The sequence below is a fragment of the Pempheris klunzingeri genome, chromosome 1, assembly GCF_042242105.1.
Source record: "Pempheris klunzingeri isolate RE-2024b chromosome 1, fPemKlu1.hap1, whole genome shotgun sequence".
NCBI lineage: Eukaryota > Metazoa > Chordata > Actinopteri > Acropomatiformes > Pempheridae > Pempheris > Pempheris klunzingeri.
This window is the reverse complement of record NC_092012.1, coordinates 11,900,487-12,039,637: the sequence shown is the minus strand read 5'-3', so window position 1 is coordinate 12,039,637 and position 139,151 is coordinate 11,900,487. Positions and strand designations below refer to the sequence as shown.

At 40.5% G+C, this 139,151-nt stretch overlaps 7 protein-coding genes across 8 annotated transcripts in view; 5 read left to right on the top strand and 2 right to left on the bottom strand.

Moving 5' to 3' along the window:
• Window positions 1-9,882: 9,882 nt before the first annotated feature.
• On the bottom strand, window positions 9,883-34,012 carry cdh16 (cadherin 16, KSP-cadherin). The gene is made up of 17 exons (XM_070834355.1): window positions 33,968-34,012; window positions 33,760-33,861; window positions 31,871-32,005; window positions 31,513-31,642; window positions 30,414-30,572; window positions 28,960-29,156; window positions 24,363-24,488; window positions 22,720-22,870; window positions 21,868-22,080; window positions 20,757-20,833; window positions 18,202-18,393; window positions 14,996-15,237; window positions 14,749-14,879; window positions 14,036-14,275; window positions 11,591-11,707; window positions 10,935-11,051; window positions 9,883-10,699 (listed from the first exon to the last, which is right to left on the bottom strand). The coding sequence occupies exons 1-17, from the start codon at window positions 34,010-34,012 to the stop codon at window positions 10,599-10,601; spliced, it is 2,475 nt and encodes an 824-aa protein (XP_070690456.1). The 3' UTR covers window positions 9,883-10,598.
• Window positions 34,013-34,800: 788 nt separating this feature from the next.
• rrad (Ras-related associated with diabetes) lies at window positions 34,801-37,937 on the bottom strand. The gene is made up of 5 exons (XM_070829729.1): window positions 37,865-37,937; window positions 37,199-37,589; window positions 36,448-36,521; window positions 36,134-36,338; window positions 34,801-35,743 (listed from the first exon to the last, which is right to left on the bottom strand). The coding sequence occupies exons 2-5, from the start codon at window positions 37,569-37,571 to the stop codon at window positions 35,466-35,468; spliced, it is 930 nt and encodes a 309-aa protein (XP_070685830.1). The 5' UTR covers window positions 37,572-37,589; window positions 37,865-37,937; the 3' UTR covers window positions 34,801-35,465.
• A 2,320-nt stretch (window positions 37,938-40,257) lies between these two features.
• LOC139225665 (ATP synthase F(0) complex subunit C2, mitochondrial-like) lies at window positions 40,258-43,460 on the top strand. 2 transcript variants are annotated; one of them, XM_070856482.1, is made up of 5 exons: window positions 40,258-40,367; window positions 40,603-40,701; window positions 41,537-41,608; window positions 42,735-42,934; window positions 43,097-43,460. In XM_070856482.1, the coding sequence occupies exons 2-5, from the start codon at window positions 40,663-40,665 to the stop codon at window positions 43,209-43,211; spliced, it is 426 nt and encodes a 141-aa protein (XP_070712583.1). In that variant the 5' UTR covers window positions 40,258-40,367; window positions 40,603-40,662; the 3' UTR covers window positions 43,212-43,460. The 2 variants fall into 2 exon arrangements, with proteins under 2 accessions (XP_070712583.1, XP_070712592.1); XM_070856491.1 differs by having other exon boundaries at window positions 40,259-40,296.
• A 477-nt stretch (window positions 43,461-43,937) lies between these two features.
• nsun3 (NOP2/Sun RNA methyltransferase 3) lies at window positions 43,938-48,470 on the top strand. The gene is made up of 6 exons (XM_070832830.1): window positions 43,938-44,201; window positions 45,159-45,262; window positions 45,347-45,867; window positions 46,277-46,431; window positions 47,150-47,271; window positions 47,782-48,470. Exons 1-6 carry the CDS (start codon window positions 44,028-44,030, stop codon window positions 48,116-48,118), a joined length of 1,413 nt encoding a protein of 470 aa, XP_070688931.1. The 5' UTR covers window positions 43,938-44,027; the 3' UTR covers window positions 48,119-48,470.
• Window positions 48,471-73,592: 25,122 nt separating this feature from the next.
• On the top strand, window positions 73,593-125,053 carry LOC139203095 (ephrin type-A receptor 6-like). The gene is made up of 20 exons (XM_070832763.1): window positions 73,593-73,671; window positions 80,812-80,876; window positions 92,394-92,522; window positions 93,006-93,155; window positions 93,243-93,404; window positions 93,521-93,749; window positions 103,251-103,406; window positions 104,272-104,622; window positions 113,412-113,536; window positions 113,919-114,081; window positions 116,193-116,298; window positions 118,853-118,923; window positions 121,285-121,410; window positions 122,127-122,312; window positions 122,424-122,485; window positions 122,578-122,787; window positions 122,887-123,036; window positions 123,139-123,332; window positions 124,480-124,629; window positions 124,939-125,053. Exons 1-20 carry the CDS (start codon window positions 73,593-73,595, stop codon window positions 125,051-125,053), a joined length of 2,979 nt encoding a protein of 992 aa, XP_070688864.1.
• A 1,644-nt stretch (window positions 125,054-126,697) lies between these two features.
• arl6 (ARF like GTPase 6) lies at window positions 126,698-131,703 on the top strand. The gene is made up of 8 exons (XM_070834180.1): window positions 126,698-126,865; window positions 127,762-127,915; window positions 128,098-128,159; window positions 128,318-128,386; window positions 128,475-128,569; window positions 128,826-128,955; window positions 129,485-129,540; window positions 131,485-131,703. Exons 2-8 carry the CDS (start codon window positions 127,796-127,798, stop codon window positions 131,508-131,510), a joined length of 558 nt encoding a protein of 185 aa, XP_070690281.1. The 5' UTR covers window positions 126,698-126,865; window positions 127,762-127,795; the 3' UTR covers window positions 131,511-131,703.
• A 6,212-nt stretch (window positions 131,704-137,915) lies between these two features.
• Window positions 137,916-139,151, top strand: part of LOC139203179 (high-affinity choline transporter 1-like) — a 4,266-nt gene continuing 3,030 nt past the window's right edge. The window contains exons 1-4 of the mRNA XM_070832857.1: window positions 137,916-138,099; window positions 138,448-138,561; window positions 138,858-139,013; window position 139,151. The exon at window position 139,151 is cut by the window's right edge and continues 148 nt beyond it. Of these exons, the coding sequence (XP_070688958.1) occupies window positions 137,916-138,099; window positions 138,448-138,561; window positions 138,858-139,013; window position 139,151 (455 nt within the window). The remainder of the gene's footprint in view (window positions 138,100-138,447; window positions 138,562-138,857; window positions 139,014-139,150) is intronic.

The window sequence follows — 139,151 nt, the reverse complement described above, 5'->3', positions numbered from 1 at the left end:
TGCCGAGCCCACGGACCGATGTTGGAAAGCACCGTCGAGTAAAAACGGTAATCAGTGGGCCTGCTGTGCTGGCCAGCCTGCATCCTTTACAGAAACAAACCGCCCAACAGCTGCTGAGTTAACGGCTTGATGATTCTTGCCCTCAGATTCTTTCCATCCACTTAGTGTTTATGGAGCTCTCTTCTGACAGATAAGCATGCCCACTATTGTGAAATGATAATTGGCATTATTACAAGTGTCATATGACAAAAACTGCTGTTACATGAGTCCTGTAAAAATAGAAAGACCCATAGCTGTGGCTTTATTTGACTATAGGTTACTGTCCCTTGCTTTATTCATTGCATACAAACACTTATTACATAACTCTTATAAACCCCCATTCAATCTCTATCACAGAGCAAGATGTGAAAGGAGGAATAGATGAATGCAGGATCAATACAGACAGAGCTGGAATGCAGATGACATTAAGTTGAAGGGAATATGTAAAAATATATTCCAACCGCTAAACAATGTCATTCGTCGTACGTCAGTGTCTTTCTTCCTCATGTTTGAGTAAATTAAGTGTTTTTTGGGTGTCTGGAGGACAAAGAATGGACGTGTTTCCAGGTAATATGATTATGATCCTGCCTATAGAACATGGTGTCAATTATCGTGCCTTTGCATCGACCTGGTGACCTGTCCAGGGCGTGTCCTCCCCTTTCGCCCAGTGTATGCAGGAACAGGCTCTCTTTGACCCTGAACAGGCTAAGAGGTTTAGAGGATGGACGGATACCTTTATTGTCCCACCCATTCAGTCAACCATCCCTCCATCTATTTTTTCTACCAGACTGGACTGGATGGCCAGCAGCAACCATCCTGATCTTCCATCCAAATAGAGAGTAGAGATATGTTTGGCTAGATGTATATCCACCTTTATTATCAATATGGTATGATAAACTTCTATTAAAGTTCCCTTATGAAGGATTATCCCACTGTAAGAAACGTAAGATGAGTTAGAGCATGTTTTGTCGTTGTAGTGAAGCCAGCAGCAAACTTTATTGGCCTGGACTCAGTTTATTGAGCCTAAAAAGTCATCCTTTTGTTTCTGTCTGTTTAAGGGAGGAGTTTTTCCTGAATAAACATGTCATTACGAGACACCTTGGATCATACTGTGTACGCACATAAAGTACAGAGTGAGCAATTGAACAGCAGTGCTATCACTCTAAGAGTTGTGGCCGGTCGGGTTAGATTTACACCGAAAAAGGTCCAACTCCAATCGGAGTCTGGGATCAGCGCACTTCACATTAAAGAAAACTCTGAGATGCAGGTCAAAGTGTCTTCATGGAAAAACTGAGTGTGTTACTACTCCTCGCCAACCTTTTCTCTTCTTCCTCTCTCCTTCTAACCCTTCTCTCGTGTGTTTTGTTGAGAATATTGCAGAGCAAGTTTGCCCACACAAGGACGGTAGGCCCTTGGTCATCCCACTCAAGCTTCAGTTCATGACTGATGGCAGAGGCTGCATTCACAGTGAACAGAGATGGTGTAGGTGGACTGTGTGTATGTGTGTCTGCATCTATGTCTGTGTCTGTGTGTGTGGGCTTATTACTCTCCTCTCAAGACTGCAGCTTTGTTACACTAAAGTCTTAGAGCCTCCAAATGTGGGGGCTGCCTGTGCCTGTGGCTCTTTCAGCATGGCCACGAAACGATCATTCTAACCATAAACTAAAAAGATGGTCTTCGTTTCTATTTATAATCCTTTATTGGACCTTGCATTGATCTGTGTTGAGTCTGAGGAGTGCAATCATGCAAATGCTTGTGCCAGGATGGAGATGTGTCAGCGCTTGATGTGTGTGGGATGAGCAAGTCTGAGAGCAATGAATGATTGGAACATTTTCATGTAATTGTTTTGCTGCTAATTTGCAGTTTCTGCTGCTGTCACTTGTCAGGAGACGTGGGACTCTGGATGCTTCACAGCGGCTTTTCTCTTTCTTACAGATATGAAATGAATAAACAGTATTTTTATATGATGATGACCATTTACTTCTAATGGTAAAAGAAGTTAGAGAGGATCTACATGGATCTTGAAGTGAGATTGGTTTGTCAAATGTTTCCAAGGTCAAGGATGAACTTTAAATCTCAAATTTTAAGCCAACGCGGACAAGAAGCCATAAAGTAATCATAGAATGCCTAGAATAAAATGTCTAATTGAGCATCGACTGTCCCATGGCGGCCGGGCCAACTCCATCTTCTGACGAAGATCACGAGGAAGGCTAGAGGGCTCCTTATTATCTTATTCAAAATATTGTATTCTTCATGACTGTTGTTGAATATTCAGCTGCAAGTAATGTTAAAATCCTACAAAGTGGAAAGACACACAATAGCCCTTTTTGTTACCATAGAAACATGTTGCTGGGTAATAAAAGACAGGGAAATGTGGTTAAAATGAGTTACAGATGACACAAGCTAATTTTGGTTGCATCCTTTACTTCTTTTTTCTCAGACTCATTAACTTTTCTTATCCATGTTCTGTGATTTTCCACCATGTCCAGTGGATTTGGTGCCACAGAACAGTTTTCATGATGTTTTTTCATCTGCCCCTTCTGGATATTGTTTCATTCAGCACCTTTTGTCCTCATCCCTGATGTGAACCTTTTGTGATCCCCTCTTTCATGATCCACTCCAGTCGTAGGGCACATTTTCTCTCACGTGGCTTTTTCACAAGTGCTGTGTGGAACATATCAAAGCAATAATCACAACCTAATGTGTTTTTCTGTTGTCGATGAATTGTATTTCGTGAGTTAAAGGAGACGCCTTGTTGTCCAATAAACTGGCTAAAACCAAAAATGAAGCATCTGTGTTTTTCTCTGTGCTTTAGACCCCCTTTCGTCACCCAAATACACATCAGTGAACCTCACAGTTGTGCTGGATGACATGTTCCTTTATGCACCGCATGCACCATCCTGCTGCTGTAAATACTCACTTGTGCAACAAATCCTTGGCTGAAAATAGTGCACTTTTTTAGTCCTGTTTAGGTAATGTTTGCTAAAAACTACACTTCCCTGCTGTCTTAGAAAACAACTCACCCTTTTTAAAAGTATATATTTGTGATGGGTCATTGGGTTGAGACAGACAGGCAGACAGGCAGACAGGCAGGCCGTGGAAGTCAGAAAGTACAGAAGAACAGACTATTACATTGTTGGGTTTGGTCTTTTTCGTGGGATTTGTTATCTTTATTCACCTTTGAATTAATTTTTCTACTCTAAGTATACGAGTGGTGATCATAGTTGATTAAGCAGTAAATTGCATTCTGTGTTTATTAATTCTGTGCATGCTTTTGTTGTTCTATTGTCATGTTACGTCAGCTGTCTGAGATGGATTGTTGCAGAGGGATTTCTACTAATCAAATAAATGTATTTCACTAATATGCTGACCACTCATCATTGCAGTTACAGGAGAGTGGGGGCAGTTGTATCGCATGTTCCCCCATTATCAGATGGGGCCAAATTGTTTATTCAACAATAGCCTAAATGAACTAGATTATTAAAGTGGATGTTTTGAAAGAAATGAAGAGTCAAAATTAAGAATCTAAATATACATCTCAACAAAATATCTCATTTGTAAACCGATGTTAATCCCTCACGACCTCATGAGGACTCAAGCAACGCATGGATAACAATTCTGCGATTTGTTATAATTGACCGTACTGCTTCTCTACCACTGAACACGTCTGAAACCTCACATATTAGTGGGCAAAAGCAGCATTTCCACAGTGCAGTGCGGTAGAGTCTGGTTCGCTTTCATCTGTATATTCCAGCTGCTTCTTGAATTGAATCGTTGATTTCAAGCTTCCTGTCTTGATAGTCTGAAATGTAAGAGTGATTACAGACTCTGAGATGCCATAAATAGCAGGAGTGACGCACATTCTCTGTCAAATGTCCATTTTATGTGACAAGAAGTCTAAACTGCTTTACTGTTCAGAACATCAAATTACTGTATTTAATGAACAATAAAACAGAAAACAGAGCTGTGACCGTCCCTCTTTGGCTCATAGTTCTGTTTTCTGTTTTCTCATCTCTCCAGGACTTTCTGTGTAAACATTCAAACTCCCATGGGGCTGAACGAGCAAAAAACATCGTCCTCTTTATTTGGTGGCTGTAATGATGTAACCATGTAATTTGCTTTTTACATAATATACTCTTTTAATAGGGCATGTTACCTCGCAAAAGTTTAACATGTTATGAGAACGTAAATAAGTTAAGAATCTGGTTTTGGTTTAAGTCTGGAGCGTGTTTTACTTAAAGGGAAATTTCACTATGTTTTGTGTAGATGTCAAATCAGTTTGACATCTACTTTTGCTTTATTTCTGTGCTATATTGACAAAGAAAGCTGAGTTCTGCAGCAAAATGTCAATCAAACACATATTTTGTGTATTTCATGGTTATAGGCAGCATTGCCTCTCTTTGATCCTCTTGCTCTTTCACGACTACATGTTGCTACTTGTCATTCTGATCATGAAGGTGAAACATCTCTGTAGAGTAAAGCTGTAGGCCAAAATATAGATTCCTTCTGTTGGTGTCAAAATAGTAAGTCATACACCCCTGGGTGTCCCTGAGTATAATCAGCCGCTCTTCCTCCCTCAGTTTGGCTGACCTTTAAACCAATGTTGGGGTGGAAAAGGTGAAGCAAGTCCTGTGGAGCGGATTTGGTTAATTCTTGTCACATGACCCTCACTTGCTCCATTTGAAAATAATGAGATTTTTTCCACCTTGGTGCGCAGCAGATGTGCCCGAAAAAAAACTGGTGAATACACCTTGTGACAGTGTTGGTTTCACAAGCGTGCTTGTCGCACGTCTCCACTGAAAATAACGACTTAGCGTGTAGCTTTAAAGCTTTGTTCTTACCTCAACAGCGCAGGTTGGAATCAAGCCTGTGGCTCTTTGCTGCATATCATCCCCTTTCAACTGGATTTCTTACACTGACCTAAAAGCTGGGATGTATTTTGGTCATTTTGCTATCACGGGGGATGCCATCCCTCCTCTTCCTCCCTAAAATCACATACAGACAGTGACGTGATCGGTGACCATTGGCCAGGAAGAACTACAGGCTATGTCAACTGCATTTCTAGGTTGTGAAAGGTTATGTTCTACATGCCATTCAAAAACAAACAACCAACAGCGAAAATGGTGTCCCAAAAAACTAGTGCAGAGGATGTCATGGACCGGGATACATTTTACAGTGTTTTGCTGGATTTACAGTTGTATTTACTCGAGCCAGAGCATCCAGCAGAGGAGATGCAGCAGAGAGAGGCCGTGGCTGTGGCTGGAAGGATTTGGGGGTTGGGCATCAGACGCTAGCACATAATGTATCATGGTCCGTGTACACACTGTCAGCACGCCTCTGCGAGCAGGAGATCACTGCTCTCTTAGTCAATATAGCGCACACTAAGGTATTTATTGCTTCAGTTGACGACACTTACCATCAACACTGACTGGACATCCGCATAAAGTGTGGCAAAATTTCCAGATTTCCCCGCCAAGTACAAATAGGACACTGTTTCTAAACATACTCCATTACAAGTAAAAGTCCTCTATTAAAAATGCAACTTAAGAAAAAAGTAATGTACTTAAAGTATCAAAGGTAAAAGTCTTCATAATAAAATGGCCACTGTGAGTGTGTGTTGTTATTGCATATGCTGTCAGGTAGTTTAATATAACAATATATCATATTTTCTAAACTCATATATTTTGTATGAGCTGTCCATAGTAAAGAGTAAAAAATATAATGAATTCCTATTGAATTGAAGTATTAGTATATGGTACAAGTACCTCAAATTTGTACCCTTAGTCCAGTACTTGAGTAAAAGTACTGATTTACATACCAACACCACTAGAGCAGAGCTGGAGCAAACAGGATTAATAGTTTCCCACACTGCCAGTGACAGTGTTATGTGAAACAAGACAGCCTTGCAGCCTCCCACAATCACAGGTCAGCTCCACTCAGCCCGACTTTAAAGCCGAGGGAAGGCTGGATCATGAGAAATGTCTCATTTTTCGGTTTTATTCATTCAAGGCTCGTTTGCAAAGTCGAGCGCCGTTTGTCAAAACTCTGCAGAGAATCTCAAAGTTCCTGCTAGCTCGCACGTTAACGTGAGTCTGCTGTAAAAGTGGACAGCTGGGGCACATCTGTCAGAATAATGCAACACAACGCTCCAGTGAGTTGTGTCTGTTATGCAGCACCATTCCTGTCAGTGAATCAATTTATCGTGCAAATGGAAAAACCCTAACAGCCCCTGACCTTCCGCAACTGCCAGTAATTGCAGGCAATTTATATTAGTCAAACACAATTTACCGAAAGTGCAGGAGATGCTGAAACAACTAAGAGCAAGTTTGTTCTCACACTCTCCAGGTCATTTATTGCAGCATTTCTCGAGGTCATTTCAAAGGCAGAGTGTTGATGTGCTTGACCTTTTAAGATTTAAGTTTCCATTATTACAATATTAACAGGAAGCAGATGTCCTACACGCTCATCTACCTCCATTGGTGGACGCTTAATTGCACAGATATTCAAATGAAAGCCTGTGTGCTGTAAAGACAATCAGTGGTGTTACATAAGATGATAAAAAGGCATTTGCCACCAGATGAATTATAATCAAACGTGTTGCAATCAAAATGCAAATGAGCACTGTATATGAATCTGCACCTAATCTCCATACCTCTGTATTGTATGGAGATTCGACAAATCAGTCAAATTAACAATGAGCTGGTCTCTCACAGAGACGTCTTCCTGCGCCTCTGAGTCGATCTTTATCACAACAAATACAATTGGATTTCATGCCAAAAGTCTCCCAAACCCACAGACGCTCAAGCTGATTAAATATGCATCAGATCAGGACAATTAGAAGCCTCTAATATCTGAAAAGAGATGTAGGCGATCTTTTTTGGTGTTATTTAACTTTCAGTTGACCTCTGCTTAGTGAACATAGAAAAAAAAAAAAACACAGCTGTCGCAGCATTATAAAAGTTAATAGGGACGAAGTTTTCACTTTTAACTAGTAGGTGGTTTTGGATGGTGATCATGGCACTGACGTCCTTCCAAGGAGGTACATTTCTGTTTAAGCTCGAGAGAGATTTGGCAGCAGGAGATAATGTGTTTGTCATTAAGTGACAAAGCAAAATGATGTGATCCACTTTTTGGGATAACCAGTTGCTATCATAATATTTAGTATGCACCTTGTCAGGTGGTGTATATCTGTGAAAGTAAGCTCATTTGCTTTTTTGCCGAGAGTTTGATGAGAGCATTGATGCCAGGAGCTGTTGGCTTAGCCTAGCATGAAGACTGGAAACAGGAGGCTAACCTGACTCTGTCCATATGCAACATAATCCAGCCCCCATATTTATTAAACAGACTGATATGGTGATATCAACCTTTGTCATCATTGACAATTTACATATCCAACAGATGGCAACATTTAGCATTCATTTGGAGTCCATCTCATGAATGTGAGTCTAATATTCATTTTCCTTTTATCTCTGTTTTTGGTCTCCACCAATGGAATATCATGATTTTTAGCACCTAAATGCTACACCAGCTAGTTAGCCACTAGCTAACTTTGTCTGTCTACTGTTTGGTACTGGGCAGGTAGTAACAGAGCTGATGAGCGTGGTGAAAGTGAATCCTCCGTAGGGTTCATCAGTATGAGCAATCTCTTTCACGTACAATTAGTCATGTGATCCATTAATGTTAATATAAAATATCGATTATAGCTGCTTCAATAGTGCAGTGAAGTTCAGGTGAAAACCCTGCTATTGAGATAATTTTGGCCGGGGAAGAGTTATGTGTTATATTTATATTAATGGAATACTTATTAGAAACATTAGAAATGTCTTGCATCAGTACTGATACACAAGCCTCAACAGCTACAGATCGGAAAACTGTCAGGTTTGGAGTCAAGTAAGAACTACACAATTTTAAAACAAGCTAAAAATAGCCGAAGCTGTGGGGAAACTCAGAACAGAGGAAGGAGGGACTAGGAAAAAACACTCGTCTGTGCCGGTAAACGAGCAGTGGAAAACCGGCCGGCCACCTGGGGAAACCCGGCCACTGCTCCACTTTTCTTGTCCCTGAGTGTCCGTCCATATGTGGGGGATTATCTCTCATTTCCCAAGATACTTGAAGTGATTGGAAATCTCACCCCCATTTCTCCTTGTGGCCTTGCACCCCAAGTTGGCCAGCTGAACCATCTCTGTCCTCACATGATCTGTTGGGACACATCATGGCTAAAGTTGGAGGCTCATTACCTCCCTAACGTAATGCTTGACCCAATGTCACAGGCTAATCTGTTCCCTTCTGCTCTCTAATCTCCCTCAGGGTCCTCTTAGTGTACTTTTCTTTTACTTGGAGCTATGTTGTGTTTTGATTGGAATGGTGGAGATATAAATAGCCTGTATAAATGCGCAGTGGGTGCGCAGGCTATCAGCAACATTGCCTGTATATTTGGTGAGTCACTTCACATTGAAAGAGTGGAGCATCTAGTCTTTACACACATGTATTTGCAACATTGAATATGCAAATTTGGTTATTTTTAGATTTGTTATCTAATTTCTGCTCCATTGTTATCATGTTTTTTCCTCAGTTTCATGCCTGCTGGACTGGTACAGATGATAAGCAGCTGAAAATGTGGTTGTCAACTAACAATAACCTGGGAGACAGAAAGAAAAATACAGCTGCCAGCCTCCACAGAGATGAGGCCTGCTCCTGTGTAACTGCACACGTCACCATTTTTTCCTATCTGTGAAGATCTTGACTCTATTGTTTTCAATATGCCTGAATAATTTTTATAGGGTGCTATAAGTTATGGACAAAACATGACCAAATAACTTCAAAGCTGTTGTTTTTATAAGTGACAGTGACTGTCATAACGTCCGTATCGCTGCTCAGATATTTCGCATGTAAATACTGAAATTAATAATGGCTGGATTCCATTTAGCTGCTTCAGTTTCAAGGTCTTGGTATTGTGCAAACTGGCTGTCTTTGGAGACAATAGTGTCACTTGGCAAATATATTCACTCGTCTTTTTAGCTCTGGTTTTGGTCTCCACCAACTCCTGAGAAAACTTGCAAGCTAGTTGCTGGAAATGCACTGTACAGTTGCTTTATTATAGATCAGTTCAAATGGAGGGTGACTAAATGATCTGCGTCCATCTGTATGTTGAAGTTTTATCCCAGAATTTTCACTTTAATCCTCCGACCAATTACTTTCAAATGTAGAGTCTGTGAGGAGCTTTTTGTTGCAGCACTAATAATGTGACTGCCCTATTTTTCTCCTCACAGTCCAGTATGACCAGTATTGTCCAGTATTATCTAAAATTAATTAAACTTTTGTCACAGCAGACTAAAGGATGAGTATGTAACATCTATTCAGTTTGTAAGGCTTTATCTTTTGTGAATGAGAGGTGATAAGTTCATTGGACACTGCTGGGTGAATGTCATTCGGTGGACCTTCAGTTGTTGAGCTATTCATAGCAACACTTTGGTCTGAATATAGATTTGCTTGCCTGTTAGGTCGTCTAGGTCAGCATTTATAAAGGCTTAATCACAGAGGCTGGAGCGTGCTGCTAATGCAATTACAAGCATAAGATAATTCCAGGCTGTCTCATTAGATTAAACATGTTTTTGATTCATAATAATGTAGAAAAGAAAAGCTTTCATGCATTGAATGAGTGGTGACCAGTCTCATCGCTACAGGTATGAGAGGCTCAGTACAGCTTGTACACATTTATACTTGGATAGAACAGAACAAAAGTATCCACGTGAAAACTTTTAAGTTAAATAAAATTATGCAGTTAAGGTGCTTGCAACATGTTTTAATACTTTTGATATGTTAGATAATTAGATTAAATCACATGTAAGCATTTACAGGCATGTTCCTTCAGATATATGGTTTTACAGTTTTTAAAAATGATTTCATAATTAAGAATCAAGATTATAGCATCATAGATAAATGACCAGGTGTGTTTAACATAAATGAATAACAGGCACATGCAGAATACTTCACAACAGAGTGTTGGGGCTGGTAAAAGAAAAAAAAAAAAAGATTTTGAGGATAAAGTAAAAACTTTACAAGAAAAAAATCAGCCTCTTTAAAGTTATGACCTGAAACTTGAAATATTACTTTTGTTTTCCCTCAAAAATTCAGACTTTTAATCATAAAATGTCAACTGTTTCCTTGTGATATTATGACATTATTCACAAAATACCCCAAACGTTTTTTCCTAACCATGGCCCTAATACTCTGTTGAAGTAAAACGGCACCATTTTGAAACAAATTAACAGGTCAACAGCAATAAAAAAATGACAAACTTAAAACATAAGTCAACATCATGTCCCAGGCACAGACCTAAACACTCAATATACATTAGACATCTTGACTATTCTAAAATATCTTGTAATTTTGCTTTGAGGTCAGTGTGCATTTGAACTTTGATCCAATAATTGAAATATACATACCCTTTTTAGACATTTGCAGTCCCTTAATGAATTCAGTGCCCTGAAAGCAAAATTGGTACACTGGTCCAGTTGGCCAAGGTAGTAAGCGAGACAAACAACACAGCAGCAACCTAATTAGATCGAAATCTTCAGGGGGACTCTCTCCTGGTTAGTTTTGCTCGGCCGTTTGGGGTTCTGGTAAGACAGTCTCACAAATACAACAATGAGGATAGTTCCTGGAATAAAAAAAAAAAAACACAGATATTCATTCTACAACACCACAAAGTCGCTGCTTATTTGAGTGTAAAATATAGTGAAAGGGCACAGTATCATGAAACCTTCTAATGCAATCCAGCCCAGCAAAACAGATAACCAAATACAGTAGTATTTGTGTTGGAGCTTACTGTATAATAGATTATTAACTGCACAGGTGTTTATGATGTTTATGATTTTGTCAGCCTCTCTGCTTACCTATGACAGCAAAGGTGCCAAGCAGAATGCCCACCGCAGACTGAATAGTTGGCATGCCCTGCAGCTGCTTGGCAGCCATTTTGCAATTCCCTCTGACGTTGCAAGGACACACCGTCACTAACAGGTGAGGAAGAAGGGAAAACAAAAACAACTCAGTCACTCCTGACTATACAGGAAATACAACTCATCGAATGTATCCATGTCATGTGCAGGATGGATGTTTGGGGGTCCAGATTTTTTAAGTTAAAAACATTTTTAGTTCAACCAAAAAACTGCTCAAATTATAACTGATGGAAGATTCATTTGAGGGGTTCAGAGAGTAATTCATATTAACGTCGACAGGCACTACAAGCGGGGAAAATCTAAGGAGAGCACTCCTTTCACCTACACACCTAATTCCCCTTAAGTTAACCTTATAGTTTATGAGAAGCTATGTGTTGTTTGTGTTATGTACATAAGATGTCAGTAGGCTGTACTGCCGTACTTATGTGATCACAAGCCTGGAAAAATCATTTGTAAAGCTCCATTGCATGATTATTAAACAGTCCTTGGACGAGCTGGCACACAGGGGTTGTTCCCTATTGATTGTTCCTACGCTCTTGTCCCATAACGCCCCTGTGCTCGCTTCAGCTCATCAGCAGGAGAGTCGGCATTACCTGGCAAGTTTATGAAGGTGCTCCTGGGAGGGGAGCTGCTGTCGGAGATGGTGAAGGGCACAGTGTAGACTTCAGGGGCCAGGTATGGGATGTTTAAGGACAGGTTGGTGTGAGTATCTGAGGGTTAAGAAAATGATACATTAAAATGTTTGTTATAAAGCGACGCGTTAGCGAGAAGCATTTTCTCATTTTGCTTAAGGTGCAATTGTTACTAAGACAAATAAGTTTTGTTTTTTTTATTAACTTTTCATTCCATTTAGTTAAAGCTAAATGTGGCAACTTGGCACAATAGCAGCGCTCTGAACAAAAGGTCCAAATTCACAGCTGCATTGTGTTCTTTTGATAAGAAATGAGTATGTGTGCACTGCCGGGAAACACATGCACAATGGTAGCAAACACACAACAAGACATTTCTGCTCATAAGAAAAACATTTATCCAGCACACCATAGATCAGACAAGTCAGTTCAGAAAAGATGAATATTTTGTTAAATCCTATACGTGTCAATATCAGTGTCAGTATTTCACTATGAAAAGGTCATCATAGGCAGATATTTTGCAATATCTAATACCAAAGGAGCAAAAATCAACAAAAACATGCTCATACAACAACATAACTACGCAACACACAGAATGAGAGAGACTGATGGAGCTGTGTGTGGAGGTCTGGACTCCTTATCTTATCTCTGTAAATCAGTCTAAAATACAAGCCTGGCTGCATGACGTAAAAGCCCTGTCCTGTAAAGAGAAGTGGTTTATCAAGCTGTTTGAACCCTTATCTGAGGGTCTTAAACACCGCGCTTGCACCTCACCATCATTCTCCTTCATGTTCCATTTGTCAGCCGGGCACACACGAGCTTTACAGCACTTCTGTAGAGGCTGTTAATGTTCTTATCCTCTATCTGCGCTGTTTCGCAGGGTGGATCTACGACCACTTCTCGACACAGAACTACTTCGGATGGTTGAGACACCAAAAGTATTTTTGCATAGATGCGCCCGTTAAATGCGAGACAGGAACTGCATGCGTCACATTTCTCTGCTCTACTGCTGTGAACATCCATTAAGAGTGGACGTAAGTGGAATAAGAGTGTGCTGCCTCATTAACTGAATTTCTGCAGTGAAAAGGACTGTCAATTATTTGAAAAGTCTCTCAAAGACTTGAGATGAATGGCCACATATACACACACACACACACACACACATGCAGACAGGTGTTTTCTTTTCATGGGAGGTTTTGCTTGTGACATACGAACCGTGCAACTCTACGGCAGACATTATACTGGCACAAGTACACATTATTGGTACAACCATTACTGCTGCGACCAGGTGCAAAGCATTCTGGGAGGTTCCTTTTTTAGCCCCCATTAGCTGGCAGGAACCCAGCGGTGACGCCAAAGAAATTACACAGAAGATATAATTACAGCTGGGCTCAATCAATACCAACAGGAACAGGAGAGTGAAAGAGGGAGATAAAAAAAAAAAGCCTGAGAGGGAAGTGGTTGAACTATTTGAATGACTTAATGACAGACGTCATAGCAGTAAATTGTTTGCATTAAATGAGCCCAACACTAGCAGTTTACAACTGCTAAAAAAGGATAATTATATTATACCTCCTATCCCAGCTAGGACTGAAGATATCATGCAGGAGGCGAATAGAACAGGGCAATTTGCACATCTTCAGGGCCAGATCACTCACTGTTTCTTTGACTATCTGTACTAATGGATGCACATCATCTATTCTAAAGCATTTAAGTCAAACTCAAAACATTGAGCGCACTCTGGCAAACTCTTTCTCCACTGGCGGCACTTAAAAATCAATATATCAGTAATGTCACAGCGCACGCCCTCGTGGCTGGATGGCATCAGCATGTCTTCTCTGATAAATTAACGTACTCTTTACATTAAAAGCAAGCGGATTCTTTTACTTGGATCATACAAGAGGACTCAACATTCACACGTCCATCTCAAACCATCTCAAACTGCATAATAATGATAATGTATGAACTTGTAAATAATAAACTAATTAAAAAGATCATTTTTGATGTAGTAATTGTGATGAGAGGTCACCCAGGTCAAGTGTCAACACAACTTGCTGTGTTCTGGTGTTTAAGGACAAAATGTAAGTCAGCTCTTGTCCACAATGTATATTTGGCATTTGGCAGCACACTGATCACCCACATTCAGGCATAACTACTGCTTGAAACACCTGATTGAAAAACCCAAATAATAATTGAAATACATTTTTATAAATATGTCCACATTGATAATTGATAAAGAAAGTTGGGATCGGCCTAAATGAACCTCAGCTTGTTTAATCCAGCAAACAAAGGTAGAAAAGTAGCTTCTCCCAACAACGTGGCCTTACTTGTCTGTCCTCTCCTTTCACAATGAATCGTAAGACTAATGCTTTTGGTGCCGTGGGTTCACCCAGTCTGCAACCACCTCACCATTGATAGGCGTTAGCTTCCAGTTCCGTCGGACTGTGGCATCGCTGCGCAGGGAGAAGTTGAGTCGTCCTCCGTGCTGTGGCCCATCGCTGTCCCGTGAGGCCAGCACCAGAGCCTGGTCCTCCCACCGAGGCGTACACAGGTACTTCCAGGAGTAGTCTCCAACCAGCACCGGGCTGTTGTCATTCACATCCAGGATTTGAACGGTCACCAGTGTGGATGCAGATAAGGAGGAGTTTCCTAAGAGGAACACAACAGATGGGAAAATGCTGCAGCCTCATTGCCTGGATCTGAATGTTGTGGGTTTTTTTTTTTTTTTTTTTCTGGATGATGACACACCAGCTCAGTACATACAGTACAGTACAAACAATTCTTCACCTCGCCTCACCTTCTCTGTTGGATGTTTGGGTTGTTTTCTGCTCTCCAGCACTCATGCTGTTTCCTCTTGATCTTACTCTTGTCTGATTCATAATAAAAATTCATGGGGGCTCTCATGGATTTACAGTGTGTGTGAAAGTGTAGGCATGTGTGCTTTTTTTGGCGTTATGTCTGTCATTAGCAGGATGTGCAAAGCAATCTGTGAGATTTATAGATACATGAAGATTATCTAATAGAAAGAAAAGTGAACTGGGACTAATGGTTGTCACATTTAAGAGATTATACATCGCAATGCACAGATGAAATCATTTTTAGTATTTATGAAATTTACTTACGTCCATCCATTGCAATGACCTCCATGGTGTACGTGCTGTTCTCCTCTCTGTCTAAGGCCTGCACAGTCTTCAGTTCACCAGAATACTTCCCTATTGAAAAGTATTTCTTAGTGTCCCCTTGGAGAGAATATCTGCACGAGAAAAGACGCACAACTCCGTAAAATCAGAACTGCCGCACTTCATGCCTCTCTCTTCCTGAATTGGTGGTGAGGATAGTTATTCCTACAGCATCAGTTCTTAGATTTACCTGATTGGGTGAGAATCAGGGTCGTAACCTCGGATGGTGGCAATCACGCGCCCTGGTTCCTCACCCTCCCTGACAGTCACCTCATAGTGGCTCTGAGACAGGATTGGACCTTCATTCACATCGTCAACGTAGATGGAGACGGTCGCTGTGGACGCTGGTCCATATCGGCCCCGGACCAGAGCCACCGGGTTCTGAGCACTGAGCACGAGGATGTACTCACTCTCACGCTCAAAGTCCAAGACCTGTGAAAACATACACATGAAACACACATGAAATTTCATAATAATCAATTACTATACTTTATACTTTAACTGTAGACACTGACAGCTGAAGCAGTTGATTTTCCACACACTGTCAGAAAGCCAAACATCGGCGTGTTAAAGAAAGAAAAACAGCACGTCATCTTTGAGAGCAGGAGAGGGACACAGTGCGGTCCCCTGTGTCCAGTCCCCTTATCAAATTTCCAGGGAAACTTTAGTTTTGCTTTCTTTCCAATATGAACCAGACACTGGCAACAGGGAAATGAGCCAATCGATTCACTGATGAAACATTTTCCATGATGATGAACTGAGAGCCGCTGCTCCCGTCTCTGACAATGCAATAAATGCCCCCGTATAAGCTGGTCCAATGTTTTGCAGCAATATTGGGAGTAGCAGATTTCAAGTGATAGGATTACTGTAATCTGGACCCTGAAAAAATAACTGTGACCTGTTGACTTTGTTTGAAGGATTAAAAATGTAGTTTCATAGCGGAGGTATGGAAAGATTAACTGTATTTACGGTAGTGTCTACAGTGCAGCCAGTGATTTGAATACTGTCATACATTTAAAGAGATTTACAGAAGTGAAAGAATCCAACTGAAGGTGTCATATTATTTTATCTTAATCTCTAATGTATACGATTGTTTCAATGTAATCTTCTGAATCCTGCCCTTAGCTTGCTGTCAGGTTTCACCCTGTAATGAGGTCTGTCTGCCATGAAACAAGACATTATTAAACCAGCATTTCCTGACATCATGCTGCTCAGGCTGAGTGCGTCTCTGTTGCCAAGGAGAAGAAACGCAGACCTTGGAGGGTGCATGAGTACTGCTGCTGACTGGAAGTGACTTATCAAACTACTCAGTGTTTTATTAGTCCCCCAGAACATGTGCGTGGTCTCTCTCTCTCGAGGCTATAGAACCACTATGTTATATAAAATTCTCACGATGTTACGCTACTTTTGATTCATTCTGGATATCTTTCACCGTAAAATATGAATCAGGTATCATGAGTAGGTATCATGAGTAGGTAGCATACGGTGAGGTTTTCTGTTTTTTTGCTGAAAAACAGCAGCTTGCTGCTACAGAAAATTGGTGAGAGTGAACAAAAAAAATTGCAGTATCGGTTGATATTTCTTTGTGCCTACAAGTGACCCCTTTCTTCACATGTTTTGCCATTTGACTCATTGTTGATACAAAAATATAAATTACAAGCTACATTATTCCTCGCAACCCAGAAGCCATTCTACATTTCTTTTAAATCAGACTTTTCTGTCCATAAAAAGATTCAAGCCTCCTAATGATGCTAAATTATCCTAGTTCTGATATATTCCGATATAATCTCTAAAATTGAATATCTCTGCTGTGAGTAGATTCGTGGCAATTAATCACCGTTAAATTCAGAATCTCAAGACACCATTTTTGTTTGTTGAATCTTTACTTACTGTACCTGTCCTCTTCCTGCACTGCTGGCTCATCCATTATAAACACAGCTATTCCATTTCTTCTCTCGCTGCATTATCGTGTAAGACATATTACAGCTTTCAAACATTTGTCTGACTTAAAACTCAATTGTCTTTCATTACAAGATTTGCACTTTAAACTGATGACTCACATTTAGTTAGTGATAGATGATGTATTGGGCACTTATCTGATGATAACTTTGAATCAATTCATTAACGCTAAATATTAAATTTACCTGACTAATGTAACTGTTACAAGGAACTCCTACCTATCGCTTAAACCTCAGATGAAATTTCATTTAATTTTTTTCTTCAGCAAAATGGTTTTACATGTGATGTAATGACTCCGGTCCCCTTCATCCTTATTAGATTTCCCTCACTTCCCCTGGTTCATTATACATTTACCTCCACTGGCAGCCTCTAGCCTGTGTGGTAAACTGCCATTAGTGTCTGCTCACACAATCTAATTATTCACTTGGGCTGCGAGCAGTGTGTAATTTCTAATAATGAAACGTGTCTGCCTTCTGGCGCTGACCTCACACTGTAACGCGATGAATTAAAGGATTTGCTCAAGTGCATTTTAATCCACTGGGGCTCTACTTGTGAAGGATTTAAGCTTTATTTTTTTACTAAAGTAAGCTAAATAAACAACCGTATCCTTTCTAGTATCTATCTAAACAGAGTTTGTTACAGTCATATCTCACAAGGTCAGTACAAGTGCTCATCAAAGAGACAAGAATTGAATCAGTATAATGCAATTTCGAAAAAGCAGAAGTCCTCATGTGTTAATCTGAAATAATACAAGATCCATTTTTAGCTTTTAGACATCTCCTGCTTTATCTCAGCGGAGTGCGTGCAGCTCACAGTTCAATCACATTCATCAACTCCCACAGAGAGGTTGAAAATAATAGACTGTCTCCTGCCTGGCCCACTTACAGAGAGCAGACCATTAGAGTGTACACACACACACACACACACACACACACACACACACACTGATTCCCCCGTGCATCCCTAAAACGTCCTGCTGGATTATATGAGGCAGACGAAGGGTGATGTGCCCCGGGGACAAGAGAGATTATTGGGCTAAAACATTCCATTGTCATCTGGACTCTTTTTTTATTTGAGACATGTGGGACTCAAGTATTGACGTATTGGAATATTCTTTTCCAACCTTTCTGCTGGTGCCTCACATGTACGCACCGTGATATTCAAATCATGTCCCCATTAAAATGACTTGAGTTACATGTGATTGCCATTTTGATCTCTTAGGACTGCACAGACAAGGACAGATACAAATCTTATTGCCAAAAACTGTCCTTGACATTGACATTGGTGCTCCTGAGAGGAGAGATGCATTTGTCCTCCTTCATACCCGAAACAGGATAACGAAAACAATTAACACGTCGGTTCAGTTAGGACTTCACAGCAATTTCAATCAATAAGGTGGTCAAATGTGTGCGCACAGAGGCTGCAGATGTTGTTTACCTTCGAAAGGACGAGTGAGACCTCATTGGTCTGCTTGTCTGTCACTAATGCAAAGACCTCCTCCTCATTTCCAGACTCTAAACGGTAGTCCACCTGCCAGCTGTCTCCTCCTCGAACATCTGCATCCCCCGCCAGCACAGCTGTCACCGTGGTGCCCACTGGAGCATTCTCTGGGATGTGAAAGGGCCCGTACTGACGGGGGGGGGGGGGGACAGAAAATGTATGATTAGCCCCAAGAAACAATTTATATATCGACAAGACAGTAACGTATAAAAAAGGAACTGAAGTGTGCCGGTTTATGGTAATAAATCATAATAACATTTAATCTATTTTTATAAAATTTCAGCTCACGTCACGACCCACAGACTTTTGCTAGTTTTCTGCTCTATGTACACACACAACTTTTAGCAAAGATCTCCAAAATGTACTTAAAAGAGAGTTGCTCCAAAGGTATTTACTTGAGGCAGAATCATTGAACAATAACGCAGTAGTTTCAACTGACATGTGCATTAACAGCTGCATTAAATATTAAACGGTACAATTAAACATTCATATCAGTAACAGGGTAATATTTACACTAGTAAGTGGCTAATGAAAATGTTATCATAGACCTCTTGAAGATGTTGCAATTTGGTGATGATGACTGTCCACTATTCCATTTACTGTGCTGTTGTGACAGTGACTACATGGGAGTGTACTGTCCGTTTGCCCCCTCTTGCCCTCCTGGCGTTAGCTGACCTTTAGTCACAGACCTTTGTGTGTTTAGACAGCCGTTTAATCTGCCACTCACAGATGTCGTCTAGTGAAGCAACCGTGCCTCTGATCTGGCTGCCCCATCCGCAGGGCCGCTGAACCCAGCCCTGTCACCACTCGCCTCCCACATCACCCCCTATAGTGCTGCCTTCACATCGCCATGGAAAAAGCTGCACTACTCAGGCGTGACCTGCTCAAGAGCATTTTCCACCTCTGTGTTTGTGTGCGTGCGTGTGTGTGTGTGTGTGTGTGGTGGTTATCTGAGCAATGCCAATTTGATGGAGCAAGGGCATTAAGAATACCATGATGAAAAAACACATTGTACAGACTGTTAGTAAGTCTGAGTTGAACAATACTGTCTCCACTGTTAAATGCAGGCTGAAGGCAGAACCTTCGCTCCCTGCTCCAAAATAACATGTTCCTTTCCAGCTCATAACGTCCATGCAGTCGTTCAGTGTCGCTATGGTCTGACAGAGAGAACAGCCAGAGACCGGTTCCGCATTATCACAGCATGAAGGCTCTCCCACGTAACTCATGACACTCATTGCTTTTCTCTCTTCTATTATGCGGCACATGTGGGTTGGAGGTGAGGGGATTTTCTTCAGCCTATTTTTCTTTCCTACCAGCAGCTAAACCAAAATGAGGGAAGCCGCTGTCCCATTTCATGCTGGGTCTGTGACTGCAACATTAACAATGCCACACTAAACTGGATCACTGCAAGATAAAAATAGATACTGGAGGTAGTTCCCAAAGATGTTTTATCATTGCAGATATATGAATTAAATGTAAATGAGGACACTGTCATGGTAGAAATTGTTGATTGGGTTGCTAATCTTTTTTTTTTTTTTTTTTTTTACATTTCTGTGCATTTTATGCATTTATCAGTAGAGAGAAAACATGGGGGGAGGGGAGAGAGAGATGGGGAGCGACAGGTTCGTTGGGCCATGGACGGCACTTTAACCACTAGGTCACAGGGGGACCCAACAAATACTTATCCTTAACACCCATAATGATTTTGGGGCATTATAGACTCAGCAGTAGGCTTCAAAGTTGGCTGTCAACAAGAAAAGGAGAAATTTCTGTGGATATTACTTGTTTATTCCAATTTTCAGTGAAGACATCTCAACAGAGAAGCTTCTGTTTTGTTTTTCTTTTGTCTGCTGTGGAAAAGCTTTGAAATCTATTGCCACTCTGACCACAGCTGCTCTTCCTTATGGAAAAAAGAAAAAACTATAAACTTTTTACAGCCCTCTTTCAAGCAAGGAGTGTATGTTTAAAATATTTTGGGCCGAGACTCACTTTAAGTACTATCGTGTACAGATTCACGGCAGTACCAGTAAGCCGCTAAAATAAAAGAACCAGCTGACACAGACATTTCTGTGTGACTGCAATAGCTATGATGACATCGATTCTTACATCACTCCTAGCACGTTAATTGCATTGACTGTGTAGTCGTGATGTAGGTTTGACGAATAAACGAATGGAAACTGCTTTCCAAAGACAGCTTTATCAGATTGAACTCTAAAAACAAAGTCCACTTAGAGTACAAAGAACTGAATAAAACTCCTCCAGTAACATGGTGCCATCTCTATAAGCCTGAGATTAGAGGGCATATCTAGTTCCCCGCCAGGAAAATTAGATCAGTGACCTGCAGAGCGGATTCACAGTCCGCAGTCCAATAGCCACTGATGATGGCCTGCCTTTTTTCCAAAGGTATTGTTCATCATATCATGACCGGTGCAATAGAGCTTGTGTGTGTGTGTGTGTGTATGAAGTATGAGTTTGAACATGTGATTTCGTACCTCATGTTGGGAGAAGACCGGTGGGTTGTTGTTCTCATCCTGCACCGTCACAACCACAGTGCAGGAGCTGTTTAGACCTGCCAAGGGACATCGTCACAGCTTCTGTTAATGACTCAGGGTCAAACAAACAGACAAGTAATGCATGCTGAAGGAACGGCAAGAACATCATCCTGCCTCCATCACACCCTGATGCATGAGTCATGCAGGCCACATCATCTGTCACCCCAGGGGCTAGCATGCATACATACATAACATCACCTGCACAAAGCTAGCAAACATTTGTTTGTGACGGGAAGGGTTTGCATATGCGTACATTTTGTTTCGCCTTGGCGCAGTAACTGCTTTCTAATTGTGTTTTCTTTAATCACTGTGTTCAATTCTTTCTCCGCCTGACTTGTGCCTTAAATGTAATGTCCTTACCACAATTTGCAGCTTGAATGCCAGCTATTTCTTCATTTAATGGGCCCTGTGATTGGCCCAGTGCTCCACGCAATCACAGCTTAAATAAGAGTCTATTTTAGGTGTGCACTATTTTCATACTGGATGTTTAATTTAGCTTTCTTCCACAAATTAGATTTTTCAAATTAGATTTTTCTGATTTGTGCTAGTCCCCAAAATAAGCCGGAAGAACCAGCTACCGTATTTGCAGACAGAGTGTGTCTATATTTATCGACATAAAGTAAGAATGGTGGGAGAAAGCAGGGGAAATAAGAAAACATAATCAAGTTTTCAACCTTTTTATTTGTGTGCAAAGATGTCGTCTAACTGAAGCATTTTCTCCTACACTTTAAATGCAATTGTAAAAGTCTGTATTAGATAACAGGTGAACGAAGCTAAACTAGAAATAAAAATAAAAATTATGATAAAAATCACTTTACTTGCTGATTTTCCGGGAAACATAAATAAATAAAAAAAATCCAAATATTCTACAATATTGTATTTCTCCCATCTTAATGTCCTTAATGTCCCTAATGTCAGCAAAAGGAAATAACAGCATGTAAGATTAAGCAAGCAAAAATTAAAATGGCATTTGTGCCTTTTTTGTGAGACTTAATGAGGCTGCAAAAGAAAAAAAAATATGAGGAAAGCTGTGTTTTGCGTCCAGAGTCACCTTTGGCATCCTCAGCAGTGATGGTGAGGGTGTACTGGGGCGCTGTGCCTTCCATACTGTCCGCTTGGACGGAGATGACCCCTGAGTCACGGTCCACCCTGAAGAGAGCACGAGGACTCTCTGGAATTTGTCCGACTAAACGGTAGAAGATCCGCACATTGTCCGTCTTGGGATCGTCATTATCGGCTGCTTGCACTGTCAGGATTTCTGTCCCTGGGAAGAGATACGACAGTAAAGAACTGTAAAGGAGTGCCCTCTGAAAGGCAGTAAGTTACTGTCATGTAGCCCATTGGACAGTAATAAAAGAGAGGAAATTCCAAACAATAGCTGTCTCCTGTCTCATTTAATCCACACTCAGTGATTACATTTAGATTAACAGATTGTCCAGTCTAATTCATTTCCCAGAATCAACCGTTTTAAAGCATCAACAAAAGAGCTTTTACAACACATCATGTTCTTTTTATGAGGTAAGAGGAGAGAGGGTGCTCTCCCCCGTGTCCTGGCTAAAATCCCAATCTGCCATCACTAAAGGTATCTGGCACTCTCAGCCCTTTCATCACTGCAACATCTCTTCCAGCTAGTGTTCCCTCTACCTTATTGTGAAATAAATAGCCCCATTATGATGTAAATGTGACAAAGGATTATTCAGAAGGCTCATTGTGTTGTTTTATGATGACCCCTTACTGCACAAGTAATTAGAAATTTAAAAAAAGAATAGAATTTTAACATAAAACATCCCCTTTGTGATGCAATAACTAAATGTCCTGCTGTAAACTGATTGATCAAGGCAGTTTTGACATGTTTTTTATAAAATATTTTGCAAAAAAATCTATATAAAAAGCTGCCAGGTACCTCGAGCAGCCAGTTCCTTGACCACAGTATGGTACTGTGCCTGTGGAAAGGTGGGTCTGTTATCATTGGCATCGCCCACCATCACCCTCAACTCCACAGGCTTGGCGATCTCTCTGCCATCTGGACGCTCAACCACAATGCTGATTTGGAACTGACAAAGCAAAGAGAGATCAGAGTATTAAAGAAACAGAGTGGTTATATCTGGTCAACAGTTTTAGGCAGGTGTGGTATCTCAGCTCACTCTCACTGCACCTGTACTCATATAGTAAGAATCGTGCAGCAGCTTAGTACACTGGTAACCAGTGCACTGTGTTTGCCTGCTCAGTGCATGATAGGATATCTGCAATAGGCATTGGAAATATTGATGGAGGTGAGAAACTATCTGGCTGAATAGGCATCTCTGCGTTAATCATTCTGCACCTCAGGCAGCTGGGGGCACAAATCTTACAGACTGACTGATGGAGCTGTATTTATGTTTGACATTTAGTGGCTCTTTAACACGTCCACAGATTATCAGTTATTTGCGGAGTAATGACAAGTATGCATCTACAACCTTTCGATGATTAGGGATAGCCAAAAAGCAAAAGGCTAACCTTCTCTTCTGACTTATGAATCTTACGTACCTTTAAAAACTATATTTCAGTGTTGTGATTAGAGTTGCAGCACAGATATGAAGTTATTTAACCTCATCTCTTATCACTGTCAACCACAGACTAAACTAAAACCATTTCAACCTTCCAGTGAATGGTCACTACAGGAGACAGACAGTGCAACATGCCAAAAGCACGTGCTGAAACAACAATCACATCCTTTGATGTAGTTCTGTCTCTCTGTGTTGTTTTTTGCCCTCTTGAGCTTTAGTGCCAGAATATACTGCTCAGTGAGCCATTGAAAGCTCTCAGGAGATTAGGCTGTGTGCAGAACTCAGGAGTAAAATGCAAACAAATGACCTTTTAACATGTAATCCTGCTACAAATAATGATCCCTCTCTTAGCCTGAGGTGAACAATATTTGAAATGAAGCTTTTAGCATTAGAGTCCCTGCCTTAATATAAGAATTCTTTTTTCACACAGGCAGGATATGTTCAAGGAACATGCTGCACTTCTCGGGTTTTGGGTTGTTGCCTTAATTACCTCCATTCGGTTTCGGTTTAAAAATAGACTGCGCTCAGTGCTCAGCCTTGTTGCAATAATGTGTACCAGGGTCCCTTTAATTAAAACATGATTTAGCTGTAAGTAATGTAAGGAGCATGATAAATTGTTTGGTGTAATCAAAGCTGTTACTTTCTATTGCTCTTCTTCAGCAATTTAAATTATTCTCGTGTGTCATCAGTTGCTGAAACAAATTAAAAGTGAATAAAATCCAGTGAAAAGAAGCACAACCTGTTGCACACGATTTGATTGGTTTTAATAGAGAGAATCTTCTGAGAACCAGAAAATAATAAAGGACAAATGCACCCATTTACCGTCACATTTGAAACGAACACAAAATAACAGAGTTCAAACAGAGCAATGAAGGCTCCTGTCTCTCATAAAGCAGCCGTGTAACACCTACAACCTTAATGATTAGATGCTTTAAACAGTAATCATAAACTGACATTCATTATTAGGTGCTGGAGATGTTTAGCTTGCAGTTAAACAGACCTGATCTTGTGTCTCTCTGTCCAGGGGGGCGTTGAGATAAATGACTCCTTCTCTGCTGATGGTGAAGAGCATCTCTGGAAACTCCCCCTCCAGACTGTACTCTGCCTGACTTCCACTCCATTTGACCTACATAAACACACACACACACCACAAAAAGTTTCCTAAATACAAAGTTTAATATATATATATATAAATGTGGTAAACCAAAACATGGCAGAACATTTTAGTGACTTTAGTGACTTTTTTTTCTTACAATACAAAGTGCTTGTTGGGAAAATTATCATGCAACATAAACCTAGAAAGCTATTCAGCAGGGCCTGTATGATGTATAAGTACAAAGCTAAGATACTATTTGTTTACATGATAAGACACCAACCAAACGCAATGACAATGATGTGGAACAGAGAGCACAGCCAAAACTAACTATGCAGGCTGAGGGGGATTTTCCACTCTGCTTTACAGCCCCTGACAGAGGGCTGTGCAGTGGAGCTGAAAGGGCCCTAGTAGCCATCGAACAGCACCCAACAAGGAGAGGGGCCCAGCTGATGCACACCCAGGGCATGTGTATCTCCTCAACACACTGTCACACATCCCTCCCTTGTTTTGGAGATGGCTGCCCAAACACTATGCTTCTGTATACACAAAGCTGCTTCACACAGCTGGCTGCCTCTCACTGTTATGGTGTGTTTCTAGACATCAGAACTTGAAAGAGATATGTTTAAAGGGCTGATTAATGATCGGCGACTGCTTTAAATAAAGTTCCATGCAAAACATCCATGAAGTCATCTGTTTTGCCTCTGTCAGTGGTTAAGTTTTGCAGAGCATGCTCCGTCTACCCCGGTAGCTTGTGTTTGAGCTGCATCAAGAGCTCCTCGTGTCTGCGTGCGTGCTGTGGACTTGAGAGCAATCAGTTGATGAATTGCAGAAAAAGGTAAAATGCCAAAAACTGCCAAACATTTGCTGGTTACAGCCTCTCAAATGTGAGTATTTGGTGCACTTCTTTGTCATTAATAACAGTAACCTAAATATCTTATTGGTTTTGGAGTATTAGTTGGACAATATAAGCTAAAAATGTCATCTTGGGCTCTGGGAAATTATAGTCTGATTTTTTTTTAACCAGTAGTTGTAGCTCTGTAAAATATGTTGGGGTTTAACACATTAAACCTGATATGTAAGATTTTTTTTTTTTTGCCACTTTGGGACAGCATAGACAAGCTTTAAACAAAACACGGAGGTATTATCACCTTACTAAGTTGAGTTGGCAAAAAAGTTAGCAAACAGTTGATGGTTTACACATCCAGCAGCTGCAGAGCAACATCAGCACTGTTTCTGCTGTTCTAGCCACCTGGCAGGTCTCTCCTCTTTAAGCTCTATTTGGTCTTCATCAACTCCTGTGGGAAACATCTGGCTCTTCAGCAGCTAAACTCTTCACTTCCGTCACCAGCTAGTGGCTAACTTTGTCTGTCTGATGTTTGATGACGAGCAGATAGCACGCAGTGTTTTTTTGTTAAAAAAAAACACATAAAAAAGTTGATTAAAGCAGCTTTAATGCTGGTGTTGTTCACACCAACACAAAATCACCTCTGACGACTGATGTCAGCTGAGAAACCGTGTTGATGCAAGTATCCTTTGTAATACTGAACACTGATTATGAGGACATGACGAAGGTCTAGTGGGGCTCAAACTAATTCTGCAACAAATAATCAGATTTCATTTGACTGTGAAAATGGACAATTCAATACATTTAAGAGCCTTGACTCATTCATTCACAGGCTCTGTGGCCTCTCTTCCACTCCAAACTCTCAATAGATTGCATTACTGAGTTCAAGCTGTACTACTGATTGCATTACATAATCAAAGTTTAAGGCGGGCAATCAGAAACATCCAATAGATAACACTGAAAATAACCTCCCTTGCCCCAATGACGCAAATGTACTGATAACAAATTACAGCCAGAGCTTGTTTTGATCGGATTGTAGAATCAGTTAAATTGATCAGCAATCGACTTAGTTTTATAACTGACTATTAAAGGGATGGTGGCAGAAATGCAAAAAGCGCGCTGAGCGGCAGACTGACTGTCAAAATGTCGTCACTGTCAGCTCAAATAAAAGTCACTGTTTGTTACAGATGAGTGGATGTGGACATGAATGCTCCATTTATCTGAGACAGCAGGGGAGGTGAGCTCCTCAGAGTGGGTTTGTACATGACTATCTCTGCATGTGTCATAACAGCGGTTAGTCCCACCGCCCTCTGAGCACAGAATCACTCAGCGTGGGCGAAAACGAGGCTTCCCCAAAGCAAACATCCATGTTAACCTAATCCAGTTTTGTGTGAATTAAATTCTGGATGGGCACAAATGGGACTAAAATGGTATTCATTTATATGGCGAATACAGCGATGGAACAAAAAAACGGCTTCATTTCTCACTCTCTTAACACATTTTTCATTAGGAATCAAAGCGGATACACTGAGGGATTCTGCTCAGTGAAATACTGTCTGATTTACATATAGAGGAACGGATTTATTACATTGATATTAAAATGATGAAAAAGAATCATCCTTTTAATGTCACCTAGCTGTGTATTACATCGATGGCTGATAGGTATTAAACCAAAACCAAAAGATTTTATTGCAGATTTGAACTGGTCTTTGAACATAAAATGAAATGTGCCTACTCTTGTGAATCCACACGTTTTCAGTGGGTGGAAGGGGCTGTTGGAACAGGAGAGACGAGAGGCTGAGGGCGAGTGTGGGGGAGGTGGGAGAAAACAGGAGGAGGGGAGGTATTCTGATGCACCTACCGGCCGCAGTGACTCTCAGAACCTGCACAATGCATTTAATTCAGCATCAGAATCAGCTCCACAAGTTCTGTTTTTTCCACTCTTCTCTGTAGTGAACGAATAAAGCACATTTCCTCACAAAGCACAACTGCCACTGTGCTAGCTGCTTTGTCTCCACGTGTTACAAAAGCTCTGAGGGCCTTTGAGTTATTTATAGACATGTAGCTGATACGGCTAAAGTTATTACAACCAAAAGGTTAGACAAGTCCAGGGATGGACACAGATATGTGATAGGTTACAAGAACCTGAGGGAACCTTGAAAATTCAAATTATGGTACTGCAATAATAACTCCTATGATGATTAAAACTCAGAGCATTGATTAATGATCAGATATAATCAGGTGACCCAGAAATTGGCCCGCAATTAAATAGTGACTGACTGTGGCTTTATAGATTTTTCTGAGGGACAGACTTCATCCGAAATTAGATTTCCAGGTTTAGATCTGAAAATGTGCCTGTATCCTCATAAGATCACCATGGTTACTGAAGTAGCTTCCTTCAGTTCCAATTTTTAATTTCAGCACATTTTATTGGCATATAGAGCTGCAACACTTCAGTCATTTTTAGCATCAACTGATCTGGAAAATTATTTTCTCAATTAATCGATTATTCACTTACTTTATAAAATGCCAGAAGATAGTCTCTATAATCTCTAAAATAGTCCTCTATTGTCAAAGATCAATCAATAAACCATTTTTAAATTATATAGCGCCAATTCATAACAGTGTTATCTCAAGACACTTTCCAGAAATAGCAGGTCTAGACCAAACTCTTTAATTAAGATTAACGATTCAGGAATTCAAAATTAAGGATTCAAAAAATCCCCACATGAGCAAGCATCAGATATTATATTAGAAAAACTCAATCTTAATGGGAAGAAACCTCGAACAGAACCAGGCTCAGAGGTGGGCGATGACAAATTACAAGATGACGTCCTCAGATGCCTTGATCTGTCCAACAATGATCCAAAGATATTGACAATTTCATAAAACAGAAGAGATAAGCAGCAAATCCTCGCAACTAAGAAGCTGAAATCAGAGACTGTTTGGCATCTTTGCTTGACAGAAATTACTGAAATTGTTGACAGATTATTGAATTAGCGGCAAATTGATTTTCCTGTCGCTGGATTGAATTTGTCAAAGCAGACAGTTGAGACATTAAATGGACGTGTATGCCAAATAAATAAATAGATAGATAAATAACTGAACCATTGAGTTGGTCCAGATTTTCGTCTGTATGACATGAATTACTAAAAATATTCATACTGAGCTGTACAATATGATTAAAATAACTTTTGTGAAGTCTGTTATGTCTATTATGGGTGGATTTTGCCTGTACGATTTTGTGTTTGTATAATATGACTCAGAGTGGTGGTTGATGGTTGGTGGTTGGTGGTTGGTGGGTGGGAGAGTGAGTGATTATGGGAGTTAAAGTGACTCAGTCAGGAGGTCGCCTGAAAGGATCCATGGCATTTGAACAGCATCAATAATTCAGTATTTGGTCACTTATGAGGACCCAAGAGGCACTAAAAACAGCAACTGGCAATATGATGCCACTTTACTCAGTCCAGCCTATTGACAGAGTTTGTTTTATTGTAATATGATAGCTGGCAGTTGACGGCTGGAGTCAGCACTTAGCCCGACATGTGTGCACGATTTATGGTAAAAAATCAAACAAGTAAAAGTGGTTTTAATATAGATGTGAAGTGGACATTTGTGCTGAAGTGTTTGAGAGTGAATACATGTTGATGATCTCACCTGTGAGATGGGGATGGGGTAGGGGCCTGGGAGGTTCTCCTGAAGTCGTACAGGGTCGGGAGATGCCCAGGTGTTTCCGGTCACCTCGACGGTGACGATGCCGGTGGTGAAGAAAGCGTCCGTCCTCCCTGCCATGTCCTTCACCATCACTGAGAGCTTGTAACGGCCGCACATCTCTGGGTCCAGGGTCGAGGCTCCTGGTGATCACAGTGGGACAGATGTGACAGGAACACTTGATTTCAATATGATTCATTGAGTTTCCTTTCAGAATCAACCTCTCTTACAAAGACATCAGCATACAGTATATTGTGCTAATGAATTGATACTGTATATGTACCAGAGTATGCGAGCAACAAGCCATGCAAATGAGAATAACAAATGTAAAGAGACACAGAAAATGAAAGAACATACACTCACACACTATATTATTACGTGATATGTTATGGAAACACAAAGAAAGTCCGACAGACTCTATTTTTTCCTCTGATGACTTGGACATTACACGCATTTCCTGCTAAATTGAATTTGTCCATACTTTTCTACACACCTTTTTCTACATGCTGTACCCATCACTTAATTGTCACTCTTGCGCTAAAATGGAGTAGAAGCAATATAATAAGTCCACTATGAAGGTAGAAGGTAAAGTAAAGTAGAAAATCAAGAAGGTAATTGCCAATTTTCACTGCCTATATGAAGCTTTGTTGAAACCGGCGGCAGCAGCGTGGGCCGGAAGGGACTGACAAGCGTGAAAGTCATCCAGCTCCTGCCGAGCTGTAACAAAGGGCAACACCAGAGCTACAGAAATAGCATCAGCATCCAGGATTTCACTACATCAGGGGTAAGTATGAGTGTGTATTTGGGTGAACTTTGTCTATTTGAGTGTACTTTGCCTAAAGGAAAAATCTCTTTTGTGGTATATCTGAATGCATTTGTATTTTATTTCAGATATAAGTAACTCTAACCACAACAAAAAAGTTTTTTTTTTTTTTTTAAATATCTCATGTCTGGCTTTTACTGCTAATGGTGAACCTTTTTTTTGTTTTCATTAATTCAATCTTTTCTCCAATTTTGATTTGATTAGGATAACTAACAAGAATTGGACCTTAAATAGAGTGTTAACATTTCTCCATGACATATCAGTATATTTTTAGGTAAACAAACAAGCTTCAAGAAACATTTTAAAAATTAAAATCACTTAAATTAGTTTTTTTCATGATACTAAGGAGGATATTTTGCATTTTAAAAATAAACATGCTGGTGAAAACTAATGAGATTCGGTTCCATAACTGACTTGTTCAAATATAATAAATATAACATGTAACAAAGAAATGAGATAAGAATAGGCCTCTGAAGTTGCAGGGAGTTCACCCTAAACTGGGGCACACTGTGTGCTCTTGTGACAAACGTAGTATCACATTAACTTTCTCTGGAGTCACAACGACTGACCGACTGACCTTCTTCAGTGAGGGAAACCTCCCCAGTGATGGAGTCGATGAAGAACATTTGGCTGGAGGGAATCCTGGGTGTCTGTTCCATGAGGCTGAACCGCAGCTCAGCATGGGCGGTGTTGCGATCATCACGATCCAGCGCCTCCACCTGCATGAATGGGATCCCTGAGGGAAGCAGGTGGAGCAGAGTAAGAATGTTACCTTTCCTATGGCAGACGTCTCCCCCCACCACTAACTCAAAGCACTTTCTCGCTTCATACAGAAAAGGAACTTCAGGTGTACCAATCAGGAGACACACAACCAAAGACATGCAAGCATGTGAAATATGCGTTTGGTTTTGTGCATAGCTATTAGTATATTGGCACTCAAATTAAAAGATGATACAAAATGCCTGATTTGCACATAAGATAATGTGATGCTATACTATTGTTATCCATTATCAAATAGTTTGAGAGCTAGCTTTGGAAAGTTACACGTGTTTCTGGCATTTTGTTGTCTCAGTACTTGTATTTTGTGCAAAGAGAATAAAGTTGAATGTAATGCAATGTAATGTAAACTAAACTAATGAAATCTAATCTAATCTAAAAAAATAAGAAAACAAGATAAGATACTGTTCAAAACTGTTTTGTGCAGGTGTATGTATCATCATTTTTTCGGTGATAAGTACCACACAAAAATAGCTAGCAATAGAGAGGTTCACTATTGAACTTTCAATTCAGATGCTATTTCTCATGACAAAACTCCCCCAGAATGAGCTATAAAGGTTTTTTTTTGTTATCTGCAGTTTTCATGTTTTACTGACAAGTTTTTATTGCCCATCTTCTAAGAACAGAGGACATTTATCAGTTCTAATAAAATATAATTTGGGGTATAGCAGAAAAGTCTTTTTTTAGTACAATCAAACGTAACCGATCCAGTTTGCCTCATTTGTTCTATTTACACTCAGGTCAAGGGTGAATTGCATTTTCCAGGGATACAATTTTTTTTCCATTATTAAGGCAATGCCAAATGAGTTTTTGCTTTCCAAACAGAGAGAGACTGACAAAGGTCCCAGACTGAAAAAGGTTGTGCAATGCCATGACAACAGAGCTCAAGGTTCTCGCACCTTTGAGAAGCCCGAGCTGCACGCTGCCTCTCATGCTCTCCTCTATGAAAGTGGGTACATTGTCATTCTTGTCGATGACACACACTTCAACGGTGAAGCTCTGACGGTGCACCGATGTTCTGAAGGACACCTGCAGCACACACACGAACACATTCTGTAAATGTCTCTATAACATGCCTTCCCATGAGTATATAAGCAGTGATTCATTCTTCATACATTATTGAACATGAGCAAATGAACCTCACATGATGAACAAGTAAGAATATAGAAAGCCTCATTTGTGACAGCTATTCATACGATGAAACATGTATGGCAAATCGCTATCATTACTGTGGTGTGATTATATATAAAATGCTACCTGAAGAGAGTAAGACGGCTGTTTCTCTCTGTCCAGCGGTTTTTGGGCATACAGAAACTGAGCGTCGACTCCAAATATCCCCTCATCATCCCCTGTTACAACCAGGTCACTGTAATTACCTGGCAGGCTGTGGAGCTGTACAAACAGAGCAAAATTCATGAAACATCAGTTGCTGTTCCTGTTTAAAAGCAAGCCATATGCATGAACAATAAAGTGTGGGAGGATCTGAGCAGTAGGGTAGGCAGATTTGATTTTAACTGGTGTTTGAACGGGAAGCCTAATTGAGACTTGAGAAAATGACTTAAAACATGAACTAAATATAGAGCATAAAGCTTGATTAAAACATAAAATGAATTGGAGGTGGGGAACACATACGAGAAAACAGTGATCAACATATTGCATTAATGATTCGTATTTTGTGTTTTCCTGGTGAAACGTCACATGTTCTGTTAAAATGACACCATGTGGTGAAGTGTCGGCGAAGGGACGTAACAATACAGCACCCATACTAGCTGCAGTTGATCTCCACTTGTTCCATATGCCTTAAAAGATCATTCTGGTGACATTTTATATATATATTTATGTTCCTCTGGACCATAAACTATAACAGTCCTACAGTTTTGAAATATTTTGCAGAAAGGCTCAAACTAGAAAAATCAGCTCAAGGTTCAGGTGCTTTGAATTCCTTAATGGAGCTTGTCTTATAGCAAAAATATCCCAGTATTTAAATGTTTGCATTTAGAGCTAGTGGTGTATTGGGTTGGTCATTCATAGTAGCTTACAAGATGGTTAAAAGTATTTGCAGGGCTTTTGTACTTTGTCTTATTTTTAAAAATTTTCATTCGAGAAGTTAAAATGGAAGAACTGACAAGTGTGTAGCCCTCTCCAATGAACAGATTATCATGAAGGTCCAACCATGAACAAATCTGGAGCTATTATTATGCTCATACCATTTATATAAGCTAAAGTGGGGTTATTATCCAACTCCTCCATTCTGGCCATTAGATTGCGACGCTCATCTCGACACAAATGCATCTGAAAATGTGACTATGTGTCATACAAATCGCAATGACGTCACTATAAAACCAATTTAAGCACCAGATAGTGGTGCTATTATAAAATCCAGAGGATGTCTGAGTGACATGTATGAAGAAAACACCCCGCCTGCCACCCAGCTGGACTGAATGCAGAGGCTGGGGCTGATGCATGACGAGTATTGTGAGCACTCTAATTATAGTCAAATGATGACGACAGCATGTTCATACATCTTCAACCTTAAATGCAGACTGGAGAGAAAACAAGAACAAAAGAGAAAGAGACTGATGCAATACTGGTTCACTATCTACCTTCACTTCAACCATTCATGGTCTTTTCACCATATTTCTCACAATAAAATGATCAAACGGCTTGAAAAGCAGGAGATGTGTTAATTTACCTGATTTAACACTAGAACACTAACGTCGGGTGATTTTCACCCACGTGGGTGAAAATCTAGGGTTAAGGAAATTTAGGAATTCGTTGTTGAGGCATCTGCAGTGCACTCCTAAATCTCATTAAATGTTGAAAAATCACTCATAAGCAGGATTTTTAGACTTTTCCAACAGTTATTGATGCTTGCTAGTCATCTAGGTTTTGTTTTTCTACCAACCTGCATCTAGAAATTACAATATTTATGAATATGACACATTAAAATAAAAATATTTTACACGTTTACTAATACAGTCTTCATGCTTTATTCCCCATTGTTATATTTGGGGGGAAAAAGTTAAAGGTTGTAAGATTGGGAACCTACGTGTCAGAATTTCACGTTTTTTTTTTTTTTTAATCAGAAGGCTATGAGCACAAGGAAACCATTTGTTGGTGAATTCAAGTAAGTTGAAATGTCTTACCTTTGCCAGATACCATGGGAAAATACCATCGTAGTTTTCGGGGACACCAATTTTAAACACATTTGCCCCAGAGCTTGGGGTAATTGCGTAAAGTATCACCAACTGTGAAACAAGATATTAAGTGTGTCTTAGTGGCATTTGCTCTTGTGAAGTAAATGAACAAAGTATAACAATTGAGAGTAATAAAAAAAAAAAGACAACATCTTACTATGACAGCCATGATAAGCAGTGGCGCAGCTCCTCTGTCAGCCATGAGTCCCTGTTAACGTGGCATATTCACAGCATTTCAAACCACATGGCTGCAGCCCAACAATCAACACAATTTGTGTCTTGTTACTGTTTCACCACCATGGAATTCTTTCATACACACACATTTCACAGTTGTATGTGTCTTTAAATGTATTACCACCTACTACGCAGTTTAAAGCTAAATCTGAGCCTATAGTCAGTAGCACAGTAAATAAATAAATAAATCCATGTTTGGATTTGAGGTCAACACTGTCTGTAAGATCGAGTTGGATGCAAAGATTATGCCATTTCATTGGAGCCTTAATGTCTGTCAGATATCTCTTAGCAACACAAAATCACAAGCTATGGTGCAACTAACAGTAATGCCCTACATACTCCACTAACTGTATTTCAAACAACAATAACAAACTTTGGATATACAGTTACTCAACAACAGAAGATGATGGCGAAAAAGTGCTGTTTTAAAACAAAATGTTTCGTATCTTACCTTCTCCAAATGATGTGTGTGTTGGCTCTGAGAGGTGTGAGAGGAGTTTAAATTGGGTGGAAAAATTGCGTTCTTGTACTCCTTTGGTGGATTAATGGTTAACACCTTCAGATAAACATGCTTAACTACCATGTTTCCTTCCTGTAAAACCAATGGCCAGTGAGGCTCTATTCCACCGACACGATCAAATGAATATTCATGAGGATGTAAATCGCCTGAACAACATCTACTTCTCTTCTGTTGCATTCTGCTGAACTCTTTTCTTTGAGAATAATGACAGAGAAGATTTTATGTTTTGATTTTAGATTTTATTGAAAAAGGAAATCAACGTAAACAAAGACTTTCCAATTCATGTCAAGGTTCACAAGACTAATATAACTTATTGCTTTACTCATACATTCACAACCTGAATTCAATGTCATGGAACAACATAGAATAACAGACGTTTCCTCGTATCTTTGACTAATCGTCAGTGACTTGGCAGAGGCACGAACCTGCGTACCACGTTTCAAGTAAATATGACTCCAGGTGACCTAGTATTGTGATCCTTTACCGTGTCTTTCAGGATAATGAGATGTATGTTGCATTCAGCATGATTCATGTTACAGTATATACAATCAATCCCCTCCAATAAAGGAGCACAATAACCCAACAGCAAGGCAGTCTTTGCAACTCATTTAAAATAACAAGCCTTTGTTTATACTGATCATACTATGACAGCAACATGTTTAAGGCAGACAATAAAACAGAATGAAATTAATGTTTGCAAAGCTTCATGCAGGTTATCACCATTATGGTAATGATATCATTTTTATTAATTAAGTCCACTCTTTTGCTTTTGGTTGGTGTCTAAAAAATAAAAATATATTTCTGTACAGCTCTATTAGTCCTTTAGGGTTAGTGTTAAAACACACACAGCGTCTGGTCTTCAGAGGCCAAAGAAAAAATGTCCGTCTGTCCCTGGCGTCCCTCAGAGAACTGTTAGGTCATGGCAGGACTTTGACTTCTGCCTGAAAGCCATCTTCTTGTTCTTGCGTGCAACCATGCGGCCCAGAAACCGTTTGGCCTTCTTGCCGATGCTCTCTCTGCGCCTGCAGTTGGCCATGCGTCGCGCGTTCTCCTCCTTGCTGTCTTTCCTCAGGCGGATCTGTCTGACGATGCCCTCGAATAGGTCCTGCACGTTGTGATGCAGCGATGCGGACGTCTCAATGAACTTGCAGTCGAATACCACTGCGCAAGCACTTCCCTCTGCAATAAAGAACATTTGGAGAGAGGACTATTAGTACTTTGGGTAGATCTACATTAAGAAAGCATTACGGCAGATGCTCAAGTAGATTTTCAAAAAACTGGAATTGGATGGAATAAACTAAGTGATGATAGCTCTGAAACTTTGGCAGATAGCTTTAGTTTGCAGTGGTATTTAAAAGGCTGCACCTGAGCAGTCAAGTGAGACATGTGGCCTGACCGCAACAATACCGGTCAAGCTCCACCAGTTCTGTCATTTATTATCATGAAAAGCCTGAGAACAGCTTTAATGCTTAAAATGATAGATATTAAATTTTTTAAAGCAACAAAATACACTCCCCTGAGTGTAACATACATTTTAGGTTCAAAATTCAGTTAATCATACTGACTTACCATCTACAGACACTTCTCTGGACCGAACCAGGTCACTCTTGTTGCCCACAAGGATTATGGGAATGTTCTCTGACTGCCTGGCCCGGCGCAGCTGAATACGCAGCTCTGACGCCTTCTCGAAGCTTGATTTGTCTGTCACTGAATACACAATGATGTAGGCATCTCCCATCCTCATGCACTGTTCCTTCAGCCACTGGCTGTTATCCTTCAGGAAAGAAACACGTACCAAGTTAAGTATCGAACCTGGCAGATCACATCTTCTACGATGAATCAATGTAAATGGACAAATATTGCATAAGTAATTAATATCTCACCTGTTCCCAGATGTCGTACAACAAAATGGATGCTTCTTCTTCATCCACCACGATAGATCTGTCATAAGTGTTTCCTGAGGGGGGGAAAAAGAAAGATGATGTTACACACTGACAGAGAGGAGCAAAGTGTCTCTTATCTGAACAGTCTTGTTTGTTCACAGCCTGTAATCAAGCCATCACTGGCCTTTTCTATTTTCTCTTCACATAATGCTATTGGATGCGTTTCTGACAGCTGTACTACTGAGGGCAGGACTGGTGCCTTGCTGGAGATGGAAATAGCAATAATCAATGCATGCACGCTCTTGCGTGCAAAAACTAAGAAACCCTTTTTCTAATCCATCCGCTGAATTATATCGCTGTCCTCGATAAGAGAGTTTATAATGCTTCATGTGGCTTTTTTGCAATTCTATTAGGTAGACAGTAAGAATAAATCCTAATATTTTTTATTTTAAAATGTATTTTCATGCTTTTTAAAGGTTAAGGGTGGGACAATTCAAAAAGTAGAAAGTGACCTCCAGAGTTTTGGTGCATAATATCTCAGAACTCAATTCACTGAACCTTTGTCTCCAAGTTTAAGATGGTAATATAATCATATTGTGTATTACAGTAAGTTGACAATATTAACCTTTGACAGTCCCTAATTACATGTATCTTCAGAAACAAAGGACATCTTGAGTGTGAGTGTGTGTGTGTGCGTGAGGGGGGGGGGGTTTGCCAGGCTTGATGACTCATCCTCAGCATCACCATTTACCTGCTTCATCGCAGTCGTGACCAGCATCTTCAACTCCTCCAAAGACGCGCGCCAGGCTGGACTTGCCGACGCCGTGCTCCCCGAGGAGCACCACCTTGTACACCTGGGACTCCGCCTCACTGCTGGTGGAGATCACGGAGTCGGAGGAGTCCGACGCGCAGCTGCCCCGGTGCTGCTCGTTGGTGGAGTAGGACGTGCAGCGCAGGAGGTTGGACAGCTCGTCCGTCTGCCCCGTCTGGGGCATCGTGGCGCGCAGGTCTCTGTCGTCCACGGGCATGCTTCTCCGGTGTAGGTTTGGTAGATTCATGGGGAACGGCATGCTTCCTCTTCTCTTGTCCATGTTCCGCAATTTATCACCCTTGTTCAAAGTCATTGTGCTTATACCGAGGAGCTGCGGACAGACGCGACATGTGCGTAAATGTGCGCTCTCATGCTCAATCACATTTTAAATAGTAGTGGAATAGTCTGGCACAGGGATGCGGTGGAGAGCGATGACAGTTCAACACACTTCAAAGTCATATTGTCAGATTAAAACATCTGTTAGTAGCCTGCAATTAAGCAAATATCAAATCAAAGTAGCCAATATCTCTGTTCAACTCTACTCAACATGATAACACAAATGAAAACTTCATCTTAAAATATCTCATCAGTATTAAAGACACTTACTCGGTGCTGGAGATTAAATCCAACGAAGGCAATGCAATAATCCTCGGTGTGAAGAGTTGTTGTAGTCGAAAAGGCGGTTTTGCTTGACTCTGATCGGAGCCGCTGCTCAGCTTATTTATATGAGACCGGGAGTGACGTCGGCAGGGATTCGCCCAGAGAATCACGTCTCGGCTTATTATAGTGGTGCGTAACGGTAACATCATCCAGAGGAGGGGGTGTATGACTGGAAGAGCTGAGGAATCTCCCTTCCGTATCGCCAAATGGAGAGCTTACCCCTGAGGGGGCGAGATGAATCCTTGAAGAGGGAAAGCCCACTTAAAGCAAGAGTGATATAAATATTTAAGATGAATTTTGGAGATAAATTCAGAGATGATGGAAATATATCCAAATGATGGAGGATGTTAAGGTGGATGGATGCCGTTATGGAAATGTGATCGCCTGTCTCGTTTAAATAGATTATCAGTCTTGAGTTTAATGGTCGCTGCAAGGTGGAGGTCATTGCCACAATTATACAGTGTCATGGTGATTTCATTCTAACGTGAGGGAGTTATATTATAAATGCCAAGGAGTATTGTGAGGGGGAAAAAAAGCATTTTAACATGCAAAATATTTGTTACTGAGTCCGCATGGTAAATAGGCAACACCAATTAATTTGTATGCATATATGCAAAAAAAAAAAAATGAATTAGAAGTAAATGCATAAATGAAAAATGCTGTGAAAATGCGAGGCTACAGACACATGAAAATTGCTCACACGGTGACATTCATTTATCATGCATGTGTAAGCTTTCCATCCGCCACCTTGCTGTCTGAAAAAATGAAGGCTGCAGCCGCAAAACCATAATTCTTTGTCTCTACAGAGGTGATTTTTCACAGCTGACACGCCTGACCTATAGCAGTGGTGATGTGTGGTTTTACTGATCCATGCACAATGCTTTCAGTTTAAAATATCCAGGCTATGTAACGCATTAATATGGGAGAATGTGGTCATACTGTCCTCATGGAGCCTGAATGACTTCTATTTGACTTCAGCATGTGTTTTTTTATGTTTAATCTTTTATATCGTATATTTTACATATATTTTCTCCTCCAGTACTCAGTCTGATGTGCGCCACAGGCACAATGGCACAATTTCATTTTCCAGCTTATATCATAGACCTTGTACGGCGTGTTGCTGCCCTCTTGTGATATTAGGTCTTACACTACAGGTAACTTTTTGGGACCCATTGTGTGTGTGTGTGTGTGTGTGTGTGTGTGTGTGTGTGTGTGATAGCCATAGACAGTACATGGTGCCACCACGTTCAGCCAACATTATAATGTATTTTCCAATTTGTCCCTATGCGGGAAATATGAATAGATAAACAATGAAATAATTAACAATTAAACGAATAAAACTTTAAACTCTTGTGCCTGTTGAAATAAGCCATTTTCGTGATATTCTGTCTTGGATTAAATTATAACAAATGTATCCCATGATGATGACTGTGTGCATTTTTATTTTCATTTCATTCTATATTTGGATAACTTTAACATACTGTTGTTTCTGGGGTCCACATGATGATTCTGATCTGTACCCACATTAAATAGCAAATTTAATGGTGTGAGTGTGTGTGTGTGTGTGTGTGTGTGTGTGTGTGTGTGTGTTCTCTCTCTGAGTGGCAACAGCTCGTGGAATAAATATTACACACAGTATGTGAGAATTGTGACTGCACGTCAGATCAGATTTTGGGCAAACATCACTGGGTTTCCCCACAGATCATGGACAAACTACATAAAAGTGACACCAAATGACCTCAAACATAGTTTAGCATTTCTGTGTTGTAATTTCTTGTTCCAGTATTGGCTGGCACACCAGTGCCTAAATATCTGTGATAAGCTAATATCTGATACCTCTAATATTATCTTTCTTAGATAACACACTTAGACTAAGGTAACAGTTATTTCTATTTGGTAATTCTATAAAAATGTTTTCAGAAATGTTTACATTCATATTTGTCAAATAATCCCTTTACTGACCCTTTATGTATGACAAAATGTGGGTCATTTTGGTGTTATCCTGGATTCCATTTTATAATATATATAATATAATATGCATTGTTCAAATGGTCTCTGTGGGGTGGTAATACACCAAATATCTTATTGTATAAATCTGCAGGTGAATTATTATTCCTTTTGCAGACAGTGTCAGAGACCCACTGGTCCCAGTATGCATTGGTCTGCATTGGTCTGAGAACTGTCCTGCTTTTTACTTTATTGAAGAGGCATTTAAACATGGTGCCCTAGCCATAGTGACCCATCTGGGCTGGGTAGTTCCTATTACACAGCCATGATGGTGGCTGGTAGCTCCCACATCAGGAAACCGGAAGTCAACCCTTTAGCGTAACACTGCGCATGCGCTTACTCCTTGTGTCTTCGACCTCTACTGCCAGCCGGTGAGACCTAACCTCCTCTGTCCCAAAACTGTGCTCGACTTCATCTTATCACCGCGACGCTTCTTAACTCGGTACCTCCGTAGCTCTATTAACCACAGCGCCGCTCAGCTTTTCTGCTTTTACCTCCATCTTGTTTTAAGCTTCATTGTTCCCTGTGCAGCTTATCTTGACCTTACTTGCGTGCATGTGTGTGTGTGTCCGTCCACTTAACTTTGCACACTTTGTACTTTCTTATTTAGCGAATTAGGGAGAGAGTCAGTGCACTTGAGTTATTCACTGCTGTGTTTCTTGTTTTCCTTTCCACAGAAAGCAGAAGCTGAATTAACGCCAGCCCTTTGGTTGACCTGACCACTACTTACCTTCGTAATGTATGCCTGTGCTAAGTTTGTCTCCACGCCCTCTCTGGTGAGTCTGCATCCATGAATGAATGAATGGCGATAACAGTTAACAGTTTCCCTGTTATGACACTGCCTGTGCCATTATAGTTTGCAAAAATCTGCCAGACTGCGTTCAGGGCAAACAACCCGCAGCTATTATGAAGCATGCTAACACTGTCACTGAGCTATGTAGCCGTTAGCACTCAGCTAAAGTCAGCTGGTGTGACCACCTGCAAGGACATCCTGGTGCTGAATATAATCAGGGCAAAACTCAGCCTGTCCAAACAGATTATCCACCCCCTGAAGCTAATCTGAATTTAAAGGATATAATGACATTCATAGAAACTAGCTATATTTAAGTTGAAAACTGAGCTGATAGAGCAGCGTGAACCTAAAGTAACACCTTAAAGGGGTCACCTCTGGTGTTGTCACTAGCTGTGGTTTACCATATTTCCTACAAGGCAAGGCACATTTATTGGTATAACACCTTTCAGACACAAGGCAATTCAAAGTGCTTTACATGGACATAGAACATAATTAAAAACAAGTCACTGAAACATTAGATTGCGTGGAAAAAGATAATAAAAGCACAAGAAAATAGTTGAAGCTTAAGAGAAGATGCATTAAGACAATATAAGCATGTCTAAATAGTTACAAATTAAAAGAAGTTATGTAGCTCCATTATTGAAAAGCCACAGATTTGAGGCCTTAAAACAGCAGAATGCTTTTGCTGCTGTCTTGAACAGAGTAGATGTATTCTGTGCAAAATTAAAGCTACAAGATAGATGGAAGTCAATATAAACCTTTGGCTAAGCGTCCTATCAGAGCATGATTGTTTTTTTTTTTTTCTTCCCTTGATGCAGGTCCGTGCTGGATCTCGGGCTCTCTGCAGACCACTCTCAGCAGCAGTAGTCTCAGATGCCAGGAAAACGGAGGTAAACAGCATTTGTATTGAGAATTACAGCCGGCTTATTGTCCACAGGGGGGAGAGTGTGGGGATGGAGGGGGGGGGGGACTCTGAAGATATCCCAGCTCCATTAATCTCCTTTGCTATTGTCATTACCTTGTTTCTCACGAGTGACAAGACAAATAAAGCCCCAGTTGCATTTTAATGTAAGGCCACTTATCAGCACTTATCCCCTGGACAATGTGCAATAGTGCCTTTTTATTTCTTTATTTTTCATTTTAGTTTTACTGTACTTCAGCTCACTGACCGACTTCACTGTCTCAGTGACTTTATGACTTTTATTATTTATTATTTCTTCATTTTATTGTTTCACAATTGACTGAGAGAGCTACTGGATACCTGAATTTCTCCTAGGGGATGAATTAAGTGTCTAGCTATCTATCTCCTTAAGCAACAAGGTCCAAGGCTGCATGCCACTACCTAACAAAGATACTTCACACTTGCAGGTTTTCATGTCCCCAACAACTTAAACAAAACACACTGGCGAGATGATAGGATTTGAAGCCAAATGTAGCATGCAACATTAGAAAAAGTGACAATTCTGCATCTAAAAGCGTAGTTGGCCTTTCTAAAGCTTCACCAATGAGCTCTTGAGTTTCTGGAGAACTTTAGTACATAGTAAAGACAGATTCAGGGGTCAACGTTTGACTTTGGCTTGAATTTTTTGGGAATGTTAAATATTCCAGATAAATGCATGCAGCTGACCCCAATGTGCATGGTAAAACCTTAGAAGCTCTTGAGGCAGCAGGTGGCTCACATCATGTAGCAACATATGCATACTCCTGCTGATATTTTTATGTTATAATGATGATATAATGATATTTTGATCTTTGTGCAAAGAGGAGCCAGTAGAACATCACTGGTTGTATTTTTAACGTCAAGGTTTGTAACAGTAATGGCCACACTGGTAATTTTTACTGACTGTAACTTGAAATAGGTGATTGTAGTGGATCATTGTGCACCAGATACATATAATGCAGGATATTTTACATCACATTACGATTAGGGGATCTAATCCAACCAATGTTTAGTGCTGCTTTGTGATTGTTCACTGCTTTGTTTTGTACTAACCTCTCATAATTTTCGGATTTCAGACTGCTTCACTCCTGGCGCCACAGAGCTTTGTAGCCTCCCAGCAGCAGGTGGCGGTACGCGGGTTCCAGACTAGTGCTGTGAGCCGTGACATTGACACTGCTGCAAAGTTCATTGGAGCTGGAGCTGCTACTGTGGGAGTAGCAGGATCTGGAGCTGGAATTGGAACGGTGTTCGGTAGTCTTATCATCGGATATGCCAGGTACATTAAACACATCATGTCAAGTTTTTTTAGCCTAACCCTTCATGGAGAACTTTTGAAGACACTGGGATTGTCTGCTCACTAAAATGTTTTACTTGTTGTAACCTCTTGTAACACTCTGTACCTCCGGTTTGTCTGAGCTGCCTCCCTCTTTCTCCACAGGAACCCCTCTCTGAAGCAGCAGCTGTTCTCGTACGCCATCTTGGGCTTCGCTCTGTCTGAAGCTATGGGTCTTTTCTGTCTGATGGTTGCATTTCTTATTCTGTTTGCCATGTAAACCTGTGAACGGACACATCACAATGTTAACAAGAATTAAAGTTTGACATGCCTTCGAATGGTACAATGATGTCAGCTTGAGGTGTCGCTTCTTCTTCATTCGTTCATTGGTGTTTCCTAAAATATTGTCAACCCACTGATGAATGGAACTCTGGCAAACCCAAATCATTTTAAATGATGGTTTTGCCATTATATTGTATATTTAATCAAATTGTTTTTTTTGCAACCAATAAAGAAGTAAAACGTTTAATACGCCTTGTGTGATTGTACATTTTTAAATGTTTTTTTGTGCTTGGGTTATTTTTGTATGTTGACTTAAGTTTAAAAAGAAAGTGGCACTGTGTTAGCCCTGCCCTGACCTGTTATTTGAATTTTAAAGTGTTTACATGAAGTAAAACCAACTTTTAAAGCCAATATTTCCAGTGGATTAAAGGAAAGAAAGGAAGATGGTTGCAACTCAGATTGGGGTTGGATTTTAATAGTCACTGTTTTCACCCCTGACCAGGACAGAGTGTCCTGGGTTCACAATAATGTGTTTTAAGATGTTTGAACAGGTGATAAAATTACATTTTAAATTTATAGATTGTGTTTATACGTTAACCCCCTAATTAATATCCCCAAAAACTGACGGTAAGGACGGATAACAAATTAGCCGTTTGTCAGGTGGAACTAAAGTACAGTCACAGTTTACGGAGGACGGATTTGGGCAACGGACACGACCCAGAGCAATACATCTATGGGCATATGAGGAAAAACTACTGTTGTGAAAATACATTTAAACATATAATTAGGGTTGTCAGTCAAAATAGAAACCCGAATGTCAAAACACATGTGTCCAATACATCAGTTTTACAGGACGTGGAGGACAATTAGCTTAAAAACTGAGCAGCTAGCATCGACACCTCAGCGGTGGCTGTGTAAGGTTAACTGTCACACGGGTCCCGAGGTTGATTTACAACTAAACGAGCGAAAAGGAGCTGCTAATAATCAGGTAAATACACATGAGGGGAGCGATGCTTGTCATTTATATTGTCTTTGCGAGCAATTGGCTGGTTTTATTGTCAGCCGTGTTCTGTCGCAGCTCCTGTTACACATTTTACATTTGATGTCACCTTAACTGATTTACTCATCATCCATTTTTCTACAATCCGTCAATACTTTCTTAGCTAAAGGTTCGTACCGACTGCTAGCTAGAATATAAACGCGATAAAAACAGCAACAGTAGCTCAAATGTTTTCCTCAAGGGATAAGCAGCTGGCTTATTGCCTAGTAAATGGGATGGGAAACTTTAGGGGTTAAGTACTTTTGACTCAAAAACACTACATGATATAACAGAAGTTGTGTGTGTGCTCAAAACACGTGCTAATATTTTTATTTTTTTTGTCCAAATCTCCAAAAGAGTCACAGTGGAGACTCACATGGTTAGTGACACTATTACAGACAGCCCAGATTTTAATTGCATGGGCTAACGATTGTGTAGCAAGCAAATTATATAAATTAATATTAACAACAACAAAAAAAATATATATTAATGCAATTTTAAATAGTTAATTGTAATTCTGTATGATATAAACAATGACCTCCAAGTGCCTCTCTCTTGGCCCAGATGCAATAGGTGGTTTAATCTGGCAAAGTTCACGCAGCTCTCATGCACATTTAGCCATTTAAGCTCTACAATCACATCTACCTGCAGTGATTCCTAATAGGTTGGATTCTACACTCAACGTCCACCAGAGGTAGTGAGTGTACAAGAAACTACAAGGCAGTTTTTCCAGCCTGAGTTCAGGAACTTAAAGGGAAAATCCCCCTTAAACTAAACTGTACAGTCAGTGACCTGAACTGAATTGAAATTGTACATTAGAATATCAAATATCTAATAAAAATGTCCCTGTTAAACTTGCCTAATTTCGTGGCTCTCTTGGATTTCACTGCAGTCTGTTTGTTACAGGTAACAAAAAAGCGCATAAAAGAGAGACCTTCATGTCAGCCAGTGCTGGACTGCTTTGACCAGCAGTACAGTCAGGAACTTGGAGACTTGTGGCCCTCTGTAAGGTAAATTCTGAAATAATGAATGCAGCACATACACGTGAACGGTGTTTGCACTCCTCCTTCATTTGGGCTGCTTTTCTCCTGCAGAGCAGTGCTTCTGGAGCCTCAGTCTTGGCAGTATGGGGTCATGCTCAACCGCTTCAGTGTTGTGACAGACATCGCTCAGATTCTCCAATCGCAGGGCTTTTCCACATTGCTGCCAGAAACGGACGTCTCCGCGTCACTTTGTGATGTTCCATCAGCAGTGTCAAATTCTGAAGACCAAGAGGGAAAGGACTCTCTGTTGCCACCTCACTGCATCTCCAAGTGCCCTCCTAATGACCCCCATCTCCAACCTGACCAGGCCTCTCATGCGCTTGGTCAGGACCTTCAATCAGAGCCTTCACAGACTTTGCCCCGTCCTTCATTACAATGTTACATCCACCCGTATCCACTGCGGTTTCCCTCTCAGGCCCACAGGCCTGGCCAGCTGAAGCAGTACTACCTCCTGAATGCTGCCTCCCTGCTTCCAGTCTTGGCTTTACAAGTCCGAGATGGGGAGAAGGTTTTGGATCTTTGCTCTGCGCCTGGGGGCAAAGCCTTAGCCATAATGCAGTGTGCCACACCAGGTAAAACAAATATGTTACTGGATTTTGTAAACTTTTATTTAAACTTATTTCTAAGTAAGAGGTATAAGATTGTGAATTTTAGGGACAGTTTTTAAAACAAGGCAGTAAAGGATAAAAGATAAAATGTAGTTTATATGCTGCTGAATGTATTCGTCACGTTATGACTTTGCAATAGACTAAATATTAGCATTTAGTATTGATAATACACAATAATGAAGTGTATTTATCAACTCATAGTTAATAAACCTTAATGGTAATGCTTAGATACTGAATGAATCCATTTATCTTTATTAAAAGTGTGCTTTGCATGTAAGTTGCTACTGTTGGCTCTAAGGAATAGTTTTGTCTGCTGTGAACATTTGCATTTGCATACAGGTAATAAGTAATGCTCCCCTGTGTTATGTTCCAGCACTTCTCTGCTGTAATGAACCAGATCCTCACAGACGGGACTGGCTGGCCAAAACCCTGGAGTCTTTTCTGCCTCACCCACTAAACAGCAGAGTGATTGTGTCTGCACAGGATGGACGGTGTTTTGGGCAAAGTGAAGCAGGAACATATGACAAAGTGAGGGAGAGTCATGTTTGTGGCAGCATGTGACTGAGTTTTGCTGCAGTGTTCAACAAATTGAGATGTCACAGTTCTTTTTCGAGGTCGTGGTTAAAAATGAATGAGAACAGCAAGCCTTTGAACAGAACCTAATAAGCCCAGCGGAAAAGAAGAAAACCGTTTATTCAAAATAGGAGCCAAGAAGAGACAGACAAATGGCTGGGAGGAATCAAAGGACTCAAAAGTGACTGATAATGGAGCAAAATATTGAAAAAAAAAGGAAAGCACAGAATGAAAAGCTTGAAAGTAAGACACTGTGAACAAAGACTGAAAGGCAATAGAGTGCAAGCAGACTGCACAGATTCAAGCTGTGTTGTGGCAGTGATATGGCTTTGCATTCTGCACAGAGGACAGATTTGTAGGACGATTCTCAACCAAGGTGTTAAGTTTCAGAGGCAGTTGTTTTAATTAATTTTCGACACTGTGTAGTAAGGGACGTGTGTGATTTGGGGGAGAGATTCTTTTTTTCACCCTGATTGAACATAATTTGACCCTAATTATACAGGTGCTGTGGGGAAAATAGAATATGTACTTTGATTATTTTACAGACCTCCAGCGTTTGTCTTTTCATCTGCCATTCACTATTTAAGCTTTCTTACTCTCACTGCCTTTACCCTAATGGACTGTGCGGACTCAGACTCTGAACTACTCTCATTTCTTGCTCTCTCTGTTGCAGGTTTTAGTCGATGCTCCATGTTCTAATGACAGGAGCTGGTTATATTCTTCCAGCAGCCAGCAGGGGGGACAGAGACTAAAAGAGAGAGGCAGGCTGCCTGCGCTCCAGGCTCAACTGCTTAGGTAAGCCCTCTCCCCAGCCTAAGTACATTTCTGCAATGTGTCCAAACATTGTTTTGGTTCAGATGAGGAATTATGAAATATTTGCCTGTGTTTTAAGCGATACACAAAATAATATAAACACTGTATGAATAAGGACTTAGGTTTATTATAATTCCAAACAAAGTGTAATTATAGTAGATTCTAGTGGTGAATGATATAGTTTGTCAAGGATTAAAAGAGGTCTGGAAATCAGCTCTTTAACATGTGAATTGTCAACAACAGAAATCAACGAATAGAATTACACAGAGGCTGTATTATATGTGGACAAATTCCAATTGAACCGGTAACAAAAAAAAAAAAGCTAAATCACTTAGTTTATGAGGGAGGAGAGACTCAACATGTATATGATATATACAGTCTAGTGTATAAGCGGTGGCCATTAGCATGCAACTTTATATTATCCGACTCTGCAGCAGTGTTTGAAATGGTAATCCCTTGTCATGAAGTGCAGTATTTGTCCTCTCCCTGCAGGTCTGCACTGTCAGCGGTGCGTCCAGGGGGCCTTGTGGTCTATTCCACTTGCACACTGTCCAGCTCTGAGAACTATGCTGTGATTGAGACGGTGCTAAATGACTGTCCTGAGGCCGAACCTGAAGGCCTGTGGGATGAGATTGCCATTCCTTTATCAAAATCCTTTGCATTTAGCCCTGCTCGCCCCGGTCATGCGCCGACGCTTCACAAGCCATCCCCACAGCCACAGAACGGCACCGCGTCCTCTTATCATCACAGGCTCGGCATTTTAGTGGTTCCTCAGCCCGGCAAGACCTGGGGACCCATGTTTTTGTCTCGTATTAGAAGGAGGAAATAGTGTGTATCCTCCTGTGCAGATAAGATATATGGCAACAAATGGCCAAACTTACACATTTCCTTTGTAGGACTTTTGTTACCTGTGGTTATTTTAAGATGTAAAGTACCTCATGGAAATGGCTCCATGCCAGCTTTAGCAGACAGACAGATGGAAACGTGTAGGTGTCACCAAACATAGACAAAGGAAGTCATCATTTGCAGGTTTAACACATTACCTGAAGGTGAAAAACAGCTACCGTAATTGCAAACTGTTGGTAGATCCATACATATCAAGTGTGAACGCCGACTGTTACTTTCTTGGAAGCGTATGCTCCAGATTTGAAATAGATGATATCAACTCTGTGTTTGTTAAGTGCTTGACATTAATAACACTGTCCACGTGATATAATAAAATTGATATTACTATAAGACTGCAAAATTCATTCACTTTTTAATTATGGTTTTAGTTCAGTTTCAGTCTCTAAGTACTCTGAGTGGTGGTTAAATGAATGAGAGATGACACAAGAAGACTTGGCACCACAGAAGCTCCCACCTTCCAAGCTTCAAGTCACTTAATCAGGTCGCACTCATTACAGTTTGATTACCTCTTGACAGAGTTTCCATCTAAACAGCCATGACTGATATGCTTATTGGCTTATGTTTGTTTTTGAATATCTAAGTGCCATAACACAAACTCAGCAGGAGGCTAAAAGTTTCTTGTCTGAGAGATTAGTTAAATAACCGGGATGAGCAGCATCATTACTGTAATTAACACACAGTTCTTCTTTTTTTTTTCCCCCCTCTTATTTCCTCGCTGTATTGTCCTACTCTGCATTAAGCCGTGCTGTAAGTCTCACTGGAGGTAATCTAACATCTGTAATCATACCTCCTTTCAGTGTGATTGGGAAGGCAGTATCATCTCTTATTGCAGCTCATTACCTGGGAGGACTGTTATTGTGTCATGCCTCATTGAAAAGAAGACGCCGTTTCATAGCAGTGTTGGAGCTTTTCATCAGCCCGTGATTGCTCAGACCAGAAACGGAAGGCGTTTTTGAAAGTGACTGCTGACAAGAATTCATGTATTTTTACCTTTTGAACATAACAGACCGACAACACAGTGTTGCGAAGGCAGTTATGTGTGGAAACCCTTATTTCTTCCTCCCAAATACACAAGGCTGGTGGTTGTGAGCGACGCTGTGAGACACTGTCAAGGATATGATTGCTGAAATAGGAGAGCTACAAGAGCCTTGCACCGGTTTCAGCCAACTACTTTGCGTGGCCGTAAACACAAGCGTTGTTGGGTGCATTTATATGGCTATTTTTATTGGTTGTCCTACTTTTGCTCTACTCCTGCACGACTTTGAAAAGAAGGCTTCAGTCTATGATTCGAGCGCATCGTTGCACCACCACAGCATCAACGCGACTTAAAAGTAGCGACATGTGGAGATGAAGTGGAGCTTCATCGGGGTTAACCGTGTTTCTGACCTTTCTGTGAACTCTGGTTTGTTGATGCTCCCCATATTGCAGTGTTTCCTCAAGGGGAGAATCTCTAAGCAGCTTTTCCTCCACTTCAAAGGCAGAGAATGTAGGCCTGCTTTGCATAATCAGGTGGGGAACAGCTTTTTGCCAGAGAGGCAGGAATTAATTTGTGCCACCGCCAGATGTAATCATTAAAACTCTAGTCATTGACAATAAAGTGGGAGGAGGAGGGGGAAATAGAGGAGGAATTGTAGAACAGAAGGTGGAATGAGAAAGAGATATGGAGCATAGGATGGTCCTGAAGGCCTGTGGACAATATAGCTAAGCAGGCTAATCTGGCCAGAGCTCTGTTAAGCCTGAATGCCATTTTTTTCAGTCTGGTAACATTCAGCTCTGGCACTTTGTGTTTGGATACGTTGCCATGAAGTTAATCCTTGCATCCTTTTAACCCTATATGTTTTATTTTTATTCTGTGTACATAGTGATGAAAATACGTCGCGGGAAAGGACTCATAGAACCACAGTTATTAAGAAAGATGTATAACTCAGACATGCTGAAATCCACTTAGTAGTACGAGTAGTAGGCTTTAAAGCTCCACTCACAGCCCATAAATGTACTGTGAGACTGGCTCAGTCTCACTGCTCTCATTAACCCCATTCCTAGCAGCAGGCAGCTGTTTTCAGCAGAAAAAAAAAAAGCTCTGAAATCCACTGTAGTTTACAAACTGGCAAATATTTCTTAATTGTGGGTTGATTTTAGGGTACAATGTTTGATACATTATGATATATTCACATACGTGATACTGTATAGAACATAGACTGATTTAGTTTATTATTTGTGCTGCTAAAATCCAATCAGATTCAACTATAATAATCACATTGTCAATGTGATATTTTCCCACATGTGAAAAATGTTTGACTAGAAGCATTTGACACTGAATGTGCTGGACAGTTAACAAGTGGGTCTATAGATTTGGTCCCTTTTGGGGTACCCATCACTCATTTCAAACGTCACCATTTGTCAATATTCCATCAGTGGAAGTGAGTAACCGGGCTTGCTGCTCTTGATTGATTGTTCCACTTCCAATCTCTGAGGGGAAAAAAAAAAGTCTGCAAAGAGTGAATACTTCTAGAGGATAAGTCACACTGTCTGTCCACGTGCATGCAAAAGCACACCAGTTTTGTTAATTGGGCTACAGCTTATTAGTAGAATAAGCATATAGTGTTATCCAACACAAGGACAAGCACAAACGCCTGCAAAGAATGAACAAGCCCACCAAGAAAACCTGAAGTTGGCAATCTTGGATCCCTAAGAGAGAGAAAGGCATTGCAGACTAGGACCGGGCGAACTGACTACTGTACACCTGGGATGCAATTCTAAAAAACAAAAAAAAAGAAGAACCTGCTTGAGTCATCACCTTGCCACTTCTAGCTAGGTGTATAATGATCTCGCAGCAATCATGACACCACCACCTGTGACACTGCAGAGAACGACAGCACAACTAAATTGTAAGTTTCCGTGTAATCCAAATGCAATATATTATAGCACAGAAAGAAATTAAGGGGTTTAACGTGAGAAGCTGAGTGGATACGGAACAAAATTCCCTCTCATGTGGCCTAGGGAGACATCAGGTAACATCAATGTCAGCGCAGACAGACGACGCCTGAGGGAAATGAATGGGACAGGAGAGAAAGTGAGAGGGTAACTGAAATAACTTCAGATAGATAGATAAGATAAAGAAAGGGAACACTGAAAATTTGAATGCTTTCATCCACTGTCTGTCTGTCATACACACAAACGCCAAATGCAAAAGAAACTCTAAAGCAAGGAGAACATGTTTGGGTTTTTAAACTTGAATAAAACTGTATATCCAAGTTCAACATTTCTTCAAAACTTGCTGACAAGTTATAATTCAAAGGGGGAATCATGGGCGAAAGGAGAAAAAAAAAAAAAGAGAGAATTTCAAGACTAACCGCAGTGTTGCCACTGATAAACACAGCAAGGGGAGACGTGTTGTTGTTGTTGTTGTTGGTAGTTCCTCCCGTAGACCTCTGTGAGCCTCGACAGCTGCAGGGAAGGAGACATCCATAACAGCTGCACGAGAAGACAAAGCACTGGCTTACCAGACTGAAGGCTGGACACATTACCCTGGCGCGGACGTTCATTCATCCTTTGAGGAAAATGCAGAATTGATCGGGAGATATAAAACTAAAGCCTTGGCCAGTCTTGCAGCGAAATTGGATTTGAGAAAGAACTACTAGGTTCAGTTTTAAGTATCAAGTCATCATTTTTCCTCAAATTAAATGCAAATTGGAACGGCAGATCAGTAAAATTGTACTTGAATTATGCCATCGTGTCATTGTGAGTTTACGCTATTGACTGCTTAAACAGTCACTATACTCATGCAGAATGGTGAACAGCAAAAGCATCTTAAACCCATTAAGCAAACCATTGTTTTTTTTCTTAATACAGTAAAAAAAAAAAAAGCATGTAAAGCAGAATTAATGTTAATTTCCACAAAAAATATTTCGCAACCAGACCAAAATAATCCAAAAATGGCACATACACATATATCTGACAGACCTGCAGAGCTGTTCACTCACACTTCACTCACACTTTAATCCTAAAAACTGAGCTTTGAGACCTGACTTGGGCTTGACTGCCGTAATACCTGACCCCCTGAAGTCATGATGTAACTTGAGGCTTGAAAGCATAAATAGTCAAATGTCAAGCTTTCGCCTGGTCCTGGAACAATAACAGATTTAAAAAAAAAAACCATTGCCTTGTACAGCCACCTCCCTGGAAACCTGATGTGAATTTACCCCTAAAAACCTAAAAATAGAAGAAGATTTTTCCCAATAGTAGATTTTGCTCCTCAGAGTTTGACAATTAACCACTCGTCTCTGTCTAACTCCTACACTTCCCATGTGAACCAGATCCATGGCTGCGGTTTGCGTGTGCTTGATCCCACCTAAAGGAATAAACACACCAAAGCTCTCTGTTAACATCTATCTGACCCCAGCGTGGATACCTGCAGTACATGTGCCCCAAGAATAAAATGTTCATCCAGAAAAAAAAGTGAACCCAGATTGAGTTGCTTCATCTGAGCTCTCACTTCACTTCTGTTAAACTTCCCGAATTCAAACCTTGTTGAGGTGGACACTCCCCGGGTGAAGGAAAAGCATGAATAATTGATTTTTCACCCAAAGGAAAAAAGGGGAAAGGAAGTCAGAGGGGAGAGGTATGAAAGGGGCTGATTAAAACTGATTTCATTTCATGCCAATACTCTCAGTTTAAAGCTTCATAAAAACATTAGCGGGGGTCATTATTCAGGATCACACCAGTGACACTTATCACAGAGTGGTTTGAGGTAATTCAGACATAATGGAGCCCTCTTGGAGCCTGGATATTCAATAGTCTATTCATCTTATGTAAGCATGTGAGCACGTACACTTAATATATTCATGTACAGTTATGGTGGACTGTGGTCAGTGTTGCAGGATCTCTCTCCTCTCATTTATTTCACACCATGTTTTTCTATTTTGATAAAACTTGGGGACAGTTTGTCTGTGAAATCTGGCACTGATGAAATGGCTGTACCTGTGTAACAGTAATAAACTGTGCTACTTTGGCAGAGCTTGATGTATCGCAGCGGTACAGTTTTTTTTTTTTTTTTTACATTTCGTTTCTTACAAATAAAATGTAAACGATTCTTGCTTTGACTTTTCAGAAAGTTTCATCAGACACCAAACAAAACAGAGCAGCTCTGCGAGGCTGTGCTTAGCCACAGTGGTGCTTTAAGTTCTATATGTATAACGACGTCATGCTCTCAGTGACAATGCTAACGTGCCGACATTAAGCATGTATGACGTTTGTCATGTTCACCATCTTAGTTTAGCATAGAGGCACGCTAACATTTGCTTGTGTTTTTAGGTATTTGGTCGAAGCCAAAGTGTTGCCCAAAGTGTTGAAATGTTGCCCTGAGGGTGGCGCTAATTCTCACGATTCATCCTGAGGGGAGCGCGAATGTTGAAACAAACTCCATGGCAATTCATCCAATCGTTGACAAGACATTTCACTTCAAACCACAAATGGCAACCCTACGGTGGCGCTAGAAGAAAAGTCAAAGGACGATCAAATTCATCAGGATTCAACTTCTGGAAACGTCTGTGAATATTTCATGGCAATCTGCTGGTAGTTGTTGAAGTATTTCAGTCTGGACCAAAGTGGTCCAACAGACTGACACTGCCCTCCACAGAGCCCCGCCGTGTCTAAAAGAATTTGTCAGTGGTGCGAAGTGGGTGCCCCATTATTCCTCAATGAAGCCATGTTCACTGCGGGCTTATTTCCAATTAGAGCATGACTCAGTAGTCAGTGTGCTGACCAGACAAGTTCAGCAGCCGCCTTGTTTCAAGGGTTTCACAAGGCATACAGAAGGTGACACTGAGGCCAATGCAGCGCATAATCTGAAGTCAGCAATAAGGCAGGTGGCAGAAGGGAAATGTCTTCTATTTATCCTCCCTGTCGATTTTTTCTTTACCTGCCTCCCTGTCCCCTCTGAGCTTTCAGAACTTGCTATTCTCTCTGTCTCCTTGTCGCTGGATGACTTTTTCTCTCCCTTCCTCTGTGTCTATGTATCTGGCTGTCTTTCTCCACCCCCCTCCCCTCCTCCCCTCCTCCTCCCCCCCTCTCCCTCTCACAGTCAGCCTTTGATCTTGCCAGTCCTAGCACAGAGGTAGACAGTGATGCTGTATAGCTTTTCTCTGCCTATTAATGTCTTAACTCTTGCTCTGCCTTTTGCAGGAGGTCTACTGAGACATCATTTCCCCACACCGCACGGTGTAATGACAGGCCTGGACATCCTTAATCACAAGTATACTGTGCATATGTGTGTGTGTGTGTGTGTGTCTGAGGAATAACGTAAATTCAAATGATACGAGGAGCAGTTTTAAAATTCATATAAGTTGAGATAAATGTGGTGACATCAATAACTCTCCATTGTCCTCATCAATGACAAACACACCAAACCATACAGAGAGCACACTGTCCAGTTGTAATCTGAAGCAATTAATCATTTTGTGGCGAAAGATGAATAAGATAAGATAGGGTGAAAATATAATGACACCGAAATGAAAAACACTGAGAGACTATTGAATTTTAGTCACACAAGATTATCACGTAAGCCATTTTATTGTTGCATTGGATAAATGATATGAAGGTGTTCGAAAAATCTTGCCGAAATATTTCATTCAAAACTTCATCATCAAGGCATCATTTCATCCTTCTGTGAAATCATTATTGCTCAAGGAAAATAAGAAGAAAACAATTTTCTCTCTGGCAATAAAGTAAACGGGTAAATTAAGACAAATATCCATTGTGGTGGGTGCCAAGATTGGTTTCCCACTGTCACACACAAAATAAATACTATCAAGAGAGCACAGACCTCAGAAGGAAGGGAAGACGTTAGAGGGCTGAAGTTGAAACAGAAACTGCAACAGTTTTGAGAAGATGCTCAGCCACACTGACACGTTTACCCTTGTGGTGGCTGTACACGAACGGCAAAGTTGAACTTGACCCAAAATAAAAACACCTTTGAATATGGTGCTGCATACAAATATGCACACTCTCCAAGCAGCAGCTTTGTTTTTTTCTTTCCTTTCAGCAACACTTAAAGGAGCACTCCACTGATTTAGCACTTACGCTTCTGTAACATGGACAAGATGTATAGGTTTAAAAAGGACAGCGGTGAGAACCATCGTCTTTTTTTATTCCGCAGTCTTCAACCTAGCTCTTAAATTACCCACAATGCAACTCAACCACAGACAGTTTGGTTCCGAGATCCGGGTGTGTTATGCTCATAGGTTATGCAAGAGTGGGCTACAGAGGTCTGGTGAGCTCACTTCTTTCTGACTCCATCAGGTTTTTTTGATGAAGTGTCATCACTTGGTAAGTTTTCTGATTCAGTGCCGCTGCCCTAACAGCCACAAGAGGCTTAATGCAATGTCAAGTCAAAGTCAAGTCAAAATTAGAATTTAAAGGTCCCATATTATACAAAATGCACTTTTTAAATGTCTTTTCAGTATAAATATGGGTCTCTGGTGTGCCTACAGACCACCAAGCTCTGAGAAAACACAATCCTCTCTCTGTTTTTCCTTTTTCCATTTTCAGTAAATGTGCGTGAAAACGCTCCATTTAGATGTCATAAGGGGATTGATAATCATGTGACCTCCTCCTGCCCTTCAGCAACCGTCTCTGCCCACTGAAAACTGAATCCACGTCGCTGTCCACCATTGTTTTTTCCTCACCAACACCAGCTCCCCCGCTAACACGAAGACGTAGAGGGGAAGAGAGGATTGTTTCTGTTCTTCTAAAACGGAGCGTTCAGACAGAGGCTGGAAACACAGCTGCAGCAGCCACATCTGCTCTCTGAGAAAACTAATGTGTTTTCTCTAATTGCAAATATGAATTTGAAAATTAGCAGAATATGGGCCCCTTTAATTTCAGTGTTGCACACTGCAAAGATCAGATGATAAATGTTGTGATTCATAGACATCATTCATTGCCCATGTAAAGTAACTAATTGACTGATAAGGTGGATAATGGGCATTTATCAAGGATGTTTTTAGAGCAGATGCTACAGTAATCTCTTTAAACTGTATGTATGTGTACACATGAGGTGTGATCATCACGTAATCACAGTTGCCTAACCTTACACAGTGTTGTTGCAATGATTAAAAATCTTTAACAATTTGTTATTTTCAAAAAAAGCAGTTAGCAGGTGACAGTGGGAATTTTGAAGACACGCTTGGTAATCTAAAATAATCTTAGCATCATGTCTGTTGTTTTGCTAATACCATTATAGTATTCAGAGGAGAAAGAGAGGCTTGTTTTCCTGTCATCTCTCCCTGTGAGCCAGTCATACGTCACTTTCTCTACTTCTTTCCTTCCCTGCTGTCTATTCATCTTTCTCTCCTTCCTGTGAGTGATGTCTCAATTACCATTCCTCACACTCAGGCTTCAAAGTTGAGCAAAACGAAGAAGGATTTCTTGACCATGTGAAAAAAAGAAAGGCTTTTAATTTTCCCTCACTCCTTCTCTCTGGCTGTCAGAGTTCACTCACTTCTGTAGTGCATTATGACACCTGTAATTTAAGAGGTTTCTATGCTGGAAGTGGGCTTCAGATCGATTCAGTGAACTCTGTACTTAATGGCAGAGGAGGATAAAACTTCTGAATGAATGCATGAGGGAATCAATTAGTCATAGACTCAGCTTCCTATCAAAACTGATAGGAACAAAGCAATATCATCCAATCTAGATTTTGTCTTAAATATCTTATCATCTGGTTCCAGCACTATAAAATGATGAAAAGTTATTTCCAACTGCATGCCCTTCTTTTGCTTCCCTTCATACCATCATCTCCCTGTTTCTTAAGTCGCTCTTCGTTTCCCCCCTTAATCCTCTCTTTCTCTAAGTGCTAGCTCCCAGCCGAGAGCCTCAGGGATCCACACGACTTGATTGTGTTTTGATGTTCTTGTGAAACTTACAAGTGCACTCAGGACTCAAAACCCATAACATACATTTTCAAGACTGTTCACCCAGAGGAGAAGACGCGCAGGAGAGAGGAAGAGTGCTATTAATAATTATATTTTTGGGATTAAAGGCGCTGTAAGTGATATCAGCATCTTGGCTAACTTCCTGTCTTGGAAACTAGCACCCCTCCTCCCTCCTCCCCACGTCAACCACCCCTCCTCCTCCTCCTCCTCCTCCTCCTCCTCCCCCACATGTGGCGGGGTTCGCCTCAGCACCGTACTGTATCCAGTACAGCAGCAGGACATCTGCCTCTAACAGTGCAATAACACCAAACACTGGCAGTAAATCTATAGCTAGCAGTGGTAAGTCAGGTCATTCCTGGATACCGATGAGCAAATAAAATGCTGCTGGCCAACCAGACAGTTGAAAGTTGTGGCAACTTGTGTTCACATTTTTTAGTTTTATTGTAATTCTGTATATTGTAGTACTCCAATATATATTGAAATGTCAAACATATTGAAAAAAAACTTTTAAAATTCATCCTATAGTCTGTTTTTTATGGTATAGAAATGAAGTTAAAATTGTTATAGTTCTTTACTTTATATAAGTCCAGTATCAAACTTTTAATTTGAAATCCCAACATTTATATAATGTGTATTTTGACGTTTTCTGCTGGGCTCCAGGGTCTGGTGGATGAAGTGTGACCTGCTGTGCCAGGAACTGGATTGTCCTTTTAAAGCACAATGGAGAGCAGTCATTATCTGAAGTGTGTCACAGGTGAGGAACAGTTATTTCAGCACTAATAAATAAACATGCTGAGTAATTATTTGAGGTTATAGGGTTTTTGGCCAGTACATTATGGAGCTCTTTTGGACAGTATTGCAGATGCTATTAAATGTGTAAGTGTAAGTGAAAGAGATTTTTTTTTTTTTTTGTACATAAGTGAAATTCCAGAAAATAAACCATTTAGCTGAATAGTCTGATATATAAGACGCAAACGTAGCTTCCATTTATTCAAGAGAAAATAGCCAGCCAACTCTCACAACAGCCATTGTGGGCTCGGGGGTTGCTTTCCTCAGAGCGTGAAGGGTGTTCGATGCGGAGCAGTCTCACTCTAGATGTCTAAGTAGGAGAGGACAGATGAGCATAATTACCTAATGCTTCATTCTCTGAGTCATCCATGTGGCTGTAACATTATTTGGCTTTACTGAGTTTGTTTTCTGCTATGATGAAGCATATATAACTGCAGCTAATATTAGCTACAAAACTACCAACAACATTGCTACCATCACACAGCCAAGCAAGCTGAAGTCTACCACAAAGTGCCTTGGCAGTTGTACCAGACCTGTGCAGAGTTACTTTTTGGCCACTTCAAAACCTTTTCCAGCAGTCAAAGGAAATGTTGGACGATATCCACAGTCATTGCTCTGTGTAAATATGGCTTATAAAGTTTAGTTGAAGCTGATATTATGCTTTAGCAGAGTGAGCTGGAGAAAATATCTTCAAAAATGACAGTAATTTAGTGCAGATGTCCTTGTTTGTGCTATAAGTGCAAGTGCTTGCTGAGCGACAGCAAAGGGTTGGTAATACAAAGAGGGAAATTCGTACCAATAAGATCTTTGGAAGGTATCTATATGATTTGCTGCTGAAGCCTCATGTTTGCATTGGATGAACTAAAAATACACAAAGCAAGAGCTGTGGATTTTGTCCCCTATCAAAGACATGGAATTTGTTAAAAAGCAATCTATTTGTGACCAATGTAGCCAGCTGCTGCAAAGTATCGAAGCACAACTCTGGTTTGTAGATTTGGCCATTATTCTTATTGGTTATTATATTGGCTGTGCAATTGCTGAGATCTGAACACAACAGCAGCATCTCTTTAATGAAGTAGAAGGGCAAAAAAGCATGGTCAAAATTTCCTGATCGTAACTCAAATATATTGTCTCAAATATAATATATGATATAAATTGACTCAAATATAAAACCAGGCTGATTGTTAGCATCAACACCGGACGGCTCTATCCGTGTCTCCCAAGAGTACCTCATATTCACGTAAGTCCAAAGAGTGTTTATTTTCTCTGATGTTGCATTAACTCGCCCTTGTTTCTAGAGGTGCTCAGACTCTATAGTGTACATGCTGAGAAGACGAGGAGGTGGGGGTTGTGTGTTCATACTGTATTTCTCTTTCCTGGGGGTGGATCACATCAAGGTGACAGCGGGCTGTTGACCAGAATATCAAAGCTGGACTGAATGAGGCCTTTTTTATCCCTGAAATCAATAAGTACTATACTTGGGGAATAAGCCTTTGGGAATTCAATATACTGATGCTATGTTTGATAAATCTTTTAATAGAGCAACTTCAAATGATTCTTTGGGAATTGAATATAGCTTTTAATAATATACATAATTATATGTAATAATATGTAATTAGCGATGCAAACCAGATGATTCCTTCATGTCCTGCATGTGCACTGTTGTTAACAAGCACCAGGGTAATTAAACTGCCTGGGCTTAAAAGGAGGCTCATGGTGTGTTAAACTATAGCAGTGAAGCTTGTTGTTAGTGCAGTAACTAATTTTAGTGGTAGTTACATTCATTATAGCAGAAAACAGGGAAGGAGGGAGGGGCTATTCTGCAAGAATGGGTGGCAAGTTCGAAAAAAAAAAAAAAAGCCAATATCACTTACAGGGCCTTTAATGTTTAATCTTATTGCGCCTCAGATGGCCTTTTTCTTTGAACGGGTCTTATTCCATGCTACATGCACATAAAACAGTACAGGTACAGCAGCTTTCTAGGAGCAGGACTGGCTCTAGATGCACACACATGTGTAAAGTATGTTCATATGATCAGATGTGCAAGCAAAGATCTGTATGAAACAAGGGCAACATTTAGAGACTTCTTCTATTTTTCCTTTAGCATCACAGCTGACATCCTTTTGTATTACTTTATAAACTAATACACACACACAAAAAAAAAGAAATGTCAGATTATTTTTAATTTGTTCCGGTAGAAACACATCAACAATCAAAGAAGCATGAATGTCAAAGCCTTGGGGGCAACAACATCGGTTCAAGTGTGTGAAAACATAAACAGACAGTCTTTTGTGTTGTTGCTGCTTTGCCACATTCATTATGCACAGCTAGTTTAAATGAATAATGCAGGTGACTAAATGGTTCTACAGAAGTAGTTCAATTATCATCATGAATAATAAATTTATTATTAAGAGGTGCTTGGAGATTTTAGTCGCACAGCGAGGCAGTGTATTATCGCTTTGCCAGATTTGTGTGTCAAATGAGCTCCTCTGCAACACAACCTACCGATCACAAAACCTCCCAGTGTTTCACCTTGCCTGTTTCTAGACAGAGTGAAACACTTTGACATGGGTGATATGAAGTTTTTAATTAGTAGAGAAAATAACATCACTCTTGCTCAAGGTAACTGATGCACCTTGAGTTCCGTTGAGTCGGAATTAGCTCAAAGGAGCTCAGGAACAAAATGTCACAAAACTGTGAAGACACATAGTCATCAGCACGTCTGAAATAGAAATGGAAAATAAAATCACAGCTTTCCACTTTTGAGAAATAACCAATCTTTTACCAATTAAATGGGGACATAAAAATCTTCTTCTACCACTTCAACTCCCTTCACCATTTTTTTTTCCAGCCACGATTCATCCACTTGCATGTCTACAACTCATCAGCTATTATAAGGAAATTAGATTTCAATTATTAATAGGTTTTAAGTTCCAAGTGAAGCTGTAATAGATTCATTTCAGCATCCATCCATATATCCTCCATCCATGCATTTTGCATATTGTACCTGCTTAGTGCATTCAGTGTCAGGGGCACAATGGTGCCTTTCCCTGAATGGATTTGCTAAAAGGCTTGGAAAACCCTTGTCAGGCCTTGGCCACATCAACCGCCAAAGACAATTTTGTTTTGTTTCAGCTAAATCCACATAATGTCACCACATCCAATAGCTCAATTTCTATCTGAATGCACCTGCTCAGACTGAGAAAAATCACTGTGGGCCAGATTTCTACTTGTTAGCAAATACCAAGCTTAATTTAGCTGAATTCATCATTTTGCATTTACAAATTAGCCAAGTAACACATAAACTTGGCTGATTTATAATAAATGCAACCTGAAAAGGTCAAAGTGTTCAAAATAATGAGAGAATGTAAAAGAGAAGTGCAAAGATTTTTGTTCTTCTCAGTGGGATTTAAGTTAATATGTTTCACATCCAGTGAGTAATGTATTCATTTTTCCAACAGGAAAAAATTTGAACATTTTACAAAACCACTAATTCTCATTTAGACATGGCACTGTGTATGGCACTTGTTGAAAACCATTTGAAGACAAGTAAGTTTAGTCATGTTAACTGAGGGGTAATGAGGTGGAAGATGTAGTGGAGATGAAATAGCTGGCAGGGAGTAGAGTGACATACTGGGCCAAATAAGGCTGTAACCTTTAATGAGATCAATGAGCCGTTAGACGAAGGATGGCAGGTGAGAAGATGGTAAAATTAGATGACAAATTAACAGAGATGAAGAAAGTACGGTGAAAGAGTGGAAAACATGTCTTATGTAAGATATAAGACTAAGAGCCTGCAGTCATCCTAGCTGCTCTGTTAGCAACTTAATTCTAATGCACACAATGAGAACGCTAACATGCAAGGGGTTTACCAGGTATAATCCTAACTAGATTAGTTTAGTTTATTAGCATGCAAACATATGTTAATTACTATTAAACTATTAAACTAAAATATCCTCACTTATTTGGTCATTCACCAACGCATTGGAAAAATGTAAAATCTTTACATGATGATGGCACAAGAGGAAAACTAAGGGAATAATGAACTTCTATGGTTTATCTTCAGGCGAAGGTGTGTACCAAATTTCATGGCAACCCTCTAAATGTTGTCCACATTTTTCAGTTAAAACTAGTAGAAGCCAGACCAAAGTTTGTAGGATTCATCCTCTGGTGACAATGAATATCTGTACAAAATGATACAGAAGTGTAAATGTAACAGTTGAAATAGAGGTTCCAGTGGTGTTTTTAAGTGGACACTGCCATTCATAATGACAATGAAAGACCTGCAGGCTAGAAGGGTTAACGAGAGTTTAGCTATAATATGTAGGATGGAAGGTGGAGGAGGTCAACGAAGCAACTTGTTGAAGGGAAGGGAAGAGAAAACACACTGTCACTGAGTTCAGTGTTAATCAATGTTTAACAAAAGTGTCAGCAAAGATGATATCATGTAGCCACAGGCTATAATAAGAGGGGTGTCTTTGCTCTGACTGAGAGAACAAGGCTCTATAACTGCAACATACAAATAATTTACCAGTCATGCATTAACAACCATGCATCTTAATGCCCTGAGAATCAAGTATTCCTGGATGAAATAAGCTGTAAAGTCCCTTGCTTGACCACTTCGTGGGAGGATCCAGCTCGCTGAGAGTTTGCTGTGTTGGCTGTTTTTGTAGTCAGCGAGAGGGCATCAGCCTGGTGCCACCTCTTTAAAACCTCCCCTGGAGGAGTGATACGTGTTTCTCACTAACTCGTCTTATCAAACGCGGCCTGAGCCTAATCCTCATCAGGACGTTTTGCTTCAGAGAGAGATTGAAAATAAGAGTAAGAGCAGGCAAAGTGGCTTTTCATAAGTGTCAGGTTTTTATTCTTTTTCCAAGGCGTAGCTATTTGGGCTTGAGTAAACAGACTGGGGTATGCGGAGTCACACAGACCGCTGAATCATCCGCAAAAACTGCCTTCAATCCAAGAATTTCACCAACCACTACTTTAATCTGTTCAAAGCGCAGTCTTGTCATCACACCATTATGTTATGGATTAAAATATAACTATCGTTCTTTCAAATAGTGTGTGCAGTTATACAACACTTTTGAAGGGCACAAAGCCTTTCACATCCCTTAATCACTTAGAGGATTCAACGTCCCACTGGGCCTCTTACACACAGCTTCAATCCAATTCCTAAACCACAAATCTGGGCTTCCCCTCCTGCCACTGAGATCGATCTTATAACAACAGGTGTTCACAGGTGTTCAAATGTGGTAACGCATCGACTGAAAGCCTTTCTCAGCTTTACAACAAAGGAAATCAGCTCAGTAGGCAGCAGGAGGGGAGAGGGAGGGTCGCGGTTTATGTGATGTCCTCTAGATGTTTGGTATGTCACCTTCTTTTTGCACTGGAGGTGTCGGGTTGAATACCTCAAAGAAACACAATGGATTTACTGTTAGATACAGTAAAAACCTTACTGATTTACTGATTGCGAAATGAGCTAAAGATAAACTCTAATTTGAATTTTACCAGTTAATTTATTTAATTAGGTGCACAACCTTGCTAGTAATCTATCTTCATATCCAGTCATTAACAGTATCCGCTTGTCTTTTGAGGGGTCACGGGGGGTTGGGGTAGATTCCAGCTGACATTGGGTGAGAGGCAGGGTACAAACTGTACAGGTCGCCAGTCAACCGTCAGATTCACAGGGACAGGAAAACATTCATGTGTGTCTATGGACTCTGAGAAGAAGCCGGAGGACTCAAGGAAAACCCATGTTAATCCCCAATACGCACTTTTATATAATATCCTAGAAAAGGTAAGGTCAAACTCTGAGCATGACTAACTTTATTCACACACTGCTGCTCAAACTTTGTGACAATGCGGCAATGTGATGATTATGGTGACTGATTGTCTTGTTTTTCCATGTTTTTGAAGAGATTTTCATGTATATTGTCTGTATTGCTCTGTATCTAGTATCGTATTCTGTATAGTACCATCTGTACAGTATATTTCTATTTATTTTCATGGTTATAGCCATTTTTTGTTGGATCAACAAAATAAAATTAAAAACAAAATGTTAATTGTGAACTTTTTTGCTTTGGACTAAAATGTAACTTCCTCCTGAGGGAAAATAAAGTTTATCAATCAACACTTCACGCTTGCAAAAAAAAAAAAAAAGGGGCAGAACGAGCCTAGAATGGATATTAAACTTAACATACACATGACTTAATTTTCATATGGCCCATTTTCTTTGAGCTCTGAGTTCGTTCAATGCTCACTGTTCCATATAATAGCAATAAAGTTGTGGCTAATAGTCACAGTAGAGGTAGGCTTAGTCCACTGGACTGTAATGTTAAAGTTAGGGTCCTTCCTGCTGACTACACAGCTTTGAAGCTGTTGTGCCTTTAGGTAGATAACGTTCTCAGCTTTACCATACAGCCACTTGAAAGTTCAAATCCAGATTTTTCAAGCATATCAATTATAATGCATTCTCGAAGGAACGGATGCTGATGGAAATTCATAACTTTCAGTCGCTGTTGTGACTCAAAATGAAGACTATTTTGTCATAAATAAATAAAATAATGTTCAAGCTCTAAAATTTATTGAGATGTATTCAAAGCAAAGAGAGGGGAGAGGTGATATGAACCTTGGCTGGAATTGAAGAAAAGTAGGAAGAAACCGTGGTGCACACGTTCAGATAAGTAAAAGAATCCACGTGCACACTGACAGTTAGCTTTACTACTTTAAAGGAATGGCTCAGTTTGAGGGAAATGACAGAGCTTATCTGTCCACCCAACGATTCGTTGCAGTGTCTCCAGTGTCTGGTTTTGGTTTTGGTATCTATACAGAGACAATGATGCCATACCTGGCAACCTCAGGATGACAAGACTCTTAAAGCTGCACATAGTCATGAAGACTGGCTAGTGTTTGTCAAGTTACACCATGCAAATCTCTCTTAAAAAAAACCAAATTGCTCATTTATAACTTTCTGCTTGTATACAGATTTAACAGCCGAGACATATTGTACTGAGGCTAAATATTTTCTCTCACTACCAGCCTTTAGTGCTAAGCTAAGCTAACTGCTCCCTAGCTCTTTGGCAAATGAAAAATAAGTTGAACCCACAACAAGACTACAGTCATGCACCTGGTTTGTGAGGCTGTACTTGGGCACAGCATAGATTTGAGCTAAATGCTAATTCCAGCATTCTTGCATAGATTAACATGAAATTACTAACGTTCTGAAGTTTAGCAGGTATGATGTTTACCATCTTTACTATGTTTGTTTATCTGGTTTGTAAGGTACCATTTGCTAATTAGCACTAAACTCAAAGCCCATCTGAGGCAGATGCAAATGTGATTAGTTTTGCAGGTATTTGGCATAAACCAAAATGCGGGTAAGTCAAATTTTGACCTGCTAATGGTGCAAGATGAAAAGTGAGTAGATCACCAAAGTCATAGGGATTCATCCTCTGGGGGACATGAATATCTGTTGAGATATTTTAGTCTGGACCAAAGCGGTGGACCGAGCAACTGAGAAACCCGATACAGGGACTGAAATCTCATTTGTAGAGAATCCACTAATTTCCTTCATTTGGATATGGAGCCACTCCTTGGAGGAATTGATGGTCGTGTCTGCGCACTGACTTCATGATTCAATTCATGAATAGTAAATTTCAGAACCACTTAGTTGAAAATTAATTAGCTTCTCCTGAATGCATTATAATTCTTATACACAAGAAATGATAATTCATGTGATGAACAGGACCAGTTAGTAACAAACTCAATGTAAACTATTTTCACAGCCTCCCATTCACACATATATCCACACCATCTCAATGATTCTACTGTTTTTTCCATCACTTCCATCCTACCCACTTTTCATTATGTCTGTGTTTCTCTGTCTGCTGCCCAAATATCTCACTTTCTTGTCCTTCGTTCTTTACTGAGCTCCTCCTCCTCCTTCCTCTAGCTCTGCCTCTCCATCCCCTGTCCTCACTCTTCTGCATGACCAGTTCCATGTCAGTCCTTAATTGTGTTTTGATGTTCCTCTAGACCTGCAATTGAGCTCCATTCTCGCCAGCCAAAACAGAACAGACATTTGTCAATGCATAGGCACCATGAGATTCCTCACTCTCCCTCCCATATTTTCTGTAGTTGCCCTCCATTTCATCTCCTTTTCCCTCCATTCTTCTGTCCTACTTTTAGAGTTCAGTCTCGCTATATGTTTATCCTATCTCTATATCCAGACAGACCAGCCCTTACACCTTCTATCTATCTATCTATCTATCTATCTATCTATCTATCTATCTATCTATCTATCTATCTATCTATCTATCTATCTATCTATCGAAGATCTCAGAGAGAGTGTGTGCACTGGAGCAGTAACATCAATGTAGGAAGAGACCAAAGACCTCCTTTTCCCTCTGGGGCCCATGTCACATGTAATTACTGTTCCTTATAACACACACACACAAGTACGCAAATGCACACACACGTACACACACACTGTTAGTCTGTCCTAACACTCAACTAAGCTCAGCTCAGGGAGTAAATATTTGTGCTGTGCAAGCTCTAGACAGAGGAAGGCTCCTCACCTCAGCACTGTGCCACCAAATCATGAAATATTCAGAGAGAGAGAGATGGGAGGAGGGCAGAGAACGAGAGAGTGAGAGTGAGAGGAAAAAAGAGAGAGGTCACACATAACAGAGTGAGATGGACGGAGGGAAAAAAAGTGCGTGGGTAGGTGGCTCGGTGCTACAGCAGAAGATCTGAAGGAAAGGAATGGGTTGTTTGTGGAGAGGAAGGGAAAGGGAAGAAAAGGCAGCGGAGGTGTTGAGGGAATGAACAACAAGGCTGAGGGCTGAGGAGAGAGAGAATGAAACGCAGAGAGGAGAGAGGTTGAAGAGTGTGACAGCAGGGCAGAAAGAAGGCAAAGGAGCAAAGAGAGCGAGAGAGAGGAGGGATGGGTATTCTAAATGTGGAGGACAAATAAAGATGTAGACTGACAGGCAGACAAACTCAGGAATAATCAGGCAGCACAATGTGTGGTGTCCTACAGCAGAGGAGATGTGTAAGAGTAAATGGATTGCGGGAAATGATGCTCTAAAGCTCTTTACAGTCCCTGTCGGTCTGCAGCTGAAGAGTGATAATCCCTATCCAAGACTTAATGAGGGTTTATTCTTTCACAGGTCAGTCAGTCCTGGTATCTTGAAAGACTTCTCATGGCCAGAGCTGCTCTTTTCATTCCCACTCACTTTGAAACTTCAGGATCATTGCAATATCATTTCCTCTTTCCTGATGCTTGTTACTGTGACTGAATACATGTTTGTTTTACGCTCAGTTTTTAGCCACAATAGCATTGTTTTTGGATGGCAATGTTGGTTCAGAAACCTGCACCACTTTGGTCCAGAGACAGCTTTTGGATGGAAAACTATAAAAACAGTGTTCAGACATTCATGGTTTCCTTATCTTTATGACCTCGGTAATCACCTTCAGTAACGACCTTTTCTCTAGCCCCACTATCAAGTTGACATTTTTGGTTCTGAGTGGAATATCTCTGGAACTATTGAATGGTTTGCCATGAAATTTAGTGTAGATATTCATAATCCTTTACAGGATGAATTGTGCATCACCGACAAACAAAAAAATACTTCATCAGAATTGTTAAGGATCCGAAACAAACTTTGGACCATTTCACAATTTCCTTTACAATAGCGTTCCATCTTCACAGGGCCAGTAGTGCGGTTGTGAACTTCCGACGTCTGAAGTGTGTCAAACAATAGCTGTTATTTTCGAAACTGACAAAAGTGACAATCTGACGTTCACACCTACTTCTCACAGTGATTGGCTGTATGTGTGATGGCGATTAATTTAGCAGGATTTCAACTTCTCTTGACTCACTTTTCATATTTGAAACCATGAATTTGCTCGCGAAAAGTAAATGTGCACTATTATCCCCATTAGAATGATTACTGTGTCTTGCCCTTGGATGACCCATTGCTTGAATTACTTTGTTTCAAGCATACCTTGTCTTTTAGAGTTGTTTTTCTGGTGCTTCACGCTGCATATGCAGACATCTCACATAGGTGCTGAATTGGTCAATTATAGTAAAGCCGTCTGTAAACAATCACTTTCCACACAACTGAGTATGTGGACAATTCTGTGATTCTTTCCATCTAAAATAAGGCAGTGGGAACAACAAGAGGTGTCAATTCAAAGAGGCACAAGAACTGAAAGCATGCTGGTGGTGGATTTAAAGTGGTTGTTAGCCAGAGAAAAAACAATCTGGCAGTGCAGAGGTATTGCTGGTTGTTTGAACAGAGCATAAAGTTACACACTGGATATCTGTTGTGTGTCAGGACTCTAGCTTCTATTTGTGTCTTTATTCCGATGGAGTTTTCTGTGTCAAACTCATTTCTTTTAAATGTGACAATGAACTGATGGGAACTCATCTCCACTTATTCAAAAGTGGAGATAGAAACATAAACGAAAGAAAATACTTTATTGTCTACCTCTTGCACACAGATGGCAAAAATGTGTCTTAGACTTAAATGTGTGTGCAGAAGTCTTCTATAAAAAGAGGGTACATAAAAACAAACAAATTTTACATTAAAACACTATAGAAGCTACATCAAAAGGAACAACAGGTACACAATGGTGAGGACTGAATCAGGGTTGAATAATGAATATAATGTAGTGTGCAGATCCCCTTTCTATCTGTTATTACAGGCCCATCAGCATCCTAGTAGCAGACAAATCAGTCTCACAAGGTGAAATTTCTTCACCTGACTTCTATCCCTCACAGCTCCTTCATGCTTTTAGCTAGAAACTCCATTAAAGCTGTTCATCATCTCTCCCTCTTTCAGCACATACCTCTACCTCCTTTGTGCCATGTCATCACAGTCGTCTTTAAAAAAAATAAAGTTTCTCCCTCCTTTTTCTCATTTTACATGAGTGTGTATGTGGCCGAGCTAGAGCGGTGACGTCATCGCCAGAGCGTGGAGGAGCGGAAAAATCACATGAAGCTTTTGTCTTTAACTCGCTGCTTTGTCCGAACCGTTTCACCCACAGTCACAGTTTGTGACTCAAAATGTAGCTTAAGTCTTTGGACACGCAGTCATGTGGGTCACAACAGACAGAAGCGCACGCAGCGCGTCCCACGAGCCTCGGAGCGACGGGAGCGCCTACCGAACGGCTCATTGACTGCCATGTTAAAATTACAGAGGAGGGAGGGAGAGAGAAACACTTCTCTTACCTGCATCAAACGCTCATTTCCCAAGATAGAGACCTTATCTTACATCTACGTGTTCAGGAGACTCCCTTATGTCCACTGGTCTGCACTTTATGGCTGTGACATTGACTGTTTCGAGTAAAACCTGCATTTTCAGAGGTGTGTGAATCTCTGTAAGATGGAGCTCAGCTGACTGATGAGCTCCGGAGGGGCGTTCAGGGACAGTCGGACATTCCAGCGTTCTCGTGGTAAAAGTGTCTCCTCACCGTGTGCTCAGTTTTTAAACAGATAAACACAAACTGTGTGTGTTTTAGACTGTTAATTAAGTAATTACTGACGTGATAACTGATATGGAGATCACACATTCAGAACATAGAGCTCTGTAGTTACTTTATCAATCTGATTAAAGTAAAACCTGCATTTTCAGAGGTGTGTCATCCCAATGAAAACAGTACCATCAGTAAGGGAGCACGAGAGGAGCAGCAGCATATTACTGACGTTTGAGCCACCAGGTGGCAGCAGAGCTGCGTGAAAGGAGCAGCGCAACATTAGAGCAGCATCTTAGCGTGACAGCGGCGGAGCGGCATGGCGGCGGCAGCAGACAGCATTCCCACCGCAATTTCTCCAGAAATTGCACTTTCGAGTTTTATTATTGCTCTGCAGTCATTTTAATCATATATTCGGACTTCAGATTAAAAATAGCCTCTTGGCCAACTCTGCGGCATTTACCAGCCATGTTTATTAATGTTCACTGGTCCTGTTAAATAAACAAAAAGAATATGCAGCATGTAAAACTTAAGGAGTGCTACAAAAAGCAGATTTATGAAATGAGTCAAATGTGCGGAGGAAGCTATACAAAAGCCTAAAACCCTATTAGTAACCTCCTGAGGATGTGATGTTCATTTCAGATAATTAACAGTAGTCCAGTTTAAAAACATAAAAGGTCTGTCTTGAGAGTGATGCTAGTTGATATATCATAATTAAAACCAAAATCTTCTTTGAAGCATGAATGTGGTGGGAAATTTTCATGGCAATGACGGTTAGCTTTTTATATACTGTGTGTGGACAGCGTTTTCTTGTAAGTGATGCAGTGGCTCATTAGTGTTCAAAATGGGAATGATTAATCCTCTGGGGAGCACAAGTGCACGCAGTATGCTTTGTGGAAATATGTTAATGAGATTCTGATATTTCTTTAAGAGTGAGAGAAAGAGAGTATTCCACTGATTTAGCATTGGAAAAGGTCAGATGGTTCACCTGAAATATTAAGATCAGAGTATTCTTAAAAATGAATGACGTGTTGATTGGAATACAGCTGAACATTTTTGAGGTAACTTGTCCGCTACCAACTTGTTGGTTAGGTGAAAAAATCTGACAGCAGCATGGAACAAATGAGAAATCGTCTGTCAGGACATCATGAATAGCCACACCAAATTTCATGGAACCGGCCAACTGTTGAGATATCATGCTTTGAACAAATGTTTTGCTCAAACAGATGGACAAACAAATGAAACTGCCATCCTTCAGCCCTGCTGCTCGTAGGGCAAAAATAGAATCATGAAAATATGGAAAGCAGCTATGTTCCTTTCACTCTGTAGGAAGTAAATGGCTTAAAATGGACCATTAGAATCAGCAGACATGCCTAGTCTTTCAAACACCAGATACGAACGGACAATACAACAGAGGGAGAGGCAAAATTAAAAACAAAAATAAATAAATAAATGAAACAAAGGGGCTTGTGGTCAGCTTATAGTGAGTACAGTCAATCATTGGTCTTGTACTGTACATTTTCAGCACAGCAATGCTGTATGAACACAAACCAAATCTGTTCCCAGCTTCTTCTTTTTCTGTATTACATCATGATGTATATACAGACATCTCAAATAGGTGCTGGGTTGACTTTTACTGTCTCTAATATGCATGTCTGATCCACAATAATGCTTTGCTTGTAAGACAAAAAGTTAGCACAGAGACAAACTCTTCCTCAGTCTGGTGTCACTGTCCGTGGTGCTGAAATGTTGTATTATAGGTGCCCATAGAGGTGCTATGCTACAGAGGAGATGAGCCCTGTTTTCTTCCTGATAAGGGTCCAATGTTTATCCTTTTGGGGTCCCAGGTAAGGTAACCAGACTCTTTTTCATTACATAAACAAAACCATGTTCTACGTCTGTATTTGTCTAAAAGGAAAGTTTTCCAGGGATGTTATAAACTGTACTGTAACTGAAGTGATGTTTGGGACGAGTTTCTAAGCTTCGATGTACTTGTGTACTTATGAGAATATTGGACGCAAAGAGGTAACGAAAAGAAACTTTTGAAAATAACAATTATTCATGACATGGGTTAAAGGTGAATACAGAAACGAAACCAAGAAACGTGGACAAAGGGAGACCCCAGGCAGTCGCCTTGTTTTACCCATGGACCTTACACCTGGAGGACATCTTAGCTTGGCTTTTAAGAAATGGTTCAGTATGACATTAACGTTAAACCTGCAGCAAGGCAACAAAGTTAAGTTTAGCACTCATCTTGGTGACTCGCTGTCTCTGCACAAGACTAGTAACCTAGACATCTACATCCACTGAGTATCTGCAACACCATTTGTGTTCCGAACAAGGCCATAAACAACATTCAATAGATAGCCTATCTTCAGCAACCACATGCTACCCTCGGTGAACTGTATATCCTGTCCAAATGCCGCAATGCTATTGTCAATGCAGCCAGCAACTAGTTGAGCTGTCACTCAAACAGACAATGAGTGAGTGATGAAAAGCATCAGTGCAAGCAGCACCTTTATCCTCCAACAGCTGAGCTGTGACTCTGGAGGCCAGTGGGTCGTTATGCTTTCTCTCTGACTGTGGGTCCCAGTGGACTTCCATTAGCAGCCATCTCCACTATTGTGTTACAGATTAAAGCTCACAGGCCATTGGTCAGGACAGGTGGGAGCGTTTGAAGCGAGGATGAAACTCTTTGTGTCAGGACGTGCTTTAATCAAAGCTCAATTACAATGTAAAAGTGATGAGTGGGTTCACTTCTAATGAGCAGATACCCACTGCTGGGACATATCCACCGTAATCTGACATAAATCTGAAATATGGAAATGTACAGTCAAGCACATTAAATGATTAAAAGGGTAATCCTCCTAAAATGACAAGCGAAAGAGGTGTTTGGATTTTCTGTTGTTTGTGCTGCTGATGAAATCACCATGTATTATTTTTAATTTATTGATCTTTTTTTTCCCCCCCCTCTGTCTGTTTGCAAACGTATACAGCAATATAAATGTCTTGACAGAACAATGACAATGAATCACTGTTGGGTTTCATAAATCTGTGATGGCGAGCAAGAGGAACATTTAATTAGAGACCAGGAATAGACTGCAAAGCATTGCTTTAAATTTTCACTCACACATGTAAATGAATACCTTTAAATGTGTGTGTGAGTGTGTGTGTGTGTGTGTGTCTGCTTCAACTATGCCCTATATCAGCTTATACTCTGTCTGCTCGCCTTCCTCCCCTGCCACCATAAATAGAAACTGCCCCAGACACATTACTATTCCTTACAACATAATCCAATGCAGGTATAACCTACATCATGGCAAAGAAGTGATACAAGAGTTTAATAATAATGGCTTCATATTTCCTTCCATCTCCCCAGAAGAATCAATAGCGTCTGGCGGCAACGACGGACGCTTTATATGATGTAAAGTGAGAGATGAGGTGAGAAATCACAAGGCACGAGCAAGATTTGCACAAATGGACTTGGGATCCCAAGTATCTGGTTGTGGTAAAAAAAAAAAAAAAATTTAAAGAAAAGAAAGAAAAGAAAAGAAATCGGCTTCTCTGCCTGCGCCAGAGCATCCCTCCTATCCTGAGAGAGAGAGAGAGACAGAGAGAGAGAGAGAGAGAGAGAGAGAGAGGCACGCAGTGATCCAGAGACACTGTGAGGGATGCACTGGTTGAAAGTGAGGCGGGAAGTTCGCGGGGTTTTCCTCCTTTTCTCTCCCCGCTTCTCTCTCGTTTGTTTTCAGATCAAAAAATATTCAAAGACAAACAGACTGACTTCGCCACAAACACTCATCGGGGAAGTTCGCTTTTGGAGACTTTGAGGATAGTCTGCGCTTGCCGTCGTCGACCTGTCCGTGTTCTGAGCTTTCCAGACAACATCCATTTTATTTATTTTTTTATTTTTGAACTTCTTTCAGCCCCATTTGCCTTTTTTTCTTATTTTTAAAAAAAAAAAAATTGTGTGGTGCGCAATGGCTGGTCGCGTCTCCACATGGGAGGGTTCGGGGTGCTTGGCTGAAAAATAAATAAATAAGAAATAAGCAACTCCTTTGGATCCGAGAGTGTGGATACTGGGACGATTTCAGTAGCCTCATTGATGAAACCTCCTCACCTTTTCATTTTTGGGATCTATTTAGGAGTCCGCGCAGCGTTTTAGTTCCGTGCGCACTCGTGTCTGACTCAACGATGTGCTCCGGTGGGAAATACTGTGTGTTTCTGATCTTGCTTGAAAGTATCCTGTCGGACCCCGGGACCACGAACCAAGGTGAGTGTGAAGGCAGACACCCCGCCACAGACTTAGATGGAGGGTGGATGCGCCACGTATGACCGTTTTAAAGTCTTCTCCAACAACGCTGATTCTCTGCGCTCCCCATTACGCAACATGCAAAACACAAAGGTTTTACGGTCTGCAACCATCAAAAGAATAAATAAACCAACTTACATACTAAAGACTTTAAACAAAATAAGTATATTTACACCTGGGTGACTTATGTGTTGTACTTGAGGTGTCTGCTGTGTCCCTCCAATGTGAATTTGTTGTTTGAGGATATGTCTCTTGGTTTAAGCGTGAGATGACAGTGGATCTATTTGTTACTGAGAAAAACATTTAAACATGAATTAATAGCCACAAAATGCAGGTGGAAATTTAAATCTGTTGGTTGGACAGAGGGATGTAGGTCTTGGTTTCAGTAGATTTATTTGTCATAATCACTGCAGAGCTTACACATCTTTGAAAGACTAACCATGGTGATGATAATAATGTTTTTTGTTACCTTTTCTAGCAAGGTGTCATAAGTCTGGTTCTGAATTTAGAAAGAAAATTACTCTTTTATTGTACAGCCTCAGAATGCCTGCAAAAATGCCAGTTAGTTGGCTGAACCAAGAGGTGTCAGCCTTGGTTTCGGTAGATGCATCACTGATGCTCTATAGCTCACAACACCCACCTCTGGACATGGCTGAACAGAGCAGTGATAATGTTTTGTTTAGTTTTTACACCTACTCTGTCTCAAAAGAAAAGGGGTTTCTGAATTTTTACAAAGACCGCAAATTTAAAGATAGATTTATAGCTTCAAAATGCATCCAAAATTGTCAGTTTGCTGGCTGGACCAGGACGTGTTGTCAGCCTCCTGGTTTTAGCAGCAGCGCACAGCTGATCTGTCTGTACTCCCAATATCACTGATACTGTTTAGCCTATAGTTTACAACACATCTCTGGCAGGGATAATCATGTTTGAGTTACTTTTTTTAATATATCAGTTAAAGGCTGAATTTGTCAAACAATGCACATTTATACATTTACAGTCTCAAAAGTCGTGTAAAAATGTCAGTTTGTTGCCTGAACCCAGACAGATGTTAGACTTGGTTTTGTTCGAGCTCTCAGTCTTCACATTCACGTGTCTTTGAATGACTGAACACAGCAACTGTAAATGGTAAATGGACAGTACTTGGATTGTGCCTTTCTAGTCTTTTTACGACCACCAGAGCACTTAAACACTACATTCACTTTCACCCATTCACACACCATTCATGCGCTGATGGGCCAACCCACCATCAGGGGAAAACTAATCATTCACACATATTCACACACAAAGTTATACTTAGGAAGCAAATTGGGGTTCGGTGTCTCGCCCAAGGACACTTTGACATGTCGGCTGGAGAAGCTGGGGACCAAACCACTGATCTTCCACTTGATTGATCTGCTAACAGAACGACTCTAACTCTGACTTTTATTAACTTTTTAAGCACATGCATCTGAAATTATATTAACTTTGCCGTGAATTTTACGACAGATGCTCAATCAGCCAAATTACGGAAGAGGCTCAGACATTATACTTAACCTGCAAAATCGGACAGCACAAAAGCACTGCAAGAGCTATAGGGACCATAAAGTGTTGAAGCAAATGTCAGCCTCTGGCATACTCTGTCAGCTATACAGAGGCTTTTGAGTTGCCTATTTCTGTCTCTGTTTTCTATGATGAGTTCATATATTCACGCAGAAAAATAACAGACTTTGGCCCATATGGTCTCAAGAGGATTCCTCACTTACACTTGTAAGAAACGTGGATTTTATTATGCTGGGCATGTGGTTGACACTCAATGTATCAGAATAACTTCTCACTTTCCTGAATTCACATTAGCAGCGTTTGCAGTTGCATATGTATGAGAAACACAAGACATAATAATTGTATCTCTCCTCTGTTGGACTCACAAGTCAGATGGGTAAATGGTTGCCATAAAGTAATGGGTTCTTGACATCGTCCACTTCGCACATTTGCAGAGGTCAATTTAATATTCCTTCCTGAATGTTTAATGTTTAGGATACACGTTTTCAAAGACGACAGGAGCCCTTTCTCTAGCCAAATGTCAAAGCCTCTTTCACTTCATTTTTCTCTGTGTCTCTGAGTGTGTGTGGGTGTGTGTGTGTGTGTGTGTGCGCACTCAGTTTTCCCCACAGGATGCCTGTCTGCCTGTGGTGGTGACAGGCTTGAAGGGGAGGGAATGCACACAGGGTAAACGTGAAAAAACGACAACGTGAGGGGTTTAAAATACAGCATAAACAAGCTAATATATGTTAGCCAGGTGCAATGTATCGGAGTGGGTTTTCTAAAGAATGTGAATCACCTTTGTATGGTCGTCTCAGACCAAGAGGAAAGTGAGAGAGATGAGATGCTGCCTGTACATAACAGGGTATTTTATTTGTTATTTAGCCGTAAATGTAATTTGGAGGTCAACATGAAGGCCATTTGGTGTAAATTCTGTAAAATAAAGTCACCTTGTCTATGTGATGTCTTAATATCAACTGTAATTGGCGTAATGGCGTCGTCACCAGTGCCTTTTCAGGCAACCAACCGTATAGTAGACTGAAAATCCATCACTCTGGTCACCAGGAAAATGGAGGGAATGCTTGTACTGTATGTGTCTGTCTAGCTCTAATTTTATGTCAGACACACACTATCACTACAGAGACAGGAAAGCCCATTTGTGGGAGCACTGAGCAGATCGGTCGACACTGAACTGTTGAGGCGGTGATATTCACTGTATTGTTGTCTTCAACAGATCGTGTCATGCACCCGCATCCTCCTTGCTCTACAGCTGTCAGATTGAGTGATAACAGCAGGGACATTAAGCTCATCCGTACAAAGAATGCGGGCAAGCATCCTCAGCCTGGTGTTCATAGTGAAAAAACAATGTCAAACAGACACAAATATTTAATAAAAAGCAAAGGGATGGTGCTAGTCTGTCATATAACGGCTATGGTCAGAGTAGTGATATGTTGTCATAGAAGCAAAACCCACGTGCAAGGATTTTTTTTTTCTCTGACTGCACGAGTAGTTCCTCCCAGGGTTCCCCAGCGCCCTGCTGGGAAAAAAAGCAGACTCTATTGGCTGGTATTAGCTAAATACCTAATTAATGTGACCTCCAATGTTTTTTGAAAACAATGTTTAATGTCTCTGACTGTCTCTAATTGTCAGAATCTTGTAAAAGAGGAAAAAAATATGCAATTGATGGCTACATACATACGCCTGAGGCTAAAGTCACACATCCAAGGTAAAAAGTCTGCATCCTCACCCGCTGTAAATTCACCATGTAGAGTACACGGAGAGCAGGAAGCAGCATTGTTCTTGTGTTGCGGTATAAAGTTAGGCCATTCATAATTTCAAATAGTATGATCTCATTTTTAATGTGAAGAGAGGAAAGACTCTCAGCTAATCGTTTAAACCACTAAATACCTCAGCAGTTCTTTTTTTATGTAATGTATATCAAGAGTGAGCATTCAGGCAGATACTGCACCTGTCTTCCTCTTTAAATACAAGGATGCAGCACCATCTGTGTCATGATCAGGTGAATTAGATGCTGTTGTCGACTTTCATTATCATCTCACATAGGAAATAATGATTCTTCCTCTGGCTTGCTGAAACCACATCCTGGAAACTGTAAAAAAAAAAAAAAAAAAAAAAAGCAAGGGCCCTTATAGATATGCCTGTCTCTCTGGGGAATCTCAGCCAAGTGCTTGTCTACTCGAATATCCTCAGCCAAATACTTATAAAATTGAGGGTTCTAACTTCATGTCTTGCTTTTGAGAGTTCACGAGCCCCTTGCAGGGAAGCTCAATAAAAGCTGTGTGCCTGTAAATGAAGAAACCTGCGACAGTAGATTTGTTGTATTTGCTAAGTGGTGGGAGTGATGCGTGGTGGGAATGGTAGGTCAAAGAAAACTATCACAGTGTGAGGGTATCATATTACAGGAATTTCTTCAAAACACCAAACATGTATCATGATATCCGGGTGACTGAAGCAGTTAAAAACCTATTTGTAAAAGGAATAGCTTGACACTTAAGGAAATACTCTTTTGTTTCCTTATTGAGAGTTAGGTGAGGAAATGTCTCACCAACAAACAAGCCACCCACCAACAAACAGAAATGGAAAACAGACAAGTTGTCATTTTTACTGGGATTACAAGTGCCAATAAGTGCATTTCCCAAAATTTCAAATTATTATTAAATTCTTTACACTTTTTTTCACTCAAAATATGCTAATTTACTGCATGATGCTCTTTCACTTTTACAGTCAATTAAAGGCTAACAAATATCTTTAATATATTTCTAGCCTCGTAAAACATTTGCTAAGCTGATTTTTAAGTATTTTAAGTCCAGAAGTGTTTACAGTGCTGCAAGAGGTCAAAAACTCCTCAGGGAAGTTTTGAGATGAAATGGTTTATACCATGGCACCTGCAGTCTCAACCTCGTAAACAAACACACACACACACACACACACTCAAAATGTCTGGAGTAAAGAAAGCAGTGCCTCCATAACACAGGAGAATGTATTTCAAACTGAAGTATAAGAGGTCATTTTGCGGATTCAAATCACTTCGTTCAGCTCGGCTCACAAAGAGTTGTGATCCCTGGATCCCTGATAGCACGGTTTGTTTCTTTTTTTTTTTTACTCCAAGCAACATCATCACCATTCATTACGTTCAGCGTCAGATGCTGTAGTCTCAGGATCCTCATTGCTAAAAAGCTACCGATTCAAACAGTGACAGGAATGACTGATTGCATTAACGGTTTGTTTGTTCACGGACTGAGCAGCTCGCCCTGCATTAGTGGTGCAGGTGTATTAATGAAGTATCACCTGAAATTTACTGCCTGCCGCATTTTCTAAAATGTGACAATTTCCCTGTCGTCAGGAAAACTTAAACAGGACAGCGGCAGATTACTATGCTTCCAGACACAATACCCAGACAAGAGTAATGTGATTTGGTCGCCTGATAAATACTCATCGGTATATGTGTATGCCGTGTGTGTGTGTGTGTGTGTGTGTGTTTGCTTTCAGTGAGAAAATCTGTGTATCAAATTAAGCACTGTGGTCTTGGGTCATCTATTATTTCCTGGCTCCAAAGATGGTTGCAGGAATTTAATTATTTTATGACTACATTACTGTGTATGTATGTTTGGGTGCGTGTGTGTTTGTGTATGTATGGAAGTCAGACAGTTAGGGGAGTTTGTGGGGAAAAGTTTTTGCTGCTGTCAAACATGGTATGGAACATTGCTCGTGATTATGAACGATTGTTTTTCTAATTTAGTCAAAAATCAATACCTCTCTGTCTCTCTTTGTCTCAAAGTCTCTCTCTGTCTCTCTCCCTTTCTCTCTCTATGTCCTCATTTTGAACAGAGGGAAGGCTATCTTATTATAATTCAGTCCTTAATTACCAGCAGGGGATCAAGGCTAAATGAAGTCTCTGTAAATACTGAAGTGGTTCATTTAGTCTCACCAAAGTGTATCTTCTCTAGTTATCTAACTTGTTCTCAAAACAGGAGCAACCCCATTAAATTAGTCCAGATTTGGCAAAGTCCGCTGTGCACTGAAGTGACAGGTCGTCTGAAGATGTGGCTCTTTGGTCTATAATGTCGACCACTGAAGTGGGACGCACTTTATTGATAGAGATTGTAATTAACTGGCAGTGTGGAGACAAAGGAAATTGCACATTCATCATATCAAATTGGCTCAGGGGGCTTAGCAAGGGCCAGATAATGGCTCTTTTCATGCCTGAGCCGTGACCAGAGTGCAGACAGCTTGAGATCGTTACACTTGTATGTACAAATTGCGGTCATGGATGCACACAAAGAAAGACAGCTGTTAACACGCTAACATAAAAAAAACCCCACCAAACACTAATGTTGAGATCAGAATACACAGTTTTTATGTTTTGAAATGCTTGGCTAACTAGATATTAGAGTCATAAATTCTTGGCGTGACTTGGCTGAAAGACACCGCATGCCAAGCGATGGACTTTGACCAGTCTAGAGATGCCATGTTTCACAACTTGCATGCCCTACAGAGGTCGGTTATTTTCCACTAGTGCACAATACACTGGGAAAAATGAGCAATGCCACAAACCTGAGGGGTCAGCCATTGCTCAGCTGATAACCAACAGTCTGAATTCGACATACGGCTGACAGACGTGAACGTACGTTTAACCAAAAACACAAGTATGGTTGAAGTGAGTGTGAGTGAAATCATGAAATCCATCCGTCCACCTGTCTTAAGTCTGTCAGTTCAGTCATGAAACTGTTCTGATTTTCATTGTGTGTTTACTTTCGGGGGAACAATCTCCCCATTTTGCATTTTCAGAACAACAAGGCCAAGATGCATCATGTGTTCACAAGTTGTGTTTACAGTTAGGAAAAAAAGTTTGTAGTCAGGGCAAATGAAAAAGGTTTTGGTAGAGTCAGGTAACTAAAACACATGGTTAAGTTTAGGGAATGATTGTAGTTATGGTTGCAGGTCTGTGATGGGAGGCAAACACTCCATCCCAAAGTTATATCAGTTGGCTCGCGGGCGAACTTAACTCCAAGTAATGTGATATTGTTACTGAAAGGGTTCATCATCGCTCGTAAACGTTGGCGTACTGACTGTATTTGTCTCGAATGATTTTGTTTAGTTAAATATTTAAAGTTCCCGTAGTCCCTCTGTCGGTCTCCTTTGGTCATCTTTGGCTCATCTTTGATGTCATGTAGCACAGAAATCTTCTGACCTCTGAGAAAGAGAGCTTTAATCTTCCAGACTTCACCTAGACGGAGGGCGGATCTGTGTTAGTGCTGGTGCTGTCCTGGACTTTCCTAAGAGCTGTTATTTCATAGGTGGATGAATCGGATAAGGGCTTTACGGCTCTGTCAGCTCCTCATTGACAGCTTGATAACTATTGTCTGCTCTCTTCCCATTTTGTCACCTCCATTTCTCTTCTTTGTAAATTCACTGTCCAACCTCTCCCACACACTCTCTCTCTCTCTTCCCCTTTCTGCTCTCTCCTGTCACTCTCTGCGTTTATGCTGTCGTTCTTTCACTCTTCCAACTTTTCTCTTCCATTTTACATGACTTTCTTTTTCACCACCCCGCTCTCTCTAGTGGTTCTGTTGGACACGACGACAGTGCTAGGAGAACTGGACTGGAAGACCTATCCTGTCAATGGGGTGAGTGACATTAGCATTCCTTAAAATATGAATGTTTGCTGTTGAGCCTATTGAACTGCATCGAGTGTAACCAGTTAAACAGGTGAGCATTTTGAGTTGAATAAAATACACCAAAAATGAAACAAGGCATTCTGATGTACCAGTTTTACCTGTTAAGTAAAGCATAACACATACCTAAAACACCCAAACTATCTTAAACCTGACCTTTCCAAAACTGAACTCTTTGGCCAGAGAAGTTTTTCTTGCACTTAAGTCAGATACAGACAGAAAACAGGACTGTGTTTCATTAAAAATTACCAATGATGTATGGATCAAAAATCTTCCATGTCAACGTTAAAACTGGACTGACTTAGGCTGAAAAGTGAATGTTACTTTAAGACATTTTAGCTAAATATGGTCATTTTAACAGCATTTCCATTCTAATAGATTATATATCAATATAGCATTGATGTTTGGCGTCTAGGCTCTGATCTCGCCAACACAAGGAAACATCAAGCATAGCATCCTTTACAGGTGGATGATGGGGTGGCACAGTGGCAGCGGCAAGTAACAGCTGAGCTTACAGGTGACAAATGTGGCAGCTGCTGTGTGTTAAAAGACTGAGCAGAGCATTGACAGCTTATGTACACCTCCATGATTAAAATGGGGCGTTGCAGCGCACTCTTATGTATGCAGCGCGAGTCTATAGTGGCTGATTTAAGTTGACCGACTTAAGCTTGCAGGCTTCACTTAATTTAATCAAAACCTGTTTAAGCAATGGCTATCTGTAATGTAAAAAAAAAATCCCTTTTGAAATTCAAATACAGACATCATGTCCTTTTACTAGCAAATCACTAAACCATGGTCACTGAATAACCTTGCAGAGCTCTAGAGAATGCCAAGATAAAATATTGATATAACTTTTAAGGGGTACAATGTGCTGTTGTTATAAACCAACATAATTTAAGGGAGAGCTTGTGTGCCCAACCAAAGCAGCATATGGAGCTGCCATCTCAAAATCACACCAGTATCCTGTTTAAGTTTGTGCTGGAAAGAATGTCCTCGTTACAGAGAGCCAGATACACCATTATCTTGGATTGGAGAGACAACAGTGTCTTAGCCCGAGTTTCTGACGGCTGTCTGAACATGCACGTATTTGACTCGAGTGGCAGAGTAATTAGCCAGAGAAACAAACAATGTGCTGATTAACAATATCACAGACTATGTGTTGATGCGGGTAGAAGCGTGACATCGGTGTAAGTGGAGGATACACCGAATTTAATGTGTCACCCACGTCCTATATCTCCGGCAATAACAACTCATATCCGGTAGACAGGTGGTGGTGAAATGTACCAAATTGGAATGAAAAATTTGAGCCATTTGTAGTTTACCTGAGTGCAGATGTCTACCTGTTGTTAGCAGTTCCACCAAAGAGACATTTCTCCTATAAACGTCTCACATGGTCTCCTTTGAATAACCTCTCAAGGTCTAAAAAGTAAAAATATCACGACTTCACAAAATACAGCAAAGATTAGAAAAACAGTACAATAGAATGAATGCAGATGATGTGGCAGAACTTTTCTTGTTTTTCTTCTTTCCTACTGAATTAATCATTGATCATTAACCATTAATCAATCTCAGGTTTTTTGGTGACCCTTAGGTGGGGTCTGACCCCTAGATGAAAACCATTGGGCTAAACTACCCGGCTGTATCTATAGGAGATAAACTAGTTCCATCTCAACCAGCTACAACTGTAAAATGTTGCTTACACATTATTGCATCAGTATTCAAAATCTAATGATGTCATATATATTATCATCTGTGCCAAGGGGCCCATTTTACTGCAGATGGAGGACTTTTTCTTGTCTTTTTTTTTTATTCTTACTTTGGAGCACTGCCACTTAAAGCAACATCATCCAACTATTATGCCCGATAATAACGTTTCAGGGAGAACGGCCCCACTTTCATTCCCACTGTTTCTACTTCCTGTTCTTGGCTGAGTGGGTATGACCTCCCAGGAGAAGTGCATAAGGCTTTACAGCACTACATCACACACCACCTACTTGGGTGTTGAGCTAAGTATTCTCGGTGATTTTCAGTACGAACATCATGTCAGAGGTAAAGTCACCAAAGAGGATGTTGCTGGAGGAAGCTAAGATGAGAAAAATTCGTATTTATGACAGTTTTGAGTTGCACTCTGAAACTGTAGGGGTGCATAAAGTTGCACTAAGTATCTGATTTTACATGGGTTTCCACGAGCTTCTTAGAGTTTTTCAGAATCAGAGTTTGACATCATCTGAACATTAACCCATCTGACAGCAGATGGGTTACAGTTTTTAACATTAGCCCTAGGGGGAAATCGAACCCACATAGGGACTATTTTAAATCTCTTTCCTGCCTGCTCCCGCTGGATTTCCGACCATTACCACCTGCTACGGTAATGTGTGTGTTCCAGACTTTGCTCCACCCGCAGAAACCCATTCCCACAAGATTGGACATTGGGACTTGCGGGACATGCGGGATCATGATCCCAATGCAGTCGTCTAATGCAAACCTGTTAACATAGCAAAACTATCTTCTTCTCCTTTGCATTTACATAACACTCTTATTTTTGTAGATCATTTGGATAAATTATTGTCCTGTTTGGTCAATATGAGCCATCATATCTCATATTTGCATCCATGGCAACGCCAGTGAACATGCTCCAGGTCCAGTCATGTTAGAGAAGTTGCTTAAAGGTACAATATGCAAGATATAGCCAAGTATTATAGTTTGAAATAAGAAAAACTAGCAGTATTAAGAGAATGCGAGGAAATAACAGTTTCAATGTGTATGTCCAAGATGTCTATGTACTGTGTTCCAGAGATATCAGCTTAATTTAGAACATTACACAGCTAGTCCCTGGCCGAGGGCGACAGTGACTCGCTGTAGTGTCTCAGTCGGCCCTCAGTCCAGCATGAGATCAAGACGAGGTAGCGCTACCTCCGCTAACAGCCAACTGCAACACCAACGGTACTGAAAAACATTCCAGATACACCGGCCACTTCATTTTTTCAGTTTGGATTAAGAGCAGCAGACCTTGAAACAGTCACCTCCTATGGCATCCAGCTGGACCAAATGTCGCAGCAGGCAGCCGCCACAGGAGAGGGAAGAGAGCGAGGATAAGAGCTAAGCTAACTCAGCTCTGGCTGCTTCAGGCTAATGCTCGGTCGCCGGGAGGCGGAGTTGACGAAATGGGACTCAGGATGGCCAAGCGACGTGAAATAAGAGACCGTTTGTGTGCACGTCTCGACTTGAGACCTGGCGTCTTCTCGGCGCCCTGGATCAAGCTACAACTCTACCCTCCTTGTAAGATGATGAGAGGCGGACTCTGTGTTTACATCAATGATGCTTGGTGCTCAAACAGTCAAAATTGATGAACAATGTTTCCCAGATGTTGAACTTTTAATGTGAAGATGAAGACCATTTTATGGTTTACCATTTTAACCTGTTGCTGCTGTTTACATTCCCCCAGATGCAAAGTCGAAGAAATACAACACCAAATTATTTCATTTGATATATCTAAATATGTATATAAATAATCGCGCATATTGTTTTTATTACATTTTATATTCGATCCTGTTCTATTCAAAATTGAATCATCTGTATATTCTAAGTTCTATCTATGTGCATGAAGGGCCTTCAACTTTCATTTCATTGGACAACTCTGCCTTGTAAATTGCCAAACAAATGAAACTTCAACCTCGAGTCGCAATACATTTTTTAAGATATTTTGAGGTTTATTAGTGGAGGATGAGAGTGGGAGGAGGAGGTGAAATGCTGGCTTCTATTTATTTGGAGTAGGAGGTTGAATCTTACAAATTGCACCTTTAATGTCTGATCTTGTTATGTGATGTTTATTCTTTAAAAACCATGTTTTTTTTTTTAAGACAGTGTTATCTTTGACTCACACATACTATTTTCATCTTATTTAAATCCTGCATATTATGGTTTTGACCGCCTGCAGCAAAGTTTAAACTGCATGCTCCCGTGAGATTTGCATCCCCCAGTGGGTCCCACTCCCAATGCAGCCTTCTACTATGGATCATTAATACACACGAGTCCAGTAAATAAATACTTGCATAATGCTAGTGGTAGGATAGTGCAACTTAAATTTCAAGGTCTTATTCCTGTGCACGCACTTAATTCAACCCTATTCATGAATAACGCACACTTAGCTTCAAATAAAATAGAAATAAGAATTCATAAACAACACTTTGAGAGTTCAGTGAGACCATTTCTGAAATATAACGGCTGAATAAATCTCCTAAAACACACTAATCTTGATTCAAAAGTCTGCTGGTGTTTTTTATTGAACACGTACAAAAATGTTAACGTGCAATAAACACAGATTTGATCAAACCTTTAGAATATCCAGAGATTAAACAAATTTAGTTGTAGCATATGATTCTTCCAGGGCAGAGCCTGAAGGGGTAATGCCGTAGATATTACTCTTGAAAATATTTCAGCTGGGACTGAGCAACCATCAGCAACAACAATAATTTTTCCATGATGTTGTATCTAATTCAGGACACAAGGTGTTAGCGGGACTATTTGTGCTTTCAGGCTATCATTAAAAGTGTAATAAATCCTTTGGAGCAAAACCAATAAATAGGAATAAAATGCTGAAATATTTTCAGGCTCAAATACCAATATTGAAGCAGCTTCTCCTCCCTTGCACACAACCTGAAGACGTTTTTTTGCTATGGGGAGCGACAACGCCATTAATTTGTTGAACAAAAACACAACACCACCACCCAGATTCACATCAAATCAATAATTCATCACAACTACAGAGATTTAATGATATTTTCATAACGCTTCTCTCTCCCTCTTCCCTTTAGTCTGACAATGACAAATTGTCTTGTTTTACTCAAAACCTCTCAGCCAGGTTGAGTGTTTCCCCCATTGTTGTTCATACAACAGTATCTGTCTGTCCGATATAGGTAGGTGTGTGTGTGTGTGTGTGTGTGTTTTCTTAACAAGACTACTGTCTTTTTAAATGCCTCGTGACATGAATGATCAATACTCAATGCTAGAATTTCATCTGTTTTGCCTGCTGGACTGAGAAGTGTCGCAAACTGTGCTACCTAAAACATGGCTGATGTGATACTGATGGTCAATAGGTATTAATATTGAGATTTGTTTTTCTTTGCTCAAACTAATATGAGTGTGTGTGTGTGTGTGTGTTACCTGAATTATTCTTATCAAAAGGGCTTTCCTTTTAAAACTGACCTCAATGACAGACTAATCTCTAAATACACTTATTACATATTCATGTAATAGTATTAATATTACTATTATATTGTGGGTCATCAATGACCCAGTATTAGTATTAGATTATATTGATGTTAGAATTTGGGTCACCGATGACCCAAAATCACGTCCACACACGATGAAAAATACTCAGATGGCTCGTATTCACCACCGGTGACATATTCTGTTATATTGAGACACTCAACAAATAACTGTCAATGTCAGTGTGTGAGTAGGATTTATTCAAATGATCACATACTACAGTTTATAGGTTGTAAATTAGCATTAAATTATCTCTACAGACATCCTCACTTCTGCGTCTTTTCTCTTGCTGTCTCCTTTCTCAGAGTAATGCCATTGCCATCACTTGTGGTGTATTTAGCTTAATAATATATATCGGCCATGAGTAGGCGAGGAAAAGCAACTAGCTGGGAGGGGCGGTTGTTGTGTGAGGTGAAAGTACTACGTACTACAGTCGACTTGTGTTGAAGTCAGAGATGAATCACAAACTACAGGTCGCGCTTTCTCACCTAACTCTACTTCCAGCAGAGGATATTAAAGTTCTCAGAGAAATAAATCGTCGAGAAATATTTAATGGTTGGCGCTGAAATTAAATACTTCAACACTAAATTGAATGTTGGCTCCAAAAACTGAGTTGAAGGAGAGTAATTATACGCATATCACGTAGGTGCAAGGCTATCAGAAAACAGCATCAATTAAAGAAGGGGTAACGCCCGCACATTTGCTCCATCCAAAAGTTTAATAATGACAACGTTCCAGTCCTGCTTAGATCATATCAGGTCATTTTGACCTGAGACAGAATGACTGAGACATTAAATAGGAGTGTTACTATTAATGAGTGATGTTCAGTTGAGGTCATGTCACCTCAGCACTAGTGAAAAAAAGAGGCTTCTGCTCATGTTAGTAAGCCCGGTGTCTGTGCAGACATCACTGATTTGGAAGATCTCTCTATCTGCGAGACAAACGCTCCATCTGAACCTCTTCTCAGTGATGAACAAGTTTCCGCAGACTGGGTTCAGTGGCTGTCAAAGATGCCTGTCAGGAGCTGAGCGCAGACCTTAAGCTGCCGGGAGCCATGGTGGGAAAAAAAAAATTCATAACAAGTAGAGTTACAAACTCACCACAAGTCTCTGCACAGTGATAGGGCTTTGCATCTGCTTCTGGGTGTCATGGAGAAGGCAAAAGTGTGTCTCTGTGAAGTCAGCGAGGGTCTGTTACAAGCTGGCGTCATCAATTTGAGAACACAATTGAGCACACAAAGCAGGATGCACAACAGGACTTTACCTAAGAGGTAGGAGGCCTCTCTGAAGCCCGGTCCAGACGGGATGAGCATTAAACATACTGGGATTTACATGCGCAGGTTGCAGCTGCTCTGCCCAGCGTTGTTCATGAGTACTAAGACAAAAGCAGAACAGGGTACAGTGTAAATAGGTAAGAACAAGCAGCAGCATCCAAATCAAACAGTGTATTTTTTATAACTGGTCTCATAATTTGAGTTGTGTTGGCACAAATGTTAAAGCGAAGTAAAATGTTGATATGGTATATTAGTTTTAACATTATAGTTAAGATGAGTACATGTGATATGTACATAAGTTCTACTGTGGTGATGTGACACAAAGGATTTAAAGAGAATTATCATTTTTGTTCAATCTGCACAGCACGTGAAGAGTAGGTTGCGCTGACTTCCCCCACTCATACACCTTACAAATCTCTTGTGTAGGCCGTGTTGTCAAGAACCTGTCTCTGCAGGTACAACAGCCACAAGTGTCCTTCCTCTCTGCACCACTTGTATACATTAATGAGTGCCATTAGGAATCTCTTGAGATAAATGGTCATTTACAATGAAGAAGAATGACAATGAAGTTTTCCATTATTCTCCCACTCTCATATCTCTCTTATAGCATCTTCCGTATGCAGACACTGTAGTCATTCATTGATGAAAGCTTTGGTAAAATCGCATCTTGGATTTAAGCTGAAATCATTGATTCTGGAGAAAGATTGTTGATATTCAGCTTGATAGCACATTTAGATGGTTGGCAGGTGCCAGATTTAGTGTCCATCTCTGGCTCCCACTGCCCCCTTTCCTGCTACCTTGGATTGCACTCATTCCGCAGTATTAGTGTCAGTTCAATACATTAAGCTGCTCTACACCTTGTATAAAGAAAAAATGTTTTTTGTCTGCTACAGTCTGCTGAGCTTGGGGCTAATAGGTAGAGCGATTAGTAGGTGCATATCTGATTGCCTCAGAGAGCGTGGGCTGCAGCTCATCTTTCAAACTCAGGGTTTGCATTTGTTTTCTCTGCTCTGAACCATGCCACATCCCAAGGGGGCATTTTAAAACACTGAGGCACAGAGAGTGACAAATTACCATTTTCTCTTGTTTGTATGCATAATGGAACTTCAATTACTTAATGCTGATCTTATGCAAACCAGAAAGCGTGTTTTCTTTAGTTTCTGTATCTGGTCTGTAAGGAGGCCAGGAAGATGACAGAATATAAAGCGTGTATATGTTAAAGAAACTCCTCTCACATCAAGTGTGTGAGTCGTGCTTAAAGGCACAATTCCTCCCTAAGACTTCTAGAGCGCTTCCACTTTTATACACCGGCAGAACATCTCAGAAATGACAAACTGAGTGGCATATGGCAAAGCACTGCAGAGGCCTTGCAGTCGTATACGGCACCGGTTGGCCTCTCACTTTAGTGAACACAGAAGGACAGTTTTAGATGTTTAGCCACACTGGAGGCATGGCTCTAGGCAATGTCAGTCTGTCAGTCCGTTGACCGCTTCCACCAAATGTGAAATATCTCAACAACAACTGGATGGATAGCCATTTGCTACAGATATTCAAGTTCCCTTGAGGATAAATCTTAATGGCTGTTGCAGTCCTCTGACCTCTATCAGCACCATCAGATCAAAGTTTTCTCTTACTTAGTTAAATATCTCAACTGACATTTAATTGATTGGCACCAAACAGACATTCATGATTCATGTCGGTCCAGGATCAGGTCAAATTTCTCTTTACCTGCTGAGCTAATGACATTCCCATCAGCATCGGCTGTTGATTGTGTTTTTTGCCAATATACAAATATTAGCATGCTAACACGCTAAGCTGAGATGGTAAACACTAAACATTAACATGCCAGCATCATAGTTATTATCATGTTACCATTTAGCAAAGGACAAGTTTGCATTTTTTGAAGACTGCCCTAAAACAACCTGGTGTCCATATGAACATTAAAACAGTTTTTGCTTGTCGTCATTATCCCTCCTGTTCATACTGGCCATGAAGAGATTTCCTAAGATACTTATAATGCAAGGCATGAGTTAATCAACTCAAGTGGCTATCTTCCAAAGTTACAGCCTTTTAAGTACAAAATTCCCTCCTTTAGTTTAGCTGGACAATGTTTCTTTGGTCAGTAGGTAGTAAAGGGTCAGTAGGGCACAATGGAGTAAGCTTCAATGTCCTCTTGGGGTGATTTGGCAATTTTAAGTACAAAGAGGAAAAGTTGTACTCAAACAACTAACTTTGTAATTCACCAGCTTGATTTGTTTGACTCAAGCTGCGAACTTTTGCTTTGGCTAAAATTCAGAAGGTGTTTCTGCACAGAGCGAAGACTGTGAATTTTGTCCTCCATCTCTCACATTAGATGTGCATTAAAGAGGGGCCTCTTAACCAATGAACAGGAGGAATGATTTCAGCAAGCAAAACCTGTTTAAATGCACACATGGGACATCTGACTATGAACACCACAAACTCTTGTGAACCTATCCTTAAGTTCTTACAGCCTTACAGACCTGCCAGCATGTCTGTAGACTCTTACTCTTGTTTAAGATACGACAAGAGTTAAACACTTTTAATATAATTAATCATGTTAATGTATAATCATATACCAATAGAAACATATGTCATGTTTACATATACTAATATAATTATACTTATATTAAAGTAATAAAAACAGTAGGTATGCACATGACAATTGAATGATGCATATAGTAAAGTTAACACAGGCATTTGGTTGTATTCTTCTCCTATACCAAGATGTTTTCTCCATTTTTAGATTCTGCTCATTTATCTTAAAACATCTCCCATAGCAATGATAAATGCATGATTACATACTACCTCAGAGTCCACTTAACATCATAAAGGCACGGGCACAGAATTATTGGCTGGCTGGAGTTCCAAATGAAAGAGGAAGTGATTATGATTGATTAATCATTTAGCCCTTAGGTGTCACATAGAGCTAATTTAGATAGCTTAATTAATATAAGATTAATTGCTTTTGCGCACTCCAGTCAAGGTTAAAGTGTTATTTAATAATTTATATTTGAGAACACTCTACCTCAGTTGTCTCAAATTAATTCGTTCTGTCTGTCATCTACCTTTATTGGGTCACTCTTTGTGCTGCACATCCAAGATATTCATCATTAAGGACCGTGTGGGTGTTTATGTATATCACATTCAGCAGAGCAGCTTTGGATAACTTTCTCCTATCGAACACACCGTTTCGCAGATATCACAGGTACAGAACATGCATAAAGTAATGTACCAACATGGTGGAGAGTGAAATCAAGCAATTGCTTTCCATGCAGCCACTTAAACTTTCTCACATCCCCCATGCTCCAGTCTGTGGACGCGGAAATGATAGTCTGCAAATAAGTCTTCCAAGAGTTGGAGAAGACTGGGAGCGAGGAGGCTGCCAGGGGAAGGTTACACAAGTGTACATGCACACCTGTGTAAGTCTTTTATTGAACAGTGACACCCCTTTTGTCTCAAATTCAGGGAAATTGATCCTGGAAAGACACCATTTCCAGCAGCCCCTTTTTGATGATTTCTTCAAACGTGGCTGAGATATTCAGCCTTGTTTTGTCCACATTAGGAGGTCACAACTCGTGTCCGTCTTTTGCAGACCTCAACATCCTATAATCCATTGTGCACCTTTGCGTGCTTAAAAGGAGTGTTTGGGTGATCTTTGTCACATAACGGCATTGTATTTTCCTGGTATTTGCACTCAGGTGGTTCTCTTTTTCCATTGGTGCAGATCATGCGATTAATACATTAAATTAAATAAACCAATGGAAAAGGTACTGCTGTAAAAGGTGAGAAGACGGGCATAAATCCTGCGGTTTGTTCTTGTTTGAAGCTTAGATATATTGTTAATCACAGTGTGTTGCGCTGTTGAGTGCAACTTCTCTCTGCAATTAGTGATACATTTTGCCATGGGAATTTTGGAGTTGCTGAGGAAGACATAAAGGCACCATTAGGTTTGGTCTCTGTGAGGTTACCCTTTGGGAGGAGCACATCGGGAGCAAGGACCCACGCTTTGGGTGGAATCCGCTGAAGGATTCAGCCTCTGAATGAGTGCAGAGTGGGCTGATGTGAAAAAAGATGTTATACTATTATATTAACATTACTGCAATATTGTGGAGACACTCTGAATGTCATCCACAAGAGACTGTCTGAAAACATATGCAGCTTCCCCTATATTTCATCAACGTCATGTCTCGACCTTCCAGTGTGGCTGTTAGAAACAACCATACAACACATTAGATTTCTGACATGGGCGGACAACACATCATACAAACATGCTGTGAATGTCTCTACCATGTTTCTCACAGAGCAGAATTAAGTAGATCTGCTACCATGTCTCCCATGTATTTCATGCTCTTGAGATATAATTACATGTCCAGCTGTGGAACTGGCACAATCTCAGCTGCCCGTTTATTACCACAGTGGTTGTGAGAGAGAGGTTCTGTCAATAAACATTAGGGCTTTTGAAGCTCTGATCATCACACCGTTAAAGCAGAGCAGACAAATGAGAGACTCTGGCTGATGCAACAGCTTGAAAACATTGGTGAAACTAACTTGGTGCCTCTCAAACGTCATGTTTCTATAGAAATTGAGTTTCACTAGATGCAATAGAAGGTGTACAGGTTGAACATTTTATGGAGCAGCCCTGAAACCAGACCATTCACGGCTACATGTATTGTACTTTTCAAACAAATTAACCCTATTAATATACTTGCTACTACTCTGCAGCCAAGCACATCCTAATGCAAAAGCCATAACTGAATGTTTGCATTTAGAATAACATCACCAATCTACAAATGACTGTGGTCTCAAAGGGTGAGTTCACCTAAATGATGATAATGTCTAAGAGCCGAGACAATCGTTCATATTGTTGCCTACAGCTGCACCTGTATTTGCTTCCTATATTTATACAGTGGGACGCTATCACAGAGATGGACGAGCAGAACAGACCAATTCACACCTTCCAGGTTTGCCATGTAATGGAGCCAAACCAGAACAACTGGCTGCGATCCGGGTGGATCCAGCGACAGGCTGCACAAAGGGTCTGGACCACATCACAACACTTCCTTAGACACTGTGCACTTTTTGAGAGATGTTGCTTGTTGCTACAAATTAGGATCAAATTACCTGGTCTTGAACTAGGGCTTGGTTTTGACATTGTCTCAAGGCTGGGAAAGTGAACTAATTGGAGGGAACACAGTTTTCTATGTAACAGGGGAAGAAAAAAATGGACATAAGCTGCAAAATACCAAATATCTGTTTTTTGGTACCCTCCTATATAATCCTGCCCCTTGTTACCCATTTATTAACTTTCTATCAATTAATTTATTGCCATGTTTGCGCTTGATTGTTTCTGCCATTTTTATTGTTATGATAACATTTATACCCCTATTAGAAATATTAGGCCAATGGGATTTATTCTGAAGACAGAACCAATTTTATTTCTGTTCAGGCAATGTGTAGAGCTGACAGCAAAATGTTTGTAATGAGCTTGTGATCTTTTATTTGTCTATATTTTTCCTCAGGTATATGTGGAGTTGCGTTTCACCCTGAGAGACTGTAACTCCATTCCTTGGGTGTCTGGTACCTGTAAGGAAACCTTCAACCTCTTTTACCTGCAGACGGATGAACAGCTTCCTGCAGGGACACGGTTTCGGCCTACTGATTATGCCAAGGTTTGTTATCGGATGCGCGTCGTTGCGCTTCTGTTATCATTGAGTAGTAACGAACTGCGCTAATTAGTGTTTGTTGTTGGCTTTAAGGTGGATACCATAGCGGCGGATGAGAGTTTTACACAGACAGATCTCGGAGATCGTGTTCTTCGCCTCAATACTGAAGTCAGGGAGGTGGGGCCTGTGACACTGAAGGGCTTCTACTTGGCCTTCCAGGATGTGGGAGCTTGTATTGCTCTTGTGTCTGTCAAGGTCAGTTAACGGGGTGGTGTGAATTATGGTTGCAACTAGAGCCATGAACTTGTCAGTTTTATGTCACTCACAAGACTTGCAGTCCTTCAACTTCCTGTTTCCCTCTTTAACATAAGGTGTTCTACAAACGTTGCCCATCGACTTTAAGAAACCTGGCAGCATTTCCTGACACTGTGCCGCACATGGACTCGTCGTCCCTGGTGGAGGTGAGGGGTGCATGTGTGGAGAATGCAGAAGAGAGGGACACGCCCAAATTGTACTGTGGTGCTGATGGAGACTGGTTGGTCCCACTGGGTCGCTGCGTCTGTAGTATTGGCCACGAGGAGATGGATGGCTACTGCCGTGGTGAGAAGTTATTTGGGATTTGTTTGCATGTGTGTATTTGTGTTTGCAACTAATTTTGGAGCAGTACACTTCGCCAGCAGTGTAATAAAGCTGCAGATACAGAGAAGGAAGAAGAGAGAGAGAGAAAGAGAGAGAGAGAGGAGAAGACATTGCATCACATTAAGAGATCTCTAGGGCCTCCCGAGTCATCTGCAGGAGTTTGAGTTTCCAGAACTGTTATTCCCTCCTCTCATTCTAAGATCCTGCATCACTGTCTGATCCTCTCCATCCGCATCTCTCTTCATCTCATCTTCGCTCCACCCCCACCCTCATCATCTTCTCTCCTCTCTTGTCCACTTTGTTTACGCTTCACTTGCACCCCCTCTTTCTCCTCCGTGTCCCTTTAGCTGCCCTCTTTTCATTCCTCCCTTTTAGCTCTCTCTCTCTCTCTCTCGCTGTCTCTATCCAATTGCATCTTTTTCTGTTACGAAATCCTCAACAATGTGAATATGAGGGTATTAGTATATGCCGCCTACACTTTCATGACATTTCAGAATCATTACTTTGTTTCTCATGAAGATCTCTCTTGACTCTATCAAATATGCAGTGCCAATAGGAAAGTAAATTCTTGTAATATCCAGCTGTTTGTGGTTTTCTGGTGTTTATACGTCTACTGTTGCCTTGATAAATATCCCACTGTGGAAGATAAATGCAACAAACACAAACTCTGATAAATACCACAAAGCTTCTGTAAAAGGCTTTTTGGGATGTCTCCTCTAATTAGTTGCATCAGCATTACCTAAATTTGGACCATTGTCAGCAAAACAGATTAAAAAAAAAGTTAAACCAACTGTTGAGTTGTTCCAGATAATCTTTGTCCTGGTTTCTCAATTAGACTGTGCAGACAGACAGAGGGCTAGCTGGCTAATTGCCTTCATTTGTTAGTTTCACAGCTAATTTAGCTCGCACCTAGTCTTTTCTAAAACTCCCTCAACCCTCTCTTTCATTTACGAGGCTCAGTCTTACTCTTGTAATTAAGGCAGGTGCTGCTAAATTGAGCCACACTGCATGATTACAATTGAAGAGCACCCCGTGCTACTTGCTACATTTTTCAGACTTACTGAAGTCTCAGCTGGCCGGGGTGAAATTCATGTAGTACCCCTGTGGTGATGTGGTTAGTCAGGTTATTACAGAGAGAACTCCAACAGTCATTAGTACAGCTGATATGTAGGACAGGCTGTAATATCTCCTTTATTTGCTCCTCGGGTGTAATTTTTTCTTTTTATCTTCTTCTCTTTTATCTGCTTTTTATTTATCTTTTCTCTCTCTCTCTCTCGCTCTCAATCATCTCAAACATGTAGTTCAACAACACAGAAACCTGTCAGGAGAGATTACTGATGAGAAGGCAGCTTAGGAGCAGCGCTCTCATGGTGTCCTTTATATATGTCCTACATCTATACTCCCACTATTCAACCCCCTGGGCTGGCAGTAGTCTTTTCTCTCAATTGTACTCTAGTTGCAACAGTTTCAAGGGGGTCTAGGCAGTTGCTACGACGAATGGTTCAGTAACTCATGGAGCAGGAACCCACTTGGTACATGGAAAACAATGTGTTTGCGGAATGATTCAGTCATACGTACTGCATATTCTCCGAAGGCTTAATCTGTCAGACACCTCAAGTTGACAGTGGTAGTGTCTCACAGCATATATCATCTTTATGCGCAACACTAGTTAAGAGAATTGACTTCAAGGAGATCTGAGGATGTTTCAGGGTGATTTCAAGGTGCGCACAGCAAGCTTATTTTTCACCAATACCTAGAGAAGCACTTAAGTATTCTTATTATTTAGCATATTTTTGACTGCCAATGTTATTGAAATCCTAGTCTTGACTTTCTGACTTGCTGTTATGACATTTTTGTCTGCAAAAACAGAACTGAAACTAAGCCCCAGAATTTAATGCTGTACAATTATTCTGTATATGAATACTACATACTAGTGACGCACCGACCCAATATGACAGATCAGTGTTGACACTCAAAATATCAGGTTTTAGCATTATCACTTTTATACAGGCAACCGCCACACTGGCATTCATGCAAATGAAAGAGTGCTAATTAAGGTCATGAAGAAGTGTTAGCGTTGTACTATATATATATATATATATATATTACAGTCTCTGTAATAGTAATTGATTACAAACAGTGGTACATTCTGTTCAATATTAGCAAAATACAACATGTAAATTGAAAATTGAAAAACTATTATGAGGCCTGCAGTATTTTCACTTTTGACAGAGCTAGACCAGCAGTTTCCCCTTGCGCCCAGTCTTTGTGTCTGCTAAACATTTCCCAGAGTTATCTCTGCACTGGACTGAAACTAATATTGATCTTCTGATCTCAGTGAGTCTGAAAGAAAACGTATTTCCCAAAATGGCTGTTCCTTCAAGAGTCAGCCTTCGCTGTAATGCTGTTGTAGCACCTCTGATATAGGAAACCAGAGAAACTGCTATGTTGTCCTGTTTTGTTTAGCTGAGTGCAGAAATGTCAGGTAGCATCTATTGAGGATGACCTGCTGTGCAAACGGCATCTTTGAACTTATAAACACTAGGTTAGAAAAGGCGATCAATAGATACAACATATTATGGTCTTGTAATTAATGATTTATGGCCAATAATTTTCTTCCCTCATCAATTATTTCCATAGGTCTTGCAGAGCTTGGGATGTGATGAAGATGTGCACTCTGCAAGTAGTTGCAGGAAGTTTAGGCGTGAACTTGCGATGACTTCTGCTTTCTCCTCGTTTTCATTTTGGAACACTGCTTCAAAGGGTACTGTGATCAAAGCTGTCTGAGAGGCAGCATGGGGAAAGAGCAAAAGAGGGAGAGAGAGCGAGGGAGAGAGAGCGGGGGAGAGAGAGAGAGAGAGAGAATAGGGAAAACCCCAACGCTCCCAAATATGAGCAGAGCTCTGCGCTAACACGTCCATCTTTCCCTCCCAGCTGCCTAAACAAAGGCATCAGCGCTTATCAAACCCTGCTTTCCACCCCAATAGCATTCTGCCAGACTGTTTTGACATCTCAATCGAGTGCTTTATTATTCTATTCCTTTCATTCAGTGTCAGCCACAAGAGGATTACTCAGAGATAGGCTGGTTATATCATGACCTAGATAAGGCAACATCATAGTGCTAATGCTATTTGTTCCACATCCTTTCGTCACACCATCATATTCAAAAGCAGGCAGTGGATCATGGGGGACACTAATAGAGATATCTTTTCAAATTTCATTTGAATCAGAACAGATATGCAAAGGACCACAAGCCCACCAGCAGGCTAAGTGATTACATTCAATGGACGAAAAATCTTCTATATTCCAAGTATTTTGGTTTCAACAAAACCTTCTGAATGACAATTTTTGCAGCATCCCCTGTACTTTTGACAAGTTGATACCAACGCAGTCCCGTTCCTCTTCTTACATCTGCACAAAGCAGTTAAAATGTTTATATTTATGCTCGCTTTGTTCAGCTTTGTGTCCCTGTTCTGAGCAAAGGAATTAACGGGAGTCAAATCCCTTGTATGTGTGCACATACTGTACTGATGAACGAGGAAGCAAATTAACAGGGATTTTCAGAATCACACAACAAAGTCCATTAGTGCTTTCCCTTTTCTCTTATTCCCCATTACCCATCCTTGTCCGAGTTCTCCACAAATCAACAGTACTTGTCTGGTTCACTCGTGACCTCTGCTGTCTCGAGACACGAGATTGATCAGGCAGGAAAAAGAACAAACTTATGACCTTAAATTCAGGTAGAGTGGAATAGGAAATGAGAAAATCAATACATTCTCTTACTTGTCTCCGAGCCACTGTGCCCCTCTTGTGTCCATTAAGGACTGTGTTTACTCTGGCCGCTAACGCAGCTCAGCCAGACTAGAGCATCACTCATTCTCTGTGAACTTCCCATCTGCATATCAAAGCTCAGAGTCCAGGGTAAACATAGTCTCTGCCTCCATCTGTTTCTGACAACGTAAAGCCAAGAGAAAACTTCCAATGCACCCAAACAACTCAAAATCTCTTCGTTGGCACGTCATTTCATTCTTGCAAATCGGTCGGTGATGTACCTCCTCTGAGTGAGCCCCTGAAGGTCACCTAATGAAACTCAAATCTCAAGCATCCTTAAGTGCTGCTCTGCTCCCTGAAATTTATGTTTAATCACTACAGGGTGTTTTTTAAAGATGCTGTGATCAATATTTTATGGACCAATAAATGTGTAATTTAAAAAAGGGATCGCTTATAATGAAGAAACCCACAGAGAATAATCACCTGACTCTGTAGCTGTCCTTGATTCTACAGAGCTTTACGGCATCTTTCAGCTTGCAACTTTTTGAGTCACTTATTGCTCATATCAGCAATGTTTTCCCACTATAGGCAACATAAAGGGCACACAGATAAAGTTAGCAACTGTAGTTGCTGAACATAGTGAAGCAATTAGCAGTTTAAGAGCCAAATACTTCCCAAAGTAGTTGCTGGGGACCAATACAGAGCAAGACAGTGAGTTAATTTTGGATTTAGATTTGTCAGGTGGGCACAAAGTCAATTCCAAAAAAAGGCTCTGTGTCTGCTGTGTGTAAACGGGCATGCTTGCTAACACATTTGCCATATGAAGTTTATAAATTGATCATGTAAAAATCTCAAGTGGCAGCTTGTTGAGCTGCCTCCAAGTGGCCAAAAAATGAACTAATGAAGGTTTAAGTAATTAGAGTTAAATGTTAGTCCCTCTTTCTGTAAGTATGAAACAGTTAGTCATTTAATTGAATAATTGAAATGGTAACAGTTTTTTTCCCCCAATTAATTATTTTAGTATTTTTTAAGCACATATACCAAACATTCACTGCTTCCTGTTGCTAAGATTAGCTGACTGCCTTTGTCATAGATGAATGTCAGTGACATATTTTTGGATTTAACGAGGCATTTGAATACATCTCCTTGGGCTGTGGAAAAATGTTCACTATTTCCTGACATTTTTTTTTTTTAGACCAAATGATTAATCTAAAAAATAAATCAGCAGAATATTTGATAATGAAAAAAGAATCATAGCTCCATTGAAGGTATTAATGGGCAAAACATGCGTATCTGCATTATTGCTGTGTTTTGTTTGTACAACCGTATTTACTCTGACTGGGAATAAGCATTTTGTTCCAGTATTGTTTCTTTCATGAATAAGAATGTGTTCCATGACAAAAAGCCAAACAAATGATGAACAATGGTGAACAAATTGAATCTCATTATGTGTCTGTCTGTGTGTCAGTGTGTGTCAGTGTGTGTGTGTGTGTGTGTGTGTTTGGGGGGGGGGCATAGGGGCATGTTTTCAAACTTTTTCATAGGAATAGTGGTATAAGTATTGTAATTGCTTTTTCGGTGGTGATCTTCCCGGCCTATATCAGAGACCAGGGAGCAGCTGGAAATTCAAATGAATCTGTGTGTTTGTTGCCTTTGGCGGGAGCTCAGCATAGAAGGAAAGTAATATCCAAGTGAATGAGGTGCCTCAAAAATTGGAAGCTGGTTGACAAATTACTCTTCTCATGAGGAGCTAAGCGTCAACGTGATTTTGGCCAGGATCTTTGTCTATGTGTGAATCTTTTATTTCATCCCTTTTTTTCCATCTTTACACTTCATTATGTCCACCTGTTTAAGCTGATTGTTTTTACTTGTTTCTTCGACCTTCTCGCTTTCCTTTTATCTTTCATTCAAAATTTCTATCAAACTATAAAAGGAAGGAGTCTCTCTGTCGGTCTGTGTGTGTGTGTTAAGTGTCTTGGGCCTGACGAGCTGGTTAACTTCCGGTTAGTCCTCCACTAACTTGAATGGGGATAAAATGATTTAATCGTGGGCGTTTCAGATGTTATCGGACTGAATGGCTCGAATTGACGGTGAAACGAGTCATTTCGCCATTGTTATAATTACACGGTTTGACTATGAAGCCTGGCGCACTTTCTGGGGGCTTGGTGTGCATATCTCAAGAACCGTTGTGTGTGATGTGTGAGGTCAATCAGACGAGCGGTTCTTAAGAACACCTCAAGCAGCCATAGCACAGTTCTCTGCAACACTGCAAGCAGCAGCCAAGCAAGTGGCCCGCTCTGAAATGGCACACGTCCCAAACGGCGACACACTCCGAATGACCACACCACGGACAGGCTGCACTAGTAGTGACCTTTTACCTCTGCATTGCCACAGTTATTATGTTTATCGATTGGTGAGAAAATGAACAGGTAATGATTTTGATGACTGAATAATTGTTGATTATTCAAGCAAAAAATTTGCTGATTTCAGCATCTCAAATCTGAGGAATTGCTGCTTTTCTTTGTTTCATATCATTTTAAATTGAATATCTTTGCGTTTTGTTTTAGTGCATTAATTGATTTGTTGATCGACAGAATTGTCGGGGAGGGGGCTGGAGCCAATCCCAGCTGACATTAGGCAAGAGGTTTAACATTAGCAGAAAAACATTAAAACACATCAGTCATTAACTAGCACTTCTATACTACGCTAGCCACTAAAGGTGTACTTGATGTATACACATGCTGCGTTTGCTTTTTAATGATTGTAACAGTGAATTAAGACATGTTCTACTTTGCAGGAACAGTGATGTCAATGTTATTATCAGTAGAATGAACAACTTTAATTCAATTTACTTTATTTCACAAATATAATCCGCTCAGTAGCAATCATGTTTTACGTGGAGTCCTGAGTATAGTACTGAATACTAGGTTGCAGTTGGACATCATTCACAGAGTATGAAACTTGTCACTGTATAATAAAAAGGGCTATTATCAACAGAAGGATTATGGTAATAATGTTTCTCAATAGAGGCAATAATGCATGAGACAATAGCAGACTCATGTAATATGGTCTGTTACTGACGATATGAGGAAGAAATAAATAACTGTGGCTCACTACTACATATTTGTGCTTCCTTTTTATAGTAACATAACTTATAATTATAAAATCCTTCTGGCTTTTTGCCATGACGCGCTGACTGAATTTCCCACTGTGCTACCTTTTTCTCTACCATTGCATATTGTCTGACTTTTTAGCCGGCATATTTATTTGATAATTCTGAAATCATTACCCCACCTACACACATATATTCTCATTCAGATCACTCTGCTGTTAAAATTAACCCCAGATTTCCAGAATATTATGTCATTGCGCCATTAGTGCTTTATTTATCCACTGGTGAGATAAGTCTGGGGAAAAGGATGCAATCTGCGATGGTTCTGCCATCTTCTGATAAGCCTTAAGGGAAAGCGTAAAGGAGAGGAAAGCAGGAGGCGAGATGGGAAAGGGAAAAATATTGGAAGAAAGATGAAAAAAGTCAAGAAAAGGTGAAATTGCAGCAGAGCAAAACAGTTGGAGAAAAATTGGAGAGATAAGGAAAGGAGAGTTGGTTGAATTGTTGGGGGGAAAAATGGGAAGGTAAAATGGAAGAGAGGAAGTAATGAGGTAGGAAAGTGAACCACGGTAAAGATGGAAAACTGAAGAATACTTAGGTCAGCAGAATGGACCATGTAAGTGGATGGAGGTTTTGTACTGAAAGCAGACTATAATTGCATTTTCATAATGCATTATTTGTATGTTAATAGCTCTTTTTTTGTAACTTGCCTGAAAAAACAAACTTTGCTCTAACTGGGGTAGGGAAACTGAAAGTGGGGACTCTTTTAAAACTGCTGATTAATGGGCTCCAGTATGGAAGCCGAGAACGGCCGTACTTGCGATTATTTTTTTTTTAGTGTTGTTATCTTGAAATTATGAATTATCTCTAGAAAAAGGCATGCTGTTGTTTCAAGATAAGTTATTTATTTTATCATTATGAGATTAAAAAAAGCCTGTGATCTTTGATCAAACCTGATTACAGTCTTTAATATCGCAACTGTTGAGGAGTCCTCTATTGTTTCAGCTTTTCATTGAGGTTATATATATTTAAGGCTACACCAATATATCAAATAGCAGCAATGTTTGCATTCTGTACATTATTTTAAACATTACTTAACAATTTGATATTTTTGATATAGTTTTAATTCCAGTACATAACCAGTATCATGTTCAGATTCTCACTTTTTTAACAAAACCTGTTCAGAAGTAAGCAAGTTACAGTTGATTTGGAAATGAAGTCTGCATCTCCCCATGCACACACCAGCCGACATTGACCCACCCAATATGGCGGACACGCAGACAGACAGACACACAATGGCGACGTATGGCAGCGGCTAATTAGGTACCTGCACTTCTACGAGTTTTAGTAGCTTACTTCGTAAACTTCTCAGCAACCAACAACTCAACATTAACAGTTCAACACTTTTAACTTTTATTTATTTTAGACGTGGTGCTTCACTCGGACACTATTAACTACCGCAGCTAGCTTAGCTGTTGGTTACCTGTGGACAGTTGCTAAGCTAACGTTAGCTAAAAACGTAACTGCCAAACAACACAAACATGATGTTAACATTATGTACATGCTAATAGTGCTACGTAGCAATGTTAATTTGCTTCACGCAACGCTAGGAGTGTAGCTTACAGACATTTCACAGTCTTCACCTAATGTTATTAGCACAGGTTGGTTTGGTTAAATCTCTCACCAGGAAGTAGATGCGTCCAGCAGAGAGACCTGACGTCCAAACTGAAGGCGGTTCCGACAGGAGAGAAGCAGGCGCCTGGAGGAATAGTCCTCATCTAGTTCCTTCAAGCTTGTTTTTGTTGCATGTTGTCTTCCTGTAGCGGTACTTCTGGTAACCTCCCCGGGTTTAGTTAGCTCAGACTCCGAATAGTGTGCGAGTTCAGCGGATGGTGTTCGGACGGGACCTCGGTGGTGCTACTTTAGCTGTTGAAGGTCAGCTAGCACCTCCGGTCCAGTTTTCAGCTGTTCATCAAACAAGATGGCACTGGCGACTTTGAAACTTTATGTGTAGCTGAACTGGGGAACAAACTGTTGACGAAAAGCATGAATGATAGATAAACCCTGCTAAGGTTAATTTAACCCCTGCCAAGTAATTAGCAAAGTGAGTGTTTCAACGGTGATCAACTATATGCTGTTTAGTCTACTTGATATTAAAGCTATCTTAAGGAAAAGTCTGTTGATCCTTGTCAGACCACACTGAAAAAACCTAAATTGTGGAGTTGTGGAAAATACATGCATACACACCTGTAAAGTGTCTTGGTAAGGCTGTTTGAGCTGTTCTAATGTGTTTATTTCAATAAATAGTTGAGGCTTGTATGAGACAGAGGAGAATCATTACAGGTGCGTGCCATTTGTTAGACCGGACAATGGACAGGACCATAAGCATGTGGCTTAGCAAGCTAATAAGAAGGTGACAGTGATCCATAGTACCTGGTGAAATAAGGTCAGACCACAGGTGAGGAGAGAAGCAGCTGGAGCTTTGAATTAAATGTATGTGTGCTGATGGAAATGAAATTGCACGAGGACCATTAACCTTGTGTATCTGGCTTTCTCCTCTATCCTCTCTCTTTCTCCAGCTTGTAAACCTGGCTTCTTCAAGGCGTATGCTGGGAACACCAAATGCTCCAAGTGTCCACCACACAGCTCCAGCCATGACCAGGCCGCCACCATCTGTCACTGCGACAAAGGCTTCTACAGAGCCATCAAAGACTCCTCCACCATGGCTTGTACAAGTAAGTGGAGTTGTTACTAAAACCGAACTTTCTCTGTCAGCAGGTTCTTAGTTTCTGTTTGCTTGTCCGTCAATTATTTTAGTCTGTGTTGCCGTCTTTCCTCCATCCATCTGCACTTTTTTATTTTAGCAATATGATTGAGCTGAATTGAAATGTATGTGTCCATAACCTTATGCCTCTATATCTCAACTATGAAAAAAGCATCTGTTATGATGTACAACATTCATGGACATGAAAAACTCTGCCAGTTTCATCTATCAAATTGAAACTTTGCATGCTGGAATGAACCACTCTGAAGGCTTACCACCCACACACCCACTCACAGATATTCAAAGACACACTCTCAACTTCAGTTCTGATCACTTTGCCAAATCAGATGTACAGTTGCGAAAAATCCTAACTATGTTCTTTCCAAGAAACTGACACATAGGCTGTTGGAATGAAATACCGCAGAATAAGTTGAAAGCCAACAATCCACACACACACACACATTCAAATTATTCTCCCTGGCTGCTAAAGGTCCTTTAATTGGAAGGTTGTGGTGATCATGTGCCCCTTAGTCTTCATCCACGAGGTGAAATGAGTGGTGTACTTGCTGTTATTACTTAATGCTGATACGTTCATACTAACCTCCATTTTTGCACATTAATATGTCAAAAGTTTTGAACGGCACTTGTGATCATAGATCATGTGTTTTGCTTCGTTTTTTGGCTGCTCTTGTGTATTCAGATAATAATCTTACTGTGTTCTGCTGTATTTGTACAAACACATTTGTAAGATATTTGTTTAAAAAAAATACCCAACACAGGGATGAGTTAGTCATCAGTGAGTAATCGCTCTTTAAATACCTTTTCTTTCTCTTTAGGGCCTCCTTCAGCTCCCAGGAATCTGGTCTCATTGATCAATGACACGGCTCTCTTCCTGCAGTGGATGCCTCCGAGCGATACGGGAGGCAGGAAGGACATCACGTACAACATTCTTTGCCAGCGCTGTGATGGAAGTGACGGCGACAGTGGCATGACACAGTGTGAGCCATGCGAGCCAGACCTGCGGTTCATCCCGCGGCCCCTTGGTCTGACTGGTACCTCCGTGGCAATACTAGATTTTGCGATGCACGCCAACTACACCTTCCACGTAGAGGCCATGAATGGCGTCTCTGGGCTGGGCGTGGCGGCACGCTCGCTGGCAAATGTTACTGTCAATACGCACCAAGCTGGTGAGTTGCAGAGTTCTTGTTCACTTCAGTGCAACTTTCCAATTGTTTGTTTTTACTGTTTTCAAATCCAACTGTGGCAAAAATGACAGGCAGATGTACCTCCTACAGAATTATAGGACTGACTTGTCTCGAAATGATTTCTTGACTTTTGAGTATGTTTGCAATTACTTGCTAATTCAATGAGTTCTTCAAGAGATACTGGATTAATTGATTAATCCATCTACAGACAATTAATTGCAAACAATTTATTGAAGTAATTTTGTCAAAATGTCAAACATTTGCTGGTTGTAGCTACCAAAGGTGAAGATTTTCTGATTTTCTGTTCAACATCACTGTAATTGAACAATTTGAGATTTCGGACAGTTGGTCAGACAAAAAAAAAATCAATTCAGAAACTTCACTTTGGGCTTCATGGTCTCATTTTGAGCACTATTTTGTATTTTCTGATTGAATGAGTAACTTAAAATAGTAAAATCCTTTGAAAGATTAATAATGAAAGCGGTCGTTAGTTGCAGCAATGAACTTCATAATTACATAAATCAATTTTAAAATATTTTGTAGGGCTGGAATAGTACATGGTAAGGTACACATTCATCATTTTAATCCTGCTGGCATGGGCAAAATGGCCATCTGGAATGGTGGGAATTTTCCCAGTGGACCATTAAGCCTGTGGGATGGCCAGAAGCCAAGCAAAACTGATAAAAAAAAAATACTTTTCAAACTTGCAAAGTAGCAGGTTGTAAAAACTACCAGGAGTTTTATTCATCTTTTGCGCTGCCCAAAAATACCTGCCATGCCTAACTGCCTAACTTAATGAGCATTAGCAAGGTGTTTAGCAAAATTATCAAATTGAAACCAAAGAATTGACCTTTTGATCTTTTGGGGTGTCGCTTAGAGTATCTGTGAACTAGGTGTGAGGGGGCAGTTTCATAAATGCTTATAATAATTACTGTTAAATTGACTGCCCTATTTGCTAAACTACATAGTGGCTGTAAAACACTAGTTGTTGCTAAATATGTTAAATTTTAGTTGACAGGACGTCTGCTGAGGGTTTACATCCAACTAGCCATATTTAGCAAAAGACTGAATTCACATGCTTATGCTTGACATGTGCATACACTGTAGTAACATAAAACGTGTTTCATAGCTCTTGAGTACAGAGTTTGGGGGATATTTTAGTTATTGTAACAGGTGGAGATTTATTTATTTCGCAGCTAGTTTTGTCTTTTTCCCTCTCGAGCACCCCGTGTCTCCCTCCACATTCACTGTCTCTCCGTCTTGCTTAATGTGTCAAGAGGTGAAGAACATTTCTGAGCCTTGAGAAGCTGACGGAACCACTGTGACCCGACCCTAGTACTAATTAGCAGAACCCAGCTGAGATCGACTACAGCCCACAGTCACCACTGCAGCATTGTCTTGAGCTCGAATTAGGAAAAATAAGCGACCTGAGTTCATCTCCTGAAACCTGAACCTTATATTTTAAGGGCAAGAATATTGATGGAATAATTGATAGAGAAGGTTGAGATGAGGGAAAGGAAAGAGAGCAGATTAATAAATTATACTGGGATGTATGTGCACATCTTCTCCCCTTTCAGCATGCACTGCAGGCCAATTCTGAGATGAAATTCTGATGAGAGCAAGACAGACGCTCATCTGTCATCAGCAGCTCAGATTTAAAAATAGGGAACTTGGAAGTGGGTATATCTGTGCAATAATAAGCTGCCATAATTTCATCAGCACCGAGATTGTCATGGTTTAACATTTGTGTTGTAGCTCTCCAGAAAAAAAATTGGTTACTGATAAGGACATTAAAATATTTGGGAAGTGCAAACAATATTACACATCAGGAGAATCAAAGATTATCATGTTTTTCACTTTTTTAGTTTTAGAGACACCGAGGCATGCGTTATGCTGGCTGAAAGTTTGCTTTGCAATTACAGCCAATTGCAGGCTTATACAGCCTATTTGTCCTTTCATTTATACAATAGATGGCGGGAACAAACTCTTAAAGTCTTGATAATGTATACATGCAGATGTTTAGCAAGTATAATGTTGATCATGTTCACCATCTTAGTTTAGCACTAAACACAAAGTACCACTGAGGATAACTGGAATGAGATTAGTTTGCAATTATTATTAATAAAGTATTGTCTGGACCAAAGTGGTGGACGAGCCAATTGATAGACCCATACTAAAAATGACTGGAAATCACTAAGATTATCAGCCAGAGCGAGATCCACATTTTGGAAAAAACACTTAAAGGTAGCTTCCGGCAGCTTGCTGTGTCAAAAGCAGGTTGATGAGAATGATGCAGCACTAATGATGGGGTCGACAGTTAGACTGACTAAATTGTGACTCAGTAGAGAGAATAGAAATGTCATTTCACATTAGTTGCCAAGTATTCAGACTGTACAAACGCTCCCATTGTGTTCATGAATGGCAGACTTTGAAGTGTAATTCAGAAATATTACCATTTTCCTAGGAATTCATTGCCATTTTCTACCAATCTATCAGCATTCAGTGGCTCTCTGTAAGGATTTAGTGTAGATGTGTTCTTCTCGTAGTTTTTCCGACAATACGTGGTTGGTATGTGAGGATAAATATGGCCTCAATTATCATATCACCATGATAATGGTCTTGAATTGTGGGCCAGCTCATTCAGGAAAAGTTAATAACATCAACAGTCATTTCTCGTGGCTGATTCTCCCCTAGTATACAGTGAAAAAATATTGCATGAAAGAATTATTTTAAGAATTGAAATGGTTTCCTGATAAGCTGTCATCTTACCGCGGAAACCAGATGTCAGGTGCATATGTGTCACTTCATACCCGTCTCTCTGGCAAAGGCAGCTCGGCTGATGGGAGGAAGTTGGAATGCAAAATAATCTCTGTAGAGGGGGAGAAGCAGCCTGTGGGGATGTTCCCATTAGGATGTTTGGAGTGGATTAACTTGTCAAACTGCCTTTCCTCAGTAGACGTACTGTATGCACACACATCCAGGAACGGATGCAAACAAGCAGGCAAACAAATTCACACACATATGACATTTGCTTCACAAATGTACCACCTACATCCTTGCATATGGTCTGTTAGTCATTTCCCAGCTCTTCCCTGTGCTACGTCTTGTTTTTTTTGTCTCCCACACACACAAACATTTCTCATTTTACAGCTTTCTTTAAACTATGGGTAGCCCTTATCTTTGTGAGTGTCATTATAGCATTGTAAAATAGATACAGTTCCATTATATGTCTATGAGAGAGAGTACAAATGGCAATCATTTTGTGCTTTGACTGAGGATAGAATGATCCTCATCCTTTGTTTGCAGTTATATAACTGTCCTGCATATTTTATGTGGGAAAGAAGGCAAAATAAGGAAAAATATTCTGTAAGTTTGCACACTGTACATTCTGTTTCTCATGGCTCATAATCTGCAGTTCTTTGGACTGAAATGAGTCCACAGGTAATTCACAATATCATGCATGTGCTGAATTCTTAATATAGAACTCCCACATATTTAAAGGAACACACACGTGGAGGTTATTGTATGTGTTTTAGCTGTACATAAAGGAAACTTAGTGACGATAAAGACCAATATTAGAAAACCTCTTCAAAACACCATGTGGCTGCTGTTAAAAGCAAAACATTCTTCAAGCACTCCAAAATGTACTAAAAATTCAAATGAGGAGGAATATTCATCGAGTCAAGAGAAATGCTTGTTGTAAATCTGCACTTGTCTAAACTTTTGTTTGGGTGGACGCAGGATCGACAGGCTCATTGCCAATTAACGCAGATGCTGCAAGGTGATTCATATAATTGATTGCGATATTATGCCAATGCGGAATAATAGCCAATCAAAAGTAGAACTGGCAATTAACTGGATTTTTTTGGCGAGAAGGAGGAGGCTGATTTATTTTCTGCTGGCATGCTATCTGTTCGTAAATTGCATATTAATTCCTCATTATGCTTTTAATTATGCTAAACCTATTAATCAGAATAACTAATAATTTCTCTTCCCAATGCCTGTGTGCTTGTCTAACCTTGATAAGTTATAATGCTCAGTTAAGCAAGACACATGATCGCTTTGTCTCTGAACTGAGTGCTCATTGCCTTCGACGGTTTGATATGCTGGAGTTATCAGTCAGTTTTGTATCTGTGAGAGCTGACCAATATTTATTTAGTCATGGATTCTGAGTAAACACATATGATCATCTGGGATGCCTATTTGTGCGTGCGCTCCTCCAGACTTAATTTGACTTTGTAAAGCAGCCTGCTGGTTTTCTGCTTGTTGATGCTGATGAAGGTCAGCTGTTGTCCTAACGCCTCTCAAGGCAGCAATGCAGAGCAGAGCGAGCGGGATGATCTCTGTGTTTATGAACGCTGAAGATATTGCTCAGCAGAGCGTTTCTCACTGAAGATTCCTCCCACAAAGTTCGCTACAGTATTCTCCGAAGAGGCACAGAGGAACCAGTGCAAAGACATTCACAAAGGTAGATTCACGCTGTGTTGAAGGTAATCCTTGTGCGAGATAAAAATGGAAAGATTGCGTCCTAACAGAGGCTGAAAATGTTGGCTATTGAGCCTTTGAACATTTGGACTAAAGATTACACCTGTTTTTGTAGAGATTGTGAAGCCTGGAAGAATCAGAATGAATTGAATTGCATATCAAATCGAATCAAATCACTCACACAATAAAAGGTTTAATGATGCATTGAACCTTTTGCTGGAATAATCGAAATCGAATAGCTGCTGGTTTAAATGGTTAAAGCCCCACAGAGTTGAACTCATTGTCTTTCAGACAGACGTTCTGCTCTACCACCACAGATTTTAGTTGTGTTCATCATACTGTTTTTTAAAAGTCAGATGTAAAATAAAAAAAAGCATTTAGTAACACTTTCATTGCTACGTTTTTGAATTCTCCGCTCACTCGTTGTTTGTAAAATTTGACAATTATTAATCATCCAAGTAGCGTTACATTCATAAGTGTACACGTATAGCCTGTGGCATGGAGTTGGATTATATTGTCACATGAGTGAGCCAACTTTTTGAGCTATTATCCTCTCAGGGGGGATGCTTTTGTTGAACAGCTTTGGCTCTCCATAGTATATAGTTTTTATGCTGTGTCTGGCTCTGTTGGTACTCGATCAGTAATTTGACACATTCAGTGCTGTTTGTCCTAATATGTTACTTCTGTCTTCTTAACACAAGCTGGAAACCACAGGCTGACAATACCGCAGAAAATTAAATTGTTGCTTTTTGGCAGACAAATTTCCAATTCGTGTTCTAAGCATATGTGTGTTGTCAGTTTAACAGTGTATGAAAATGTTGGGTCATATGACCCTCGAGTTCCCCTCACACTTGAGATTACTGGCTGTTGACTTATCTATTTATTATTCATTCATTTATTTACAAATTCCATTAGGCCAAAAATGCTTTCTGCTCTGTTGTATTTCGTCACGTCTCAGGGTCACGCTAAGTTCTCACATGCTAAATCCATGTGTTAACATTTCCCACTGTTTTGTGGTGTCCTGATTCAGGAGATTTTCTCTTCTTTTTTCTTTTTTTTTTACTTTGCTCTTTTCCCCCTTCCTCCAGTGTATTCTCTTCTGTTTTCATCTCCCTTGCTCTGGGAATAAGGCTGACTTCTATTTATATGCTCAGATGCTGGGGAGATGCAACCTCATGGGATTTCTTTACAGCTCTCCTTGTTCACTCTTTTTCTCTCTCTCTCTCTCTCTCTTCTTCCTCCACTGTCCTTTCTTTATCTGTTTGAGCATCTGTACTTGAGGGTTAACCTATTTTACATGTTGCCAATGACTAACGCTTATAGGTTCTCAATTATCCTTTCATGTGTGAATTGTGATTGAACTGTAATGACCATGATTGTTTTCATTGAGCCACTCATCCATAGCAGTACGTATCTACAGTAACCAGTGGATTGATTTAGCTTGAACCTAAAATAGCTTCTTGCATAAGAGTTTAGAGGGTTTTTAGAGTTTCCTCACTTTGCAAAAATGCCCACACACACAAAACTGCAGTTTTCTGACAAAGATTGAAGCGCAGCGCCACACACACATGTGCATGGTGATAGATACATAACATTATACTGTATCCTGCAGACAGAAATGTCCTCTAGTAATGGGTTTCTTGCAAACATTCTTATCCACTAAGTGGGTTATGCATATTTATCTTCCCTAGTTACGCTGATGCCTACAGAAAAACATCACCAATTGCTTATTTGAACATGACGTTTATGGGCACTACGCTAGTTCATAAATGTTTTAACAGATGCATTCAAACAACATATAGTCTCAAATGTACTCATTTAGGTTCTATTAATGCATCAGAATTTCATTCAAGGAATTCTTTAATGGTTTTAAAAGCATGTAAAACTAATAATAAGATTATCTACATCGTGACAAAATGGGAATTTGGACCTGATCTAGACTGTAGACATCTGTACTGGTCTTACATGAGACAGATAAGTGTTTTGTTGTTAATTTTCTTCAGGTTAGGTGATTAGGTGGTTATGTGAGTGCTTTACTTGCATACGCTTCCGTTCCATTTTCACAGAGGATAACTACACGTTTTTCTACCTGTCAGTACTGTGTGCCAAAGCTGAAACAATAGGAAATGTAATCAATTAATTGATCAACAGAAAATTAATCAGCAATTATTTTGAAAATCAATTCATCATTTGTCATTTTTCAAGCAAAAAAAAAAAAAAAATCTCGTATTACCAGTAGCTATTTTTTTTGTGTATAATAAAAGGATAAGTTGAATGTGTCAGGGTTTTGGACCATTGGCCAGAATATACGAGTAATTTTAACTAACTGTAACTTGCATTTTTCTAGGTCAAAAATGAATCGAGAAAATGATTGTTAGATCACTCCACAGTGTAAAAAACTTCTTGACCAGCCCTACTATGCACCTTTTAATTTGCCTTTGTTCAGGATTAAGGCGTACGTGTTGTATTGGCAAAATGATCGTACATCAATCAGATTTGTTTAAAGGAACTGATATTTAATACTGAGCACTTTGTAGTGGCCACTCCACTGGACATAATGGTTAAAATGTAAATGTATCCAGCTGTGGCACAGATGACATCTGCAAAACAACTTAAATGTAGTTTGCCTTCGCCGCGGCTGTGCACTTTTCCACCATAGTGCTCTGTCAATACGTGGTGTATGTTTTTGTAGGTGATCTGCTGTTTAGCCATTAATAAGTGCAGCGAGCAGCCAGACTGAGAGGCTTGAGATTTTTTCCCGCAACATCTCCAGGCGCTCTGCGAAGCTCAGGCACCACCTGCCACCAGAATAGAGAGGGCACCTGTTACGTGGAATAAACGCGGCTGATGTGGTGGATGTGCGATCGGGCTCTACAAACAATCAACAGAACCGTCCAATAACTGAGATCCTATCCATGTGTAACCCACGTGTGATGCTGTGTTAATGATTGGCGCACCTATAACCCTGGAAGAAGTGTAAAACACTATGGCATGGTTTTGTCACAGACGGGATGCAGTTTTGAGTTTGAGGCTCATAAAGAAATGCATGTTCAAACAGCCGTGGTTGTGGAGTTTGTGCATTGTAATGTTAAAGTCAGACGCACCTTAATTTTACATATTTGTCACCCCAAGTGTGCTTTTTCGAGGAGTCAGCATCAGACTCTTGCTCCCTGTGTGCACCCTTTTCCCCTCTGCCCTGTTTTTTTTTTTTTTTTTAATGCAAGTCGAAATGGTTGAGCTGCTGGACTGTGAAGCGTCGTGTCTGGGCCGAGCTGCTGCTGGAAAATCTTGGCTCCTTGACAAGATGTGAAAGTCCCATCTGAACCCCAGTGCGTCTGACTCAGTGCAGTGACACATCACCTTTCTCAAATGCCCCATCCGGTCTGTGGCCTTCTGTGTGAAATAGGTTATCTGCTTCTCTGAGCACGAGGACAGTTTAAGACATCAATCTGGACTTGAATTTGTATTCCAACAATGATCTCAAGAACAGCACGCTCGACAACAGAGGGACTGAATCTATTTGTTTGCCAAATCATATTCTGTTCAAGCGAAGGCTTTATGAATAATTGATGGTAAATATTTGAATCTCTGCTAGGTGATTTTGTGTCTCCTCAGCAGCCTTGTGTAAAATATTCCCCCAAATTCAGCAATAATGACAAACATGATAAACAGTTGCTGTAGGTCTAGTGGTTTGGTTAACAAATATGTTTCTCTCAGGCTGCACATCACACTGGAGCTGGACAATAAAATGGTTGTTTCTTGGCCCTCCTTTCCCTTTGGGTGTTCCTGGTATACTGAAACAATTCCTCTTAAAAAGAGTTTGTTACATTTCTCAGAAGTTGTTATACTTGAGATCGTCTACTGTAAGCTGGAGAGTGGAGATGTTGTGTATACCGCATGCACTTTTCTCAGGCTCTATTTCACGTTTTTTTTTTTTCCCAGTTTAGAGTTCTGAGACTTGTTGTTCAAAGCGGATACCTTTTCTCGATATCTTCTTTTAAAAGTTTGTTTTTTGCAGCCGTGTCTCTGAACTCAGTGGATTCCCTTTAGAGTTTACTGCAGCGGCTAAAGCAATAAATGTCTGGAGACGCTCATTTCATCATTCCCCTGTGCCTCTCGGACAGGTGACTCTGGGTTGCTCAATCCTGCTGCGAACCTGCCATTTTTCTTGCTCATGTTTCTCCCAATCCCCACACTGTAATGGCAAGAATCACTGTTTGACATACTCGTGCTCTTTGGCATTTAAGCAAGCTAACCCTTGGTACACTCTACGCCTGCTTCCTCAGGTCCTGCCCTGGTGGGTGTAGTGAGGAAAGACTGGGCCTCTCAAAACAGCATCGCCCTCTCCTGGTCAGAAGTGGAACAGCCGCCATCAGACATAGTTGACTATGAAGTCAAATACTTTGAGAAGGTGAACTCTTTTTATCATACTAAATATGTTACTTTGAAATTTTAGACTATGTTCATAGGCCATATTTGCTACTTTTTTTTAGTGGTAGCAGTGGCTTGTATCATTATTTTAGCTCTGAAACGCACCACATGTGATTGCACAGAGATAAAATTCACTGCTCAGAACAATGTGCATTGTTAACATACAACAATCCAAATGTGAGTGTAGAGAGTCCATAATGTGACGCTATCGCCGCTTTGTTCACCATCTGTTCTCATTAGTTAACAGGCTGAAGTTTGTGTATTTTGTTCAAACGTTGCTTTGACAGTGGTTTTATGGCATGTTCATTTGTCCTGCCAAAACTTGCCTTTGTTATTATATTTGGCATTCGCTGTATTTCCAGGAGCAAGAGCAGCTGAGTTACTCATCAATGCGGACCAGAAGCCCCAGTGTGGTGGTGACAGGCCTCAGACCCTCGACTGTCTACGTCTTCCACGTGAGGGCTCGCACTGCCTCTGGCTACACAGCGTACAGCCCCAACTTTGAGTTTGCTACTGCAGCTGAAGGTACAACTGTAGAGCAGTGAGCATGAGGGAAATGTGTTTGTGTTTGCACTTGCTGTGTTTTAGGGAGGAATGGCACTGATATATTAAGTCAGTAAGTGAGATAGAGTTGTGTCGAAAGTGCCCTGGATATGGATTTGGGTTTCAAAACAATACACAAGGAGAAGAAGGGAATTTTAAAGTCAGAGCTTTGGAGTTATCGGTGTTGATCAACAACACTATAAAATCCCCAGAGACATTTTATGGTCATTCTTTGCTATGGATCAGTGAAACTCATCAGTGCTTCATCAGGCATGAGCCATTCATTTAAATGTTTATAAGCTCTGTAAGTTCCTGATGCACACATAACGCTCTGCTGATTTTAATCATGAAATATGCGGGAATGCACAGTCTCCTACAAGATACACACTTAAGGTGATAAATATGTAGGTGGTCATAGTTACTTACTCCCATATACCAATGCATTTGGTCCAAGTACATCTATATACTGACGGTTGGGGTTCAAGGCCAAGTCTGAACCATCAATGTTAAGTTACTTGCCAAGTTATCTTCAGCTAAATGTTTAAGGGCTCATCGACATAAACTGTACTTTGATCATCACTTTGATGTCAGTAGACGTCACATTAATCAAAGATCAGTCCATTCAGGGATACATGAGGAAATATTTCTGACCTGTCTCCTGCTACCCCCTCAGTTTTTGGTGGAAATAAATAGACCCACCGCTAAAGATAATGACAATGGTTGCCAGATACTTGATTTGCAAAAATGCTCATTACTATGATTTTGTAACCTCCATCAAGCAAGTTTTATTCTTTAAGCTGTTAAGTTACCAAGTAGAATCACAAGGAGCTCTTGTGAAAAGATATTTATTTTTGCCATGAAACCATTTATTGCGTTTTATATGTTGTTGTTTGCTCACAGGCAAGTGCAGAATAGTTTATAGGATAACTCCTCTGATTTAAACCTGGCTGAATATATTTTGGGTTTGAAATGGCTGGTAGGCACAAAAACTTTTGGAATTGGTCCAGTACATGACTTCCACTTGCAGCAGAGAATGGGCGGCGAACAGACCACAGTGGCAGCAATGAAATCCAATCCAATCAAAGTATGTCCAATAAGTCCTTTTTTTTCCAACTGACAATCTCAGATTGATGTTTGAACTGTCTGACAACATTATGGAAAGGATCCCTTTAAGATCCTTTTTGTTTAACCAGAAACAGTCAGTCAGTTTGTTTTTGTCATTGTGTGACCTTGGTGTTTTTAAAGGGTTAGTTCGCATCCAGCACAGTATTTGTGTAAAGCACAATAACACAAATGAACCGATCAAAGCAGCAGTGAATGGGCCTCCTCCATACAGTCTGTGGTCTCTCCTGTGTTCAGGAGAGACCATAAACTGTATGGCAATATCTGTTACTGTTTTTGGCAATGGAGGCTAGTGAGTTTGAATAGCACAATACAAGAGCTGTTTCTGGTTAAAGGATCTTACCGGTCAGTCTCTGGAGTGCTACTTCCTGTAATGTTGTCTGACACTGTTGAATAACAATCCAAGCCTGTCTGTGGTAATAATAAGCACTCCCCAAAGGACTTCATTGCAGCTATTTCACAGCCCGTTTGCTACCTGTTCTTGGCTCTCAGTGGAGTCCATCTACTGGACCAGTCCCAAAAGTCTTTGTGCCTACGAGTCATTTTGAACCTTAAAAAAATAGGGCCCATGTTTATAAATACCAGAGTTATCCTCTAAAATAATAGTTTGGTGTATAAGAGATAGAACCATGACCATCCAACATACGAGTGGAAACGCTAAAGATTTCATGGTTTTACGTGAAAAAAATTGGTAGCATTGTTTATAGATATGTTCAAAGAGGGAGGCGTGAGTGAGCCGAAGGATACTATAAAATGGGGGGGGATGCCTTCTATTGCGTGCTCAATGGTGAGAAATATTGAGAGACTTTTAATCCAGCAACATTGAAACTGAATGCAGTTTTTAATCCTTTCATTGTGCTCAGTAAATTAAAACCGCTTCGTATCACCAAGTCTGGGAGAGATATGCTAATATTAACAGGTACTGATTGGTCTCTCATCTGTTTTCCACTCTGCGGTCTCAATTTCCTCAGATCCTGATATCGCTGATCAGGGTCAAGTTCTGGTGGTCGTCACAGCATCTGTAGGAGGCTTCTCCCTGTTGGTCATCCTTACCCTCTTCCTCCTCATCACTGGCCGGTAAGACACTCCCTGTTTCTCTCTGGTACTGAATTAAAAAACACACACACACACACACACACAGAGAGAGAGAGACCTCTGTGCTTCTCTTCTCATAATCTCCAGAGTGACACTACAACCACAAGTCTGTTAATGGACTCTCTTTTGCCACCAAGCAGACACTCTTATTTTCCAAATGGCTGAGCCAATTTTCTGCCTAATTACTCAGCATGTAATGCGTGTACCAGCAGTTTGCTCCATTCCATTAACTTCCACAGGTTAGCGCAGACAGATGTCTTCAGTCTGCTTCTGGTTCACAGGGTTTTACCATTAGCGGCACTTACTAATAAACAATAAAAAATGGCCCAGAATCTGTAGATATTTTGTCTTGATTTTTACCTAATTGTGGTACAAGCTGAGGCGATAGTCTTTGGTCACACAGTTTGCGAACGTTATATGCTAAAAATATGTGAAGCCAGCAGTGGGAACAATGTGTCTCACTAGATTCAGTATGGTAGACACTGGGCCTCATGCAAGAACATCTTTATTTATTCTTATCCTAGATCTCTTTGGTTTTCATGTGAAGCTTGCTCACCAAACTCTCAACTGCACAAATTTGTCATCGCATGTTTCAACTCGATGAATGCCTCCTATTAATGACCAGGTGCACATTTGCAAGATTTGATCATTAGCATAATTAACACCCCTAAGTTTCTATATAAAGCAACTTGTATTGCTCAGTTTGCTGGTTTCTAAGTTGCTAAGTTTCATTAACAGGAATGTTACCTGAATTTAAACATCAAATTTCTGTCAGGTTAAGGTGTTGTAATTCTTAAATCAAACAAGTGTTGTTCTGTCTGTGGAGAAAGGCAGACTGTCTGTTCATGACTTGTGCGGCGTAAAGCAAAGTATCTGTTAGTGGGAGTGGTTCTTGCATGAGATTCGATAAGATATTACTTTCCAAAGACATGCCCTGAAGATGTATATTTAGTTAATATTTCAACATATTCTCAATATGTCAATGATTCTGTGTATGTCCTTTGGAAACAAGTAGTATTTCTCACACATACTGGACTGGATTCTTGTCTTTTTCACTGTCTGTAGAACTTGTCCTCATTTTCACCTCATTTTCACCTTAAATATACCTGTATTACACAGTATTATCAGCAGTTCTACTGAGTAGGCGAAGCCATATTATAGCCAGCCAGATATCTGTCAATAAACTGTCCATCCATTAAGTGTACTCCAGAGATGTGGATGATTATTTCACTGTCTCAGGTAATACAGAGCCAGACAGACCACCATATGTGCATGAAATGTTAAAATAGCTGCTTTATCTCTATTTTTCTTTGAGCCAGGTTTCACTGAGTCTAGATATAAATGAAGTTGACATTCAGTTTTGGACCCAAAAGCAGGACCTGAACAAAAAAAAAAACTAGCTGGCAGTATAAAACAGTGTGTTAAGGTGAATGATGTGTTGGAGAGTGAAGGTAGAGCTGGGATGCGGCGGAGCAGGGCAGGCAGACCGGAGGTGTGCTGGGCGAAGCAGACAGAGTGGAGTCACAGGGGGGGAGTGAACCTGAGGCACAGACAAAACACAGAGTTAGTCTAAATCAAGTAAGATACAAGAATTACTGAATTTGAACACTGAAACATGGACATAGCTTTAGTACCACATTGACAAACTAAACAATCAGAGCGCAGTAAAGAGCCGGGATATATATACTGCAACAGCTTGATGAGAAAATGCGTTGCTGGTGTACAACTAAATTGACAGCTGGAGTACACTAGAGCACCACACACACACACACAGACAGACAAGTAAACAAACAAAGGATCAATAAGAGACACAAAGTAAGAAGACCAGCAGAAAGAGTAGCAAAGAGGTTTAAGAAGTTTTCTTAAAACTAGCTCAACTGTTTTCATACAAATAAACACTTGAACACTTGAAGCCAAAAGTTGCAGAGTATTAGCACATTTTAATCTGATGATGACATTATAGGAGAGCAGTCCTTATGGTTTTTATATGGAGGGTGCAAATTGTTCTTTTCGTTTAATACTAGTGTTTGATTGATACTTTTGTCCCAGCTCTGCCTCTCTATGGGGACTGAACCTTGAAAGCTTTGAATTTGTGGGACTCTGAATAGGACAAATGTGAGGAAATGGAAGAAAATAAAAATAACTACATAAAGGCAAGAACAAAAATTGCTCCAAAAGAATGGGTAATAGAAAATGGGAAAATGGCTTTTTTTTTCCCCCACTAGAGACATCAAAGATACCAAAAGATTGATGTGACATTACAGGCAAAAGTCTATTTCAACAGTTTTTAGGCTGTTTCAGCCGCCAGGACAAATGTGCACATTTCCACTTTTTGTCATGAGGGCAGTAAATCTGTTAGATGCCGTACTTGTTTCCCAGTGATAATGCCAATTCACCTCGTTTTTGAGCACAAAACGCTGAGAGGGTTATTAGCAGAATGACAGAAGGCGGCAAGGAAAAGGTCTGAAATGTACAGGGGTGTTTTATGTGGTGAGGAAGATGATTCTGACTTTGGCACGCTGTTTCATCTGTACAGGTGCCAGGGGTACATTAAAGCCAGGATGAAGTCAGAGGAGAAGAGGAGGACTCGCTTCCACAGTGGACACGGTACTGAACATAATGCTTCTTTATTGTGTCTGTGTGTATGTGTGTGTGTGTGTGTTTTGCTCATAATTACTTCCGCGGGTTTTCAGACTGGTACACAAGCATGCTTTAACAACTGACATGTGCCAACTCCCAAGTAACACAAGTAATACATGGAGTGATCACAGTCACAATTTTTTATGCCGTTTTTAGTAGAATTTACTATATGAATGTTCATATATTCTGTTTAAGTTATAGTTTTCGAGACCTGACTGTAATTCAAACAGACTTTACATCTCGCTGTGTTATTAGCCACATCCACTTACCTGGTTGATGGAGTCAATTTGATGTGTGGCTCGTTATGGCTGACTAGGTAAGAGCGCTAGGCTAACGTTAGCTTGTAGACAAAAAAAAAGTCAACTCGTGCTCTAAACTTCCAACTCATAGAAACTTTTGTCAGAATTACACAGACGAGCCCTTTTTTTTTGGCACTAAATCTTTTTCTTTTCTTTTTTTTCTCGCCTTCCACCACTCGTGGTATCTCATACACCCGTTATTGGATTGTGGCAACCCTAGGATAACCGCTGTTCCGTTTTAAGAATTACAGGATTGACCCAAGTGTGGTGCTACAATTACAGATAAAAACAGGGTTATTGATTAGCCCACTGGGGAAGCGTATCATTCTTGGGCAACAAAGTGGTGTCCTGTAATTTACTAAGACAGTTCAGTGAGAGCTCTTGTAGGATTCGATCTGAAACCTGCAGAGGCTCCTGAGACAAATCCAACCGCTCTCCCATCCGTGGGCTTAATTCCGAAATCTCTGATTGATCCAAGAACATGAAGGGACTGTGAATAAAAATGTTGTGACATGCTGACATACCAACCCACATGTTGTGTCTGTGCAAGAAGACGAACCCATTGCCTGCCTGTTTGTGTGCAAGTGTGTCTTCACGCTGTGTCCTTTCCTCCAGTTTACAGAGAGTTGGATAGAGATTTACTGCAGTCACTAGTCACGCTTTTTTTGCTTTTTTAATTCTCGCTACTTTTACTTGCAGCACATGACAAAGAATGATAACAGTCTTCCCGATACCACTGTGCATTTATCTTTAAATATTATGAAAATGATTGGAATAGCTATAATACTTGCCCAGAGTCTTTTCTTGTTTGTTTTTTTTGCTGTTGTGTGCAGTGAAGGCATCACCCAGACAGGGGATGCCAGCAGGCTCAACAAACTGGTAGAGAAGGTTTGTTGTATTATGGAGCTGAGCTGAGACACCCTGGAGACAGAGGTAGAGTGTAGACTCCGAACTGGAATGTATCTCAGACGAAGCCTTCAACCCCCTACAATATGAGCTGACACAGCTATAAAGTACATTTAGTCCCCAGCTCATCTGCTCGAGGTGTACCAGGGGCTGCTTCAACTTATCATTTGTGCCAGTCATCATGCTTGGTGCTTACTGCAGCAGGCGTCCCCAGCCTCAGCAAGCGGGGAGGATGCAGAAGCCTGGCTGCCTGCAATGTCTTTATGCTCTGCTCTGGGGCATTTTCCGAGCTCATTTTCTCCATCCCCTAGACAAAGAAACTAAAAGACAGTGCAGCATAATAGAACCAAATACATTAATTATTGCCTCATTTAGTTGAAGCAAGAATCAACTTCTCTGGCAAAGTCTCAACAAAAGTTGAACTCTATATGCTTCAGTATATCAGAATTTACTGGAGGGCTGTTGTCCAAAGATAATGTCTTTATCCAGGCAAAATATTCACATTTTCACACTGCATTTGGAATAAATTAAGAAAATGGCCACAGTGTGGTTCACAAAACACACACAAGAACTAATGGGTAAGGATGTCGACATGTTGGAAAGCAAAATGTACCGTGTAAGACTTAATTTCCTACATGAATCAAGGTGTTTAAGAAAAGTATTTTAAATTATTTCAAAACTGCCAACTCAACTTTGGGGTTTTAGGGCTACAAAAAAGTGCTCTGTAACACATCATTGCATTGTGTATGTCCACCTCTTGTATGTACAAAGGGATGCACAGATAATCTGATCTGAATTTATGCATGTGATGTGCACATCAGTGCTGATGTTTTCCATCTCTGAATTAGAATTCTGATGTAAGTCTTCTGTGTCTAGCTACCAATGCGCATATCCCATGTTTCCATTATTGATCCACTATAAGTAGAGCTAACACTGCCAACAGTGTTCACCGTGGACGGTTCTGCAGATTGTCAGTGTGTTTGGGAGTATGCTGTGTCCATAGTCACCCTGTTACTTTCATCTTTCCTCAACTATATTGCTGCAAATTGTATGGGGATTGCATTATGGGAATATGCAAATATTGCAATATTGCGTTCTGTATGTCGCGCTTCTTCTCTTCCAGTCCCATTCTCTGGGATAAAGACCTATGTGGATCCAGACACGTATGAAGACCCCACTCAGGCTGTGGAGGAATTCGCCAGAGAGATAGACCCCTCATACATATGCATCGAGAGAGTGATTGGTGCAGGTGAAAAGGACACACATGTCGATACTGCATGTAAACAAATACACACAAGCATTAACTCATACTGTACGCTGCACATGGGTTTTCTGTATTCATGGCAGGTACGTACGTAAATTACAATGCAGCACGACTGTCAACTAGATAGAGGGTGTAGATTAGTGATTACCATTACCTTAATCTGGGTAGTATTTCCTAAATTCATCTGTAGCACTGCACAGGCATATAGTAAAAATGTCCCGGTGACGGTTGTTCAGTACGTGTGATAGAGATTTTATAAGAGACCTCATAAAGTTCAAGATAAAATGTTTTATAGTCACTCATAGCAAGCTGATCTTAAAGTAATTTATCATGTTGCACCTTAGAGGAGCAAAGCCAGTGCTGCTGACTGTGAATAGTAATGTTTGATAGTTCATTAAATTGAACAGATTGTATCTGCTATTGAGCCCACGAGTAATCATGCAAGTGCATCCTGCTTGTCTAGTTTCTGTAACATAGGCTCCATCTAGTGGAGGAAGTGTTTACTTATAGATGTTTAAAATGACGAGGGACCGGCAGTTTGAAGCCACATTGTTTTTGCATTTTTCTTTGCTTCAACTTCAGGTAAATTTTTTATTATTTCATGCAGTTCAGTTACAGTATGTTGCTTGAAATACTACTTGGAATAAGTGTAATATGAGAGAGACAATGCATCCTTATTTCTGATTCTGTCGTTTTGACAGGTGAATTTGGAGAAGTGTGTAGTGGTTGGCTGCGCGCACCTGGAAGGATGGACATCGCCGTGGCGATAAAGACACTTAAAGGCGGCTGTATGGAACAGCAGAGGCGAGACTTTTTGCGTGAGGCTTCAATCATGGGACAGTTTAACAACCCCAACATCATCAGGCTGGAGGGAGTGGTCACCAAGAGTAAGCTCTATACATGTATCTGTGTGGATGTGTGGGTGTGTGAGTGTTTTTGAATGAATGTTCTTCTCTTCAGCATCAGTTACAGTTCATGCCACTCATTCTGTCCCTCAGGCAGACCAGTAATGATAGTGGTCGAGTACATGGAAAATGGAGCGCTCGATTCTTTCCTGCGGGTGAGAGGGATGCTCATTCGCAGTTGCACAGCCCGTTTCCTGAGGAAACCTCGTTCCTCCATGCATCATATTTTTCCTCTCTCTCTTTCCAGACACGCGACGGCCAGTTCACAGTGCTCCAGCTGGTTGGCATGTTGCGCGGCATCTCAGTTGGCATGACCTATCTTTCAGAAATGGGTTACGTTCACAGAGACTTAGCCGCTCGCAACATCTTGGTGGATGAAAACTTGGTGTGTAAGGTGTCTGATTTCGGCATGTCCAGAATCCTTGAAGATGACACTGAAGCAGCCTACACTGCTACAGTGAGTGTGGATCTAACGGTTACAGCAGGATATCAGTTATTATTAGAAATGTTGCATATCTCTGTAACAAGCTTCTTCTTTGTTACTTTTTCGTGTCAGGGAGGAAAGATACCAATACGCTGGACAGCACCGGAGGCTATTGCTTATGGAAAATTTTCTACTGCTAGTGATGTATGGAGTTATGGCATTGTCATGTGGGAAGTGATGTCATATGGCGAGAGGCCCTACTGGGAGATGTCCAATCAAGATGTAAGCTGCTCACCTCATAACTCCAGAACCACTAAAGCATAATCAGCATAAACATTTTGTTGCATTTGTCATTTGCATTGAACGTATTGTTGTTCCTCTCAGGTCATTTTGTCAATTGAAGAAGGCTACCGTCTCCCAGCACCAATGGGCTGCCCCGTGACGCTGCACCAGCTGATGCTGCACTGCTGGCAGAAGGAGTCCAGCCAGCGCCCACGCTTCAACAACGTGCTCTCTTTCTTGGACAAACTCATAATAAACCCCAGCAGTCTGCTCGCTCTGGTGAATGACGTGCAGAGGTAAGTATCAGTCCATGAAAGGAAAACACTAGTGGGTTTTGAGTGTTTTAGCCCACTGACTATACGTCGCGTAAAGCTCAGAATACTCTCTAAAGCATAATGTTTGAAAGCAATGACTACCTGGAAGGTAGTAAAAAAATAAAATCAATTTCACCAGGGTGTGATAATCATCTTGCACAGACACACAGTGAATAGTTATTCATAATAACTGCGATCAGACTGCCTGGCAATGCAATTAAAAGAAGAGACTGAAAGACATGTACTTGTTGGTGCATTCAGGTGCTTATGAGAAGTTTCAAAATATAATATTTGTCAGCTATACTTATATATAAATATGGACATCTTTAATAAGAGAGTGTTAAAATGGTATTCTCCTGTACCACCATCATATACTGTATATTAGAAGTGGACGTAGCCACCGTGACGTGGTGGTTTTTGGGCAGCCGTTTTGAAGCCTTGAGTTTGGCTTCATGGGCGTCGCCATCTTAGTTTTCCGGAGCTGGAAGTGGCGTTCGCTCCATGAAGATCACCTCTGATTGGTTAGTCACAAGATACTCGCGCCCTAAATCATAACAATACCACATTATCGTCTATTTTCCTCTCAATGGGACTAAAATGTACATCATGCTGTGTTGAAGAAGACTCCAAACTAGCAGCTGAGACCATAAACTCATTAGGAAAGTGTTTACTGAGGTGAGAGTGAAGTGAGAAGTTAAGGCGTTTTTTCATAGACTTCCATTCATTTGGACATCTTTTTGCAGCCTATAGAGTCGCCCCCTGCTGGCCATTAGAAAGAATGCAGTTTAAGGCACTTCAACATTGGTTTCACTTTTCACACTCAGGAGCTAAGTGCACTTCTTTTATACAGTCTATGATGATCATTAGTACTTTTGGGGAAAAAAATCAAGAAAGCTGCATTATTAACTATGATTGATTATTCATTGTCTTAAGTACCTGCAAGTTGATTTTCATACCAGAGTTTTTTTTTTTTTTAAGGCAGGTTAATGGATGCGTCGGGAAATGATTGGTAGCGATGCAGCGTTCGCACAATTTGTCGTTCGTTCAAAGAATATTCGTTGCTCAGCTCAACATTATGCTAACTCATCTTATTGTATTCCTTTGTACACTTGTCTGCTCATCATCTCAGTTTCCCCGACTCTCCAGAGGACATGCCAGACTACCCTCTTTTCATCTCTATCGGGGACTGGCTGGACTCCATCAAAATGAGCCAGTATAAGAACAACTTCCTTGCAGCCGGATACACAACACTGGATTCCATTTCAACCATGAGTATAGAGTGAGTGAAGCCAAATTACACAGAGTGCAGCCACTGTATCAAAAAGCACACTCAGAGGAAACAGCGCAGCATCAAAGGAACAGAAAAGTAGTGAAATTGTTGTGAAATTGATTCCACTATTAAACTTAGCCCCGAAAATATCAGTGCAGTCTCATGTAGACTTCTTTTAACTTCTTTTTTAACTGTTTCTTTTAATTCGATGATGCTATAATATTATCTATATAACTATCTCCTGTCCTTATTGCCTGTTAATTACGATGCACCCATGGGTCTGCTGCTCATCAGCTGTGTAAATCTTCTATCCTTCAGCGACATCAGGCGCATCGGGATCTGTTTGATTGGTCACCAGAGGAGAATCATAAGCAGCATACAGTCTCTCCGCCTGCAGCTTCACCACATCCAACAGAGCGGCTTCCAAGTGTGAGACCACTGCACAAAGACGGACTGTGCGCGCGCACACTGAGCTGGAAGCAAACCAGAGTTCCTTGGCATCATCATTCAACCAATTGCACAAACACCAGACTGTTAGGTGTAGCAGGTACCACACGCTGCTCATGCGGGAGCGGTCCGCCGCTAGACCACACGCGGTCTATTTAATACACACTCGTCATCTTTTGGATCATTATCAATACAGCCTCCACAACAACCAACCTCTGTCAGCGTTGGCCAAATGCGGTCTCTTTATTATCTCAGCAAATACTAGCATTCACTTGAATTTAGGACTTCTTTTCTCTAGTGTCTATTCAAGTGTTCACCAATACCTCTTCTCTTTCCAAGTGACAATCCAATGGTTTCTATTGACTTTGAATGGTCTCAAGTCTGATACCTCAATGAATAGAGAAGACGTGGATAGGATAGAAGGTCGTGTGGTACAGTATGTGATTTTAACAACAACAAGCTTTGCAGCTGGTTAATGAAACAACTCACCAGAAATAAAGATTGACAGAATGGTAAAATACAATCATGTTTTTTGAAATGAAGACCGCTGAATGTCTAAAGATTTTATAGAAATGTACGCTCTATCCTCATGATAATGCAGTATGTCTTGTACAAAAAGTCTTGTGAAAGTTGTATGTTTTATTCAGTATGTCTGTTCCTTAATAAACAACCCTATTTTAATACTTAGTTTTCTCTTAGACTTTAACCATCCCAGGGCGTGCACATCTAGCTCGCTCTCTCTCTCTCTCTCTCTCTCTCTCTCTCTCTCTCTCTCTCTCTCTCTCTCTCTCTCTCTCTCTCTCTCTCTCTCTCTCTCTCTCTCTCTCTCTCTCTCTCTCTCTCTCTCTCTCTCTCTCTCTCTCTCTCTCTGTTAATTGCTCATGCACATATTCACACATACACAGGTATCCATGGATGCAGGTTCTCTCAAACACACTTGTCTTCTCAATTGTCACTCAAGAGACTGACACGTTTTCTGGACATGAAGAATTGTCAGGTGAGTTTGTCAAACAGACAATGGGTGAAAGGCGTACAGCACTGATAGATGTGCATCTACAGATCTATGATATGTGGTTTACACTTTTTTCTTAGATTACATGTAGTACACTTTTTTTTTTTTTTACAAAGGCATATGTTTTTGAACTTAGTGTCTACGATTAACTTTAATTTTCCATAGGGATGGCATGCATTTACTAATGAATGCACAAATGTAGATAAAGGATTAAAACAGAAAAAAACAGGAGGTAAATAAGTAAAATAATAGAGGAATGGATTTACTATAGGGTAAAGTTTAATGCACGTGAAAATTATAATTTTTTCCATTTTAATTTAATTAGTCTGAACAGCCTTTTGCATTTATTTTTTCATTTGTTTCGTTTTATGCTGCTTGACCTCTCTTTTGGAAGGTGTACTCTACCAGTATGCAGCAGTGCATTTTATGCACCCCATCACTGTAACTGTAAGTGCACTGATTAGGAGTCTTATATGGATGTCTCTGACACTGCCATTATTGTGCCATGTGATCTATCAAATATAGTTAAACATTACAACCACATCGCTTTTGCAGGACTGCAGCAGCAGACGGCGCAGCCTTGTCTGGCCTGCAGGTGGCAGGCTGGAGTCAGCGCTCTGGTCTCCCGGCAACACGGTGTAAATAACTCTGTCCCTGTTAGCTGGTGAGCATGAGAGAGGCACAGAGAAATGAATGAGACGCTGGTTTGAACCTGCTTATTTAATGAGCTAGTTTAAGGGAGAGTTAACTGCATCCTGGACGCAAGATCCCGCGGCTGAATTACAGGTAAAACCCACGTCTACAAAACAGTCCGGGAAAGGATAAGACGAGCTAACGTAGCGAGCTAGCGTGTTAGCCACACGTTACCTACACGCTTTAAACGTCAAGATAGATAGCAACGTTATGTTTTAGCTTAAACGCGATTATTTCACGATGTCTGGTAAAAACGGGCGATATCAAGTGCTGCAAAAGAGCTGTCTTAAGGTTTGATACTGGCAATGTTAACCCAGCAAGCAGAGGTAATCAGCGGCTAAGGGGTTAGCTAAGACTAGCTAGCGGCACTAACAACAAGAGATTAACTAAATAGCTGTTAGCGAACGTTAATTACGTTAGAACCTGGTCAGATCTCACTAAGCATGTTAGCTTAAGCTACGGTGAGCGAATAAAAGTCCTCCAGATAATGCTGTTTATTTGATAGCTGCCACGGGCCTCTGCTCTGTAGCTAATGAGCACCAAAGTCCTCTGTTGACGTTAAATTGAAATAGGCGAGTCTTTTCAGGAGAGTTTGTGGTGTGAACTAGCTTAAATAGTCGAGTCTTTGCTGGAGCTGTTGCCTCCTGATGCCCTCAATGAAAATAATAACCCGTTTAAGTTTAATTGTAAGGAAGGAAATTCACAAATTGGAGTGTCAATAGTTCCTTAAATGCAATATCTTTAGAGAATTGCAACAGTGCTGTTGTAGTTTTCGTGGAGTATAGCTAACATTAACAGTTGTGGGACATGACCATCAGGCTTGACTCAAAGCTGTACAAGTAAGTTGTACGCCATAATGAATGTGTTTATGGTGGTGATGAGGCTGCATTGGGTGCACAGTGCACCACTATGCTTCTGGTATCTGCTCCAGTAGAGAGACATGCTGTTACCTTCCAACTGATTCCGTATTTATGGCCTTTTTCTTGCAGGTCAGACAGGCAGCTGATGGTTGCTGGTTAGTCAATGGGGCTGTTTGACAAGTTGGCAGGATGGCTGGGGTTGAGGAAGGAGGTGAACGTGCTCTGTCTTGGTCTGGACAACAGTGGAAAAACCACCGTCATCAACCACCTCAAGCCCTCTAATGTAAGTCTGCCCCAGTGATTTGTACAGCAATGTTGCAAAGCACCAAGGTAGCATTATAGTACGTTTCTAAATGAGTTTCCTATAATTATCTACAGATCCCTCGACTGTGGTTAACTTACATGTTGCTTACTTGTGCACTTTGTTAAGGTTTTAATTTACAGCATACTACAATTGTCTTTCAGGCCCAGGCGCAAGACATTGTGCCAACCATTGGCTTCAGCATAGAGAAGTTCAAGACATCCAGGTATCTGTTAATCTAGAAATGATAGAATAGAATCTGTAATCCAATAAATGTTATATTATCTTCTCATAGTTGCATGTAAATTCATAGAAATGTGGAACAGGTCAGATATATGATGTGATTTAAATGTTATTTGAACTTATGAAAGGTTTCTCTCGTAGTCTTTCCTTCACAGTGTTTGACATGTCCGGTCAAGGCAGATACAGAAACCTTTGGGAACACTATTACAAGTGAGTGTGCTACCAAAGAAACACCACTTCTATTTGCTGTTCATATACAATAATGCATCAATTCCTGTGATCTCTTTGTGTTTCTCAGGGAAGGCCAGGCTATCATATTTGTCATTGACAGTGCAGACAAACTGAGGATGGTAGTAGCCAAAGAAGAGCTGGACACATTACTAAACCATCCTGGTATGTTCATGTACATTTAATAGGATTTTTGAATCATTAAATCTCTGCCCTGTTAACCATGGAGCTGGTGTGTCTCTTCGTCTGGCTATTTTTTAGTCTAAAATCTGTACTGTGCCAAGATAGGCGATTTGAAAAATGAGCACACAGTTTGTTTAGGCATATTTTATAATGTTTTTTCCCCCCAATATTATTTCTTATTAGTAGAGCTGACACTAACTCTAACTTTCCAACATCATCCCGCTCTCTCTCACTGCAGATATTAAACACAGGAGGATTCCCATCCTGTTCTTTGCTAACAAGATGGATGTCAGGGATGCTCTTTCCTCAGTCAAGGTGTCACAGCTGCTCTGTTTGGAGAACATCAAAGACAAACCCTGGCACATCTGGTATGAACATACATGCACACTTACCACTACCTAACCAGTATACATGCATGCCGGAGCCATTGAGAAAACAGTGGTATGGTTATCACACACAAACATTTAATCTGCTGTGAAATAATAATGAATATTCAACCGATACCTCCTCTGTGTTTACACGCATACTTGAGCGTGTGCTTTAAACACATGTGATGTAGCAGTAGTGCACACTGCTCACCACCAAGATGTTTGTGTACATAATACCTATAACACTGTGTGATTTGGTGCAGATGGATAAATCGAAACATGAAAAAAATAACATACTTTCTATGGTAACTTGATGAAATGATATCTATAACCCACAGCAGCAAAATATACTTCTTATAATAGCAAATCCAAATATAAACACTGACCTTGAAGAATGAGATATAATACGAACAAATAGAGACAAAATCAGGGTGTAATTTGTAACTTTAACAATAAATCTGGTAAGGTGTCAAAGCTTTCACTTAAAGAATTTTTTTTTTGTTTCTAATATGACGCGTTTATGTTCCAGTGCCACCGATGCTCTGAAAGGAGAGGGTTTACAGGAGGGAGTCGACTGGTTACAAGGTACGAGGAGAGTTCATATGAGTGAACGTGAGGGTTGGTGTGTGAGCTGTCTGTGAGCTGTCTACGTCAAATCACCTTTTATCTACACTTCATACAGTCAGCTGAAAAAGAATCAACTTCCATATAACATAAGAAACGTTGCGTTTGCGTCTGTAGGAGTAGAGTAGCAGGAATGAAACGCCTGCCACTTATGTTAAGTCGTCTTTGCTGGGCGAGCATGTAAAGTTTACCTGTGGATATAATGACGGCAATGCACTCGTGGGTCTGTTGTTAATAAATGAAAATGTGGCCTGAATTAGTTCTCCTGTGTTATGGACTTACATTAGTTGTATAACACCAAAAACGCTGTCAGTTAGCAGGAGTCAGTTGTGCACACTATGTATGCGCTCATCAATTGGCTCATTTGTTTATTCTCGGATGGTGTAGTTGAGGTGTATCCAAGGATAAGTTTATATTTCCAGAGCATTTTTTTGTCCTAATTTTAAGCAATAATTTGGATTTTCCTGGTTAATTCTGTAAATGTGTAGAATCGGAAAAAGTCTTTGTTTTTCTCCACATCAGCATGGACCATATGTTTGTTTCTGTGTATGACTAGATGATACACTGCACACAAGTCTGTATTAACCTGAAAAGTGTAGTTTGTTCCACTCCATCAACATCATCTCCTTTTCTTCTTATCACGTTTAACGCTCTCGTTCAAATCCTTCCATAGATCAAATTATGCAGTGAGTACTGGCTGTTTTTTGAATGTTGTGTTATTTATTGTGTTACTGCATAGCTGTAGAGGACTGTATTAAGGAAACTCCTTACTGTGTTTACTGTGTTATTGTGACTTTAGCCTTAAAGGATAACTCTGGTATTTTTTGCCCTGTTTTTACATATTTGGGGTTTGAAAAAAACCGGTAGGTACAAACATCCAGAATGCCGAGAACAGGCGACAAACGAGCCACAATGGCTGTAATCTAACCCTTTGGGGCAAACGCCTGAGACTCCGATTGTTTTTCAAAGTGTCTGACAACATTACAGACAGAGACAGACCTGTGAGATCCTTCTTCTTTAAAAAGAAACAGCTGTTGTATTGCTCAGTTCAAAGCCACCAGACTCCATTGACAAAAATTTTTACATGGGAGTTTCTGGTCTACTCCTGTACAATTAGTTTATTAATGTTAATGTGTGACTCAGTTAGTTCAGATCCAACACACTATTTGTATAACACACGATACCACAACTAATCAAGCCCATTGAGGCAGCAGCAGACCAGCCACTCCTGTGTTCTGCGAGGGTTTGAATAGAGCGATAGGACGGCTGATTCTGGTCAAACAAAAATCTATATCTATGTAGGGATCTTCTTTGTAATGTTCTCACAATCTGAGCCTGTCAGTGACAGAAACAAGCACTTTTACTGGTCGTACTTTGATCAGCCGCAGTTGCCCCAAATGATTTTTACTGCCTGTTTGCTGCCAGTCCTTGGCTGCTGGTGGAGGTCATTTAGTGGACCAGTTCCAAATTGTTTTTCTATCTACCAGTCATTTCAAACCCCAAATATGTAAAAAAAAATAGGGCCTAGGTTTTAAAAATACCAGAGTTATCCTTTTAAAGTAGCTTCGTGAGCCGCAGGCTTATTCTGAATTAACAGTACAGGATGTCTTAAAAACCCCTGGAAGCTTTCTTCCATCATTAGCTACAGCCTTTTTGCTCTATTGAATCAACGGTGCCCCAGTAAGGCCGATGCTGTCGCCCACGATCAAGCTCATAAAGAAATACTCCACCTGCAGTCTTACTCTTGAGAATCAAATGCTGAACTTTTGAGGCTTGAAAGGTCAATAGCTCCTCTCACTTTGTCAACCTGCTCCTGCTGCTTGGTCCACTTCTCTGCTGTTGATCCACCTGCTCGGCATGTTGGTTGTATTTCGCTGACCAGCTGCTCTCCTCGTATTTCTCCAGATCAAATCAAAGCAATGAGAACGTGAGGGCATGAGGACGGACACGTCAGACGCAGCGGCATCCATGGAAGTCTTTCATGAAAGATGGGTTGACCCTGTTTTCAGAGGTACCATGGGACAGGAGTGTTTTTAATGCGGTGTTTAGATGGTTCTTGGATGTGTGTGGTTCAACTGATAAATTAGGACATAATTTGATTCTCTGGTACCAGTGATAATAGTTAAAATGCATCCACTGGCAACTTTAAGACAGTGAATTTCTTATCTTTCCATGCAAGAGTTATGAGTTTAAACTTAGAAATTCAGCTTTGGAAAGTTGTATTTTAATTTGTATGATTATTTCTATGATATTTGCCTCAATTGGATCATGATAAACTAAAGCTGCACTCAAGCAACCTGTAAAGAAGGTACTTTGGAAATAATTTCCACCTCTGAAAAATGCCAAATGCTCCATTTTCCTTTCTTCTTTTTTTATGTCTCTCAGGACTCGTGTAGATACGTTATCGTTTGTGTGTGAAACATTACAACAGTTCAGTTAACTTCTTCAGCTGAGGCACTTTTTTTTTTTTTTCTTTTTGTTTGACAAAAACCTAAAAATCTTTCCACGCATTCCAGTGCACATCGAACTCGCATAAGGGCCGTCTCACTGTCACATTAAAAACAACCGTCGCTACGCCTTTACTGCAGCTAACACTTCATGCAGCTCCGCTCGCGTTTTATTAATGTTGCTCTTTTTCGGGTAGCTGTGAAAATATATTTTGTGTATTGAAGATTAAAAGTTTTCCAGGACCAGGTAGATTTTGTTGTACATAATGTGGCATAAGTGGACACACATATCTGTATATCTATATATATATATATATATAGATAGATATATAGATATATGTATAGCTAAGCTGTAACGAGAGATAAAATGATCGTCACACAGTGAATGTCAAGTTTATTAGCCTGCAAAATTTGCTTAAAAATCAAGTCTTTACACTATTTTTCAGCTAGTGTTTTTCTTCTTTTTTTTTTTTTATCTTTGCCTTATTTCAATGCTCAAAGAAAACAAAATGTAATCAAATAAAATGCTTCTTACAATTTACTCCAGTGATTCAAAGGCAGACAAGAAAAAAAAAAAAACATCTGCTCAGTCTGCACAAAGTTTTTAATGCAAGCCTTTGATCGTCCTCTGACTGAAAGCTTGCATTAAAAGCCTCTTCTTATCCGCGTGTGTGCTTGTTTTTGTCGAGCGCCGTCACCTCAGCCCGGCTTCATAGCGAGCGAGAGACGTTTCGGAGAAGTTTCAAGGCAAAAATGACTTAAGTGACAAAAAAAGTGTGATAAAATCTTTCAAATAATAGTGTTTTATTTTATATACTGCGTGGTACATTGCTCGTAAATGTCTCATCTGTAAACTCCATGTTAGTACAACAGATATCACACATTGCAGAACGCCTTGTAACACAATAGCACTCGACACAGACCTGACCACAGACTATAGACTACATCACTATATCATGTTATAGACAGTACCAGGGTAAGATTACTAATGGGCGTCTCTTTGATGGTTCAGGACTGTGCTATACAACACTATACAGCAAATGGTTTAAAATATTAACTGTTGAATGTATCACCAGAGCGTTTAGGGATTGGATAAAACAATTCTTAGCTTTATTATTTTTTTTTGTTTGTTTTTGTAGTTTTTGGAATTTAGTTGTTTGAGTTGTGATCAACTCAACAGATTTAGCGACCGGAGAAAACCTCACACATACACATCATGTGGAGAAAGTTCAACAATGTTATTATAACTGAATAATACGTAATGTGTTTGTTGCTAGGAGAGATTTCCAGTCAAATGTGTGACGTGTTATTTCAGCCCAGTCATATCTACATCTTCTTTGTGTCACCACTGGGGGACACCCAAGTCCAGAATGATCAGCTCACGGTGGCTTTAAGGACACCGCACTGGTTTTGTAGGATATTGTCTATTTTTAACTGTAAGACATTTCAGAGCGGTGATTTACTGGGAGACTTTCATATCTGAGCCAACTTCATATTTTCAGAACAAGAAGATCGTGGTTCGTATCCTCCAGACATCTATTTTAAAACAAGGAGCACAGTTTCACTTTAGCATCACAAATGATAGATTCTTCCTACGAACTGTATCATTAAATGAGCTCTATGTATTTTGTTTATTACATTATATGTGTTCATTTTCAAAGAATAAATGCTGCGGAAAATTAACGTCGTTTCGTGATTTGGCAAATAATGGCACTCATGGTGGCTTCATATGTGTCTGATGTAATCTGTGGATTGTCTGTCTGGCTGTCTCTCTCTTTCTCTCTCTGTCTGTCTCCACCTTTCTCACTGTCTCTCTGTTTCTCACTCTGTCTCTCTCTCTTTCTCTCCATCTCTGTCTGTCTCTCCATCTCTCTCTCTCTCTCACTGTATCTGTCTCTCTCTCCATCTCTCTCTGTCTCTCTCTCTCTCTCTCTGTCTCTCGCCATCTCTCTCTCTCTCCATCTCTCTTTCTCCCTCTCTCTCTCTGTCTGTCTCTCCACCTTTCTCACTGTCTCCCTCTCTCTCTCTCTCTGTCTTTCTCTCTTTTTGTCTCTCACTGTTTCTCATTCTGTCTCTCTCTTTCTCTCCATCTCTCTCTGTCTGTCTCTCTCTCTGTCTCCCTCTCCCCATCTCTGTCTCTCTCTCCATCTCTCTCTCTCTCACTGTATCTGTCTCTCTCTCTCCATCTCTCTCTCTCTGTTTCTCTGTCTCTCTCTCTCCGTCTCTCTCTCTCCATCTCTCTGTTTCTCTCCATCTCTCTCTTTCTCTCTCTCTCTCTCCCTCTCTCTCTCCGTCTCTCTCTGTTTCTCTCCCTCTCTCTCTCTCTCTCTCTGTTTCTCTCCCTCTCTCTCTCTGTCTCTCCATCTCTCTCTCTCTCTCTCTCCCTCTCTCTAACATCTTGAGCGCTGCCAACAGCAGCTGCTCATTAAACCTAAAGTCCTTGAGCCCTGAACAACTTATTTGATTAAGCATAAACATTCATTTCTTGGAGTTTGAAGGATTCCACTGATGATGTTCTGCAGCACGTCAGTTCATTTTGTTAACTGCGTGTTGTTTGTATGTTTCTGTTAATACAGCGACATGGTTAATGAACATGTGTGTGTGTGGATCAGGTCACCAGGCCACAAACACGTTAGAGGCTCAGCGTCCGTGTTTGGCTTGGAATAGGTGTCAGGGTCGTGTGCCAGCCATCTGTCAGACATGCAGTGAAGAACCTTTCCAGCTGCCTTCCGGATGTTTTAGATTTCAGCACCATATTTACACGGAGTCACCCTTCAGATGTCAAAGTCTCACTCAAGTCAACATTATTCCAATTAGGGTAAAACCTGAAACTAACATAAATCACCACAAAACTCCCTCAGCTGATTCCTTACATTAGCACAAACGTTTTTTTTGTATTACAAGTTTTCCGAAATTATATGTTTGAATATGCAAATGAGGTGTTATCTCATTAAATCTGGGCTAATTTGGACGCATTTCTAGAGCAGAAATCTGAATATTGGATAAAGCCAGATTCAAGTGTCCTTATCATTTTGTGGGCATATTAGTTTGTTTGTTTTTTTACAGAAAACTTTATGGACATCTTTATTTATCACTCCATAAATACTTTCAACAGCCATAAATAACACTTTTTGCCATGTTTTTGAGAATTAAATGTGGTGAACTGGGTTATGAATTATGTATGAACAAACCCCTCCAGAATAAAACTGGACAGCTTTTTGTGTGTGTGTGTGCTACTGGAGTGGAGTTTTCTGCCTCAGAGTACAGGAAAAAAACCATATCATCAGAAAACAACCTGTAAAGATGTGAATATAGCAGAAACCTACAGACGCAGAGAGACAAAACGTAGAGAGGAATAACCACCTGTACGTGAATTTTGGACGTTTTCTTTCCAGTAGCCTCATAGAAGATGTTATGACAGCAAAAAAAAAAAAATCAAATAAAAATACAGTTGAGCTTTTCAAGCAGAAACAACAAATGTTTTCATCACTATTTTCTAAATGAATGAAGAGACATTATTAGAACAGAAAACTCTTCGTTTAGTTCGGCATTTTGCTGAAAAGGTAGACTGATTAAATCCGGTGTTCTGTATAGACTAAAGATCAGAAATAAATATGGTATGACATAATGAAACAACCAGCAGATACAGAGAAATCAGTTACCACAAAGAGAACAAAATATAAACATACTGAAAGATAGAAAAAGAAATAATGAAATCCCACATTAAGACGCGGCCCCATTATTTGGGACAAGTAAGTAAGTAAGTAAGTAAAAACGTTTTGTAAAAATGTGAATCTTCAACTGAGTCAGGTGTTTTGGCCTCAGTCTGTGGTGCTGAAGCAGCTCTGTCGCCAAAAGGGGGCGCTGTGCGCATTTAGCAGTTAAAATAAGCTTGTCAGCCTTCTTCTTGATGAGCAAACACCTCACTACTCTTCAGCAAGTAACACCTTTGTTGTGCGCGTTTAAACTTTCTGTGTGTGTGTGTGTGTGTGTGTGTGTGTGTGTGTGTGTGTGTGTGTGTGTGTGTGTGTGTGTGTGCGCGCGCGCGTGCGCGCTATAACCAGAGGTTTTTAAAAGTCAGACTGTATCATTAAATCTCTCCGCCGCTCCTCAGGATCCATCCTAATTGGATGCCTGTCAGTTTTGACAGGAGTTGCCCAGATTAAACGACTTCGGGCAGTGGAGGCCATTAAGCAGACACAGTTCATTGATATGTATCCTGGAGGGAAGGTGGCAGACACAGTACACTTAAATGATTTCTAATTGCTCAAAGGTGGGGAGCAATTTTTTTTTTTTTAGTCGATGTAAGGCCCAAAAGAAGAGAATGCTTAAGATATGAAGTATTAACAAGCCTAGGTGAGGTCCTATTTGCTTTAAAATACACTCAAAGTAAATGTAAGTAGTTATTTTTTTTTAATAAACGTGTCGCTCCACAGTTTTCTTTAAAGCAGTTGAGGCTGTTCCTCATCCTCCTCGGTGGCGCAAGAAGTGCTTCTGTGGAGCAAAGCTAATTGCGGTTGTAAGGTAAAATACCAGCTGGGGAGAGAGTGACAGCGGCTAAAAGGCCACATGAAGTATGGCTGCGCAATTAGGCCCCTTTTACGCACCGAGTTTGAGAGAGCAGGAGCCACGTGAAGCGCAAAAGTCCCCCCATAAATTATTGATTATTTAATGAGTGAAAATGCAACGCTGACATTAAAATTCACGTCGTGCAATTCAGTGGTTTTAAAGGGGAAAAAATAGAATATATCCATCCATCCATCCATCCATCCATCCTCGCTACTGAGTAGAGGAATCTCTCCCACCCTCCTCCAGTCAGATCGGCCGCTTCGCTGTGACGTGTTTCCATGCAAGGTGCTCATTAAGAGGGACGTTTGGCTCCTCTGACGCGCGTATCGGTCCTCTGACGGCACCTGCCCCCTTATAAGCCTCAGTAAGTCACCCGGGACACCTCCACCGACGTTTCATTTAACTGCTCCTCGTGCTGCAAAGGGGGCACGAGGCTCCCGGTAAACCCCTCCAACAGATTCCTGCCTCAGCACATGACCCTAGAAACACTTGAGGTAAGTTTTGCTGGTTGTTTTTTTCAAGTTAACTGTTTTAAGTGCGTTTTACGAAATGGCATCTTAGAGGATGATATCTCATTAATTTGAGCCTGACCACAGCGGAGACCCTCAGGTGACGGTTCATTATCTGCTATTTAATTTGGAGAAGGTCGTCGGGAGCTAAGGGTGTTTGTGTTTTTACCAGGAATGCTGTGCGTAATTTCAATTTTACGCGCGTGTGTCCGGATTGGAAAGGAGAGAGAGAGAGAAAACAGTCTGATTAAGAAACACAGTCACAAACTGGAAAACAAAATGTATTTGAAGTAAATTCTCATAGATTTGTTCGATTTATTTTTTAATTATGCAGGAAATTATTTTACTTTTGTGTGAACTGAACTGGGCGATGTGTGTGTTTGCCTGGAGGAAGAGAGAAAAAATGATTCATTTGAGCTTCCAGGTTTCTCTTCAATGTGTCTACTATAATAATATAGAGTGACTGTCACCAATAATGTGACTGACCAGTTTAAAGCCATATATCTAACAAAAAAAAAAACACTTTCACCGCCACAAGAGCGCATGGAAACTATTAAACCGGGCGGAGGAAAATCTTTGTCTTGGACTATTTTATTTTAGAATAATGTAATTTATTGTTACTGTAACCTAACTCAAACCTGCGGATTTCAAGCGAACCAAAAATGTCAAAATGTCCTGTTATTATCTGTAATAACCGCCCAGAGGCAGAAAACTAACCAGACTGCTCTGTATTTGATGTGTGACCCTCTCCTCTCCGTGCGCCAAGCAGGTCTCCATGCCCTCCCGTTCTTAGCGGAAGAACGGTGCGACGATGACCATCCATGTGGAGGGACTTGTGGCTATCGCGGTCTTCTACCTGCTGATCCTGTTCGTGGGCATCTGGGCGGCATGGAAGAACAAACACTCCGGGGAGGCGGAGGGCACCGACCGCAGCGAAACCATCATGGTCGGAGGGAGAGACATTGGATTATTTGTCGGTGGATTCACCATGACAGGTGAAGTTTTGCATTTGCTGCTCAATTAACACTTTGATTTTAGCGGCTGTGTTTGTTTAAAATTAGTCTGTTTGAACAAGTTGAATCGTTCCTTCTTTTAGCATGTAATAATCTCAGTCTTTTCTAATGTAGTATGACTTGTTTCTCTGTGTTATTATTATTATTTTTTTAAGAAGCATTGCTTAGAAGTGTTTCTCCACCAGCTTTAAGACAACGTGTTACACTATTAATTGTTTGAATTTGTATTTTCTGGTATTTACTCTAAATGTTCTATTAACACAAATGCCAAATAAATTGTTTAATGTCATTGTGTGTGTGTGTGTGTGTGTGTGTGTGTGTGATTTTCAGCGACCTGGGTTGGAGGAGGGTACATCAATGGCACAGCTGAGTATGTGTATCTACCAGATCATGGCTTGGCCTGGGCACAGGCTCCCTTTGGATACGCCCTCAGTCTTGTTGTAGGTGAGCGGTGTCACGTGTTCATCTTGTTCCATATCATGTAAAATACAGGTGTGACATCACTCCTGTAATCAGCAGCAACAAAATCCTCCTTGAGTCTGTTTAAGTATCACATCTTATCTCTTTTTTTTTTTTTTATGGTGGGCCTTTTCATGGTTTTGTCAATTTTAAGACACAGAGCAAAAATCCAACCATAAATATATCTAAATGTACACTTGAGGACTACAAAAGGCAGTTCAGTGTAGATTTAGAAGCCCGTCCTCCAGCTTAGCCTGTAATGTGTCCACCCTTTATCCCAGGTGGTCTTTTTTTCGCTAAACCCATGCGTTCACGGGGTTACGTCACCATGTTGGACCCGTTCCAGCAGCTGTATGGGAAACGCATGGGTGGCCTCCTCTTCATACCTGCACTCATGGGTGAGATCTTCTGGTCCGCCGCCATCTTATCCGCCCTCGGTGAGTTCATGTTTCTGTCTATGACAAAATGAAAGATCCTTGTGGGCAACAAGATCAAAGCCGTGTCTGAGTTCTTGGTGCCACGTGATGCTGCCGTGGCCTTAATGTCCTTCACATGTGTTTGTCCGTGACCTCAGG

Bases quoted from the DNA above. Each gene is read 5' to 3' on its own strand.
- cdh16 (XM_070834355.1), bottom strand. From the start codon at position 34,012: ATGGCTGACAGAGGAGCTGCGCCACTGCTTATCATGGCTGTCATA. The intron at 22,871-24,362 runs GTCTGTTTAACT...TTGCTTTGTCAG, and splicing joins ACAGAGAGACACAAGATCAG to TTCCAAATCAGCATTGTGGT. The intron at 14,880-14,995 runs GTAAATCTAAGA...TTTCTCGTGCAG, and splicing joins CCTGATTCTCACCCAATCAG to ATATTCTCTCCAAGGGGACA.
- rrad (XM_070829729.1), bottom strand. From the start codon at position 37,571: ATGACTTTGAACAAGGGTGATAAATTGCGGAACATGGACAAGAGAAGA. The intron at 36,522-37,198 runs GTAAATGGTGAT...TCCCCCCCTCAG, and splicing joins TCACGACTGCGATGAAGCAG to GAAACACTTATGACAGATCT. The intron at 36,339-36,447 runs GTGAGATATTAA...TCTTTCCTGAAG, and splicing joins TGTACGACATCTGGGAACAG to GATAACAGCCAGTGGCTGAA.
- LOC139225665 (XM_070856482.1), top strand. From the start codon at position 40,663: ATGTATGCCTGTGCTAAGTTTGTCTCCACGCCCTCTCTG. The intron at 40,702-41,536 runs GTGAGTCTGCAT...CCCTTGATGCAG, and splicing joins TTGTCTCCACGCCCTCTCTG to GTCCGTGCTGGATCTCGGGC. The intron at 42,935-43,096 runs GTACATTAAACA...CTTTCTCCACAG, and splicing joins CTTATCATCGGATATGCCAG to GAACCCCTCTCTGAAGCAGC.
- nsun3 (XM_070832830.1), top strand. From the start codon at position 44,028: ATGTCAAAACACATGTGTCCAATACATCAGTTTTACAGGACGTGGAGG. The intron at 46,432-47,149 runs GTGAGGGAGAGT...TCTCTGTTGCAG, and splicing joins AAGCAGGAACATATGACAAA to GTTTTAGTCGATGCTCCATG. The intron at 47,272-47,781 runs GTAAGCCCTCTC...CTCTCCCTGCAG, and splicing joins CTCCAGGCTCAACTGCTTAG to GTCTGCACTGTCAGCGGTGC.
- LOC139203095 (XM_070832763.1), top strand. From the start codon at position 73,593: ATGTGCTCCGGTGGGAAATACTGTGTGTTTCTGATCTTGCTTGAAAGT. The intron at 103,407-104,271 runs GTAAGTGGAGTT...CTTTCTCTTTAG, and splicing joins CTCCACCATGGCTTGTACAA to GGCCTCCTTCAGCTCCCAGG. The intron at 114,082-116,192 runs GTACAACTGTAG...CAATTTCCTCAG, and splicing joins GTTTGCTACTGCAGCTGAAG to ATCCTGATATCGCTGATCAG.
- arl6 (XM_070834180.1), top strand. From the start codon at position 127,796: ATGGGGCTGTTTGACAAGTTGGCAGGATGGCTGGGGTTGAGGAAGGAG. The intron at 128,160-128,317 runs GTATCTGTTAAT...TTTCTCTCGTAG, and splicing joins GAGAAGTTCAAGACATCCAG to TCTTTCCTTCACAGTGTTTG. The intron at 128,956-129,484 runs GTATGAACATAC...TTTATGTTCCAG, and splicing joins GACAAACCCTGGCACATCTG to TGCCACCGATGCTCTGAAAG.